The 109,696-nt window shown below is 45.4% G+C and overlaps 1 protein-coding gene across 1 annotated transcript; it reads right to left on the bottom strand.

The window, feature by feature from the left end:
* Positions 1–10,379: 10,379 nt before the first annotated feature.
* LOC120017399 (alpha-2,8-sialyltransferase 8F-like) lies at positions 10,380–74,792 on the bottom strand. Its single transcript, XM_038960147.1, has 6 exons — positions 74,683–74,792; positions 28,876–28,962; positions 22,350–22,607; positions 22,003–22,086; positions 10,799–11,081; positions 10,380–10,556 (listed from the first exon to the last, which is right to left on the bottom strand). Exons 1-6 carry the CDS (start codon positions 74,790–74,792, stop codon positions 10,380–10,382), a joined length of 999 nt encoding a protein of 332 aa, XP_038816075.1.
* Between the last annotated feature and the right edge of the window lie 34,904 nt (positions 74,793–109,696).

Genomic DNA, 109,696 nt, shown 5'->3' with positions numbered 1-109,696 from the left:
ACAGTCCATAATTACTTTAAAACATGAAGGTCAGTCAATGCGGAAAAATTTCAAGAACTTTTAAAGTTTCTTCAAGTGCAGTCGCAAAAACCATCAAGCGATATGATGAAACTGGCTCTCATGAGGACCGCCACAGGAATGGAAGACACAGAGTTACCTCTGTTGCAAAATATATTTTGATTTGTTTAACACTTTTTTGGTTACTACATTATTCCATATGTGTTATTTCATAGTTTTGATGTCTTCACTATTGTACTACAATGTAGAAAATAGTCAAAATAAAGAAAAACCCTTGAATGAGTAGGTGTTCTCAAACTTTGGACCGGTAGTGTATATCAGACGGAGATATTTTTCCTCTTTGAGTGTGTGGTGTGTGTATGTGTGTTAACTTACGCCTTGGCTGAAGTGACAGTGAGGAACTTGAGTCTCAGTCTCTTACAGAGAAAAGCTGCATAACTGTCAAACCCACCACTCCTGACACACACACACACACACACACACACACACACACACACACACACACACACACACACACACACACACACACACACACACACACACACACACACACACAGTTCTTATGGTATTTCACAAAACACTTCCACAGATAGCCACTGTTATGTAAATGCCAGTTGAAAAGTACCAGTGGCCTAGCCTTTACCCCAAGTCAAAGCAGGTCCACTGAGGCCATGGCTTCAGTGACATTAGAACCGGGCCGTAGAGGTGGAAGCACAAAAGCCTGAGCCTTCTTGGTAAAACACCGTGGTAAGTCCTTAGTGGGAATTCACCATCAAGAGTGTTCGAAAATATACCACTTACATCTGAAATTTGCCCCACAGTTATTTTTAATAATCACATAAAATAAAGAAACGTACCTTTTGTGGGAGTACCTCCTTATGAGTGTGAGAGACAACAGAGAAGCAGAACACACCAGAATGAATAGAACCAGATATATTCTATAACGCATGGTGACAACTGCCACAATAACCAGTCAAGCATTAATCACCATCAAGTTCCTTCTCACTCCCAAGTTGGTGTTCTACAGAATGAGATGCTTAATCCTCGTAATATATAGATTTTCTATAATGAACAAGACATCTATCGCCTAATTCATAGATTTGAAATGTATTTTGCATTTAAGGCACAGACACGACCATAAAGTATAACACTATCAGACCAACAGAAAGAGGGGGGAGTGTCACGACCTGGTTTCAATTCCCCTATCATGTTCCCTATTTAACCCTCTGGCATACATTTCTGTTCTGTCCGTGATTGTTTGTTTCGTTAGTGGTTTTCGTTGGTGCATGTGTGTTTGTTATATTCCCATTGAGGAATTTTGCTTGTATTTTGAGTAAACGCCATTGTTTTGCTCAACACCTGTGTCCTGTGCTTGACTCCGCTACATCTCTGCACACAAACCCTGACAGAATCACGGACCTCTTCAAATGGAGTCAGCAGGTGCAGCCAGCCCTTCTCTCCCAGTAGAGGAGCAAGTCCAACAGCACGCGACCATGTTACACAGTCTAGGGACAGCCATGGATCGCATGCTGCAGACAATGGACAGATGGGAGAGAGGAGGTCTTCCGATCAATCATACCCCATCACCTCCGCCCGCACCTCAACCTACACCGATGTCCACCCCTCCATCGTCAGGACCCAGTGGGATTCGGCTCTCGCTCCCAGGAGCGTGTGACGGAACAGCAGCCGGGTGCCAGGGGTTCCTACTACAGCTAGAGCTCTACCTGGCGGCTGTTCATCCGTCCCCTTCGGGACGCGAGAGGGTGGGCGCCCTCATCTCCTGTCTGACTGGTAAAGCTCTGGAGTGTGCCAACGCCATCTGTGGAAGGGAAGGCCTAACTCTGGATGACTATGAGGACTTCTCTCGCCGCTTCCGGGCAGTCTTTGATCATCCACCTGAAGGGAGAGCTGCGGGAGAGCGATTGTTCCATCTAAGACAGGGGATGAGGAGCGCTCAAGAGTTCGCACTGGACTTCAGAACTCTGGCAGCTGGTGCGGGATGGAATGAGCGGGCCCTGATCGATCACTACAGGTGTAGTTTACGAGAGGACGTTCGTAGGGAGCTAGCCTGCAGGGACACCACTCTCAACCTGGACCAGCTGGTGGACTTATCTATCCGGCTGGATAACCTGTTGGCCTCCCGCAGACGTCTAGATCGGGGTCCGCCCGTTCCATTTCCCAGCACCTTGGATCCAACACCTATGGAGTTAGGAGGGGCTGCTATGAGGGGGACCGGAGGGGGGACCATTCCCTGCACCAACTGTGGCCGCAGAGGGAACACTGCTGGTCGGTGCTGGGGTGTTTCTCCTGGAAGTCGAGGTAGCAGGCGGAGCACTGGTGGGTCATCCCAGGTGAGTAGGCACAAAACTCACCCAGAGCCCCCTGTTGCACACATGTTGTTACCCATAGAATTTCCTGAGTTTTCCCCGCATCCCCAGCATAAGGCGCTAGTAGATTCAGGTGCAGCTGGGAACTTTATTGACCGCTCTTTGGCACATAGATTAGGGATCCCTATTGTTCCTGTTGATGTTCCCTTCCATGTGCATGCCCTAGATAGTCGTCCTTTGTGGTCGGGGCTGATTGGGGAGGTCACAGCGCCCATAGCTATGAGAACGCAGGGGGATCACGAGGAGAGAATTAGTCTCTTTTTGATCGACTCTCCTGAGTTTCCTGTTGTGTTGGGTCTTCCCTGGTTGGCCTCTCATGATCCGATTATTTTGTGTCAACAGAGGGCTCTCAAGGGATGGTCCTGTCAGTGTTCAGGGAGGTGTGTAGGTGTTTCCTTAGGTGCCACTACGGTGGAAAGTCCAAACCAGGTTTCCACCATGCACATTCCCCCAGAATATGCCGATTTGGCACTCGCCTTCTGTAAAAAGAAGGCGACTCAATTACCACCCCATCGACCGGGGGATTGTGCGATAGATCTCTTGGTAGACGCTGCACTTGCCAGGAGTCACGTGTATCCTCTGTCACAGGAGGAGACGGTGGCTATGGAGACATATGTCACCGAATCTCTGGGACAGGGATACATTCAGTCTTCTATCTCACCTGTCTCCTCGAGTTTTTTCTTTGTGAAGAAGAAGGATGGAGGTTTGCTCCCGTGTATTGATTATCGAGGTTTAAATAAGATCACGGTAAAATACAGTTACCCGCTTCCACTCATACCCAGTATGACCGAGTCATTACACGGGGCGCACTTCTTCACAAAATTGGACCTCAGGAGCGCTTACAACCTGGTGCGTATCAAGGGGGGAGATGAGTGGAAGACAGCATTTAGCACCACTTCTGGGCATTATGAGTACCTCGTCATGCCGTACGGGTTAATGAATGCTCCATCAGTCTTCCAATCCTTTGTAGATGAGATCTTCAGGGACCTGCACGGGCAGGGTGTAGTGGTGTATATAGATGACATTCTAATATACTCCGCTACACGCGCCGAGCATGTGTCCCTAGTGCGCAGGGTGCTTGGTCGACTGTTGGAGCATGACCTGTACGTCAAGGCTGAGAAATGTCTGTTCTTCCAACAGTCCATCTCCTTCCTAGGGTACCGCTTTTCAGCGTCAGGGGTAGAGATGGAGAATGACCGCATTTCAGCCGTGCGTAATTGGCCGACTCCAACCACGGTAGCGGTTTTTAGGGTTTGCCAACTACTACCGGAGATTTATTTGGGGTTTTGGTCAGGTAGCGGCTCCCATTACCTCACTGCTGAAGGGGGGACCGGTGCGACTGCAGTGGACAGCTGGGGCGGACAGGGCTTTTGGTCACCTGAAGGCTCTGTTTACCTCGGCTCCCGTGCTGGCTCATCCTGATCCTCCCTTAGCATTCATAGTTGAGGTGGACGCGTCCGAGGCAGGGATAGGGGCTGTGCTGTCTCAGCGCTCGGGTACGCCACTAAAGCTCCGCCCCTGTGCATTCTTTTCGAAGAAGCTCAGCCCAGCGGAGCGAAACTATGATGTGGGGGACCGGGAGTTGCTGGCTGTTGTCATGGCTCTGAAAGCATGGAGACATTGGCTTGAGGGGGCTAGACACCCTTTTCTCATTTGGACTGACCACCGCAATCTGGAGTACATCCGGGCGGCGAGGAGAATGAACCCTCGCCAGGCAAGGTGGGCCATGTTTTTCACCCGTTTTGTTTTCACCCTTTTCTACAAACCAGGTTCCCAGAACGTTAAGGCAGACGCACTGTCCCGGCTGTATGATAGAGAGGAGCGGTCCACAGATCCCACTCCCATAATTCCAGCCTCTCGCCTGGTGGCACCGGTGGTGTGGGAGGTGGACGCGGACATCGAACGGGCGTCACGTGCAGAGCCCACTCCACCTGACTGTCCAGCTGGGCGTCTGTACGTTCCGTTTGATGTCCGCGATCGTTTGATCTGTTGGGCTCACACGTCACCCTCCTCTGGTCATCCTGGCATTGGTCGGACGGTGCGCTGCCTTGCTGGGAAGTACTGGTGGCCCACTTTAGCTAAGGACGTGAGGGTTTATGTTTCCTCCTGTTCGGTATGCGCACAGTGCAAGGCACCTAGACATCTGCCCAGAGGGAAATTACAACCCCTTCCCGTTCCACAGCGACCGTGGTCACACCTATCGGTGGATTTCGTGACGGATCTTCCCCCGTCGCGGGGTAACACCACGATCCTGGTCGTTGTGGATCGGTTTTCTAAGTCCTGCCGTCTCCTTTCTTTGCCCGGTCTCCCTACGGCTCTACAAACTGCGGAGGCCCTGTTCACCCACGTATTCCGGCACTACGGGGTGCCTGAGAATATAGTTTCTGATCGGGGTCCCCAATTTACATCTAGAGTCTGGAGGGCGTTTATGGAACGCCTGGGGATCTCGGTCAGCCTTACCTCAGGTTTCCACCCTGAGAGTAACGGGCAGGTGGAAAGAGTCAACCAGTATGTGGGTAGGTTTCTGAGGTCCTATTGCCAGGACCGGCCGGGGGAGTGGGCGGTTTACATCCCCTGGGCGGAGATGGCCCAAAACTCCCTCCGCCACTCCTCTACCAACCTATCACCTTTTCAGTGTGTGCTGGGTTATCAGCCGGTCCTGGCACCATGGCATCAGAGCCAGATTGAGGCTCCTGCGGTGGATGAATGGTTTCGGCACTCAGAGGAGACATGGAACGCTGCCCATGTGCGGCTACAACGGGCCATCAGGAGGCAAAAGGCGAGTGCCGACCGCCACCGCAGTGAGGCCCCAGTGTATGCACCGGGGGATCGGGTCTGGCTCTCGACCCGAAACCTGCCCCTTCACCTGCCCTGCCGGAAGCTGGGTCCGCGGTTTGTGGGGCCATTTAAAGTCCTGAGGAGACTGAACGAGGTTTGTTATAGGTTACAACTCCCCCCTGATTATCACATTAACCCCTCGTTCCATGTGTCTCTCCTCAGGCCGGTGGTGGCTGGTCCACTCCAGCAGTCTGAGGTGCGGGAGGTTCCTCCGCCCCCTCTGGACATCGAGGGGGTCCCGGCGTATACCGTACGAGCCATCATGGACTCAAGGCGTCGGGCGAGGGGCCTTCAGTACAGTGTGTGTGTGTGTGTGTGTGTGTGTGTGTGTGTGTGTGTGTGTGTGTGTGTGTGTGTGTGTGTGTGTGTGTGTGTGTGTGTGTGTGTGTGTGTGTGTGTGTGTGTGGGTGGGTGACTAACCTCTGTTCCCAGGGAGACGTAACGGAAACAGGTCTCATCCCAGAATCTCACCTGTTTTTCTGTCTTTCCCAACATAGCCTCTCTAATCCTGGGAAGACTGTATAAACACACAGACACTATGTACGGGTAAAGGAATACAAAACTGTTGTTAATAAAATAAAATATTTGATTAATATATTGACATTATTTTATATTTTATTTAACTTTTACTTAAGCAGGGAGTCATGATGAGACCAAGGTCTCTTTCGCAGATGAGCCCTGCATGAACACATCAATAAAGAGCAATTACACTATACATATCTACTGAACAAAAATATAACATGCAACATGCAACAATTTCAACTATTTTACTGAGTTACAGTTCATGTAAGGAAATCAGTCAATTGAAATAAATTTGTTAGGCCCTAATCTATGGATTTCACATGACTGGGCAGGGGTGAAGCCAAACACTGGGGAGCCAGGCCCAGCCAATCAGAATGAGTTTTTCCCCCCAAAACGGCTTAATTACAGACAGAAATACTCCTCAGATTCATCAGCTGTCCAGGTGGCTAGTCTCGGACACTACCGCAGGTGAAGAAGCCAGATGTGGAGATTTGGGCTGGCATTGTTACATGTGGTCTGCGGTTGTGAGGCAGGTTGGACGTACTGCCAAATTCTCTAAAACGACGTTGGAGGTGGCTTATGGTAAATGGTGTCAAATGGTGGACATTCCTGCAGTCTGCATGCAAATTGCATGCTCCCTCAAAACTTGAGACATCTGTGGCATTGTGTTGTGTGACAAAACTGCACATTTTAGAGAGGCCTTTTATTGTCCAAGGCACAAGGTGCACGTGTGTAATGATCATGCTTTTTAGTGGATGGATTATCTTGGCAAAGGAGAGATGCTCACTAACAGGGATGTAAACTAATTTGTGCACAACATTTTTGAGAAATAAGCTTTTTTGTGCATATGGAATATTCTGGGATAATTTCAGACCAACACTTTATATATATATATATATATATATATTTACATATATATATATATACACTGCTCAAAAAAATAAAGGGAACACTTAAACAACACAATGTAACTCCAAGTCAATCACACTTCTGTGAAATCAAACTGTCCACTTAGGAAGCAACACTGATTGACAATAAATTTCACATGCTGTTGTGCAAATGGAATAGACAAAAGGTGGAAATTATAGGCAATTAGCAAGACACCCCCAATAAAGGAATGGTTCTGCAGGTGGTGACCACAGACCACTTCTCAGTTCCTATGCTTCCTGGCTGATGTTTTGGTCACTTTTGAATGCTGGCGGTGCTTTCACTCTAGTGGTAGCATGAGACGGAGTCTACAACCCACACAAGTGGCTCAGGTAGTGCAGCTCATCCAGGATGGCACATCAATGCGAGCTGTGGCAAAAAGGTTTGCTGTGTCTGTCAGCGTAGTGTCCAGAGCATGGAGGCGCTACCAGGAGACAGGCCAGTACATCAGGAGACGTGGAGGAGGCTGTAGGAGGGCAACAACCCAGCAGCAGGACCGCTACCTCCGCCTTTGTGCAAGGAGGTGCACTACCAGAGCCCTGCAAAATGACCTCCAGCAGGCCATAGTAAAGGCATTGCCTTTAAATTGTTTAACTTGGGTCAAACATTTCAGGTAGCCTTCCACAAGCTTCCCACAATAAGTTAGATGAATTTTGGCCCATTCCTCTTGACAGAGCTGGCGTAACTGAGGCAGGTTTGTAGGCCTCCTTGCTCACACATGCTTTTTCAGTTCTGCCCACAAATTTTCTATAGAATGAGACCAAGCTTTAACTTCCTGACTGATGTCTTGAGATGTTGCTTCAACATATCCACATAATTTTCCGTCCTCATGATGCCATCTATTTTGTGAAGTGCACCAGTCCCTCCTGCAGCAAAGCACCCCCATAACATGATGCTGCCACCCCCGTGCTTCACAGTTGGGATGGTGTTCTTCGGCTTGCAAGCCTCCCCCTTTTTCCTCCAAACGTAACGATGGTCATTATGGCCAAACAGTTCTATTTTTGTTTCATCAGACCAGAGGACATTACTCCAAAAAGTACGATCTTTGTCACCATGTGCATTTGCAAACCGTAGTCTGGCTTTTTTATGGTGGTTTTGGAGCAGTGGCTTCTTCCTTGCTGAGCGGCCTTTCAGGTTATGTCGATATAGGACTCGTTTTACTGTGGATATAGATACTTTTGTACCTGTTTCCTCCAGCATCTTCACAAGGTCCTTTGCTGTTGTTCTGGGATTGATTTGCACTTTTCGCACCAAAGTACATTCATCTCTAGCAGACAGAACGGGTCTCCTTTCTGAGCGGTATGACGGCTGTGTGGTCCCATGGTGTTTATACTTGCGTACTATTGTTTGTACAGATGAACATGGTACCTTCAGGCGTTTGGAAATTGATCTCAAAGGTGAACCAGACTTGTGGAGGTCTACAATTATTTCTGAAGTCTTGGTTGATTACTTTTGATTTTCCCATGATGTGAAGTAAAGTCGCATTGTAGATGTCTACAAAGTAGATGTCCTAACTTACTTGCCAAAACTATAGTTTGTTAACAAGAAATTTGTGGAGTGGTTAAAAAACGAGTTTTAATGACTCCAACCTAAGTGTATGTAAACTTCCGACTTCAACTGATATATATATACACACACACACACACACACACACACACACACACACACACACACACACACACACACACACACACACACACACACACACACACACACACACACACACACACACACACACACACACACACACATTACACTGGATTGCCCTATAGGGACCAACTCAACCAACTTTAAGAAGTTTTGGAAATCATTCCACAAGAGGTGCAAAAAAACTAAAAGCAGATTTACCTAACTCGGTGGAGATTGAAGGAATCTCCAGGGCTAGCCATCCCTGAGTCTGGGTCTGGTAACTTATACGTCTGAAGGTTGATAATGAGGTAAGGTATGGCGGAAGCTTATGCAAGAGGGCTTTATAAACAAAAATGGTGCAATGCGTACATCTACGAGACTTCAAAGAGGGCCAGCCTAATTTCTGATACAAAATGCAATGATGTGTACTTAACGTATCGCCCGTAATAAAGCGCAATGCGCTATGATAAACTGCATCCAATGGCTTCAATACAATGGCAGCTGCATTCATATAGACGGTATTGCCATAGTCAACAACAAGAATGAATGTTGACTGAAGGTATTGTTTTCTGCCGTTTAACGAAAGACAACAACCTGTTCCTATAGAAGAAGTCTATTTGAATTCTTCATTTCTTAACTAACTCGTCGACATGCTTTTTGAAAGATAGCTTCTCGTCATTCCAGCTGCCCAGATATTTATACGTGTGGACACGATCAATGAGGGCACCATCCAAGCACGTATGTATAAATCGTCACATACATTTTTATGTGATTTGGAAAATAACAAATACTTGGTTTTACCTGCATTAAGTAGCAATTTTAGTTCAACAAAGGCGTTCTGCAGGACAATATAGGCAGAGTAAAGCTCTGGCAGAGCCTGGTCAGCTATTGGGGCAATAGCATACACCACAGTGTTATCTGCATACAGGTAAAAGTTTAACAATTTTTTTTTACAGATAAACCAATATTGTTAAAAGAACTGGACAAAGAATAGATCCCTGTAGGACACCCTTTGCTATGTCCAGAAAACCATCAGTAAATACACACTGCGGTCTGTCCTTTAAAAAAAATTCATACCAGCTACACTCAGCCTGGTCCAGGGCAACTGATGAAAGCATCTGAATAAGTAATGGCTGATCCACAGTGTCAAAGGCTTTAGGCAGGTCAATAAAAAAGGGCCACACTCTGCTTCTTCTTATCCAAACAAAATGTAATACCAAAGAAGTAGCAGAGATGGTGCTATGAGCTGGTCTGAAACCTAACTGGTGTACATGTATAATACATTTTGTAGTTTAAAGGGATCTAAGTTGAGAATTTACTAAGTATTCACATTTTCTAGGTCACACGTGTCACCACCTTTGTGAAGTGGGAGTATTTGGGCCACCTTCCAGACCCTGGGGATGGTACCAGAAATTATTGTAAGGTAAAAAATATGTGTTAAAGATTCTACAATCAGAGGAGCATAAATCTGCAGCAAGAAAGGATCAAGCAAATCAGCCCCAGTAGATTTTTTTTACATCAATTTTGCACAAGGCATCTAACACATCACAAGTAGAAAGTTGTTGAAATGAAAACAAAGACTCACTAGAATTTGACAAAATTTCCATCGAGCCCAAATAGAGAATGGGATAGGGAAGAGCAGTCGATTGACTGACCAGGGTCAGCTAAACCACATTTTCTTTAAAATAAAAAGCCTGCCAAGATAAAATGCTGATTAAAAGCATCACTTATTTATTTTTCGCAGTAATGATGCCAGTCTGACACAATGTGCTTAGGTAGGTGTGCACTTGGTGTGCAGTGTGCACACTTAGGTGTGCAGTGGGTGGGTGGTGAATCCCTGCAACAGATAAATGTGTGTTTTGTCATATGGCCGAAACACAATATATACACTCCACTTACCATCAGTAGACTGGCAAAGCCAGCCTGGGAACAAGAGAGAGGGAGAGACATTCTAATATTAAGAAAATGTTTATTTTTTAAATCAAAATAAAACGCTCAACAATGAAGATGGAGTGTGTGTGTGTGTGTATTTGTGCATGAGTGTTTGCGTGTGTGGGTTCAGCAGTGTCCCAGGTGTAGTTGCAGCACTCCCTGTGTGTGTAGCTTCAGTAGCAGTTGGAACTCATCAGGCATGGAGTGGACGCCTTTGTTAGGGCCCACATTGTCATAGTAATGCTGGGGCAAAGGATTGTGGTTTAGATCCAGAGAGAAGGGCCAGAAACCGTAAATATGAACCTGACAGAGATAGAGTTAGAACCTTAGAGACACACACACAACACAAATATGCACATACATACATACATACATACATACATACATACATACACACACACACACACACACACACACACACACACACACACACACACACACACACACACACACACACACACACACACACACACACACACACACACACACACATACACAGTCAATCACTCACTCACTCACTCTCACACACACACACACACCCTTACCTCTTCGCAGAGTTCCATGGCGACACTAGCCAGCATCAGCCCGGTGCTGAGGCGTGGCTCTTTTAAGCCCTGCCCTTTCCACTTCCTGCCCAGATTAAGCATGAAATTGGGGTTGAAGAATACCACCTTCTGATTGGGCCTCAGCGGTTGAAGGGCGTGGTAAGCATTCAATGACAGTCCAGTACAGAATTGGTAGCTGAATGCCGGCAGGAGCAGGGAGGCGTTCCCATAAACTGCGACACGATTGGCCAACGGTTGAGGGTCCTTCGTCAGATTGCGGTAACTATGGAAACACGCAATGGTAAGCTAGATAACTTTACTACTACTGATGAACAGAAGTTTTGTCTTTATTAGTTTAAATCTATATTCAACCACGACAGCAGCCACACTTGATATTGTACAAATTATTTCTTACTTATAGTTAGGCGGGACTTGTGAAGCAAAAGTCACAACTTTAAATCTTTGTAAACAGTATGAAAATGAAGGTCTTAAGTTAAACCATTCGACTGCAATAGTTTTACGAGTGTAAGGGCTGTGGAATAAGGATCAGTTGCTCGTTGGATTGTACAACCCAGTGAAGGGTTTGAAAGGATAAGGTGTCTGGTTTTATGCATTGATTTCACTTACAAAACTAAATGTTTTGATAGTTTAAGCAATAATCTAATGCTAATCTTAAAATGTAATTATAGTTATCACATATGGTGATAAAAGGAGGGAGTGTAGTAGACATTTTTTGTGTCCTCTGTGTATCACAAATGCGTGACTTCATGTAGCATATTGTTTCTTGTTATTGTGTTACGACGTTCTGTGACTTTGCTCTCAGGGAAAGTGCTGATAGAAGAACAGAAAAATGAAAGAACACATTGTTACTTTGGCCCAACGCCTATAAACTTTGTGTGCAATGTCATGAGCAGCCTATTGCACCCTGAGAGCAGAGACGCCTAGTTTGTGCATGAGTATAAAGAGTGCTGAAGGGAGAATTTACTGAGTCAGAAATCAGAATATATATTAAGTTCCTGTAGAAAAGGCCCATGGAGTTGGTGGAATAATCCTTTAATTCATGGCCACTTACTCAGCTGGGCCAGGGGCGCTTTAATTAGGTCAGGTGGCAATGACCGACAGATCTCATCCCCATAAAAGAAGGAAAACGCCATCGCCTGATATCGCTGCTTTCTCTTCCTTAACTCCGTCTGCTCCAGAAGTTCTGTGCGTCCATGAATCCACACTACTCAGTAAATATACCACTTTATGGTTAAAGGAATTCCTGTCTCAGTCTCATCCATTCCTCTGACACGTGACCACCTGTTCACCTTCACTATCAGTCATCCTACCTGTCCAGCTACCCACACAGATTCCACTAATCTTTCAATGGTCCTTCGAGCTGGATGATGACTGAACCAAAGACAGGTGAAAAGGAAATGGAGGAGGAGAGGGAAGAATTGTCTCCACTGGAAGGAAGAAGAGAGGAGGAGAGAGCAGCTGAGGGAAAGGAAATATCCAGGAGCTAAGCCTAAAGCAACAAAGGCTGCATCCTCAACCACCAGCAGCACCAGAAGAACCAGGCAAGCACCTGGTTATCTTAAGGATTATGTGGTCGAGTTTCCGACATCAAAGGGCAAGAACACCAGAGCTCAAAGTGGTGATGGATCAACTGTACGTTTCAGCCATCAACCATCCCCTCTGAGCCAAGGACCGGAAACTGCGTTGGAGCAGGAAAGTGGTCTACAGGAAGAACCCATGGAGGTGACTCCCACAGCACAGGTCGACCAGCTTCCTGAGGCAGGCTCCGCTCACCCCTTAACTAATGTGAAATCGTCGAGGCACTCTAGACGGAGTGGGAGTTCGACCAGTGGATACCCCTTTGGAAGTGGCCATGGCAGCCGCCATACACTAGCCCTCAGCGATTCACAGACCTCTGTCCTACAAGAGAGGATGAAACTATTAGCTTGGGAGGGCTCTCACCCAATTCCGGCTGCCACCAATGGAGGGTCGGGGACAGTAGGGGACCGGCCCAATGAGGCCACAGTGGGCTCATCAGAAGTCCCGGGTTTATCCTTCACGCAACCAGAAGAGGGAGCCAACATTATGAAACTTCTAGTAGCCTCAGCCTATGGAATTTCCAGACCCAAAACTGCCATACTTTGTGAGCGGAAAGAAGAGTGAATTTGTCCTTTTGGAAATGGCATTGGAGAGCCAACTGGGTATTCACAGTCATCTGTCAGAACGCTACAAATACCAAGTATTAATGGATAATTTACGGTTTCCCAGTGCATACAGGCTGGCCCAATCCTTTATGAACTCCTCAACACCATACACTGCCGCTCTCCAGGCCCTGAAGGCGAGATATGGTGAGCCACGCCAGCTAGTCCAGAATGAACTAAACAACATCCTGAACACGTCTCCAATTAAAATAGGAGACCATGTTGCCTTCCAAGAGTTCTCCCTGGCTGTCCAATCCTTGACCTCGATGCTCCAATCCGTTGAAGGAGAAGACGGGAATGAGCTGAAATGTGGTTCCCACGTGGACAGGCTTCTTAGCAAGCTTCCAGTGTACCTCAGAGACAGTTTCATTGAACATTGTTTGAAAAAGGGCATCCTGAAAGAGGGCTCGAGAAGCACCTATGCTCTCAGAGACCTGGCCGCATGGTTGGAGGTGTAGGCAAAGGTGAAGAGCATCGCTCACCAGGCCACAATCTCAGCCATAGCCACCGGGGGAAGGAAGGAGTTTGAACGCCAGGAGGGACAGAAAAGGGCAAATCCCACTACCATGTACTTAAATAGTGAAGCCGGGGAGGAACCCGGGAAGAAGACCCCTCTCAAGAGCAAGAACATCAAATTCCAGCCTTACTGCCCATATTGCAATAGTAAGGGGCATTTCCTTGGCTCATGCCCCAGGGTAAAAAAGCTCACTCAAACTCAATTGAAGGCCTGGATCACTTCAGGCGAGCGATGCTACAAGTGTGCCCTCAGCCATAAGGCGGAGACCTGCACATTGAGGAAACCCTGAAATCGCTGTAAGGAAATCCATCTCACAGTGTTGCATGATGTAATTCCCCAAGCACAGAAGGAGCAGAGTATGCTCATGGTAGGAGCTGCAAAGGAGCTGTACCTCGACCAGCAGAACCGTTCTCCAAGGGTCATGTTGAAGGTGGTCAAGGTCACTCTGCAAAGTGAAGGGAGAAGCATTGATACATTCGCCGTTCTAGATGATGGGTCAGAAAGAACGATCATTCTCACGGCGGCAACCCGTCAGCTAAACCTGGGGGGGACCCCCGAGACCCTTAATCTCAGAACGGTGCGACATGATGTTATCCAAATGAAAGGCTCTGCTGTGACCTTTAGCATTTCACCTTCAGGAAACAGGGACCAATGCCTTCACGGCAGATGGCCCAGTTAATTGGCTGTTTCCCATCTCTAAAATGATTAGCCCCTCTGTTGCCCCGTACCCTCGTAAAACCCCACTTTTCATAGCCATACCTTCTGCCCGAGACGATACCGGGGAGCCGGGGTCCAATGGCGATCCGCTTGTCGTCGATACCTGGAGGTGGTCTTGAGGAAGGCCGACCGGGCTCTCCTCCAGGTACAACAACAGCGGTGGACAAACATCTGGGCAGAAGGTACGCCAACCTCTTCCTCCTGCTTGGGGAAGAGCGGGAGCTGTTACCCCAGGGAACATTCAAAGGGCGAAAGACCTATAGCAGAGCAGGGAAGGGTGTTGCGTGCACCCACACAAGCTGCTGGCTCCAGGTGGTGGGGTTGGCGGAGACCTGGCAGTGAGAGTTGTCTCAAGGTCCTGGTTGGCTCGCTCCGACTGGCCATTGGACTGGGGGTGGAATCCAAAGGACAGGCTGGCCGACAACCAAATGAGGGTGCAGAGAACTGAGGACCAAGGTCGGACCATGTCCACGGGCAGTCCATGGATCCGGAAGATGTGCTGCTCCATCTCCTTGGCCGAGGGTAGTTTGGAGAAAGGAATGAAGTGGGCGGCCATGGAAAACCGGTCGACCACAGTCAGGATGGCAGTGTTACCCTCAAACGGGGGGAGACCCGTGACAAAATCCAGGGATATGTGGGACCAGGGACGGTGAGGGACAGGCAGAGGTTGCAGAAGGCCAGCCGGAGCTTGCCGAGGAGTCTTGTTCTGAGCACACACTGTGCAAGCGGCGACGAATGTGGAGACGTCATGGTGGGACCATGGTGGGTCACCAAAAGCGTCGTCGCACAAAAGCCAGGGTCCGGCGGGAACCCAGATGGCAGGCCAGTCTGGAGCACTGGGCCTAAACCAGGACCGGGGAGCGGACCGCCGCGTCAGGCACGAAAATCTGGTTATCTGGACCCCCGGGGGTTTGGCTGGGAACGCTGTGCCTCCTGGACCTGTTTCCCTATACCCCAGCTGAGTGCAATTGCCAGGCACGTGGTGGGAAGGTTGGTCTCGGGCTCCGGGGTAATAGCTGTGGGGCTATAACGGCAAGACAGTGCATCCGGCTTGACATTCTTGGATCCTGCCCAATATGAGAGGGAGAAGTTGAACCGTGTGAACAGCAGAGCCCATCTAGCTTGCCTGGAGTTGAGGCGTTTGGCGGTACGGAGATACTCCATATTTTTGTGGTCGGTCCATACGATGAATGGATGTTCTGCCCCTTCCATCCAGTGCCTCCATTCCTCCAACGCCATCGTCACTGCGAGAAGCTCACGATTTCCCACATCGTAGTTTTTCTCTGTGGCGTTGAGGCGATGGGAGAAGAAGGCGCAGGGTTGTAGCTTCAGGTCCAGGGAAGAACGCTGGGACAGGACTGCCCCCACTCCTACATCCGATGCATCGGCCTCCACCACAAACTGACGGGAAGGGTCAGGATGAACCAGGATGGGAGCAGTGGTGAAGCGGTGTTTGAGGTCCCGGAACGCATGGTCAGCAGCATGGGACCACGTGAACGGAACCTTGGGAGAAGTGAGTGCTGACACGGGGAAAGCCAGGGTGCTGTAACCCCAGATGAAGCGGCGATAGAAGTTGGCGAACCCCAGCAAACATTGCAGCTGCACCCTGGACGAAGGCTGGGGCTAATCCACCACCGTTGTCACCTTCCCAGGATCTATCTGGACACTCCCAGCGGAGATGATGTACCCCAGAAATGGGATGGTGCAGCGATGGAACTCGCACTTCTCTGCCTTAACAAACAGCTGGTTCTCCAGGAGGTGTTGAAGAACCTGTCGGACGTGGAGCACATGTTCTTGGGGGGAGCGGGAGAAGACGAGGATGTCATCAATGTAGACGAAGACGAACCGGTTCAACATGTCGCGGAGAACATCATTTACCAGAGCCTGGAACACAGCAGGGGCGTTGGTGAGGCCAAATGGCATGACCAAATACTTATAGTGGCCGCTGGCCGTGTTGAAGACTGTCTTCCACTCATCCCTCTCCCGTATCCGCACCAGGTGGTAGGCGTTCCGTAGATCCAGCTTGGAAAACACGGTGGCCCCCTGGAGCGGCTCGAAGGCCGAGGAGATGAGTGGTAGCGGGTAGCGGTTCTTCAGCCTTATGTCATTGAGTCCCCGGTAGTCGATGCACGGGCGTAGCATCTTGTCTTTCTTCTCCACAAAGAAGAACCCTACGCCGGGAGAGGACGAAGGACGTATAAATCTTGCACGAAGGACGTATAGATCTTGTAATAGTGCTTACCCTAGAGAGGTTAACAAGAAGTTAACCTCTCTAGGGTAGGCATTATTACAGACATTATCTTAACAGTTTTGGAAACTTTAGAGTGTTTTCTATCCAAATCGACCAATTATATGCATATCCTAGCTTCTGGGCCTAAGTAACAGGCAGTTTACTTTGGGCACGCTTCTCATCCAGATGTCGAAATACTGCCCCCAAGCCATAAGGCTGGTTTACAGTTGGTCTATCGACATGTCAAATCAAATCAAATTTTATTGGTCATATACACATGGTTAGCAGATTTTATTGCGAGTGTAGCGAAATGCTTGTCTGTAGACAGTTGCCGCAGTGACATCATGAACATTCTATTGTTGTCCGGCATCAAACTTGTCCTTGTCGTTATGAAAAGTATAAACACAAAAATGACAGTCTGCATGACCTCAGCAGCCCGGTGGTCCAAATATCATTCCTGCTGTATTTTAACACCAATAAAACCATCCATTTAAAAATGAATACATTTAGTACGTATATGTCAATCTAACCAGGCGACTAAAAGAAACATTCTAAATAATGTTCTGGTACGTTACTAGCTTGGTAGCTAGCTGGCTGGCTAGCCAGTTCAAATAATGACCAGAGCATAGCTGACAACCCTGCAAACAAAAATAAGTCATTAGAACGTCCCCGGAATGTCACAAAATGGTTGACTAAAGTCGTCAGGACGTTGTGTCATCGTCCTGTGGAGGTTTTGTCTAAATATCGGTTTGTTCCCGGGAAGTCCCCAAGGACGATTTTAGAACGTTCTTGGGACATTGTGTCATAGTCCTGTGGAGGTTTTGTCTAATTTCTGGTTTGTTCCCGGGATGTCCCCAAGGATAATTTTTGGATGTTCTCAGGACGTTGTTTCATGGTCGCATGGAAGTTTTTGGTCTACTTCTCGGTTTGTTCCGGGGAAGTCTGCAGGGATGTTTATAGGATGCTCTTAGAACTTTCTGTCATGGTTTTTTGTAGTATCCTTTTTTTCCGCAGATGTCCCCACGGATGTGTATAGGACATTCTTAGAAAGTTATGTTCTGGTCCTAGTGCACGCGCAGCCATGTTTTGTTACACATCACCACTTGTTACTGTTGCCAAGCCCATCAAGGCCCAGATTGGTGAACCATTGTTTCATTCACAGCTCTTTGTATGTTGGCAATGTTAGGGACATCCCCCCATGCACACAGCGCTTTCAACGTACATAGTGTATATTTATTTAAACAATAATTATTATTCAACATGTCCTCATCCTGGATTTGAACTCACAACCTCTTTGTTCATGGCATTCCAATCTTCCTACTACACCACCATGTCTGTCAATGATTGATTTCACATGTATTCCTACACTTTACATTTCAAAGTAACTCTAAACTCTGTTAATAATACTATTTTATTTATCATAGTGATTCAAGAGCAGTGGGGAAATGTGAGGTCCTTTTAGAGGCCTAAGGATAAATAAAATGTCTCTATTTTGTGTAATAAAATGTAGTCTTAGTTTTCTATTTCATCTTTTCAATAATTCGGATTTCAGATTTCATCTCTTCAGTTTGTGTTGGAAAGAGAAAGATTAATACTCAAGAAAAACATATCCAATCATGATTTTTCTTTGGTGGTCTCTGGGTAGAAAAATCTAGCTAGCTCAGCCAGACATTGGCTAGGCCTTCAGAAGCTGGACAGAAGGCCTCTGCCATTCAAATCAAATGTATTTATAAAGCCCTTTTTACATCAGCAGATGTCACAAAGTGCTCTTACACAAGCCATCATAAAACCGCAAAGAGCACAGTGGCTAGGAAAAACTCCCTAGAAAGGCAGGAACCTAGAAATAAACCTAGAGAGGAACCAGGATCTGAGGGGTGGCCAGTCCTCTTCTGGCTGTGCCAGGGGGAGATTATAAGAGTACATAGCCATTAAGGCCAGATCGTTCTTCAATATTTTCAAACGTTCATAGATGACCATTTTATTACAATGTGTTTTGTACTGTTATGATTGGGGCCTACTGGAGTGAATGGATGAGCTGCTTATTCTTTAACATGATTTGATGCTGTGTGTGTCTGCTGTCTATCTGCCGGGTCTATGTGTTCGACCAAAACTGCACTCTCTTTCAGTGGAGTGCACAGGTATTACGCTCACTGTCCTTAAAGCACCAATCCCGTCACTTTTTTGTGACACTGTTGTTGTCGCTATTAGTGATAGTGGTGTTAGGCTACCATAGGTGGTGTAAATGTTTATTTTTTTGCTGTTCACATTATGTTATGCTGTATGTCACGTTTGTGTCCGTGCCGGTTTTGTCTCTGTGTGAGCGACAGCCCGAAGCGTGGCCAGCCTGTTTGATTCATTCATAATGTCATCAAAAAGCATTACTCCTCCTTCACTACAACTAGAATGGTCCGACTACAGAAGATACAACGTAGGCTATTGGAAGATTTTTGGTACCTCTACAGTATAGTCACGGTTCGCCACTATTCAGGAGAAACATTAAAACATAACAATATGCCCCATCAACATTAGACAACTGTAGAGAAAACCATTAAATTGCTGAAATAAGTAAATGAAATCATTGATGAGAGTCAGATTAACTGATAACTAAAATAGCAGTGCAGATTCTCTAAATGCAGAGATGTATTATAGGTAATGAATGTGTAGGGGACTTTAGAGAATGATACAGACTTTGTGGCGCAGCAGAAAGATAAGTGAACCTCAAATCCAGAAGTTGTGAGTTCAGTGATGGGGTCATATTGAAAAGTCATTACTAAGTACTCATGTCAAATGTTATCATATTGCCCAATGTTTGGTTGTTGATTTATTTATTTTATCATGTTATAATTGATCAAATATTTTTTACACAATTTTAGCTGTACAACCTCCCGCTTACCTTAAAACCCCTTTAATGACTTTACATATAATGATTTGGGACATCTGGGACCATCACATGACGTCCTGATGGCTGGTAAAACAAATGTCTTGAGAACGTCTTACAAACGTCCTAACATTGTGGCGAAATGCTGCACGGAGCCTTCACCGTGCGCTGCCACTTTAAGAGCGCGTCAGCAGTAAGGAAGGAGGAAATAAAGACAGCTCGTTCAGCTCTATGGGGAGGAGCTCTTGGTTGGCGCGACAGTTTGATTGTGTGTGCGATGCTGCAGAAGTTCTGTTTGTTTTCAGCGTGTGTAGTTCATAAAGTATTTGTACTGTTCCTTAATGACGTCCTGGTAACGTATAGGGAACTACACAAAGGTCCCCCAGATAACCATCGCGTGACGTCCTGAGAATGCCCTATAAAACTCTTGACATGGTTCTCCTCAGTGATGTCTTGGTAACTACACAAAGTTATCCCTTAACGTCAGTGGGGTAACATCTCGCCAAAACCCTAAGAGGGACCTAATAGGAGCGTCGTCTAATGTCCTTAGGACGTCCCCTGTTTGCTGGGAACGTAGGCTATTTTTGATATTTTTCTTCATTATTCCAGGAAAATAAACTCACAACAACATAATTATTTACTAGGTAAATGCTAGCTTACGGTTATTAGTGTGCCTTGGTTCACAAGACCACTAGAATTCCACTGACTTCTGACTTATAGTTAATTAGCCTTGCTTCACAAGACCATTCCAGATATTCAACTACTTCTACTATTAGGTCTACCACCACACTCACCACTACCATATCAGGGGTCTCCAACCTTTACTAGCATGGGAGCTACTTTAAAAAAAGGAAACAACTCGTGACCTACCATTTTTTTTCTAGCTTTCAAAAAGGCACATTCTCCAACTCTTCCCAGGGTCCTTAGTGTACAAGAGAAAGTACGCGGGAATGTTCCGTTTTAATGTGACGGTCTAGCGAGGGTTCTGTACTGCTGCTGCTCATTTCATGGCAAAGTTAGCAAATTACAAATAATATATGCAAATTACATACTTACTCATGATATACTTCTGCCAGGTAAGCCTATTTGAAGTTAACATTTAATTGAGAAGGTTTTGGGGAAACTATTTCTGTCAACCCACAAGATGGTTATCACATCAACTAGCAACATATGGAGTGATAGACAAACGTGAACACCACACAGGCATACAGGGACAATATTGCTGGAAATGAATTGGCAGATATTGTGTTAGGTTAGGCTTTTTAAGCCAATAGTGTATAACCAGGGGTGGGATAATGTCAAGAAGGAGGGGAAGAGAAAGAAAGAAAAAAGCGTGAGCGTGCTGTATTTCTGATACAGTATATCCACAGTAAAACAAGTACTGTATCAACATAACCTGAAAGGCCCCTCAGCAAGGAAGAAGCCACTGCTCCAAAACCGCCATAAAAAAAGCCAGACTACGGTTTGCAACTGCACATGGGGACAAAGATCGTACTTTTTGGAGAAATGTCCTCTGGTCTGATGAAACAAAAATAGAACTGTTTGGCCATAATGACCACCGTTATGTTTGGAGGAAAAAGGGGGACGCTTGCAAGCCGAAGAACACCATCCCAGCCATGAAGCACAGCATCATGTTGTGGGGGTGCTTTGTTGCAGGAGGGACTGGTGCACTTCACAAAATAGATGGCGGAAAATGATGTGGATATATTGAAGCAACATCTCAAGACATCAGTCAGGAAGTTAAAGCTTGGTCACAAAAACACATGTACTTTCAGAATTGTTTGGCAACCTACTCATAGGTGGGCTGCGAGCTACTGGTAGCTCACAATCGACCTGTTGGAGACCCCTGCACTATATACTACTACTACTTCTATTACTACTGCTGCTACTACTACTACTTCTACTACTTCTTATATTACTGCTGCTGATACTACTACTACTACTACTATATACTACTACAGTTTTTTTTACTTTAAACTTCAACACTTCTTAGACAACTATAAAAATAATTCTGGCCGGCTGAAACGACTCACACAGTTTTTCTTCATGGAAAATGACCTTCTAGTTAGCTTTATTATGATCCCAATTGGTCTCTCTTCCTTTCCTCCCTATCTCTCCCCTCCCTCCCTCTCTCTCTGTCCTCTCCAGGAGAGAATGACTGCTAACTCTCATTGAAGCCACAAAGTTCAATGCTGACCGCAGTAGTGCAGGGATTGTTTTCAGGAAACAGGTTCCCCTTTAAAAGTGAATGGGGAAATGGTCATATTTGTGTACATCTTTTTTTTTTAAGACAATCGTGGTACCAATAATTGCTTCTATTACACAGATTATTGAAAAAATCGCACACAGAAGAAGTTATAAGGATAATTCAGTGGCTACTGGCAACCTACAGTACCCAGACGGCCTTGAACTTGAGATACTCAATGAGAGGGCGCAGCACTGAGCTAGCCTGCAACGTCACTTCCTGGAGTAGCTCCAACTGTGCATGTTATGTCTACATAAGTTTCCCCCCCGAGACGTCATCTTAGACGCTAAACGCGACATTCTTGGCTTCAAGTGTGCTACTGAGTCTTCAATCAGGAATGAATGTGATCGTCGGCTTTGTCCGTTCATATAGTGAGTCATTGGTCCCCTTCCTCTCTCTCTCTCTCTCTCTCTCACCCTCTGATCTGACTGGGGTTGATGGTCATCAGGTGGGTTTTGTTCCCCACATCCTTACTGTTGGTGACCGGACCCAGGTTAAACCTAGAGAGAGCGAGAGAGAGAGAGCGAGTGAGAGAGGAGGGAGGCGAGAGAGAGAGTGGAGAGGGGGAGGGGAGAGGAGGGAAGGAGAGAGAGGAGGCAGGGAGAGTTAGGGGGAGAGGGGGAAGAGGAGGGAGGGGAAAAGAGAGAGGGGGAGAGAGAAGTGAAGTGAGGGGGGAGAGAGGAGGAGAGAGAAAGAGAGAGATGTTGTTGAGGATGATGGTGGTGATGATGGTAATGATGATGGTGATAATGATGAAGGTTACCTGATGATGTAATCAGCACTGTCTATCTCTGCTCCACAGCTGCTATTCTGCAGGATTCCTCCGCTTCCCACCACGGCACAATGACCCAACAAACCTTTACTCCAGGGTAAGGCCTTTGGCAGCATGCTGTGTAGTTTCTTGTCGACTGTTTTAAATAGCTTTTGGTTGGTCTCATAGTGGATCTTCTGGCCCGACTTAGTGTTCTGATTGGTCAGGATCATCTCGCCTGTAGCATTACAACAGGAACGTAAGATCACCCTGGGATAGGAGAGGAGAGAGGAGGGAGGGAGGGAGAGCAGGAGAGGGAGAGAGAGCGATAGAGATGAGATGCTCAAACTCACTAGTGCACATTTTCAATTGGCCACATTAAAACTGTTTAATTTGATTATTTCCCTGACATCTGGAATCAAGGACTCATAACCCCCAATCTTTAAGAACGGAGACAAATTTGACCCTAACATCAAAACAGACATTTGTGTGAACAGTAACCTGGGGAAGGTTTTCTGTAGTATTATAAATGTTCTAAACTTCCTTAGTAGGCACAATGTCTTGAGTAAAAACCAAATTGGATTTATACCAAAACATCACACGACCGATCATATCTGCACCCTACACACCCTGATAGATAAACATGTCAACCAAAATAATAACAAAATGTACGCTTGCTTCATCGACTTCCAAAAAGCATTTGATTCTATTTGGCATACAGGACTGTTCTACAAAGTTATTGAAAGTGGTGTAGGGGGTAAAACATATGAAATAATTAAATCAATGGCAATACTTGCAGCATCAAAATTGGCAAGAAAATAACAGAATTCTTTAACCAGAGGCGGGGCATTCGCCAGGGTTGCAATCTGAGCCATGCACTCTTCAATATTTACATCAACGAATTGCCCACTATTCCAGAAAAATCCTCAGCCCCTGGTGTTAGTCTCCACAATTCAGAGGTTAAATGCCTGCTCTTCGCAGATGAGCAGGCTTCTTTAAAAGTGCTTTCCTCACCATCTTAAATAATCATGCCCCATTCAAAAAATGTAGAACTAAGAACAGATATAGCCCTTGGTTCACCCCAGACTTGACTGCCAGAACAAAAACATCCTGTGGCGTTCTGCATTAGCATCGAAAAGCCCCCGTGATATGCAACTTTTCAGGGAAGTCAGGAACCAATATACACAGTCAGTTAGGAAAGCTAAGGCTAGCTTTTTCAAACAGAAATTTGCATCCTGTAGCACTAATTCCAAAAAGTTTTGGGTCACTGTAAAGTCCATGGAGAATAAGAGCACCTCCTCCCAGCTGCCCACTGCACTGAGGCTAGGAAACACTGTCACCACCGATAAATCTATGATAATCGATCATTTCAATAAGCATTTTTCTACGGCTGGCCATGCTTTCCACCTGGCTACCCCTACACCAGGTAACAGCTCTGCACCCCCCACAGCAACTTGCTCAAGCCCCCCCGCTTCTCCTTCACCCAGATCCAAACAGCTGATGTTCAGAAAGAGCTGCAAAATCTGGATCCCTACAAATCAGCTGGGCTAGACAATCTGGACCCTCTCTTTCTAAAATTATCCTCCGAAATTGTTGCAACCCCTATTACTAGCCTATTCAACCTCTCTTTCGTAACGTCTGAGATTCCCAAAGGGGGGAACCTCTAGACCCAAACTGTTATAGACCTATATCCATCCTACCCTGCCTTTCTAAAATGTTCGAAATCCAAGTGAACAAACAAATCACCAACCATTTAGAATTCCATCGTACCTTCTCCACTATGCAATCTGGTTTCTGAGCTGGTCACGGGTGCACCTCAGCCAGGCTCAAGGTCCTAAACGATATCATAACCGCCATCGATAAAAGACAGTACTGTGCAGACGTCTTCATCGACCTGGCCAAGGCTTTCGACTCTGTCAATCACCACATTCTTATCGGCAGACTCAATAGTCTTGGTTTCTCAAATGACTGCCTCGCCTGGTTCACCAACTACTTCTCAGATAGAGTTTAGTGGGTCAAATCGGAGGGCCTGTTGTCCGGACCTCTGGCAGTCTCTATGGGGGTGCCACAGGGTTCAATTCTCGGGCCGACACTTTTCTCTGTATATCAATGATGTCGCTCTTGCTCCTGGTGATTCTCTGATCCACCTCTACACAGACGACACCGTTCTATATACATCTGGCCCTTCTTTGGACACTGTGTTAACAAACCTCCAGACGAGCTTCAATGCCATACAACACTCCTTCCGTGGCCTCCAACTGCTTTTAAATGATAGTTAAACTAAATGCATGCTCTTCAACCGATTGCTGCCCGCACCCGCCCGCCAAACTTGCATCAATACTCTGTAAGGTTCTGACTTAGAATATGTGGACAACTACAAATACCTAGGTGTCTGGTTAGACTGTGAACTCTCCTTCTAGACTCACATTAAGCATCTCCAATCCAAAATTAAATCTAGAATCGGCTTTCTATTTCGCAACAAAGTCTCCTTCACTCATGCTGCCAAACATACCCTCGTAAAACTGACTATCCTACCGATCCTTGACTTCGGCGATGTCATTTAAAAATAGCCTCCAACACTCTACTCAGCAAACTGGATGTAGTCTATCACAGTGCCATCCGTTTTGTCACCAAAGCCCCATATACACCCACCACTGCGACCTGTATGCTCTCATTGGCTGAACCTCGCTAAATATTCGTTGCCGAACCCACTGGCTCCAGGTCATCTATAAGTCTCTGCTAGGTAAAACCCTGCCTTATCTCACCTCACTGGTCACCATAGCAACACCCACCCGTAGCACTTGCTCCAGCAGGTATATTTCAATGGTCATCCCCAAAGCCAACACTTCCTTTGGCCGGCTTTTCTTCCAGTTCTCTGCTGCCAATGACTGGAAGGAATTGCAAAAATCACTGAAGCTGGAGACTAACATTTGAAGTCGGAAGTTTACATACACTTAGGTTGGCGTCTTTGTTTTTCAACCACTCCACAAATTTCTTGTTAACAAACTATAGTTTTGGCAAGTCAGTTAGGACATCTACTTTGTGCATGACACAAGTCATTTTTCCAACAATTGTTTACAGACAGGTTATTTCACTTAATCACAATTCCAGTGGGTCAGAAGTTTACATACACTAAGATGACTGATGCCTTCAAACAGCTTGGAAAATTCCAGAAAATTATGTCATGGCTCTAGAAGCTTCTGATAGGCTAATTGACATCATGTGAGTCTATTGGAGGTGTACCTGTGGATGTATTTCAAGGCCTACCTTCAAACTCAGTGCCTCTTTGCTTGATATCATGGGAAAATCAAAGGAAATCAGCCAAGACCTCAGAAAAAAATTGGAGACCTCTACAAGTCTGGTTCATCCTTGGGAGCAATTTCCAAATGCCTGAAGGTACCACGTTCCTCTGTACAAACAATAGTACGCAAGTATAAACACCATGGGACCACGCAGCTGTCATACCGCTCAGGAAGGAGACGCATTCTGTCTCCTAGAGATGAATGTACTTTGATGCGATAAGTGCAAATCAATCACAGAACAACAGCAAAGGACCTCGTGAAGATGCTGGCGGAAACAGGTACAAAAGTATCTATATCCACGGTATATCGACATAACCTGAAAGGCCGCTAAGCAAGGAAGAAGTCACTGCTCCAAAACCACCATAAAAAAAGCCAGACTACGGTTTGCAACTGCACATGGGGACAAAGATCGTACTTTTTGGAGAAATGTCCTCTGGTCTGATGAAACAAAAATAGAACTGTTTGGCCATAATGACCATCGTTATGTTTGGAGGGAAAAGGGGGAGGCTTGCAAGCCGAAGAACACCATCTCAACCTTGAAGCACAGGGGTGGCAGCATTATGTTGTGGGGGTGCTTTGCTGCAGGAGGGACTGGTGCACTTCACAAAATAGATGGTAACATGAGGAAGGAAAATTATGTGGATATATTGAAGCAACATCTCAAGACATCAGCCAGGAAGTTAAAGCTTGGTTGCAAATGGGTCTTCCAAATGGACAATGACCCCAAACATACTTTCAAAGTTGTGGCAAAATGGCTTAAGGACAACAAAGTCAAGTTTTTGGAGTGGCCATTACAAAGCCCTGACCTCAATCCTATAGAAAATTTGTATGCTGAACTGAAAAGGCGTGTGAGAGCAAGGAGTCCTACGAACCTGACTCAGTTACACCAGCTCAGTCAGGAGGAATGGGCCAAAATTCACCCAACTTATTGTGGGAAGCTTGTGGAAGGCTACCTGAAACGTTTGACCCAAGTTTAACAAGTTAAGGGCAATGCTACCAAATAGTAATTGAGTGTATGTAAACTTCTGACCCAATGGGAATGTGATGAAATAAAAAGTATCTGAAATAAATTATTCTCTCTGCTATTATTCTGACATTTCACATTCTTAAAATAAAGTGGTGATCCTGACTGACCTAAGACAGGGAATTTTTACTAGGATTAAATGTCAGGATTTGTGAAAAACTGAGTTTAAATTTATTTGGCCAAGGTGTATGTAAACTTCCCACTTCAACTGTATATCTCCCTCTCTAACTTTAAGCATCAGCTGTCAGAGCAGCTTACCGATCACTGTACCTGTACACAGCCAATCTGTAAATAGCACACCCAACTACCTCATCCCCATATTGTTATTTATCTTCCTGCTCTTTCGCACCCCAGTATCTCTACTTGCACATCATCATCTACATATCTTTCACACCAGTGTTAATGCTTAATTGTAATTATTTTGCCTCTATGGCTTATTTTTTGCCTTACCTCCCTACTCGTCTACATTTGCACACACTGTATATAGATATTTTCTATTGTGTTATTGACTGTACGTTTGTTTATGTGTAACTCTGTGTTGTTGTTTTTGTCGCACTGCTTTGCTTTATCTTGGCCAGGTCGCAGTTGTAAATGAGAACTTGTTCTCAACTGGCCTACCTGGTTAAATAAAAAATAAAAAATAACAATAAAAATGACCTATGCCTGCTGTCACCCACGGCACATGGCCTACAGCAGAGCCTGGACCTGCTAGAGCAGTACTACCAGACCTGGGCCCTGGCAGTAAACCCCAAAAACACTAAAATAATGATTTTCCAGAGGAGATCCAGATCTCAGGGAATTAGATCAATGTTCTCAATTGGTACAAATATATAGAGTACTGCACACACTATAATTACTTAGGTTTAAAAATAAGCTCAACTGGACACCTTAATGATGCAGAGAGAAAGCACGGAGGGCGTTCTATGCCAAATTTAAATTTAAATTCCTATTAAAATTAGGCTAAAACTAATTGAATGTGTCATTGAACCAATTGCACTTTATTGCAGCGAGGTGTGGGGTCCACCTGCAAAACAAGATTTCACCCGATGGGACAGACACTCCATTGAAACCCTGCATGCAGAGTTCTGTAAGATTCTCCTACATGTCCAGAGGAAAACTACAAACAATGCATGCAGGGAAGAATTAGGCCAATAACCACTAATAATAAAAACTCCAAAAAGAGCAATGAAGTTTTGGAAACATCTGAAATACAGTGACCCCCTCATATCATTACCAAGCCCTGCAATACCAGTTGCTGAGCAAAGAAAAGAGTCCACTCATCCAGCTGGTCCTTGGACTGAGTTCACAAACCTGTTCTACTAACACACTGAAGCCTCAGGACCAGAACATCCAATTAATCAGAATAAACCAAATTACAACACAGTCAAAACAAAACTACATTACTTATTGGGAAACACGAGCACAAACACAAAGCAAAATGGAGTGCTATCTGGCCCTAAATCGACAGTACACCGTGGCAAACTATTTGACCATGGTTACTGATCAAAACCTTAGAAAAAAACTTGACAAAGTACAGGTTCAGTGAGCATAGCCTTGCCATTGAGAAGACAAAAGAAAACATGGCCCCCTGTAGACAGGAAAGGCTATGCAACCACTACACCACAGCAGAACCTGAGACAGAGCTGCATTTCCTGACAAAATGTAAAAAATATAAAACAATTAGAGGGTTTCATTTCCCCTTATTCAAGGTTTCAAAGACCTTTCTGATGAGGATTGGCTACCCGTCCTGTTGGGGGAGGACGCAGAGAGCTGTGGTTTGGCAGCGCACTACATTGCTGCCTGACATAAAATGAGGGACAGTGTCTGACAAGACCAACCAACCTACACATGTCCTCTATGCTTATTGTTATTGTTAAATGTATGGTTATTTTGACCTTTGGTTATTGTTGATACTGTTGTCCCGTTGACAATATTGATTATTATTATTAATTATGTTCATATTTTTAAATGTCCAAAGTAAGCTTTGGCAATACGTTCACTGAATTGAATTGAGAGAAATATGGAATGAAACAAATAGGTGCCAGAGAATGGATGACAATATGTAAACAGGTACTGCGCAATGTCTATCAGACATTACTGACAGAGCTCAGAGAGAGACGTGGTCAGACATTATCTGTAGAGCACAAATAGAGAGAGCCGTGATCATGCATTACCTGTAGTTCACAGATAGGCTACAGGGATCAAACATTACCTGTAGAGTTCTCTCTGGGTGATGTTGGGTCTGTGAGGGCAGTTCATCAACTCTCTAACGTCCATTATTAGAGTCCTCGTGTTGATACTTTAGAGAGGGAGATAGACAGGGAGAGGGGTAGGGGGAGAGAGAGTGAGAGTGAGGAGGGGGGATAGAGAGTGAGGGGGAGAAAGAGAGAGAGAAAGAGAGAGAGAAAGAGAGAAAGAAAGAAAGAAAGAAAGAAAGAAAGAAAGAAAGAAAGAAAGAAAGAAAGAAAGAAAGAAAGAACAGAAACAAACAAAGTGTGAGCGTGCTGTATTTCTGATATATTTTACGGTTAAAATACACCACCGGTCCAAAGTTTAAGAACACCTACTCATTCAATGGTTTATTTTACTATTTTCTACATTGTGGAATAATTGTGAAGACATAAACACTATGAAATAACACATATTGTCACGCCTGCTTCCGCTCTACCTCTCTGGCGCTCGAGGGCGCCAGGCTGCCCTTCATTACGCACACCTGTCACCATCATTACACGCAGCAGCGCTCAATGGAGTCACATGGACTCCTTCCCTTTGTTGATTGCCCCGTCTATAACTGTCTGCTCCACTGTTTGTTCCCTGTATCAGCATTAATGTTGTTATGGGTTCATGTCCAGATGCTGTCCTGTCCTGTTCCATGTCTGTTGATAATTAAATGTTCACTCCCTGTACCTGCTTCTCGTCTGCCAGCATCGACCTTCACACATATGGAATCATGTAGTAACCAAAAAAGTGTTACTCAAATCAAAATAAATGTTATATTTGAGATTCTTCAAAATAGCCACCCTTCGCCTTGATGACAGCTTTGCACACTTGGCATTCTCTCAACCAGCTTCATGAGGTAGTCATCTGGAATGCATTTCAATTAAAAGGTGTGCCTTGTGGATTTTGTGGAATTTATTTTCTTCTTAATGCATTCGAGCCAATCAGTTGTGTTGTGACATGGTAGGGGTGGTATACAGAATATAGCCCTATTTGGTAAAAGACCAAATCCATATTATGGCAAGAACAGCTCAAATAAGCAAAGAGAAACAACAGTCCATAATTACTTCAAAACATGAATGTCAGTCAATGCGGAAAAATTTCAAGAACTTTGAAAGTTTCTTCAAGTGCAGTCGCAAAAACCATCAAGCGCTATGATGAAACTGGCTCTCATGAGGACCGCCACAGGAATGGAAGACACAGAGTTACCTCTGCTGCAAAATATATAAAATATATTTTGATTTGTTTAACACTTTTTTGGTTACTACATTATTCCGTATGTGTTATTTCATAGTTTTGATGTCTTCACTATTGTACTACAATGTAGAAAATAGTAAAAATAAAGAAAAACCCTTGAATGAGTAGGTGTTCTCAAACTTTGGACCGGTAGTGTATGTATATATTGGAATAAGGATCAGAGAATGGATGGAGTGAAATGGATGGATGGAGTGTATATCAGACAGAGATATTTTTCCTCTTTGAGTGTGTGGTGTGTGTTTGTGTGTTAACTTACGCCTTGGCTGAAGTGACAGTGAGGAACTTGAGTCTCAGTCTCTTACAGAGAAAAGCTGCATAACTGTCAAACCCACCACTCCTGACACACACACACACACACACACACACACACACACACACACACACACACACACACACACACACACACACACACACACACACACACACACACACACACACACACACACAGTTCTTATGGTATTTCACAAAACACTTCCACAGATAGCCACTGTTATGTAAATGCCAGTTGAAAAGTACCAGTGGCCTAGCCTTTGCCCCAAGTCAAAGCAGGTCCACTGAGGCCATGGCTTCAGTGACAGTAGAACCGGGCCGTAGAGGTGGAAGCACAAAAGCCTGAGCCTTCTTGGTAAAACACCGTGGTAAGTCCTTAGTGGGAATTCACCATCAAGAGTGTTCGAAAATATACCACTTACATCTGAAATTTGCCCCACAGTTATTTTTAATAATCACATAAAATAAAGAAACGTACCTTTTGTGGGAGTACCTCCTTATGAGTGTGAGAGACAACAGAGAAGCAGAACACACCAGAATGAATAGAACCAGATATATTCTATAACGCATGGTGACAACTGCCACAATAACCAGTCAAGCATTAATCACCATCAAGTTCCTTCTCACTCCCAAGTTGGTGTTCTACAGAATGAGGTGCTTAATCCTCGTAGATATAGATTTTCTATAATGAACAAGACATCTATCGCCTAACTCATAGATTTGAAATGTATTTTGCATTTAAGGCACAGACACGACCATAAAGTATAACACTATCAGACCAACAGAAAGAGGGAGGGAGGGAGGGAGGGAGGGAGGGAGGGAGGGAGGGAGGGAGGGAGGGAGGGAGGGAGGGAGGGAGGGAGGGAGGGAGGGAGGGAGGGAGGGAGGGAGGGAGGGAGAACGAGACAAAGAGGTGCGAGAGAATGAATGACAAGTTGCCAACAGGGACAGAGCAATGTCTATCAGACATTACCGGCAGAGCTCAGAGAGAGACGTGGTCAGACATTACCTTTAGAGCTCAAATAGAGAAAGCAGTAATCAGATGTTACATGGAGAGCTCCGAGAGAAAGAGATTACCTGTAAAGCTCAGATAGACTACAGGGATCAATCATTACCTGTAGAGTTCTCTCTGGGTGATGTTGGGTCTGTGAGGACAGTTCATCAACTGTCTAACGTCCATTATTACAGGGTTTTTTTCAATCGCTTTGGTGCAATTTTCACAATGAAGTGGTCAATTCTTAGTCACAAGTCTTAGAACAAAACTCAAAACAGATCATCAAAATGGCAGTTGTTTCAAAACTCTTAGCACATTTTCAATTGACTAAGTACAACACATAAAACTCAGTTTTTCACCCAACTTAAAAAACCTATGTTTCATCTAGAAATGCATGTTTCACATTGCAATACATGTTCATATAAAGTCATTGCCTTTCACAATGCAATGCTCACATTACTTGTGTATGATTTTCTCCTCATTTGTTAAAACACATCCTATTACTTAATCCGACTGCTCTTAATTGATAATCCATTTGGTAAACCTATAGATTTTTGACTGGTAGGACTACTACAGATTCTGAGGACTACATAATGAAAAAGCACGTTTGTGAAGTAGAAACACATAAAGTATGATAAATGCTGTAATGTACTATTATAGCTATTATCATTTTACTTCACTGTAAAAAAAAATTGAAATAGGAGTAATATTAATAGTAACATTAACAAGATCAGAAATGTACTGTATGTAATGCATCCCCTATACAGTAAACATGAATCCAAAAAGAAGTTACTGGGGTCTTTTTGATAGGGTGTTTCACACTGCTTTTACTAAAATTGCGTTGGCCAATGCAGCACTGTAACACCGTTATATGCTATTTAGAAGGCCGACGCTTTTATAAATTTTTATATGTGACTCCAGCGGAACTCGAACCCACAAATCTGGTGTTGCTAATGCCATGCTTTCACTATCTGAGCAACACAGGAGTTATTCTCTGTAACAGACAAGTTCCTCTCTGTCACCTGAGTTAACACACACACACACACATGGATTTTCAACACTAACAACAGAGGACATTAATACATCCACTAACAACAGAGGACATTAATACATCCACTAACAACAGAGGACATTAATACATCCACTAACAACAGAGGACATTAATACATCCACTAACAACAGAGGACATTAATACATTCACTCACAAACGACCGCTGACCCAACTGCACTGGATAGATAAGTACGTATACCAATACGATTTCCATTGCATTTAGTAGTCCAACAGCACAAGGAAAAAATGTATATTTGAACACGTTCTTCTTGGCCATGAGCATTCTGAAGCACCGGCCAGAGGGAAGCCTCTTGAACTAAGGGTGTAGAGGGTGGGAGGGGGTCGCCAACGGCAGCCATTACCTTCGTTTTGGTTTCCTTGTGGAACAGACTGCTCAACTGTGCCTTTGGTCAACCAATTACTTTCCTGGCTGTGTTTACTATTCTGGTCAGTTTTCTTTTGTTCCTCATGCTCAGATTAACATACCAGACTGTCATATTGAACGTGAGGATGCTCTTCACCAAGCTGCTGTACACCCTCTCCAGAACATCCTGGCTGACCCCAAACCCCTTTAATTTCCTGATAAAGAACAGGTGCTTGCTTGCTTATTTAAAAACACAGTCGGCATTCTCTGTAAAACTCAGCTTGTTATCAATTTGTGTCCTTAGTTATCTAAAATACTCAACCACCTCCACTGGTTGGTCGTTCAGAGATGGTGGTTGGGACATTGGTAAGTTGTTGCCATTGATGATCAACTCCTTTGTCTTTCCCACATTGAGGTGGAGGCCACTTGACCGGCACCATTCTTGAAGGTTGATGGCCTGTTTAAAATAGCTGTCCCCATCTGACGTAGCATCGTTAAAAAATAGTCCCACCAGAGCCATGTCATCCGCATACTTAAAAACATAGTTTCCTTGGATCTTCATCTCGTTAGTGTAGATAGAGAACAACAGCAGTGAAGCCTGTGTTCAGTACACTACTATCACAATATTATTACTAAACTACTGTCACACTACTGCTAGTACACTACTATCACACAACTACTAGTACACTACTGTCACAGTACTACTACTACTATCACACTAATACTACACTACTACTACTACTACTACTACCACTACATTATAACACTAATATCACACGACTACTACACCATCACTACACTACTAGTACACTACTATCACAGCACTATCATGCTACTATCCCAGTCCTACTACACTACTATCACACAACTACTAGTACTACACTACTACCACACTGCTATCACACCACTATCACACTACTACTACACTACTATCACACTACTACTACTACCCTACGACACTACTTCTACACTACTATCACACTACTACTACTACCCTACGACACTACTTCTACACTACTATCACACTACTACTACTAGAAACACACACACACAAATACTACAGAACTATTACACTACTACACACATAGAGATTTATATGGCACACACAAATACTCTCACACCCTCTATTTTTCTCTCAGAGAAGTTGAGATGTTGCTCCTTACATGTCTGACACACAAACTCAGACCGAACTATACAAATCTCTCTCTCTCTCTGAGTTGGGGACAGACAACAGCAAGATCGACAGGTTTTTATCATCAAGATACTGTAAGGTAAAGTCATAAAGAGACATAAAAAGCAGACCGACACACACATTCAGACCAAAGTCCGTCTCTCTCTCTCTCTCTCTCTCTCTCTCTCTCTCTCTTTCTCTCTATCTATCTCTCTATCTCTATCTCTCTCTCTCTCTCTCTCTCTCTCTCTCTCTCTCTCTCTCTCTCTCTCTCTCTCTCTCTCTCTCTCAACAGGCCGAGCCCCTGGCATTGATGGTTTACCATCTGAGTTCTATAAGCACTTTTGGGGGTCTATTGGGGAGGATTTTTATGAAGTGGTGTGTGAATCTTTTCATGAGGGTTCTCTTCCTGTATCCTGTCAACGTGCGGTGCTTTCACTGTTGCCAAAAAAGGGGGATTTGGCTCTCATAAAAAATTGGAGACCTGTTGCTTTGCTGTGTGCAGAATACAAAATAGTTTCTAAATGTCTCTCAAACAGGTTGAAAGAGTATCTGGGATTGTTGGTCCACAAGGACCAGTCCTACTGTGTACCTGATCGCTCAATTGTTGACAACTTGTTTCTGATAAGAGATGTTTTAGACATTTGTAAACTGTCTGATGTAAATGTGGGTTTACTTTCTTTGGATCAGGAGAAGGCTTTTGACCGCGTGGACTTGTTTAAAACGATGAAAGCCTTTGGGTTTGGGGATGTTTTTTTGTCTTGGATGAATTTACTGTATGCTGGGGCCTCGTGTATGGTGAAGGTGGGGGGTGGTTTGAGTTGCCCCATCCCTGTCCAAAGGGGCATCAGGCAGGGATGTCCAATTTCAGGGCAGTTATATAGTCTGGCGATTGAACCAATGCTTTGTTTTTTAAGAGCGAAGCTTACTGGTTTCCCTGTGCCAGGTGTAATGAAGGGTCCCACGATAGCACTGTCTGCGCATGCAGATGACGTGACCATTCTTATTACAGGGGCTGAGGATGTTAAGGTTCTCTCAAACGCTTTAAAGGTGTATGAGGGGTCCTCCTCAGCTAGAGTCAATTGGGGAAAGAGTGAAGCGCTGTGGGCAGGTCAGCTTCAGACGGGGTCCGCTCCACGGTTACCAGGGGGGCTTCAGTGGGGCAGAGATGGGATGAAGATTTTGGGTGTTTTTCTAGGCTCCGATGTCTTTCAGAAAAAGAACTGGGAGGGTGTAGTGGAGAAAGTGTGTGCCAGACTGTCAAGATGGAAATGGGTGCTACCCCAGTTGTCTTATAGGGGAAGGGTACTGGTAACTAATAATCTTGCTGCCTCTACCCTGTGGCACAGACTAATGATTTTGCAGCCACCAAAGGGTCTGATACAAGAGCTTCAGAGGACCCTTGTGAATTTCTTCTGGTCTGGACAACACTGGATCAAAGCTGCAGCCCTGTGCCTGCCACTGCACGAGGGGGGGCAAGGTCTGGTAGACATTTCCTCTAGGATCATGGCCTTCCGGCTTCAAGCAGCCCAGAGACTGTTGTACAGTGACGGTTCTAGCTGGGTCGACACAGCCTACACACTGATGAGGAGAGCAGGCTGTTTGGGCTTAGACAAGCACATTTTCCTGTTAAAGCTGGAGGGGGGTGAGTTGTCTGGCCTGACTCCATTCTATGAGTCTGTTATGCTGGCTTGGAGGGTTTTTGTCAAGTCCCGTAAGGCCGGCACGCTACCAGGGATGTGGCTTTTTGAAGAGCCTCTTTTTTATAACACTGCCATCCAGTCCAGTGCTCTGGATTCAGCCAGCCTGCGTTCATGCCTGTTAGGTGTGGGGTGCACCAAGCTGGGTCATCTGATGCAGAGCAGGAGCAGATCGTTGGAGGAGCTGGGAGAAAGAGCGGGGATCCGATCATCTCGCCTACTAAGGAAGGTCGTCGCTGAGGTCTGTGACTCCTTGCCAGTGCTTCATCGTCAGTATGTGATTGACACTTCCAATTCTGATCGGTGGAAGGAGGGTCTGGATTATGTGTTCCCTGCACTGATTTTTAGTGCTGCGGTGGGGGCATTCGAGGAGGACGTGGGGATGCTGCTTTCCTTCGATACCCCGGAGCTGGGGGAGTTCAAGGAGGTGGGAAAGAAGGCCATGTACAGAATATGTGTAAAGGTGTCCCATGCCTCTTCCCTGGAAGGGGTAAAATCGACGAGGTGGGCGGGTGTGCTTGGTCCAGGTGCTTCCCCAGAAGGTTGTTGGCGATCATTATATAAACTGCCGATTGATAAGAGGACAGCTGACCTCCAATGGAGGATAATACATGGAGCTATAGCCACCAACATGCATCTGGTACACCTGGACCCTACTGTTGGGGAAGGGTGTCCATTCTGTGCAGAGTCTGAAACTCTGGCACACCTGTTTTTACTGTGTCCCAGGTTGGTCGGGATGATTGACCTGATCACTGACTGGTTCTCAACGTTGGGAGAGGTTTTCTCTTCCCAACTGTATATATTTGGGCCAAAGTACAGGTTCAGTCAAAAGGGTGTCGTTGTGTTGCTTAATTTTGTGTTAGGGGCAGCTAAATTAGCGATATGGAAGACCCGAAAGAACAGTATTCGGGGACAAGGGTTTGTGGATGTGGTGGGAATGCTGGAGGGAATGGTGGCAGCGAGACTAAGGGTTGAGTTTGCCTATTATAAACTTGTCAACAATATTGATCTGTTTTTGAGTATATGGGGTATTCAGAGGCTGTTGTGTTTAGTTACTGTGGAGGAGGAGTTGGAGTTGTGTGGTGGGCTCCCAGACCCAATAAAGATTATTTAAAACTCAAAAAAACTCTCTCTCTCTCTCTCTCTCTCTCTCTCTCTCTCTCTCTCTCTCTCTCTCTCTCTCTCTCTCTCTCTCTCTCTCTCTCTCTCTCTCTCTCTCTCTCTCTCTCTCTCTCTCTCTCTCTCTCTCTCTCTCTCTCTCTCTCTCTCTCTCTCTCTCTCTCTCTCTCTCTCTCTCTGAGATGCTGCAACTGAACTGAAATGAACTGAAGTGTTGGGGTGAGTTGGGGACAGACAATAGCAAGATCGACAGGTTTTATCATCAAGATACTGTAAGGTAAAGTAAAGAGATTGCATCTAATGATCCAGACCGACACTCACATTCAGACCGAACTATACAAACACCACAGTCACATACTCTCCTTCTCTCTTTCTTCCTCTCTCTCTCTCCCTCTCTCACAAGTCTCTCTCACTCACTCTTTCTTTCTTTCTTTCTCTCTCTCTCACACTCTCTATCTATATCCCTCTCACTCTCTTTCTCCCTCTCTCTGTCTCTCTCTCTCTCTCTCTATTTCTCCCTCTATCTATAAACACACCCTTTTTAAACAATTCATAGATAGATCTTTCTTCAGAGCTATCTGAGCTCATTCAGATGAGAAATCAGGACTGTGCCAAAGCAAGGAAAACTGACTCTGTAGAGGACTGGCAATCTTTCAGACAATTAAGAAACAGATGTACTATCTCCATTAAGAAAGTGACTCTGCTGGTGATCCTTCTAAATTTTGGAAAACAGTAAATGCACTGAAGCGTACAAATTGTTCTTCCCTGCCTAAGCAAGTTCTGTCTGACTCTGGCATCATAACTGAGAAGAACGGGATAAGTGATGCGTTGAAATATCATGTTATCTCTGGCAGGCGTTTTATTTGAGAGAAACTGTGGTTTAGTTGATCCTGGTCAGTCAATCAACTGCTCTTCCCTCTTCCAGCCTCTAGCTGACTGGACGGTTAACCCGTCAACTTCTACTGATTACTTTTTTTTATTTCAACAATTTACTATCTGTGATGTGCTAGATGCCTTGCTTAAGATTGATGTAAAAACAAATTCCACTGGGGCTGATATGCTTGAGCCATTATTGCTGCAGATCTCTACCCCTCTGATTGTTGAGTCATTAACCCATATTTTTAACCTGAGGATTATAGAAGGTGGCCCATGTACTCCCTCTTCACAGAGCTGGTGACCCTTGTGACCTCAATAATGATCGCCCTATTTCTAAACTGTTGCCTAGCTAAAATATTAGAATCCTTGATTAAATCTCAGCTAAGATCTTTCATATTGTCACGCCCTGACCATAGATTGCTTTGTATGTTTCTATGTTTTGTTTGGTCAGGGTGTGATGTGGGTGGGCATTCTATGTTTTATGTCTAGGTTGTCTATTTCTGTGTTTGGCCTAGTATGGTTCCCAATCAGAGGCAGGTGTCAGTCGTTGTCTCTGATTGGGAGCCATATTTAGGTAGCCTGTTTTCCTTTGTGTTTTGTGGGTGGTTGTATCCTGTGTTAGTGTTTTCACCATACGGGACTGTTTCGAGTTGTTTGTTTTGTACTTTTGAAAAAGACACATGACTGGAATTTATTTCAATACTGTACATGTCATTAAATTAAAGAATGGATCATTTAATACCATTCATTAGGCCTGGTTTCCTGGATATTACGAAAGGTGTCCCACAGGGGTCGATTCTGGGTCCTGTACTTTTACTATTTACATTAACAATATTGACTTGTCTGTAAAAAATGTTTTACCTGCACTTGTGTCACGACTTCCGCCGAAGTCGGTCCCTCTCCTTGTTCGGGCGGCGTTCGGCGGTCGACATCACCGGCCTTCTAGCCATCGCCGACCCACTTTTCATTTTCCATTTGTTTTGTCTTTGTCTTACACACCTGGTTTCAATCCCCCAATTACTTGTTCATTATTTAACCCTCTGTTCCCCCATGTTTGTTTGTGAGTAATTGTTTGTTGTATTGCGGCCCGTATTGTGTGGCCTTGTATTTACGACGTGTATTGTGATATAATTGTGATAAATTGCTTTCTTTACTCTTATTTGCGCCTGACTCATCTCACCAGCTACACACAGACGCTTTACAACTTGTATGCCGAGGATACTGTTGTGTATGTTATTGCGGATGACCAGGCTCTATCTGAACCACAGCCTGCCTTCATGGTATTACAAAAAACTTTATTGACCTAAAATTTGTATTGAATGTAGGTAAAACTAAGTATATGTTGTTCTCTAGAGCAGATAAAAATAACTCTAATGATTTAAGCATATGTACTTTTGATGGTGTCCATAATGATCATGTCCCTGCTTACAAATATCTGGGAATCTGGATAAATGAAAAGCTCTCTTCTTTAAAAGCATTTTGATGAGTTAGTTAATAAGCTGAGAATAAATGGGCTTATTCTATATAAATAGGTCCTGCCTCTCGCTAAATAGTAGAAAGCAAATTATTCAGTCGATGTTCCTATCGGTCCTAGACAATGGCGACATCATCGATATGAACACATCTGCCACTTCATTAAAGCTGCTAGATGCAGTTTATCATTACGCACTGCGCTTTATTACAGGTGACAATTTTAGTACTCATCACTGCATTCTCTACCAGAAAGTTGGTTGGCCCTCCTTGTTGTCAGCTGGTTGATACATTGCTACGTTTTCATTTATAAAGCCCTATTACCAAAAAGTCCCACTGTACCTACATCTTTACTAAACTTTAGACATAAGAGCTACCACACACGGACTCAGGGATGGCTAACTCTTGAAATTATTTTGGTATCTACTGAGTTAGGTAAATCACCTTTTAGCTTTCTTGCACTGGAATGGAACAAATATGGAACAAATTTCAAAATGTTCTTACATTGGATGTTCTGGTGCCTGTAGGGCAATTCAGAAAGCTGATTGAGGACCTTATTACTGATGAATGTGCTTGTTTTTTAGACTGTGCTAGTCTTTCTGCTTGCAATTTGGATTTATATTTTGATGTGTGTCTTTTCTGTAATTTCTGTAATTCAGGGCTCATCTGTCAAATAGACATTGGTCTCAGCATGACTCCCTGATAAAATAAAGAAAAAAATTCTCTCTCTGTCTTTCTCTCTCTCTCTCCTCCCACCCCTCCCTCTCTCTCTCTCTCTCTCTCTCTCTCACACTCTCTCTTTCAGAGATGCTGCTACTGAAGTGAACTGAAGTGTTAGGGTGAGTTGGGGACAGACAACAGCAAGATCGACAGGTTTTTATCATCAAGATACTGTAAGGTAAAGTCATAAAGAGACATAAAAAGCAGACCGCCACACACATTCAGACCAAAGTCCATCTCTCTCTCTCTCTCTCTCTCTCTCTCTCTCTCTCTCTCTCTCTCTCTCTCTCTCTCTCTCTCTCTCTCTCTCTCTCTCTCTCTCTCTCTCTCTCTCTCTCTCTCTCTCTCTCTCTCTCTCGCTCTACCTAGACTTGTATTGCTGCAACTACACATGGGAAGCTACAAGACCCAGATGTCACTCATTGGCCTTTTTAGTTATAGAGAGACCCACATACATCCCACCATTCAGCATGAAGCGTACAGTGCCTTCTCTGTGTGTGTGTGTGTGTGTGTGGGTGGGGGGGGGGGGGGGGGGGGGTAAAAGGATGAGTACGGAGATGACTGAGCTGTATAATCCCCAGGCTAACAGACACACTGGGGAGAGAAGGCCTCTGCATTAACAGGCCTGCTCTCAAGGGTAGGCCTATCCATCAGCCCTGATTGCCTGGCTGTGTGGTTTACAATGGAACCACACCACACACACACACTTTTTCAATTGGGGCCAGATACTGTATACATTAAAAAGGCTTTGAGACTATTCAGGCCTCAACACATACCACACACACTTTCATACTACTCTAAATAATATAGGGTCACAGACACACATAAACAAACCACTCGCACGCACGCACGCACACAAACACGCACACACATTTCTGATTACGTAGGGGCCACACCACACCTAAATCATGGATCGCCTCCTTTGAATTGGATTCCTTCGTTCTTCAGTGTTATTTCAAATGCCGTGGTTGCATGGATCATCTCCGTTCAACACATCCACAGAGATATCTCTCGGCGCTGCCTGACACAGTGGAAACATACTGGCACGCACACAGAGCCCACCCAAAGACACCCACCACAAGATGAACAAAACATGCAAATATCTGCTCGATCTATCACCTCAATCCCTCGTGTGTTTTTTCCACATGCATATGTAGTCGCATCATTAACATGAACACTAAAGGGCCTCCTGAGCTTCATTTCAAGGTTTCCCATTTGAACGGTAATCCTTCAGAAAAGAGAGGCATTGTTTTTCTAACAGGGGACTAAAGGGGACCGTAGAAGCAGTTGAAAATGTTAATAAACTTGAGAGGTTTAGCACCATGTTGACCATAAAGTCTGTTGAGCGTGAAATGGAAGGATGGGTTTCTCCCCCACCCCCCACCCCCCCTTAACGATATCCTGACCTGCGGGGGTGGGGGAGGGGAGGGGTGGGGGAACCTGGAGAGAGTGTCCAGTCCTGCTTGCTGGCCCAACCAGGCGCAAAACAACAGCTGAAATGGCTAACACATGTGGCCCGGCTATTACATTCTTTGTGAAGTCAGCAGTTGCTGGGGGTGGATAGGGCCTGCTGAAGACCTTAGAGAGTTGTTGGCGCTGTGTGTGTGTGTGTGTGTGTGTGTGTGTGTGTGTGTGTGTGTGTGTGTGTGTGTGTGTGTGTGTGTGTGTGTGTGTGTGTGTGTGTGTGTGTGTGTGTGTGTGTGTGTGTGTGTGTGTGTGTGTGTGTGTGTGTGTGTGTGTGTGTGTGTGTGTGTGTGTGTGTTTGCATGCACGTAAGCGTGCGTATGGTCATATCTGTGTGTGTCTTCTCTGGGACTTTGTAAAAGCAACTCCAGAGTGTAACCTCTTAGCTTCTACATCCCCTGATTTATCAAACTCTTGCAGTTTTATGCGCAGCGCTACAGAAATGCTACGACTAGGGAAACGAGCTGACAGCATTGCTGTCGTGAGACCAAACCACTGAGACTTAAGTGAATATATAACAGTTTGTTTTTGTAACAGAGGACCTTATTCGGCATGACTTATGTTTTTCCATGACATATTTTCCATTCAGGCCTAATGAATGGTATTAAATGATCCATTCTTTAATTTAATGACATGTACAGTATTGAAATAAATTCCAGTCGTGTCTTTTTCACGAGTACAAAGCCCTTTTCCCACTATGGATTTAAACCGTCAGAATTCCGATTATAAGTCTGGTACACTTCTAATACCCTACACACACTGTGCACTCAAGTACACACACATTATTAACACACACAAACACACACAGAGAGAGAGAGAGAGATCCTACACCTTACTCACACGTTTCTCAGACACCACAAAAACCCACTGTTCAAACACCCTGCCTGCACACACTGGGCCTGTTTGCACTCAGGCTTTGGCGAACGGGAATGTTGTGGTCTTTCAGAACCCAACTGAAATGCCAAACCGTGTGTGCCAAGATGTTGAAGGGCCTGGTTTTCCTCACACCCCTAACAGAGATGTAATCAGCAACCGTAGATCTCACACTAGGGAGCACACACACACACTGACATGCACACTAATGCACGCACGCACATACACACGCACACGCACACATTGACATTAAACATCAGCAGCAGGGAACGGGCTGTGTAAACAAAGGCTGGGTAAGCCTTCAAACAGTCTACACTCACCCCAGCAGCCTGGGATCAGCTATGTTTATCAGAGGCCAGGGGTTAGGAGAGAGAGGAGTGGAGGAGAGAGAAAGATGGGGTAGGAGAAAGGTACAGTACGGAGTTAGACAGTGTGTGAGCGGATGACATTGAGAGAATGAGCTAGGTAGGGAGGCAGGATGGAGATGGTGAAAGAAAATGCGACTGAAGAATGGCAAACTGAGACGTTAGAGAAATGAATACTGTTCCTTGGATATGGTCGCTAACAGTGCTGTTCACTCTGTTTTTTCTGGAAATCCCCTCCACATCACCAACGGTGTCAAAAGCGAAACCTAATCTAGGTTCAATAACAATTCCAACACCAGCCCTTACAGATAACTCTTTAAAGGCATACTCCAGTCTCAATTTTCACCTCATTTAATACATGATTTACTTAACAAAAGGCGCATCTCAAAAGATGGTCCAGATATCCTCATGACATGGCACAAGTGTGTATGTGTGTGGAGGGGGGGGGGGGGGGGGGGGGAATTATCTCTGACGTATAGAGAGATGGGGGGAACAGAGAAGGGGGGATGGTGTGTGTGTCTGCTTGAGTGTGTGTTGGTCTTCTTAAAGACTGTGTGTGAGCTAGTAGGCACCAGTGCGAGGCCTGATCGCAACACTCAGCTGAAAGGAATGTCCCTCGGGCTCCAGCTGGGCTGAAGTCACCTGTTGGCTCTTGTCTGATCCTGATTTAATGATGGAGTTGGAAAAGTCTTCAGCCTCACTATGACACTGCTCTGGGGTTTTTCCACACACACATACAAACACAAACACACACTAGGTAGTGCAAAAAGGCAACTCCAGAGAAGTAAGTTTGGCGACGTCAGTCATCTTCAGTGTCTTTTATCGAATGAAAATGGATATTCTTGGACTGCTCGATTGCGTTGTCGCAATTAAAAGGAGCACGTCTGCACAGCCAGAATCAGTACAGTGGTATCATATCACGTCTACTGCATGAGGATGATGAATGTATATTTACTCTGACCGCGTTGTGCCTTTTAGACAACAATGAATGAGGTTATATGGACAGGGGGAACTGATCCTAGATCAGCACCGTTCCTACTCTGAGAAGCTTTATGAATACAGGCCTTGGCCTCTATGAACAGCATTGTCGAAGCAGCAGGTTTTAGGTATAGTCTTCATGGGTGCTTGCTGCCACACTGGTCAACCTTATCCTGTATTCCCTCAGGGCTGGAACAATAGGTCACGTCAGGCCAAGTGCACTCAACCCATTATCTGGGGCATGCTCAAGTAATAGTGTGTGTGTACACTACCGGTTAAAAGTTTGAGAACACCTACACATTGAAGGGTTTTTCTTTCTTTTTACTATTTTCTACGTTGTAGAATAAAACTATGAAATAACACATATGGAATCATTCAGTAAACCAAAAAGTGTTAAACAAATCCAAATATATTTTATATTTGAGTCTCTTCAAGTAGCCACCCGTTGCCTTGATGACAGCTTTGCACACTCTTGGCATTCTCTCAACCAGTTTCATCTGGAATGCTTTTCCAACAGTCTTGAAGGAGTTCCCACATATGCTGAGCACTTGTTGGCGGCTTGTCCTTCACTCTGCGGTCCGACTCATCCCAAACCATCTCAATTGGGTTGAGGTCGGGTGATTTTGGAGGCCAAGTCATCTGATGCAGCACTCCATCACTCTCCTTCTTGGTAAAATAGCCCTTACACAGCCTGGAGGTGTTTTGGGTCATTGTCCTGTTGAAAAACAAATGATAGTCCCACTAAGCCCAAAGATGGGATGGCATATCGCTGCAGAATGCTGTGGTAGCCATGCTGGTTAAGTGTGCCTTGAATTCTAAATAAATCACAGATAGTGTCACAAACAAAGCACCCCCACACCATAACACCTCCTCCTCCATAATCTACAGTGGGAAATACACATACTCAGATCATCCGTTCACCCACCCCTCATCTCACAAAGACACGGAGGTTGGATTAAAAAAATCTCAAATCTCCAATTTGGACTCCAGACCAAAGGACAAGTTTCCATCGGTCTAATGTCCATCGCTCATGTTTCTAAGCCCAAGCAAGTCTCTTCTTATTATTGTTATCCTTTAGTAGTGGTTTCTTTGCAGCAATTCAACCATGAAGGCCTGATTCACGCAGTCTCCTCTGAACAGTTTATGTTCAGATGTGTCTGTTACTTGAACTCTGTGAAGCATTTATTTGGGCTGCAATTTCTGAGGCTGGTAACTCTAATGAGCCGAGGTAACTCTGGGTCTTCCGTTCCTATGGCGGTCCTCATGAGAGCCAGTTTCACCATAGCACTTGATGTTTTTTGCGAGTGCACTTGAAGAAACTTCCAAAGTTCTTGAAATGTTCCATATTGACTGACCTTAATTTCTTAAAGTAAGGATGGACTGTTGTTTCTCTTTGCTTATTTCAGCTGTTCTTGCCATAATATGGACTTGGTCTTTTACCAAATAGGGCTATATTCTGTATACCACCCCTACCTTGTCACAACACAACTGATTGGCTCGAATGCATTAAGAAGAAAATAATTTCCACAAATTAACTTTTAACAAGGCACACCTGTTAATTGAAATGCATTCCAGGTGACTACCTCATGAAGCTGGTTGAGAGAATGCCAAGTGTGCAAAGCTGTCATCAAGGCGAAGGGTGGCTATTTTGAAGAATCTCAAATATAACATTTATTTTGATTTGAGTAACACTTTTTTGGTTACTACATGATTCCATATGTGTGAGGGTCGACGCTGGCAGACGAGAAGCAGGTACAGGGAGTGAACATTTAATTATCAACGGACATGGAACAGGACAGGACAGCATCTGGACATGAACCCATAACAACATTAATGCTGATACAGGGAATTTGAGTAACACTTTCTTGGTTACTACATGATCCCATATTCGTTATTTCATAGTTTTGGTGTCTTCACTATTATTCTACAATGTATAAAATAGTAAAATTAAAATAAAGGAAACACTTGAATGAGTAGGTGTTATAAAGCTTTTGACCGGTAGTGTACCTGTGCGTGCGTGTGCACTTGTGTGTATGTGTAAGCCTCCGATAACATCTCCCAATCATAAAACCTTTCCCTGGCTGGTTGCACCTACGGGTGCGTCAGACCCAGAGAGACAGGAAATTGCAGTGGAATTTGGAGTTTATTACAACCGAGCCCGTTCAAAGGAAAACCAACAAAAGAATCATACAAATCTGTACATTTATTAGACTGGAATCCATCTCGGAGCATACATCACTGCTGCTCTGAATTCCCTTATACCCCAGCAGAGCAATCACAGTATGAGCTCATAAATCAACCTGGGTCTCCCCCTCAGGAACACGGCAAAGAAATACAAGTTTTATAGGAACTCTGATAGAACCAGTCACAGCAGATGACTGTTTCTCCACTCATTTCTCTACTCATCACGTTGTAACCAATGTAAAGTGTAGCATAGAAAGCATTGACAGCCAGGACAATACTGAAGACATAACTCTACTGTATGTGGATGGATATGACAGATATGTGTTTTCTTTTTGTCCCCACAGACTTTTGTGTGTGCAATCTGCACCTAGAGCCACTGGCACGTAACACTCTACTCAACTCTACTCAACAAATTGGATGCAGTCTATCACAGTGCCAACCGTTTTGTCACCAAAGCCCCATATACCACCCACCTCTGTGACCTGTACGCTCTCGTTGGCTGGCCCTTGCTTCATACTCATCGCAAAACCCACTGGCTCCAGGTCATCTACAAGTCTCTGTGTAACGGTCGTCTTTCGGTGAGAGAGTGGACCAAGGCGCAGCGGGTGATGAATACATAATGATTTATTAGACAAGACGAACACTGACACGAAATACACTTGATAATTACAAAATAACAAACGCACGTAGACAGACCTGAACTAACGAACTTACATATACACGAAGAACGCATGAAACAGGAACAGACTACATAAACCGAACGAACGAACAAACAAACCGAAACAGTCCCGTGTGGCGTAACATACAGACACTGACACAGGAGACAACCACCCACAAACAAACAGTGTGAAAACACCTACCTTAATATGATTCTCAATCAGAGGAGATGAAAACCACCTGCCTCTAATTGAGAACCATATCAGGTACCCAAAACCAACATAGAAACAGAAAACATAGACTGCCCACCCAAAATTCACGCCCTGACCAATAAACACATACCAAACAACAGAAAACAGGTCAGGAACGTGACAGAACCCCCCCCCCTCAAGGTGCGAACTCCGGGCGCACCCCTACAACTCAAGGGGAGGGTCTGGGTGGGCATCTGTCCGTGGTGGCGGCTCCGGCGGTGGACGAGGACACCACTCCACCACTGTCTTTGTCCCCCTCCTTAGCGTCCTTTGAGTGGCGACCCTCGCCCCCGACCATGGTCCAGGAACCTTCACCAACGCTCCTCTAAAATAGAGGAGACAACTCAGGACAAAGAGGTAGCTCAGGACAAAGAGGTAGCTCAGGACAGAGAGGTAGCTCAGGACAGAGAGGTAGCTCAGGACAGAGAGGTAGCTCCGGACAGAGAGGTAGCTCCGGACAGAGAGGTAGCTTAGGACAGAGGGACAACTCTGTACTAATGGCAGCTCCGGACTGAGTGGCAGCTCCGGACTGAGTGGCAGCTCATGACTGAGTGGCAGCTCATGACTGGAGGGCAGCTCATGACTGGAGGGCAGCTCATGACTGGAGGGCAGCTCATGACTGGAGGGCAGCTCATGACTGGAGGGCAGCTCATGACTGTAGGGCAGCTCATGACTGAAGGGCAGCTCATGACTGAAGGGCAGCTCATGACTGTAGGGCAGCTCATGACTGTAGGGCAGCTCATGACTGTAGGGCAGCTCATGACTGTAGGGCAGCTCATGACTGTAGGGCAGCTCTGGCAGCTCCTGACTGGCTGGCGGTTCTGGCAGCTCCTGACTGGCTGGCGGATCTGGCAGCTCCTGACTGGTTGGCGGCTCTGGCAGCTCCTGACTGGCTGGCGGCTCTGGCAGCTCCTGACTGGCTGGTGGCTCTGGCAGCTCCTGACTGGCTGGCGGCTCTGGCAGCTCCTGACTGGCTGGCGGCTCTGGCAGCTCCTGACTGGCTGGCGGCTCTGGCAGCTCCTGACTGACGGACGGCTCTAGCGGCTCCTGACTGACGGACGGCTCTAATGGCTCGGGACAGACGGGCGGCTCTAATGGCTCGTGGCAGACGGATGGCTCAGAAGGCGCTGGGCAGACGGATGGCTCAGAAGGCGCTGGGCAGACGGATGGCTCAGAAGGCGCTGGGCAGACGGATGGCTCAGAAGGCGCTGGGCAGACGGATGGCTCAGAAGGCGCTGGGCAGACGGATGGCTCAGAAGGCGCTGGGCAGACGGATGGCTCAGACGGCGCTGGGCAGACAGATGGCTCAGACGGCGCTGGGCAGACAGATGGCTCAGATGGCACTGGGCAGACGGATGGCTCAGACGGAGCTGGGCAGACAGGCAGTGCAGAAGGCGTTGGGCAGACGGCCGACTCTGACCCGCTGAGGCGCACAGTAGGCCTGGTGCGTGGTGCCGGAACTGGTGGTACCGGACTGGAGACACGCACCTCAAGGCTAGTGCGGGGAGCAGGAACAGGGCACACTGGACTCTCGATGCGCACTATAGGCCTGGTGCGTGGTACCGGAACTGGAGGTACCGGGCTGAGGGCACGCACCTCAGGGCGAGTGCGGGGAGAAGGAACAGTGCGTACAGGGCTCTGGAGACGCACAGGAGGCTTGCTGCGTGGTGCCGAAACTGGAGGCACTGAGCTTGAGACACGCACCACAGGAAGAGTGCGTGGAGGAGGAACAGGACTCTGGAGACGCACTGGAAGCCTGGTGCGTGGTGTAGGCACTGGTGGTACTGAGCTGGGGCGGGAAGGTGGCGCCGGATATACCGGACCGTGTAGGCGTACTGGCTCCCTTGAACACTGAACCTGCCCAACCTTACCTGGTTGTATGCTCCCCGTCGCCTGACCAGTGCGGGGAGGTGGAATAACCCGCACCGGGCTATGTAGGCGAACCGGGGACACCATGCGTAAGGCTGGTGCCATGTAAGCCGGCCCAAGGAGACGTACTGGTGGCCAGATATGTAGAGCCGGCTTCATGGCACTTGGCTCAATGCTCAATCTAGCCCTACCAGTGCGGGGAGGTGGAATAACCCGCACCGGGCTATGCACACGTACAGGAGACACCGTGCGCTCAACTGCGTAACACGGTGTCTGCCCGTACTCCCGCTCTCCACGGTTAGCCTGGGAAGTGGGCGCAGGTCTCCTACCTGCCCTCGGCCCACTACCTCTTAGCCCCCCCCCCAAGAAATTTTTGGGTAGTACTCACAGGCTTTTCGGGCTTCCGTGCTAGACACGTCCCCTCATAACGCCGGTTCCTCTCTCCGGTTTCCTCCGCTCTCCGAGCTGCCTCCAGCTGTTCCCATGGGAGGCGATCCTTTCCAGCCAGGATCTCCTCCCATGTGTAGCAACCCTTACCGTCCAAAACATCCTCCCATGTCCATTCCTCCTTCTTGCGCTGTCCCTTCCTCCCGTTACACCGCTGCTTGATCCCGGTGGTTCGGTGGGTGGTTCTGTAACGGTCGTCTTTCGGTGAGAGAGTGGACCAAGGCGCAGCGGGTGATGAATACATAATGATTTATTAGACAAGACGAACACTGACACGAAATACACTTGATAATTACAGAATAACAAACGCACGTAGACAGACCTGAACTAACGAACTTACATATACACGAAGAACGCATGAAACAGGAACAGACTACATAAACCGAACGAACGAACAAACAAACCGAAACAGTCCCGTGTGGCGTAACATACAGACACTGACACAGGAGACAACCACCCACAAACAAACAGTGTGAAAACACCTACCTTAATATGATTCTCAATCAGAGGAGATGAAAACCACCTGCCTCTAATTGAGAACCATATCAGGTACCCAAAACCAACATAGAAACAGAAAACATAGACTGCCCACCCAAAACTCACGCCCTGACCAATAAACACATACCAAACAACAGAAAACAGGTCAGGAACGTGACACTCTGCTAGGTAAAGCCCCGCCTTATCTCAGCTCACTGGTCACCATAGCAGCACCCACCCGTAGCACGCGCTCCAGCACGTGTATCTCACTGGTCACCCCCAAAGCCAATTCTTTCCTTCCAGTTCTCTGCTGCTAATGACTGGAACGAACTGCAAAAATCACTGAAGCTGCAGACTCATATCTCCCTCACTAGCTTTAAGCACCAGCTGTCAGAGCAGCTCACAGATCCCTGCACCTGTACATAGCCCATCTGTAAATAACCCATCCAACTACCTCATCCCCATACTGTATGTATTTATTTATCTTGCTCCTTTGCACCCCAGTATCTCTACTTGCACATTCATCTTCTGCACATCTACTATGTCCGTGTTTAATTGCTATATTGTAATTACTTCGCCACCATGGCCTATTTATTGCCTTTACCTCCCTTATCCTACCTGATTTGTACATACTGTATATAGACTTTTTTTACTGTATGTTTGTATTATGTATTATTGACTGTATTATTGACTGTACGTCTGTTTATTCCATGTGTAACTCTGTGTTGTTGTATGTGTCGAACTGCTTTGCTTTATCTTGGCCAGGTCGCAGTTGCAAATGAGAACTTGTTCTCAACTAGCCTGCCTGGTTAAATAAATGTTAAATAAAAAAATATATAAAAACATAACACAGACATACACAAGATACAGGGTAGTCAGGTTACAGAGTTACAGAAGTCTTGATAAGTACACATAGTGCATGCACACACACACACACACACACACACACACACACACACACACACACACACACACACACACACACACAAACGCCCACACACTGTCTTGTAGAGACAAAGTTAACGGGGGAGAAACTGGTGTTCTGTTCTCTGCTGAACTTGAGGCCAAGTCATGGAGTGGTGCAACGCACACACACACACACACACACACACACACACACACACACACACACACACACACACACACACACACACACTTCAGGAAACAGCAGAAGGAGCACCCCCCTATCCACATCGAAGGGACAGCAGTGGAAAAGGTGGAAAGTTTTAAGTTCCTCGGTGTACACATCACGGACAAACTGAAATGGTCCACCCACACAGACAGTGTGGTGAAGAAGGCGCAACAGCGCCTCTGTTGGCACAACAGCGCAACAGCACGCCTCTTCAACTTCAGGAGGCTGAAGAAATTTGTCCTGTCACCCAAAACCCTGACAAACTTTTACAGATGCACAATCGAGAGCATTCTGTATCACCGCCTGGTACGGCAACTGACCCGCCCTCAACCGCCAGGCATTCCAGAGGGTGGTACGGTCTGCACAACGCATCACCGGGGGCAAACTACCTGCCCTCCAGGACACCTACTACACCCGATGTCACAGGAAGGCCAAAAGATCATCAAGGACAACAACCACCGAGCTGCTACCTGTTCACCCCGCTACCATCCAGAAGGCGAAGTCAGTACAGGTACATCAAAGCTGGGACCAAGAGACTGAAAAACAGCTTCTATCTCAAGGCCATCAGACTGCTAAACAGCCATCACTAACTCAGAGAGGCTGCTGCCTACATTGAGGCCCAATCACTGGCCACTTTAATAAATGGATCACTAGTCACTTTATACAATGCACTCTAAATAATGCCACTTTAATAATGTTTACATATCTTACATTACTCATATCACATCTATATACTGTAATTTATACCATCTACTGCACCTTGCCTATGCCGCTCAGCCATCACGCATCCATATACTTACATGTACATATTCTCATTCACCCCTTTAGATTTGTGTGTATTAGGTAGTTGTTGGGGAATTGTTAGATTACTTGTTAGATATTACTGTTAGACACTATTGTTAGATTTTACTGCACTGTCGGAACTAGAAGCACAAGCATTTCGGTACATTCGCTAGCTATTTGTATGTGACAAATAACGTTTGATTTGATTTGACACACACATAAACACTGCCATAAAAACACTGCCACACACACACTGCCACACACACACACACACACACACACACACACACACACACACACACACACACACACACACACACACACACACACACACACACACACACACACACACACACACACACACACACACAAATGGTATTAGCTATTGTATTGTTGACAGTTCAGAAGGGTTTCCAGACCTATTAAACCTTGTGTTTACGTCACCAGGACATAGCTAGAAGTAAGGGAATGTTTTCTCCCTTTCCTCTGCTTTCCATCCAAACGCTCTCTCCTGATAACTATTCAGCAATTAAAGGGTTAATCCTAATCGCCAGAGTCCTTAGACACACAGGGGCTCTTTGTTTCACTGGGCAGAATTATTTTTTTTCACAGATAAAGTCTTGAAAAGAATAAAGACTTAAATCATGACCGTGGTCAAATAAGCTATAAAAATATTTTTGATTTGCTGTTTTGAAACGAGTTAGCCGCACTTCAAATGAAATGTTCTGAGAGTTTACTCTAAAGTGATCTGTAATGGATTAGGTGATACGAAGGCGGTGTGTGGATGGGGGCCTTGGTTCATGAGTGATTTATGTGTGTGTTATACTGTACAGTGCCTTCGGAAAATATTCAGACCCCTTACATTTTTTTTACATTTTGTTACATTGCAGCCTTATTGTGAAATTGCTTAAATAGTTTTTTCCCCCTCATCAATCTACAAACAATACCCCATAATGACAAAGCAAAAACAGGATATTAGAAATGTTTGCTAATTTATTAAAAATAAAACCTGAAATTTCACATATAGATATGTATTCGGACACTTTACCAAGTACTTTGTTGAAGCACCTCTGGCAGCAATTACAGCATCGACTCTTCTTGGGTATGATGCTACAAGCTTGGCACACCTGTATTTGGGGAGTTTCTCCCATTTTTCTCTGCAGATCCTCTCAAGCTCTGTCAGGTTGGATGGGGAGTGATACTGCACAGCTATTTTCAGGTCTCTTCAGAGATGTTTGATCGGGTTCAAGTCCGGGCTCTGACTGGGCCACTCAAGGACATTCAGAGACTTGTCCCGAAGCCACTCCTGTGTTGTCTTGGCTGTGTGCTTAGGGTCGTTGTTTTTTTGGAAGGTGAACCTTTGCCCCAGTCTGAGGTCCTGAGCGCTCTGGAGCAGGTTTTCATCAAGGTTCTCTCTGTACTCTGCTCCATTCATCTTTGCCTCGATCCTAACTAGTCTCCCAGTCCCTGCCGCTGAAAACATCCCCACAGCATGATGCTGCCACCACCATGCTTCACCGTAGGGATGGTGCCAGGTTTCCTCCACACGTGACGCTTGGCATTCAGGCCAAAGAGTTCAATCTTGGTTTTGTCAGACCAGAGAATCTTGTTTCTCATTGTCTGAGAGTTTTTAGGTGTCTTTTGGCAAGGTGAGGTAATTACGATATAGCAATTAAACACTGGAGTGATAGATGTGCAGAAGATGAATGTGCAAGTAGAGATACTGGTGTGCAAAGGAGCAAAATAAATAAATAAATACAGTATGGGGATGAGGTATTTGGATGGGCTATTTACAGATGGGCTATATACCTTCTCTCCCGATTGCTCAGTTTGGCTGTGCGGCCAGCTCTAGGAAGAGTCTGGTGGTTCCAAACATCTTTCATTTAAGAATGATCTGTGTTCTTGGGAACCTTCAATGCTGCAGACATTTTTTGGTACCCATTCCCAGATCGGTGCCTTGACAAAATCCTGTCTCGGAGCTCTACGGACAATCCCTTTGTCCTCATGGCTTGCTTTTTGCTCTGATGATCAATGGAAACAGGATGCACCTATGCTCATTTTTTTGTCTCATAGCAAAAGGGGTGAATACTTATGTAAATAAGGTATTTCTGTTTTTCTGTTTAATAAACTAGAAAAAAATCTGTTTTCGCTTTGTCATTATGGGGTGTTGTTGTAGATTGCTGAGGATTTTGTTTTATTTAATCCATTTTAGAATAAGGCTGTAACATAACAAAATGTGGAAAAAGTCAAGGGGTCTGACAACTTTCCCAGTGCACTGTATGTGTGAACATGAAGCGTTGATCTCCAGTTCAAATCCCTGTGTTGTCTGACTCCCCACCAAGGAGAAGATGAGGATAGACCATAGTAGGAGGTTTCATACACTAGGAAAAGGACTCTTTACTCCTAAACCAACCAAACCAGATTACAAATCCATTGAAAATGAAGTGTAAAAGGTTAAGTGTACTTCATAAAAATAAAAATAAATAAAAAATTAATATGGCACATTAAGTACTGTAGTTTGTTTTTGCCAGAATATATGCATATCCTTGTCTGAGTCACCTATGCCCTAAGGTTCGAAAACATCCAGATTGACTGCTGTTTTAACAAACACGACTCACAGCCAGTCAAAACACAAACAGTATTCTGTGTTCGTTTCCCCTTGCTCCGCCAAAATAATATGAATCATAGCATACATTGTATTGTTGCCATCAGGCTTTGCCATTCAAAGACTGCCAAGGCCTTTTAGTCACTCTCTATTTCAAGTGCGGTTTCACTGTTCAGAGTGCCAGTGAGTGGCAGCCAGGGCCAGAAGTCACAGAGTTCACAAAACCACAGTGTCTGTCATTTCCTGTAAGGCCAGAGGAGATGTCCTTGCTGTGTGGAACAAGGCTGGGACTCCCCCCTGTCCAAACTTGTTCAGGAGTTTGTCCTGCTGTGTACCAGGAAATTGCTCCATTCTTAGGGAGAAACCACACGTTTGTTTGTTGCCGTCCTCCTTACAGACATTGGAAAACCACAGACATACACAACAGCCCGCAGAGCCATCACCACCGGCACACACACGCGGCTGTGCGAACAAACGCACACACGCTCACACACACACACTTAGAGGACAGGTATAGCCTTGACATGCTGACAAATGGCTGTGTGTATTTTTAGTGGCTTAGTGCCCAGCTATATTGTTCTATATAGCAGTACTAGAGGCTGTTGGAGACCTGATGACGAATCTATGGCTCTTTAGTAGAGCCATTTCCTGTTTACACTCCAGCGGCTTTAAACAACTACTGCAGTCTGACGCATTCTCTGTGAGTGTGTTTTCTATGTCCCCGTGTGTGCGTGTGTGCTTGTCCTACTGTCTCTGTTTGATTTGTGGTTTTGTTATGTTTAAAAGCTCAATAGAGACATTAGCTATGGTCTACAATCATGATACTGAAAATAAATATTATTTTTCAGATCGTTTTTCTCTCCATTTTTTTTATAACTATGAGTTTCTATGAGTTTCTATTTCTATTCAAAACCCAAAAGTGCCCCCATCTGGAATGATAATGAAGACAGCAGCAAATAGCATTCATCAGGTTCTGAATCATGGTGAAAATAAACAGTTAAGGTGAAGCTGACTTGTAGGTATGTATATGAATAAGATTTATTTTGGTAGTATTACAGCAGTCATCCAGATACACGTTATAAAAGTAGGTTGACCCTTACCATGTCCTCCATTCTCTGCACACACACACAAACATTACCCATGTGTGAGAATCCGACATCAGCCTCTGCTCACTACCGTGCACTTGGAGAGACAGTGTAAACATCATAACTATTAGCAGAGGAATCTTATTCTCTGGAGGGTTTAAGCGTTGTTTTCCTTGTGTTTATGTATCTTTCTGTGAATAGCTGCATGTACAGTTGATGAGAGTGCCTATGTTCAGAGTGACCGTGTATGTGTGTGTGTGTGTGTGTGTGTGTGAGGGGGGGGGGGGGGGGGGGGGCAGCCTGGACGAGCTGTTTAAATCAGCCCTGAGTTATGGGCGATAGGACCTTCAGCCAGGTCACCCGTGATACAAGTCAGTATTTGGCGTCCATCCATGTCTGAGGACGACGTGGAAACCAGCCACTAGGGGCAACTAGGGGATGGCGGGTGGCAGATTTGGAGTTAATGCCCAAACTTAACCTTAAAAATCATAGAAATTTGACGTCTGGAACAACTCTGGAACAACTTAGAAATTTGATGTTTGAGAAACATGGATGAATATCTAATTCTTACGTGAGACTGTATTTATTTTACAGTTTGTGCTCGGGTAAATAGAAAATTCATCCCCCCCGCCCCACTGGAGAACAGGCTAGGAGAGAACGCTAATGAACGCTCTGTCAAGATAGCGAAGACCAGCAGTGGAGGAGGAGAGGTGAAATGAATGTGGAGGGACTGGAGGACTGGACGGTTGATAAGACTACCAGTTACTGTAACGTACAACTTCCCGCTTCATTAGTTTCCACTCCCCTGGTTAGGCAACCAGTGGCAGACCCCTTTCCCCATCTTCAGCGCCAAATGATATGACAGAAAACTACAGACGACTACTTGGGTCTGAGCTCACTTTACAGAACAACTCTTCATTGCGACTTTCAAAATGTGTCTCAGAACGTTAGTGCCGGGAAACACAATAACAACAGCATAGTCAATTCATTCAGTATATACAGTACATGACCGCCTTCACCAGTTTGTTGGAAAAGGGGTTGGGGAAAGACATGTTCACTTTCCTGTTCCTCCACCGACTCCCTCAGCTCAGCCACTAGGCCCTTACTGGAGCTGACTGCAGTTAGCCTCAATGAAACAAGGAGTCATTTTCAAAGGAACATCAACAGTCCATCTGGAAGAACTTTAAACACCAAGAACTTTATTACATCCAACAATCTGCCAAGATGTCTTTATACCGTTGAGAAAAATGACGATGTAATAGGGTGTAGCAATCAGTGTGTGTGTGTGTGTGTGTGTGTGTGTGTGTGTGTGTGTGTGTGTGTGTGTGTGTGTGTGTGTGTGTGTGTGTGTGTGTGTGTGTGTGTGTGTGTGTGTGTGTGTGTGTGTGTGTGCATTTTATGAGTGCACGCTTGTGTGTTTGCCTGTGTATGTGTGTGTGTTTGTGCCAGTGTCGTGTATTCATGGATGCCAAGTAATAAATCATAAATAAATAAATAATGTATCCTTTGTCTCTCTGTGTTTCATCCTTTTCCTTGAATTCACAAAAGGCTGAATGTCCCACCGAAGAAAGCATTCAGCGAAACAGCGCCCCTCTGTCTCTGTATGTGTAGCCCATCTACCTGATGCTGTCTGGTTAAAAAGAGTATGACATTGTTGCCACCCGTACCATTGAATGCAATGGAAGCCAGCGAGCATTTCACCTCCTTTGGCTATTATTTTTAAAAATTAAAAAATAATCTGCGTTGAGCTAAACTGAGTGAGCTCAACTGTGAATAGTCCAGGCGCACCAAAAAAAGTGTCAAGGGAAGCCAGTTTGGATTTGGCTTCATACCAATCACATCAAATCAAAAGCAAACTGTTATTGACAGAAAAAAATGAATTGTTGCATCTCATTGTGTCGTTGTCCTCCAGTGGCTAGCTAGCTAAAGTTGTCCCTTTCCTAAATTAGCCATGGATGGATATAGGGATTTGGACTTCTGTTTTTACTGAATTCTCCATACTGGCCAATGATTATAACAGCGATTCTGATCCAACCATAATTCATACATTGTGTTCCTGGCCTGAAAGGATGGAAGTTCAATATACAGCTATTGCAGATATAGTGGGCCAATGTTAACTAGCTGGCTCATTGTTGCTCATGAAAGGAAGTTAGGCTAGCGAGCAAGCATTTTAGCCAGGTAGCCTAGAACAACAAAAACTAAAAGTGTGTACTGTATGACAGAGTGATAGACCCTTTAGCCAACATGAAACCGGTGCCCCCGCACATTGACTTTGTACCAGTACCCCCTGTACAGTCTCGCTATTGTTATTTTACTGCTGCTCTTTAATTACGTGTTCCTTTTATTTCTTATTCTTATTCATATTTTTTTAACAGCATTGTTGATTAGGGGCTCATAAGTAAGCATTTCACTGTAAGGTCTACACCTGTTATATTCGGCGCATGTGACTAATAAAATGTGATTTGATTTGAAAGAGAGGAAGACGGCATTGGCATAGGGTGAGTCAACATGTTTTTCCTACTTGTGTGAATGAACGCACACACACACAAATCAGAACCATGGACAGCCACATCCTATTTAGCTTACGTTGATTGGACTAATTATAGTAGTTTTTGGTGTCTTTTAGTTGTCACTGTATTAGATTAAGCATGGCTGATTAGATGGTGTTGAAATGGTGCTGGAATAATCGAGGCAGCTCCTGTTTTCTTTGCGACTTGCAGTAACTCTCAGTGGTTCTAAATCAATAGTTGTTTAGTAGCCCCAAAATGTCTGAAACATTAACTTACTTCACCATGCTGTAGGTCATGTCACTGTTTGTTACATACAATATGTTTTGTGGACTTCACCGGACAGATGTTGCTCTCCAGTTTTGTGGTGAAACAAAGGTGTGGTTGAATTTATTCTGCCACTGTGTCTTCTTATTGTCTTGGCCTTTAGGCCTATATATCACAGTGTCAAGGCATATGAACTAACAGGTTATAGAGCAAACAACACAATTATCACAACACAGGTTGTAATATGGCATTTTATTCTGTCTTGGCTTCCCCAGTGATTTTACCCACGCACCGCTAATGGTGTCCACTTAGCAGTATTGATCTGTCCCAAAATCAAATGACATCATACATATACCTTAACAGACTTCAGGTTTGAAATAACAACCTGGAGAAAGGAAGAAGATTAGGGAATGTTGAAATCACGGGGGAAATGACATGACAGATAAGGGATCGGGCAGGCCCAAGCGTTGCAATATTTATCGTTCTCAGTGAATGCAATTCAACACATCCCACTGTGCACACTGGTTGAATCAACGTTGTTTCCACGTCATTTCAATGAAATGACATTGAACTAACGTGGAATAGACGTTGAATTGACGTCCGTGCCCAGTGGGATATATGCTCCGCACTCTCTCTCTCTCTTTTTATCTCTATCGCGCGCACTCGCTCTCAAAGGCCTGAGGCGAGCTCTCCCGCTCCGACATGCTCCATGGCTTGGGGCGCTCGCGCTCACACACCCCGCTCTGCCTGCAAGTGTGTATGTATGTGTGCTTCAGTATATTCTCATCCACATGGAACCTCCATTAGGCAACCAACAACCTGTAGCTGGTTGTTCAGGTACCCAGGGGAAAGTGTTTAACCCAATTGAAGTGTATACTTTAAATCCAATCCAAGACAAATAATCCCCCTGGTTTTCATTTTAAACCCGTTCTAGCCTTTAATGGCGAAATCAACAGGACTGTGAAGTAGCTGCTTTGAATAGCATTACTAAGTCCGGTATCAAAGGGTAGGGTGTGGTTGTTTTTCACAGAAGCAACCCTTGTGTGTTCTAATACACAGGTAGCGTTATGACTCATAAGGCCTACAACCTCTTCGGCAAATACATGCGGTACTTGAGTACTTGTATACTATTGTGTCCCAGAGATGCATTGGATACTCCTTCAAGCTCTCAATCTAGGATGTTTTTTTAATACAAAATGTGTACATTTTCCCACTATAATTCTTTCCAGTGTTCATTCACCTCCAAAATGAACGGAACCCTCAATAAAGATGAGCAAAAAAGACTGTATAAAATAAATAATACTAACACAATTACTCAGAGAAGTAATATATTTTTGTCAAAATTATTGACACCCCCTGTTTTCAATACCTGTTTTGAATACCCTCCCCTTGAGAGGATAACATTACTGAGCCTTTTTCTAAAATATTTTCTGAGTTGGAGAACACATTGGGAGGGATCTGAGACCATTTCTCCATACAGAATCTTTCCTGATCCTTGATATCCTTCGGTCTGCTCTGTTCAATTCAAATCACAGGTTTTCAATGGTCCGGAGACTAAGATGGCCATTGCAAAATGTAGATTTTGCAGTCAATTAACCATTTCTTTGTGTATTTTGATGTGTACTTGGGGTCATTGTCTTGCTGGAAGATCCACTTGTGGCCAAGTTTCAGCCTCCTGGCAGAAGCAACCAGGTTTTTGGCTAAAATGTCCTTGGTACAGATGTAGTATCTTAATTTGAACCAGCGTCAAACACCAGGAAAGAAATCCTGCAGCAAAAGGATATGTGAATGTTATGTGGATTATAATTAATATACTTTTTTAATGGTCAATCAAGTCTGAAATGTTTAAGGAAATTCCTGCAACAACATGATGCCATTGACGTTAACAAGGGCCCTAGGACCAGTGGAAGCAAAACAGACCCATATTGTCAAATATCCACCACCGTATTTTAAAGTAGGTATGAGGTTATTTTCTGCACATGCATCCATCTTTTGACACCAATCCCACCGCTGGTGTGTGTGGCCAAATACCTCTATTTTTGTGTCATATTTCTCTCGCTCTCTCTCTCCCTCTCTCTGTCGCTCCATTTCTCTCTCCGAGTGGGACTGAGATGAGTCGAGGAATGGAGGAGATCCTAGTACTCGTGATTCCTCAACTTACCTAATGTCACTCACAGTGCGGTTCGCTCTACTGCATTTTTTTGATTCTCATTCAAAAAAAGTAAGAAGTTTAGGTTTTAAACAGTATAAACCATACATAGACCAAAGGCAATAGACAGACACACACGAACATCGATGACATCACACCTGCATTTCTACATTTCATTAGTGTGTGTGGAGGAGTGACACTCTTGACATTAAATGTGCGCGTGTGTGTGTGTGTGTGTGTGTGTGTGTGTGTGTGTGTGTGTGTGTGTGTGTGTGTGTGTGTGTGTGTGTGTGTGTGTGTGTGTGTGTGTGTGTGTGTGTGTGTGTGTGTGTGTGTCCACTTGGGATCTAACCCACCATTTTGGACCAAATGGCTCCATTTCCTCTCAATCTCAGTGAGAAAACGACCCCATCAGTCTCACACCAAACAGCACACATCATTTGGCTTCCCAGACTCTGCTGTTGTTTTTTTAGCTGACCGTGCATTTAGACTCTGGGAAAATCTCTTCAGCCATGGAAAAACAGTTTGAGTCATTATCACCTTAACATCTGCAAGAATCACTCAAGGCCAATGGGACTGTCTAATACTACCTGTTAAATAAGCCCATAGATGGACGGTGGAGCCCAGGTCAGTCCAAACACTAGGGGGCACTAACATACTGTGGTAGATGGCCGAACATCCTCATTACTCTAGCGCGAGGGAATTGGCTGTAGCGTACTCCATTCACTGGCAATGTTCCAGTCACTGTGTGAGATGGTGCGTGAATGGGTATGTGTGCATGCACGTGTGGTTCTATCTGTACTTTATCTGGATGTGTGGTATGTCTGTTAAATGTAGGCTAATGGCTGTAAAGATTTGTGACTCTGATTCAAAAGAACTCTGACAATGCTGAGAAGCTGTACATTCCATTGCAGGCTGCTGAGGGGAGGAAGGCTCATAATAAATGGCTGAAATGGAGTCAATGGAATGGTATCAAACATGTGGTTTCCATGTGGTTGATGCCATTCCAAAGACTCCATTCCAGCCATTATTATCAGCCGTCCACCACACAGCAGCTTCCACTGGTACATTCATAATGGCAGCATGGTCAAGTGGCGGTAACCATGACTAATATACAATACCAGTCAAAAGTTTGGACACACCTACTCATTCCAGGGTTTTTATTTTTACTATTTTGTAGAATAATAGTGAAGACATCAAAACTATGAAATAACACAGAATCATTTAGTGACCAAATAATGTTACATCAAAATATATTTTATATTTGAGGTTCTTCAAAATAGCCACCCTTTGCCTTGATAACAGCTTTGCACACTCTTGGCATTCTCTCAACCAGCTTCACCTGGAATGCTTTTCCAACAGTGTTGAAGGAGTTCCCACTTATGCTGAGCACTTGTTGGGTGCTCGTTGAACATTTAATTCCAAAATGATGAGCATTAATATGAAGTTGGCCCCCTCTTTGCTGCCATAATAGCCTCAACTCTTCTGGGAAGGCTTTCCACTAGATGTTGGAACATTGCTATGGGGATTTAATTCCATTCAGCCGCAAGAGCATTAGTGAGGTCGGGCACTGATGTTGGGTGATTAGACCTGGCTCGCAGTCGGCGTTCCAATTAATCCCAAATGTTTTCGATGGGGTTGAGGTCAGGGCTCAGTTCATGCCAGTCAAGTTCTTCCACACTGATCTCGATAAACCATTACTGTTTGGACCTTTCTTTGTGCACAGGGGCATTGTCATGCTGAAACAGGAAAGGGCCTTCTCCAAACTGTTGCCACAAAGCTGGAAACACAGAATTGTAAAGCAAACTATATACAAGTAACAATGGCTCTAGCTGAAACGCGATCGTGCTCTAGCTGTAACACGAACGGGCTCTAGCTGTAACAGAAGTAGTTCTTGCTGCTGTTCAAAATAAAGACGACTAGGGCTAACAGACGGAGCGGCCACTGTAACAAAACGGGGAGACGGCTGGGGAGGTGGCGAGTCCGACAGAGGCTGCCCCAGTGGTACCAACGAGTATACCAGATTGGCCTTCAATATCATCCTAACAGAATGGTTTCGACATTTATCACTCATTTAAATCTGGTAGTGTTCAGCTATCTTCAACAGCTGTTCTTTAGTACATAATTCTAACAATTCCTCTGAAGGAACACAAATTAACTCGTCTACATTAGACGCCATAGTCACAAGTAACTGATTTAAAAAAGATCTTGCTCTGCCCCTCAGCTGAGCACACCAGACCACAACAAGAGAAGAGCCAATCACACTGGGCACGACAGGAGAGAGATGAGATATAAACTCAGCAAAAAAGAAACGCCCCTTTTTCAGGACCCTGTCTTTCAAAGATCATTCGTAAAAATCCAAATAACTTCACAGATCTTCATTGTAAAGACTGTTTCCCATGCTTGATCAATTAACCAAAAACAATTCATGAACATGCACCTGTGGAACGGTCGTTAAGACACTAACAGCTTACAGACGGTTGGCAATTAAGGTCACAGTTATGAAAACTTAGGACACTAAAGAAGCCTTTCTACTGACTCTGAAAAACACCAAAAGAAAGATGCCCAGGGTCCCTGCTCATCTGCGTGAACGTGCCTTAGGCATGCTGCAAGGAGGCATGAGGACTGCAGATGTGGCCAGGGCAATAAATTGCAATGTCCGTACTGTGAGACGGCTAAGACAGCGCTACTGGGAGACAGGACGGACAGCTGATTGTCCTCACAGTGGCAGACCACGTGTAACAACACCTGCACAGAATCTGTACATCCGAACATCACACCTGTGGGACAGGTACAGGATGGCAACAACAACTACCCGAGTTACACCAGGAACGCACAATCCCTCCATCATTGCTCAGACTGTCCGCAATAGGCTGAGAGAGGCTGGACTGAGGGCTTGTAGGCTTGTTGTAAGGCAGGTCCTCACCAGACATCACCGGCAACAACGTCGCCTATGGGCACAAACCCACCGCCGCTAGACCAGACAGGACTGGCAAAAAGTGCTCTTCACTGACGAGTCGCGGTTTTGTCTCACCAGGGTTGATGGTCGGATTCGCGTTACACCGAGGACTCTACTCTGGATGCTCCATTCCTCTCTGTTTTTACGGTCTCTATATTCCTTTCTGTCTCTTTCCTCATGACACTCTCCCTTCCTGTGTTTTGTCATCCGAATACAGGTGATGTTTACCCCTTTTTTACCTTTGGTGTGTTGATATTGTCTTCTTGGTGTTCTGACCCGGTTAATCAAATTAAATCACTGAGAGACTTCGAGAGCTTGGGACTGTAAGGTTCTAAATGCAAAAAATATAATTCTGAGATAATTGGCTTTAAAGTTCCCAAAATATTGGTTTGAATGGTGTCAGCAATGTTTTATCTTGTTTTTTTTTAAACTTAACAACATGAATTTGGGTACTATATCGGTAGAGAACGCTGAACAGAACAAGACTAATGTCAATAATAAAATGTTGACAAAAAACGCAGATAGAACCTTACAGTACCAAGCTCTCGATTTGCTGTGATCCATAATTGGGGTTCTTTCGAAAATAATTCAAGGGGCCTCCTGAGTGGCGCAGCGCATGCAGTGGTAGAGGTATTACTAAAGACCCGGGTTCATTTCCCAGGCTGTGCCACAACCGGCTGTGGCCGGGAGTCCCATAGGGCGGTGCACAATTGGCCCAGCATCATCTGAGTTAGGGGAGGATTTAGCCGGTGGGGTTTTACTTGGCTCATCGAGCTTTAATGACTCCTTGTGGCAGGCCGGATGCCTGTGAGCTGACACTGGTCGCCAGTTGAAGTGTTCCCTCTGACACATTGGTGCGGCTGGCTTCCGGGTTAAGCTGGCGGGTGTTAAGGAGCGCGGTTAGGCGGGTCATGTTTCGGAGGTCGCATGACTCCACCTTCGCCTCTCCCGAGCACGTTGGGGAGTTGTAGCGATGAGACAAGATTGAAAAAAGGGGGGTAAAATAAATCAAAATTTTAAAAAGCATTCAGACCTCCTTGAAGTGGTGAGAGAGGAATGACGTCCAGACAATCAACAAGAAGAAACTAATATTCCCGTCTCCCGCCATATCTCTATCTCCTGTCTGTTTCGCCAGGTGGGGTCTGTGGGTGGCCAGTGTAAGGTGTGCGTGTGTGTGTGTGATCAAACACACCTGTGTCACTGTCAGGAGACACACCACATACTGGCCAAAACACACACAGACAAAGACCCAGCAGCAGCCTGCCATCTGATGCCTGGCCAAGTGAAATAACTAAACATCTTACTGAGCCAAAATTGGTTGAATAAAAAAATGTCATTGCAAAAAGTCATCAACATAAAGGAATGTGGTCTTTTTTTCACCCGACGTTTAACCTAAATCCAATGACATGGGGAAATGTTTGGTTGATTTTACATTGAATTCAAAAACTAGACGTTGAATTGACGTCTGTGCCCAGTGGGATGTGTCTCTGAGCGAAAGGGGAGAGAAGTACCGTTGGATGTGTGTGTGTGTGTGTGTGTGTGTGTGTGTGTGTGTGTGTGTGTGTGTGTGTGTGTGTGTGTGTGTGTGTGTGTGTGTGTGTGTGTGTGTGTGTGTGTGTGTGTGTGTGTGTGTGTGTGTGGTGGCGGGGTGTCTGTCCGACTGTCCTGCATGTTTAGTCTTTTTATGACTTTTGCCTATTGATTAGAATGAAAATGTGCATTCTGCCTTTCCCAACTCCACCAGAAATGCAGACACACACACTCGCACACATTGAGAGGCACAGGGTCAGCCACAGTGCTGCACCCCTGGATGGAGAGCAATTGTGTTGTGTTAAATGTTTTTGCTTAAGGGCACAACAGAAAGAGATGGTATAAAGGATCAGAAGCCTTCCATCGGACAGTTTCAGTTCCATTCGTATGTCGCCCGGCCCAGTGATTAAACCAACAACCTTCCCACAGCTGGTCCATCCCTCTAACCTCAGCGCTACTGCCGTCCCCCTGTGTACCTGACTCTGTGTTCTTTGCAGCTTTGCACTCTGTCTGGTCTTCCCCATGTGCACCTGGTCATGGGTGTTATGCATGGCTCTGCATGACTTTGTGTGTGTGTGTGTACACGTGGAGACACATATTTCCATGCATGCACACAACCTTTCAGAGGCCACTGTGAAGGAATCTGGATTCAGCAGCGGTGAACCCCTATTTCCGCACCCCTCTTCCTTCCCCCTCCTAACCCCACCACCATACAGCCCCTGGACAGCAGAAAGAGGAGTGGGACAACATTCCACAGGCCACAATGAACAGCTTGACCAACTCTATGCGAAGGAGTTGTGTCTTGCTGCATGATGACTGGTGGTCACACCACATACTGACTGGTTATCTGATCCACGCCCCAACCTACTTTTAAAGTTATCTGTGACCAACAGATGCAAATCTGTATTCCCAGTCATGTGAAATCAATATATTAGGGCCTAGTGAATTCATGTTGCATTTATGTTGCATGTTATCAGTTATACTTTTGTTCAGTGTTTATGGTCTCCTCAACTCCTCTCCCCTGCAGTAGACACAAAGTCTCTCCCACTGAGATTCACTCTTTTTTTAGGACAGTGTATGCATCACAAATGGCACCCTGTTCCCTTCACAGTGCACTATAGTGACCAGGGCCCATCTAAAGTAGGGCACTACAAAGGGACTACGGTGCCATTTGGGACGGAAGCAGGGTGTTACTGTAGTAGCCTCCAGAGGTGAACTTCTCACACGGGCAGGTTATCAGGGTGAATGCAATCTAAAGTACAATGGGAATGAATGGGAACAAGGGAAAGTTCAACTACTGCAGGAACTGAGGACAATAGAAGCCACGCAGACCTCCTTTATCAGTCTTTTTGAGTTGTTTGAAGAAGTGGGCAGTATAGAAAGATTGAGAATAAGATAAAAGGGTCTAGATACAGTGTTATTAGATGCAATATTATTATCTATTTGTGTACGTTACTATCAACACATTGCTAGTTACAGGTAAATATCAGAGGAGATGGACCATTCTTGATTTGTGGTGGGAATGGTGTCCCTGGACGTTGGCACCATGTAAAACACTTTAAAATAACAGAAATTAAACTGTTATTTAAAAAGAAAACATGTAAGTCATTCATACTGCAAAACATATTTGTATGCTTTGTGGAAAATACTGGGGGCAAGCAAATTGGCTTGTCCCAATGGTGATCAATAGAAATCAATAGAAATGTAATGTATATTACTTTGAATGCCATGAATTGAATAAAAGCATTATATTTACTGAATAGATAAACAAAAAAACGACGATTTGAATCATTTAAAATGAATACGTGTCCTTCAATATCATTGGTGTTATCATTACAAAAACAGCTATTTTAAAAACTTCCTGTGGCAAATGGTTCATTGAAGGAGCGGGATTTATGGAGGTGCATGCTGAGTCTGCACACTTTCCCAATATACTACCATTTTAAAGATATCTTTGGTAATATCATGTGTCTAAATCAAATGTGTCATTGGTGTTTGTCCATTTTATGTAAAGGAAAATGTAATTATGAGAAAAACAATGAATGAAATCACGTAATTCATAGATCTTTGCATGATTGATGAACTCTTGATGAAAAAAATGTTTCACTGGTGTTACCATCACTGGTGTTAATGCTCCTTAACGGTGTTAATGCTCCTTAACGGTGTTAATGCTCCTTAACGGTGTTAATGCTCCTTAACGGTGTTAATGCTCCTTAACGGTGTTACTGCTCCTTAACGGTGTTAATGCTCCTTAGCGGTGTTACTGCTCCTTAACGGTGTTACTGCTCCTTAACGGTGTTACTACTCCTTAACGGTGTTACTGCTCCTTAACGGTGTTACTGCTCCTTAACGGTGTTACTGCTCCTTAACGGTGTTAATGCTCCTTAACGGTGTTAATGCTCCTTAGCGGTGTTACTGCTCCTTAACGGTGTTAATGCTCCTTAACGGTGTTAATGCTCCTTAGCGGTGTTACTGCTCCTTAACGGTGTTAATGCTCCTTAACGATGTTACTGCTCCTTAACGGTGTTAATGCTCCTTAGCGGTGTTACTACTCCTTAACGGTGTTAATGCTCCTTAACGGTGTTAATGCTCCTTAACGGTGTTACTGCTCCTTAACGGTGTTACTACTCCTTAACGGTGTTACTGCTCCTTAACGGTGTTAATGCTCCTTAGCGGTGTTACTGCTCCTTAACGGTGTTAATGCTCCTTAACGGTGTTAATGCTCCTTAGCGGTGTTACTGCTCCTTAACGGTGTTAATGCTCCTTAACGATGTTACTGCTCCTTAACGATGTTACTGCTCCTTAACGGTGTTAATGCTCCTTAGCGGTGTTACTACTCCTTAACGGTGTTAATGCTCCTTAACGGTGTTAATGCTCCTTAACGGTGTTACTGCTCCTTAACGGTGTTACTACTCCTTAACGGTGTTACTGCTCCTTAACGGTGTTAATGCTCCTTAACGGTGTTAATGCTCCTTAACGGTGTTACTGCTCCTTAACGGTGTTAATGCTCCTTAGCGGTGTTACTACTCCTTAACGGTGTTAATGCTCCTTAACGGTGTTAATGCTCCTTATGTTATCAACACAAAACCATTCAGTATTGTTACAGTATAATATAACAGTACCTCACGATATATCTTAACCAAATCCTACTGTATTACTTTTGTCAGGTATGACCAAAGGATGTGCAGCAGAGAAACAGAAGCTATACAGACAATACAGGAGAAATACAGAAATCTGACTTTTGCATTTCAATTGGGTGTCGGGAGAGGAATTGTAACATATTTCATGGCATTTTCTGTTTTAAGATGTAATAAATGATTGAAGTTGCTTCGAATAATAATGTGTCAAGTCATCAGCGTTACATTATGTGCAGTGTAAAAGCACAGGTTATTGGTGTTTTCTACATGTTACGGTAGTTTTACCAACCTCATTGTAACATTATTCCCAAGCAAACATTTTAAGAATATAATTATTACATATTAATAACTCACCTTCAATTATTGTTGACGATCCAACAATAATGTAAATAATAATATCTACCATTTAGGACGGCATGGGTTTTTTAGAAACGGAGGATAGGGCAATCTGATCCTAGATCTGTGATTAGGGCAAACCTCAAGCATTGTATTGCGGTATCATCATCCATCATGAAGTCATTAATAGTTCACGTTCAATGTTGGACAGGTTTTTGAGCTCAATGTTGATCTAGAATGGCAGTGTGAATATGGGTGAATGGCTAAGAGAGTAATGCCAGCTTAGGGTTTAAGACTAGGGCTGGGCAGCAGTAGAGGAAGGACATTTCCAGGCCATGGTTTGTATGAAGCTAGTTTATTGAAGGGACAGGGCAGCATGACTTACTGTAATGTATTGTGGGAGGACGGCACACAGTACTGTCTGGGTAATCTATTGTGGGCCCATGGCTGTATTGTGGACGGCTGGGCTGTGTGCGGGATAGCGGTGTGTGTGTGGGCAGTCTATTGTAAGGCCCTGGCATTGGGCAAACATGTTTGCAGAGTGTTAATCATTGTGTGAGTCCGTTGATGGCCTATGCCAGCTCTCTGGCCGTGGTTCCCTTCATTAAAGACTTGACCAGGGAGACAGGACAATGGATCCACTGTCGGCCTAGTGAATCAAACACAAACATCTCTCTCTCTCTCTCTCTCTCTCTCTCTCTTTCTCTCTGTTTCTTTCTCTCTGTCCATCTCTCTCTGTTGCTATCTCGTTCTCTCCCACAACTCTGTCTTCTTTCAACTCAAATCTTCGTCCCTCAAAACCCGCAAGGACACAAATGCAGACCTTTCTGTTTTCCTTTACCGACTCTCTTTTTCTCCCCTTATATGTAATGTAAATAATAATATCTACCATTTAGCGGATTATTTTATCCAAAGCGACTTACAGTCAAGCGTGCATACATTTTTAAGTATGGGTGGTCAAATCAAATCAAATCAAATTGTATTTGTCACAAGCGCCGAATACAACAGGTGACAGGCTTCCACCCTACAGTGAAATGCTTACTTACAAGCCCCTAACCAACAATGCAGTTTTAAGAAAAGTACCTACAAAAAATATATATATTAAAAAATGTAAATAAATCAAAGTAACAAATAATTAAGAGCAGCAGTAAAATAACAATAGCGAGGCTATATACAGGGGGTACCGGTACAGAGTCAATGTGCGAGGGCACCGGTTAGTCGAGGTAATTGAGGTAATATAGGTAGAGTTATGCCAGGTCACTGACTTCCTCCCTATAGGCTGTCTCATCCGTGATCAGGCTCCCACCTTCGTGTCATCAGCAAGCTTAATGATGTTGTTGGAGTAGTGCACGGCCATGAAGTCGTGGGTGAACAGAGAGTACAGGAGGGGACTAAGCACGCACCCCTGAGGGTGCCCCATGTTGAGGGTCAGCGTGGCGGAAGTGTTGTTGCCTACAGCTCAGTGTACAACAGCATAGTGCCTTCCAAGCTCATCACTAATCAGATTTACGACCACTCAGTTCATACAATCAATAAATCAAATGTAGTATATTTTCACATAGATGACCTGCAGGGTCAACTAATAATCACAGTGGTTATACAGTAGAAGTTGGCTTTTCAGAGCCGAGCAAAGAGGTCGAGACAGCAGGTGAGATAGAGAGGGAAATGGAGAGGGAGAGGGAGGGCCTCACATACAGTAGGTGTTCCTCTTGTCCAGGTGGGAGAGGGCAGTGTAGAGTGAAATAGAGATTGCATCATCTGTGGATCTGTTGGGGCGGTATGTGAATTGGAGCGGGTCGAGGATGTCTGGGATGATGGTGTTGATAAGTCAGCGGTCGTATCAGGATTTATTATAATCATCCGGATTAGTGTCCCGCTCCTTGAAAGCGGCAGCTCTAGACATTAGCTCAGTGCAGATGTTTCTTGTAATCCATGGCTTCTGGTTGGGACGTGTACGTACGGTCACTGTGGGGACGACGTACATATGTTATGAATCCCGGAATATATTCCAGTCTGTGCTAGCGAAACAGTCCTGTAGATTAGATTCTGCTTCATCTGAACACTGGTACCTCCTATTCAAGCTTTTGCTTGTGCATTTTCTTGTTTACTTATGGCCCTATGCAGCTCGTTGAGTGCGGTCTTAGTGCCAGCATCGGTTTGTGGTGGTAAATAGGCAGCTATGAAAAATATAGATGAAAACGCTCTTGGTAAATAGTATGGTATGCAACTTATCATGAGGTATTCTAACTCAGGCGAGCAGAACCTTGAGACTTCCTTAACATTAGTGTCAAAAAGACCGTCCTGCTCCCCTCCTCTCTACCTAACTTCGCCTCACCGTCCCCTTAGACTAAGCTCCCCCTTGAGGCCTGTGGCCTTTGAAAGACTTTGGCCCTTTATAGGCCCCAATTAAAGACAATGCCATTTAGGTTAGAGGCCTTTTCGTGGATGTTAGTAATTCCATAATAAATATTGGGGCGGCTGTAAAAAAGGCCGTCCTGCTCCCCTCCACTCTACCTAACTTACCCTCACAGTCCCCTTAGTTTCCCTTAAGTCCCGTTAGTTTGGCTGCTTAGCCTAACTCAGTTGTCCATCATAGCCCTGCCTTTCCCAACCAATCAGAGCACTTGGAAATGCGTATCTGGACACTACACCCTCCCGCTCCGGTCAGAGTATTAACGTTGTCCAAACAAACAAGACACACGGTTTCTGATGACTTTTTATTGTGGACATTAACACAAATACCTGAATGTTGTACAAGCATCGAAATAACCACAACAAGTAAGATTCCAAGTCGCTCCAATCAAGACGAAGACAAGGAATACAAACCCTGAAAGGAGAAAAATCCACCTTGTTCTTATTAAGTACGTAGCGGGTGAGGGCTCAGAAGCCAACTGCTCAGTCGCGCTCCAGCTAGTTGTTTTTACACAGTCCTTCATTTCGCTGGATTTCTGACTAACTACAGGAAGATTGGCTTCATTAGCCGATAAAATCCCAATTTGGACCTCATACCATGATGGCCACCTAATCATATCCAATTGGTTCATCCCCCTTCCTCTCCCCTGTAACTATTCCCCAGGTCGTTGATGTAAATGAGAATATGTTCTCAGTCAACTTACCTGGTAAAATAAGGGTTAAATTAAAAAATTTAATAAATTACCAGTTTCCGCACCCCAGGATGCAGACGATTTTCCCTGCATTTCTAAGCTGTATGGGGCTGCTGTCACCACCCACACAAACCTGTCACATCCCAGAGGAAGTTGAGCTGCGAGGCCCTACACACCTCTCTCATTGTACCATTGACCAGCCCTGTTCCAGGTCTCGTCTGTGGTCAAGGCGTGACCACACCCTCTCAAGTTGGGAGCTGCAGAGGGACTACGAGGAGTTGCTCTATGAGAGAGAAGAGATCAGGAGGGAGTACTTTAGGTCCACCCGGCCTGAGTCACCACCGTAGGAGCACCACTACCGCCACCACTCTAGCCGGGCGATTTGAAATCCAAATAAAAATCAATTTAAATTACAGGTTTTAATGCAACAAAATAGGAAAAACAGCAAGGGGATGAATACATTTGCAAGGCACTGTACGTCCCGAGGTGGCCCAGCTATTCACCAGATTGACTTCGCTCCAAGCCCCCACGGCTGGAGACTACTTTATATCTGTCGGAAGCGCCAACTCCCCCCGAGGTGGTCCAGCTACTGCTCTGCCGATCGACATCCCTCTAGGCCCCCCCAGCCAGAGGCACGGAGGTTTCGGGTCCGCTTCTGCTCCCCAGAGCGGCCTAGGTTCCCGGCAGACGAAAGCAACTTCAGAGGCCACAGTTAACCACACCAAGGTCTGCACCCCCCTCAGTCAAAGCCTCGACAAGCCATAGTTAAGGAGACTCCCGCTTCAATCGTGGAGCAACAGCCAGCCACTTCCATGGGGCCCGTTCTGGTCGCTGTTGCGGAGTCATCCTCTCCTCCCAGTGGGGATCCTCTGCTAGTTGAGTCAAATGCTTTGGTGCCTGAGGTTCAACTGTCTGATGCCCTGAAACCTTTAACCACGAAGTCTCCACCTGCCTCTGCCACTCTTGACCTATAGCGAAAGCCAGCGGTGAATTCGTCACCTACTCCTAGGATGGAGCCACAGCCTGCAGCTACAGAAGACGTTGGGCCCTCTCCAGTCTTGCTTACCAGCACCGTGCTAGTTCCCAATCCCAAGGGTCCTGCTACCTCCAGACCTTCCAGACCTCGTCTCAGGGGACTCGCCAGACATCACCCCGGGTGACCCACCAGAAGTTACACCTGATACACTCTGACCTAGCTGCCCTGTAAAAATAACCCAGTAAAATACTACTTGAGTAAAAGTCTAAAACTATTTAGTTTAAAATATACTTAAGAATCAAAAGTAAAAGTATTAAATGAACTATACACATTTTTATTCACCCATAGCCTGCATTCAGAATGACTGCCAGGGTTAGAAAGATGTATAAATAAGTACCTAAACCAGGGATCATCAACTAGATTCAGCCATGGGCCAATATTTTCTCAAGCGGATTGTCAGCGGGCAATAAGTATCAATAATCTGTAAACTGCATATTATCCGCAAGAAACCCAAACAGATATAATGTTTGACTGAAACATAATAATTTCAAACCTTGCTGACATTTGCATATGATCACATGTGTCGCATGGGTCTCCCAAGTGGTGCAGCGGTCTGAGGCACTAGAGTGCTAGAGGCGTCACTATAGATCCTGGTTCGATCCCGGGCTGTATCACAACCGGTCGTGATTGAGAGTCCCATAGGGCGGTACACAATTGGCCCAGCGTCGTTCTGGTTAGGGTTTGGCCGGTGTAGGCCGTCATCGTTCTTAACTGACTTGCCTTGTTTAATAAAGTTTTTTTTTTAAGTCTGTCTATTATACTTGGGAATAGATTTCTTGAATTAAAATCACTTGGAGCTGATTTTCTGTTTTTACAGTCTTTTATGTCCAACAACAATAAAATAAAAAAGTTAATAAAGTGTTGTCTATTTTAAATGCTCAGAGAACTGGGGGGGGGGAATAAAAGCACCCGCGGAACAAATTCGGACCCACGGGCCGCCAGTTGTGGAACCCTGACCTAAACCATCTATACGGGAACAACCATTTCAATAACAGGTGCAATACGTTTAACTAACAGATTGGATTATTTATTTTATTTTTTATTTATCTTTGTGTTGCATAAGATTGATGCGTCAATCAATGTACATGCAAAAACACAGATATTGAAACAAACAATTCTACAAATCAAACTGCAATAGAGCATGCTGGGAAATACTGTATGGTAATGATGGGCATGGTTTTAAGTATTTTACTCTACACAGAGTGAAAATGACACAGTCACACTTACCTCTGGTAATTAACACCAACACTGGGGTTATTTTATGCCACTTAGTGTTAATTTCAGTCTTTGAAGAGTTTATTTAACTATTTTTGAATAAAATAATTGTAACGCTGCGGTAATAACTCTCCATTATTTCCTGTGTGTGTGTGTGTGTGTGTGTGTGTGTGTGTGTGTGTGTGTGTGTGTGTGTGTGTGTGTGTGTGTGTGTGTGTGTGTGTGTGTGTGTGTGTGTGTGTGTAGACCCCAGCCCGTGAGACTCAGCCTCTTCCAGTATCTAGTTCACCTGTCCCTATGGATCAGAGCTGTGGGCCAGGCAAGGGACCAGACCAGGGTCAAGGCAGAATGGGGGGTAACAGCGGGGTGTGGGGGTGCCTCTCTTTAGGTCTGTGCTCTTCATGCGGGGCGTAACTGGGATCAAAGAGCCACTGACACCCCTGGCTCCCCGGGGCTGTATACCCCTGTACCCCTTCCTCCCCTCCCCTCGCCTTCTCACCCCTCACTCCCTCTCTTCTTCCAGCAACAAAGCAAGCAGCCATCGATTGTGTTTGGAAGACAGGTGGGGATCCAGGACTGCAGTACAGCGGGATTCACGTCTCTCATTACTGCATCTGGACCAGTATGTGAGTTGTAGCTATCTGACTATCCACAATAAAAATGAAGAGAGACTTCCTCTTTTCCATCCTCTGATTCCCCTAAATACTCTTAACCCCCTCATTCACTCAACAGACAAGTCACAAGACCCCCTCCCTCTTTCCCCCCACAGACACACCCAAACCCAGTCTCCAGCATCAGTTATCAGGTGGGGTTTGTGTACGATTCCCATATACAACGAGAGCAGAGGTTTCATAAGACTTGAAAGGCTCTATAACCATTCCCTGCCTTGACAATGGCAATGGAACAATCTATCACCCTTAACCTGGTTTCTATTGCATGTGTTCAATAATCGCCCAAAAAATAATTGCATGCGTACACATCTGGATGTGCTTCAGGGTTCGTGGTGACCTTCGCCGGTTTATCTACCAAACACAGGAAGTTGGCTGGGGAGTAAACAGGAAGTGAGGTCATGGTGGAGGTACAATTTGTCATGAAGCTCTCAGGAAGTAAACCCTTTGGAGTTGACACAAAGTGCATTGTGTCTTTTGGAGGTGAGGGCCTGGTAGGAAAGGCCTATCAAAAGTCTAATGAAGAAATAGTAATCACTCACTAAACATCCCAAAGAAGCTGGGGAAAAAAAGATAGCAATGAGAAGAGAAGAAATGTATGCAGCTATACTATCTTTATTCCTCAGAGCATTCCTTCCTCCTCATCCCGCATGACTCTGTCAGCTTCACGCCCACTGGGAAATTACAGCCTGCAGGCTCACCAATCACAAAGCATGTCTCTCACAAACCCACCAATCACAGGTCTCGTGGGCTGTCACCGTGCAGGGTGGTTGGCTCAAGGTGGTCATTTTCTCCTGCAGCCTGTACTTACAGTAGGGCCCTGGGAACAGGAGGTCAGCCATCATGGCGCCCAACGTAACGTACCCTCTCAGAGCCAGAGACGCTAGGTTTCCAGATGTTAACGGTCAACTCCACACTCACTTTCTTACTAACCATAACCCATTTCTGTAGTAGCAATCTGAAGATGCGTACAGTAAACGTATGTTATATATTGTATATATGAAAAGTTGATATTTTGAGGTACGAAATTCATGGAGCATTTGTTCCAGAACTCTAATGGCAAGGTGTCAACATTTACAGCGAGCAACTTAAAATAGGATTCCCAGACTGCTGAGCATGATGCTGCCACTATGAGTTGACAGAGTAGTTATTCCAAGCAGCAGTGAGTATGACACATATCTTTAGGAATGAGAGGCTGCTGGGTGTTAGTAAATTGTAAATTTACTTGCATAATCTCTAAAGTACATTTTGACAGCGTCGTTCGTCATCTGTTGCCTCAACCAGCTGTTGGGTAGTTAAAAGAGCCTTTAGAGTAAACCGTTATCATTTGAGAACAGTCAGCTCCACAAATGTGTATGTGTTTGTATGCGCGTGTGTGTATTCGTGTGCGTGCTGTGCGTGTGCGTATGTGTGTGTGCCTACGAAGTGTGTGTGTGCCTACGTAGTGTGTGTGTGAGTGTTTGTGTTTCTCCAGGAGTCTGGACTGGAATCTGCTGCCTCATGGCGAGGCTGTGGTGTTGCGGTGTCTGTCTAATCACTGTATTTAAGGCTGTGTGTTCACAGGCCTGAGCTGCCGCGCCGAGTCTAGCTGATGGAGAGACCCACAACTGGCTCTTACCCCTAAACCTCTCCCAACTTACACACACACACACACACACACACACACACACACACACACACACACACACACACACACACACACACACACACACACACACACACACACACACACACACACACACACACACACACACACACACACACACACGAGCGAGCAGGACAGAAGACAGAGACCAAGAACCCAAACAAAAAGATCAGAGAGTGAAAAAGCCATCTATCTTACTCTTTAAAAGTTGATGTTAGGCAAATGTTCAACCTTTCAATTATGGTAATTAGATATGCGTTTTTCTCTCTCCTCCTGTTAGTGTTGCTGAAGATGGTCCATGTGTACACGCATTGAAAGACTGGGATCCTCCTGTGTGACTGAATGGGCTGGATTACGATAGAGAGCTGGGTAGAAATTGTGTGGGGTTTAGTCTGGTTTAAGAGCGGGTCAAGGGGGAGGGTGTTCGTGTGCATTTCTAAGTGGGTTGAAAAATGGTTGCAAGCTTCACTCGGGATGTCTTAGGACTCCAAGAACTGTTCCAGTATCAAAATATAAACATCTTGAAATATAATGACAAAAGTACGATGCAGAGTGGCTGATGCCTGAGGCAGTCAGATAGGGAACCAACGTGTTGCATAAGCAACGTGTTGTTTCAAAGGAGACAGCAGTGGAATTTGAGTCTGTGTTGAGGGTAAGTGTGGGTTCGGAGGTGATGACCTAGGAGTGTTTATGTCGGGGGAGGGGCTTAGTCAGGTCAAAGGGGAAATCATGGAGTAAAGGAGTGTATTCAGGAAGTAATAGGTGTTGTTTGATGTTTAAATATGTGTGTTTGGGAGTGCAACGGAGGGTGTTGGTATTCACAGAGACCTGTTATGTGTGTGCATCTGGCTTTCTGTGTCTGTGTCTGCTTGTGCTTATGCTTGCTTGCGTGTGCCTGCCTGTATGTTTGTGAGTTTATGTATGTGCTTGCGTGCGCCCGTTTGTGTGTGTCCAGAGGTGCTGTGGTGTAAGCAGGGTCCTGAGATAACTCTTGCCCTCCTGTCAGAGCTCTGAGGTGGCTGACCTGTCACTCCAACATGCAGCTCCACCCACCTAAACCGCTGCAGCCAGGCTATGAAAGGAGTGACTGGAGTCTGGAGAATATCACTGGCACACACACACTTGCACACTTGCACACTTGCACACACACACACACACACACACACACACACACACACACACACACACACACACACACACACACACACACACACACACACACACACACACACACACACACACACACACACACACACAGAGGCACAAACTGCCACACCGACATATTCAGACACTTACACAATCTCCTACAGACACAACAAACACTTCATAATCATCCTTTGTTGTTCGATCAACCCACAACTGTGCTGACTACTAGAATCATTATGTAGACTTTAATCTCTCATTCAAACTTTTCCTCTCCTGTATGTTTTTGATCTGATTCCATTCCCTTCACAGACGTCACCAGCGTTACTTCCCTTTCCTAGCTGGACTGTTTATTTTCATGCTTATCCCAGTGTGATGAGACGTTTATATAAAACTGATATGGAACAAATGAGTTAGAGCTGCAACACAGGCTGCTCTGCTTCCAGACACATGTGCTGCTAGCCGGTGTGTGTGTGTGTGTGTGTGTGTGTGTGTGTGTGTGTGTGTGTGTGTGTGTGTGTGTGTGTGTGTGTGTGTGTGTGTGTGTGTGTGTGTGTGTGTGTGTGTGTGTGTGTGTGTGTGTGTGTGTGTGTGTGTGTGTGTGTGTGTGTGTCTGTCTGTATGTCGACGTGTGTATGTGTGTCTACATGTGTGTCTGCGTACGTGTGTGTGTGTGTTGTGCGTGTCTACATGTGTGTCTGCGTACGTGTGTGTGTGTGTGTGTGTGTGTGTGTGTATGTGTGTGTGTGTGTGTGTGTTGTGCGTGTGTGTGTGTGTGTTTAAGGGAGTGTTGACTCTGTGCCAGGGAATGGCTGGAACGCCTTCAGATTACAGACAGCCCCACACAGAGAGAACTGACTGTTACAGAATTATGGGTTAGGTCAAACAGAGCTGCTCTGCACTGTTCTACTGTAGAAGAATGTTTGTTAGTGTGTGGGACAAAGCTGCTTTTCCTTAAATGTTGGTATTTTGTGTATTGGGCCTTATCAAGACATCCCATATCTCGCTCCCCTTTTCTCTCTCTCTCTCTCTTTCTCTTTCAGTCTCTCCTTTTTTAAATCTTTCTCTCTCTTTCTTTCTCTCTCACTCACTCACACACACGCAAACACACACAAATTTGTGTTTAAGGTTAAGTTCAGGCATTAACTCTGTACGTTTAAGGTTAAGTATTAACTCTGAATGTTTAAGGTAAGGATTAAGGTTTGGGATAGGCTTCAAATATCCAAAACAACTTTCTATTGCTGGATTCAGACCTGCAACATTTGCAATCAGAGTCTGATGCTTACAGCACTCACTGTTGCCCCTAGTGGCCGGTTTCCACATCATCTCCCGACGTCCCCAGACGTGGATGGACGTCGAATACTGACTTGTATCACGGGTGACCTGTCTGCCCAGCTTAGTCTCTGACCAACTTCCTCCCTTCATCTGGTTGTTGTTATTTTTATGACTGAGTCATATCACTGTCTGTCTGTCTCAGTATAAACCCCACTGATTTACAAACACACTCAAAAACAAACACACACACTTAATTTGCACACCGCCCTGTGATGTGAGCAGACTGGAACTTGTCGCGGGATAGAGACATCATATTCAGCACGTACGCTCGCCGCAAACGGAACAGAGCTGGCAATGCATACCCCTTCGCTCTACATACACCTAACATTCACGCTGGCTCTCTCCCAGAGACAAAGGTGCAGCTTAAATATAGCTCACTGGAAAATATGAACACCTTCTCATTGCAGATGGAGCAATGAAACCATCTTGTTGGGCTATGCCGAACACTCTGAATGTGACTCATTGTGTGATTTATGCCCTGGTCGATTTCATCTGACCTGGTTAAGATTGGAGAGACATCAGAGTGATCCAACAGGAAACACACGCACACACACACACACACACACACACACACACACACACACACACACACACACACACACACACACACACACACACACACACACACACACACACACACACACACACACACACACACACAGTAGATTGATTCAACAGAAGACCACCCCTTGTTTCAGGTGCAGGATTCTGACGGCTAGTTTTTGCTTTCTGCGTCGGGCAATGGTTTAGTAATAAACTATTTGAAAACAAGGGCAGCGGCCCATTTGCTTATCTTAGGGGTGAGTAATGTGTGTGCCCTGGTCACGGCCTGACCCTGGACAGAGTCATTAATCCTTCAGGAGTGAGTTTGTTGAGTCATGATGACCCTGGACGGAGTCATTTATCCTTCAGGAGTGAGTTTGTTGAGTCATGATGGCCCTGGACAGAGTCATTTATACTTCAGGCGTGAGTTTGTTGAGTCATGATGACCCTGGACGGAGTCATTTATACTTCAGGAGTGAGTTTGAGTCATGATGACCCTGGACAGAGTCATTAATCCTTCAGGAGTGAGTTTGTTGAGTCATGATGACCCTGGACGGAGTCATTTATACTTCAGGAGTGAGTTTGTTGAGTCATGATGACCCTGGACAGAGTCATTAATCCTTCAGGAGTGAGTTTGTTGAGTCATGATGGCCCTGGACAGAGTCATTAATCCTTCAGGAGTGAGATTGTTTGAGTCATGATGGCCCTGGACAGAGTCATTAATCCTTCAGGAGTGAGTTTGTTGAGTCATGATGACCCTGGACAGAGTCATTAACCCTTCAGGAGTGAGTTTGTTGAGTCATGATGACCCTGGACAGAGTCATTAATACTTCAGGAGTGAGTTTGTTTGAGTCATGATGGCCCTGGACGGAGTCATTAATCCTTCAGGAGTGAGTTTATTTGAGTCATGATGACCCTGGACAGAGTCATTAATCCTTCAGGAGTGAGTTTGTTTGAGTCATGATGGCCCTGGACAGTCATTAATCCTTCAGGAGTGAGTTTGTTTGAGTCATGATGACCCTGGACAGAGTCATTAACCCTTCAGGAGTGAGTTTGTTTGAGTCATGATGGCCCTGGTCAGAGTTATTAATCCTTCAGGAGTGAGTTTGTTTGAGTCATGATGACCCTGGACAGAGTCATTAATCCTTCAGGAGTGAGTTTGTTGAGTCATGATGGCCCTGGACAGAGTCATTAATCCTTCAGGAGTGAGTTTGTTGAGTCATGATGGCCCTGGACAGAGTCATTTATCCTTCAGGAGTGAGTTTGTTTGAGTCATGATGGCCCTGGACAGAGTCATTAATACTTCAGGAGTGAGTTTGTTGAGTCATGATGACCCTGGACAGAGTCATTTATCCTTCAGGAGTGAGTTTGTTGAGTCATGATGGCCCTGGACAGAGTCATTAACCCTTCAGGAGGGAGTTTGTTGAGGCATGATGGCCCTGGACTGAGTCATTAATCCTTCAGGAGTGAGTTTGTTAAGTAATGATGGCCCTGGGTGAGGGGCTATGGAGAGGGGTAGGGAACTATATTTTAGGCTTTAGGGGTTAGGTTTAGGAATAGGATTTAAGTTTAGGTTTAGTTTTAGGGTTTGGGGTTAGTGTTAGGGTTAGGTTAGGATTAGAGGTTAGGGAAAATAGGATTTTGAATGGGAATACATTTTGTGTGTGTGTGTGTGCGTGTGTGTGTGTGTGTGTGTGTGTGTGTGTGTGTGTGTGTGTGTGTGTGTGTGTGTGTGTGTGTGTGTGTGTGTGTGTGTGTGTGTGTGTGTGTGTGTGTGTGTGTGTGTGTGTGTGTGTGTGTGTGTGTGTACATACTGTAGCCTACAGTTGGACAGACAGACTGATTTGTTTAGTCATAGTTGTGGTCCTTTGACTGGGTTGACTAAAATGCACTTATGTAATTTGATGTACTGCAGTGCGCTTGTGTATATCTGTTGAAGTGGTGGTAGTGTGTGTGGGTCAGAGAGTCCAAAGATTATGGCCACTGTGTCCAGTTCCTTGTCCGCTTTCAAGGAGAAGACTGAAAACATCCAACCAACCCCCTTCAAACCAGTCCTCTCTTAGTTTTTCACCTCAAACACCCCTCCACATACAAACCCAATCTCCAGATCCCCCCTCCTCAGAGCTCCATGATAAGCCCTTTCAGTTAGTCAGTGGGACACAGAGCAGGCCCCCAGCCCAGGGCCCAGAACAGAGCCCAGACCCCAGCTCAGTCCTCCAGCCTGCTGAGGGCTGAAAACAGCGAGGGGGGGGTGGGAGATGAAAGGAGCCACCATGGGTACAGCTGAAGCCGTCATCCATCACAATCAACACGAGCAGCGGGCCCAATTAGGCCCCGGAACACTCAGGGCCATGCGTTGATTGTTAACGCTGTGAAAACAGAGAGAGGTGGAGGAGCGATGATGGCCGGGGACAGAGGGATAGGGAGGGGGAGAGAGAGAGGGTGGAATGGAGAAAAGGGGGAGACCAGGCGACCCCATTTCATCCCTAATGGGCTCTGGAGAGCAATGTTACCCATAAAACAGCTGACCTGTGGCGAGAGGGCGGCCACACCCTCCCCAAACACACATCATACGCTCTCACATACACACTCAAACACACACCAATGCACAAAAGCATACACACAAACGAACATTTGCACTAACACACACACACACTCATGAATGTTCTATTTTGTCCCAGATATCCCACATTTTCTCTTCCCCCTAACCCGCTAATCATTCAGTTGCCTCAGTGCTCTCATTGAAAAGCCATTAAAGTGTGTGGTCCACTTGGCCAACACCATCAACTTTCCATCTTTAGTATGGTCAAGTTACACAAAACAACTTACAGTGTAGACCTTACAGTCTAAGAATGTACATGTAGGTAGAGTTAAAGTGACTATGCATAGATAATAAACAGAGAATAGCAGCAGCGTAAAAGAGGGGGGGGGGGGGGGCAATACAAATAGTCTGGGTAGCCATTTGATTAGCTGTTCAGGAGTCTTATGGCTTGGGGGTAGAAGCTGTTGATAAGCCTTTTGGACCTAGACTTGGCGCTCCGGTACCGCTTGCCGTGCGGTAGCAGAGAGAACAGTCTATGACTAGGGTGGCTGGAGTCTTAGACAATTTTTAGGGCCTTCCTCTGACACTGCCTGATATAGAGGTCCTGGATGGCCGGAAGCTTGGCCCCAGTGATGTACTGGGCCGTTCGCACTACCCTCTGTAGTGCCTTGCGGTCGGAGGCCGAGCAGTTGCCATACCAGGCAGTGATGCAACCGGTCAAGATGCTCTCGATGCTGCAGCTGTACAACTTTTTGAGGAACTGAGGACCAATGCCAAATCTTTTCAGTCTCCTGAGGGGGAATAGGTTTTGTCGTGACCTCTTCACGACTGTCTTGGTGTGCTTGGACCATGTTAGTTTGTTGATGATGTGGACACCAAGGAACTTGAAGCTCTCAACCTGCTCCACTGCAGGCCCGTCGATGAGATTGGGGGCGTGCTCTGTCCTCCTTTTCCTGTAGTCCACAATCATCTCCTTTGTCTTGATCACGTTGAGGGAGAGGTTGCTAGCACCACACGGCCAGGTCTCTGACCTCCTCCCTTATAGGCTGTCTCATTGTTGTCGGTGATCAGGCCTAACACTGTTGTGTCATCAGCAAACTTAATGATGGTGTTGGAGTCGTGCCTAGCCATGCAGTCATGAGTGAACAGGGAGTACAGGAGGGGGCTGGACACACACCCCTGAGGGGCCCCTGTGTTGAGAATCAGCGTGGCGGACGTGTTGTTACCTACCCTTACCACCTGGGGGCGGCCCGTCAGGAAGTCCAGGATCCAGTTGCAGAGGGAGATGTTTAGTTCCAGGGTCTTTAGCTTAGTGATGAGCTTTGAGGGCACTATGGTGTTGAACCCTGAGCTGTGATGTGATTGGCTGATGTGACTGGCTGATGTAACTGGCTGATGTGACCAACAATCTCACTGATAATACTGGTTCTGTGTTTCAGTATTAAAGACTGCTATGTTCAAGAGGTAAAACGGGTCTGATCAAGCGAAATATACATTGAATCCTTAACCTCCTCATCCCCTTTAAGATAGATGAGTTGTCTAAACACGTAAAATGTGGTTGTATAAAGATATGGGGGCGTATGTTTAACGTAGTTTCTTCTGACTAACGTACATCAGTTGTAACATACTGCTCTCTGCTTAGTTCATCCACTGACTCAAGGTTTGGCTCAGTTTTTTTGTTAGGTATTTTTCCTCATGTGCTGCTTTATGTGCCAACGTCTAAGCAAAACTTTTGAATCCAACTGTTTCTGGTAATACAATCTAACTTTGTTTGGTTTAATAAGTGAAACCGATTGGGCTCAGGTTTTGACTTTACGAGTGTGTGTGTGTGTGTGTGTGTGTGTGTGTGTGTGTGTGTGTGTGTGTGTGTGTACAGTGTGTACAGTGTGTACAGTGTGTACAGTGTGTACAGTGTGTGTGTACAGTGTGTGTGTACAGTGTGTGTGTACAGTGTGTGTGAACAGTGTGTGTGTACAGTGTGTGTGTACAGTGTGTGTGTGTGTGTGTGTGTGTGTGTGTGTGTGTGTGTGTGTGTGTGTGTGTGTGTGTGTGTACAGTGTGTGTGTGTGTGTGTGTACAGTGTGTGTACAGTGTGTGTGTGTGTGTGTGTGTGTGTGTGTGTGTGTGTGTGTGTGTGTGTGTGTGTGTGTGTGTGTGTGTGTGTGTGTGTGCATTATGCGCAAGTGTGTTTGTGTGTGTGGCATATGAGAGTTTTTACGTGCACATTTGTGTTTATGCATCTGAGCGAATGAGTGCTAACTGCTTGGCCTATTTTTAACTAACACCTGTTGAAGGGTCCTGTTCTCTTTGGCCTATATTTATCTGCAGGCAGAGCATAGTGGGCCCGGAACTAAGTTTGGGGGAAATTAAAGCAGGCCTCTGTGTTTGTCTCTTCCCCTTTCAGAGTGTGAGACTTGAAAGGCTGTTTTGGGGAATGGGAGATGGCAGCCGTGGGCCAGCCGTGGTTGTTGAGAGGGGAATGTGACGGTTGAGAAGGCATGTTTGGGAAGTACAGAAAGGGGGCATGGATGTAGCTCTGTGATCCCTCCATACCCCTATCTTTGACACAATACACCCAGCCCTTACCCCTGCGCCATGCCCCTATTTAACAATGGCTTATCTGTCAAGTCTGATGACAGGACTATAGGTGTGGAATTGCAATTGTGTGTGGGGATATTCTGTTTCTGTGTGTGCATGGCGTGTGTGACAGATTTTGGGATGTGTGTGTGTGCGTGCATGCATGCGTGCTTGTGTGTGTCAGTGCCTCCTAACTGAGCCATATTTGGTCGGTTGCCAAAGATTTATGGGAATCTCCCCACCCAAAACACACACACACACACACACACACACTCATTCCGGAAACATACCCTATGGAGACAGGGATGCAGACAGACACACCATGACACCGTTTGCATTTGGGTGGGGTTAGTGGGTACAATGATTTTCTTTCAGGGTGCCGGAGGGGTATTGGAAGGGTACAACACACCTCTCTCCACACATTCCAGGGGATCAGAGAACGTACCCTGTCCTGCCAGCTGTGGACTAGACTTCAAATACAATGCATTCGGAAGGTATTCAGGCCCCTTGACTTTTTTTAAAGTTTTGTTACATTACAGCCTTATTCTGAAATTGATTAAATTGTTTTTTCCCCCTCATCAATATACACACAATACTCCATACTGACAAAGCAAGAACAGTTTTTTTGAAATTTTAGCAAATTCATAGAATAAAAAAAACAGAATCACAATTACATAAGTATTCAGACCCTTTACTCAGTGCTTTGTTGAAGCACCTTTGGCAGCGATTACAGCCTCAAGTCTTCTTGGGTATGCCGTTACAACCTTGGCACACCTGTATTTGGGGAGTTCCTCCCATTCTTCTCTGCAGATCCTCTCAAGGTCTGTCAGGTTGGATGGGGAGCATCGCTTCACATCTATTTTCAGGTCTCTCCTGAGATATTCGATCGGTTTCAAGTCCGGACTCTGGCTGGGCCACTCAAGGACATTCAGAGACTTGTCCCAAAGCCACTCCTGCATTGTCTTGGCTGTGTGCTTATGGTTGTTGTCCTGTTGGAAGGTGAACATTTGCCCCAGTCTGAGGTCATGAGCACTCTGGAGCAGGTTTTCATGAAGGATCTCTCTGTACTTTGCTCAGTTCATCTTTCCCTCAATTCTGACTAGTCTCCCAGTCCCTGCCGCTGAAAAACATCCCCATAGAATGATGCTGCCACCAAGCTTGGCATTTAGGCCAAGAGTTCAATCTTCGTTTCATCAAACCAAAGAATCTTGTTTCACATGGTCTGTCCTTTAGGTGCCTTTTGGCAAACTCCAAGCGGGCTGTCATGTGCCTTTTACTGAGGAGTGGCTTCGGTCTGGCCACTCTACCATAAAGGCCTGATTGGTGGAGTGCTGCAGAAATGGTTGTCCTTCTGGAAGGTTTTCCCATCTCCACAGAGGAACTCTGGAGTGCTCTCAGAGTGACCATCGGGTATTTGGTCACCTCCCTGACCAAGTTCCTTCTCCCCCATTTGCTCAGTTTGGCCGGGCGGCCAGCTCTAGGAAGAGTCTTGGTGGTTCCAAACTTCTTCCATTTCAGAATGATGGAGGCTACTGTGTTCTTGGGGACCTGCAATGCTGCAGACCAGTGGTGGAAAAGTACCCTATTGTCCTACTTGAGTAAAAGTAAGATACCTGAATAGAAAGTTACTCAAGTAAAAGTGAAAGTCATCCAGTGAAATACCACTTGAGTAAAAGTCTAAAAGTATTTGGTTTTAAATATACTTAAGTATCAAAAGTAAATGTCATTGCTAAAATATACTTAGGTATCAAAAGTAAAAGTACAAATCATTTCAAGATCCTTATATTAAGCAAACCAGACGGCATCATTTAGATATAACACTTCGACATCATTTACAAACGAAGCATGTGTTTAGTGAGTCCGTCAGACCATAGATGAACCCAGGTGAATCCAGGTGAAAGCTATGATCCCTTATTGATTTCACTTGTTATATCCACTTCAATCAGTGTAGATGAAGGGGATGAGACAGGTTAGAGAAGGTTTTTCAAGCCTTGAGACAATTGAGGCATGGATTGTGTATGTGTGCCATTCAGAGGTTGAATGGGCAAGGCAAAAGATTTAAATGCCTTTGACCGGGGTATGGTAGTGTGTGCCAGGCGCACTGGTTTGAGTGTGTCAAGAACTGCAATGCTGCTGGATTTTTCATACTCAACAGTTTCCTGTGTGTGTCAAGAATGGTCAACGACCCAAAGGACATTCAGGCAACTTGACACAACTGTGGGACGCATTGGAGTCAACATGGGCCAGCATCCCCGTGGAATGCTTTCGACACCTTGTAGATTCCATTCCCGACAAATTGAGGCTGTTCTGAGGTGAAAAGGGGGTGCAACTCAATATTAGGAAGGTGTTCTTAATGTTTTCTACTCTCAATATACCCACAGTTTTGAGAAATATAATATGAAAAATACAATTTCATTGAGTAAATGTATTTATGGTTCTGTTCATTTTGTTAAGAGAGATGTAACTGTAATGAAGGTAATTTGTTGATGTACAAATGTATATTTGCAGATTTGAAAGAAATTCTGGGGGGAATAAATGGGGTCCCTGCTCAAAAGGCTGTAATATCACTGCTCTACAGTTACCTGTATGACTATGTCTGTGAAGACTGTTGATCTGCTAAAGTCTGCCCTGGGGTGTGTATCACCTTGGTATGTGGAAATGTCAGTAGCTATACCTGCCACTCGCATCGTTAAATTTTTTATACTCTCCCTCAGGCATTAAAGTTGAGATTTGTTGGCCCATGAGCACTCAAAACCTTCCAAACAGCTCCAACTCAGCAAATACTCCAAGCAAGCAACAACAAAAAAAACTTCACTTGGGGTATTTGTTTAGTGAGACTGCACTCGTTCAAGAGTCAAATGAAATTGCACTGAGTGACAATTTAATTACGTGGTTCATTCTGGGATAATTGTTCTTACTGTAATTAGAGTAGAATTTAGACGTCAGTGCCTCCAGCTCCAGGCCTGTTTCCTCAGAGTCTCTCTGGGGTGGAAGCCACTTAAAGGGGCACCTGTAGTTGAATTGATAATTTGCTCATTTAGCAAACACTTATTCAAAGCAATTTACAGTCAACACATATATTCAGTATGTGGCACATTATTTATTTAACCTATATTTAACCAGGAAAGAGCCTGGAGGTTAAGAACCTATTTTGCAAGGGCAAATCAAACCCTAAAGTCTAGTGTTGCAAACATCATGCTCCCAACAACTGAGTCATCGGAACTAGAAAGCACCTCTAGCCTCTGAACCACTCCTACGGTACTCTATAGTACAGCTCTGTCAACACAGGCTAAGACACAGTCACTGGGACGTCTCACTCTCCACTGTGGAGGAAGGTGACCTCCAACACCTAACCACTGGCTCCAGATGTGGTCCAGGTTTGGGACATTGGCCCTGCCCTGCCAGCCTTGCAGAGCTGTTTTGGAACGGAATCTGAACCTCTTTAATTCCATCCATCTGGGACTTTAAAATGCTAACAGGTCTATTGTCGTCAGCTAGGCCTCTTTACATACACGCACACACACACACACACAGGCCACTATAGAACCACCCTTAAATTGTTGTTGTTATCCAAATGGAGTTAGCCTTATGCAATTTAGCTTCAACACAATGTTCTGCTTTCATTGGAACTCAAAAAGAGGCTCATTCAAATTTACGTTAGCGATGGTGCCAGGTTTCCTCCAGACGTGATGCTTGGAATTCAGGCCAAAGAGTTGAATCATGGTTTCATCAGACTAGAGAATCTTGTTTCTCATGGTCTGAGAGTCTTTAGATGCCTTTTGGCAAAGTGAGGAGTGGCCACTCTACCATAAAGGCCTGATTGGTGGAGTGCTGCAGAGATGGTTGTCCTTCTGGAAGGTGCTCCCATCTCCACAGAGGAACTCTAGAGCTCTGTCAGAGTGGCCATCGGGTTCTTGGTCACCTCCCTGACCAAGGCCTTTCTCCACAGATTGCTCAGTTTGGCCGGGCGGTCAGCTCTAGGAAGAGTCTTGGTGTTTCCAAACTTCTTCGTTTTAAGAATGATGGAGGCCACTGTGTTCTTGGGGACCTTCAATGCTGCAGATATGTTTTGGTACCCTTCCCCAGATCTGTGCCTCGACACAATCCTGTCTCGCAGATCTACGGACAATTCCTTCGACCTCATGGCTTGGTTTTTGCTCTGACATGCACTGTCAACTGTGGGACCTTATATAGACAGGTGTGTGCCTTTCCAAATAATGTCCAATCAATTGAATTTACCACAGGTGGACTCCAATCAAGTTGTAGAAACATCTCAAGGATGATCAATGGAAACAGGATGCACCTGAGCTGAATTTGGAGTCTCATAGCAAAGGGTCTGAATACCTATGTAAATAAGTTATTTATGTTTTTTACTTTTAATACATTTGCAAAAAATTCTAAAAACCTGTTTTTGCTTTGTCATTATGGGGTATTTTGTGTAGATTTCTGAGGATTTGTTTTTATTTAATCCATTTTAGAATAAGGCTGTAACATAACAAGATGTGGAAAAAGTCAAGGGGTCTGAATACTTTCCAAAGGCACTGTATGTTACGAATGTGTTGTGCTTAAGCTCCTGGGGTGCATCTTTAAGGAAATTACATAATGCAATAGGAAATAATGCGTTAGGGGAAAATTGCATTTGGATCAATGGAGGGGATTGATGTCATTGGCTAATGGCTGGGCGGTGTGTTGTGTAACCTAGTTTCAGAGACAGAGGGGAGTTGAGAGAAGAGTCACCCAGTGTGCAGGCTCTTTGTCTGGGCCTGGTCTGCAGTGATGCGCTCCCTGATCTGGAGCCTGGCCAGTCCTTGAAAGGGAGCCAAGTGTGCTGAAGTGGTAGCTCCGTCCTTTCGCACCACACAAAGAGGGCTTTCTCTACAATAGGCTAGGGCTCACAACGAGAGTCTGGACAAAAAGAGAGATCCACACACAGAGACCGCTCCCACACACACACACACACACACACACACACACACACACACACACACACACACACACACACACACACACACACACACACACACACACACACACACACACACACACACACACACCCTCCACTCATCCTGTCCACTATTTCAAGATCCTCTGATAGTGCTGTGTGAGCATTTATGTACCTGTCTGCTTCTGTGTGTGTGTGCGTGCGTGCGTGAGTGCGTTCTTGCGTGTGTGCGTTTGTTCTTGCTTACATGCTTGTGTGTGTGTGTGTGTGTGTGTGTTTGCCCTTGATATGCATGAGGCAGACAGCTCATACCTGTGCTAATATCTGAAGGCTCAGTCATCCTCCATCTGCATCATCTGATGAGGCCTTTACAGGGTAAAAGTACCCTCAGAAACATTGGGGGAGTCTCCATACTGCACATTAAGGTCACCGAGCATACAGTAGCTAGCCAGGCATGGAGTATCAAGTCCATTGATGCTGCTCTGTGTTCTACCTCCAGTCAAACCCAATGCCCATTGTGTCGTAACAAATAGATGCTCTCTCTCTGTCTCTCTTTCTTCCATTCTCTTGATTTCTCTCCATCTCGGTCTCTCCGCTTTCCTCTGTTAAATGCTTTGCGTGCCGTGGTAAGGGGAGAGAGAGTCATTTATACATTCTCCAGGTAAACGTATCACGGTCGTATTATCTAATGCATCTCTGAACATCTGTTAGCAACAAATGTGTTGCTGCTGGCTGTGTTTATGTCTGTCTACATGTAGAAAATGTGTACCGGTGCATTCGGAAAGTATTCAGACCCCTTGACTTTTTCCACATTTTGTTACATTACAGCTTTATTCTAAAATGGATTAAATCGTTTTCAATCTACACACGATACCCCATAATGACAAAGCAAAAACAGGTTTGAAATATCACATTTACATAAGTATTCAGACCCTTTACTCAGTACTTTCTTGAAGCACCTTTGGCAGCAATTACAGCCTCGCGTCTTCTTAGGTATGACGTTACAAGCTTGGCACACCTGTATTTGGGGAGTTCCTCCCATTCTTCTCTGCAGATCCTCTCAAGCTCTGTCAGGTTGGATGGGGAGCGTCGCTTCACATCTATTTTCAGGTCTCTCCAGAGATGTTTGATCGGGTTCAAGTCCGGGCTCTGGCTGGCCCACTCGAACATTCAGAGACTTGTCCTGAAACCACCAGCATTGTCTTGGCTGTGAGCTTAGGGTCGTTGTCCTGTTGGAAGGTGAACCGGTCCTGAGCGCTCTGGAGCAGGTTTTCATCAAGGATCTTTCTGTACTTTGTTCCATTTACCTTTCCCTCAAGCGTAACTAGTCTCCCAGTCCCTGCCGCTGAAAAACATCCCCACAGCATGATGTTGCCACCACCATACTTCACCGTAAGGATGGTGCCAGGTTTCCTCCAGACGTGACGCTTGGCATTCAGGCCAAAGAGTTCAATTTTGGTTTCATCAGACCAGAGAATCTTGTTTCTTATGGTCTGAGAGTCCTTTAGGTGCCTTTTGACAAACTCCAAGCGGGCTGTCATGTGCCTTTTACTGAGGAGTGGCTTCCGTCTGGCCACTCTACCATAAAGGCCTGATTGGTGGAGTGCTGCAGAGCTGGTTGTCCCATCTCCACAGAGGAACTCTGGAGCTCAGTCAGATTGACCATCGGGATCTTGGTCACATCCCTGATTGCTTAGTTTGGCCAGGTGGCCAGCTCTAGGAAGAGTCTTGGTGGTTCCAAACTTCTTCTATTTATTCAATGCTGCAGACATTTTTTGGTACCCTTCCCCAGATCTGTGCTTCGACACGATCCTGTCTCGGAGCTCTGCGGACAATTCCTTCGATCTCATGGTCTTGCATGCGTGTGTGCCCCTTGCTATCGTAAAGACATGGGCAGTAATGAGAGAGGGAGGAAGGGGCTCCGTTAAAAAGGAGGTAGCCCCCCTACTCTTTCACCACTTCAACTGTGGGCCAGTCTGTGGTAGACAAATACACACACACACACACACACACACACACACACACACACACACACACACACACACACACACACACAGCACACAAAAACACTAATTGTGACACAAAATAAACACACATATAGCGTCACTTTCGTATACTGCTGCTTACACACAAAGACACACACATCAGTGGAGGCTCCTCAGAGGAGGAACGAGAGGACCATCCTTCTCATTGAATTTCATAAAAATAAAAATAGTGAATCATTAACAAGTTATCCTTTTTAGATAACACTATACTAAGTATACTCACATGTCACCAAATAATTAGGTGCGGCAGGTAGCCTAGTGGTTAGAGCGTTGGGCCAGTAACCGAAAGGTTGCTGGATTAAGTCCCCGAACTGACAAAATAAAAATCTGTCATTCTGCCGGATTTGGGAAAGGCAGTTAACCCACTGTTCCCTGTGTGCCGAAGACGTGGATGTTGAATATGGTAGCCCCCCACACCTCTCTGCTTCAGAGCAGTTGGGTTAAATGCAGAAGACACATTTCAGTTGAAGGCGTTCAGTTGACTAGGTATCCCCCTTTCCCGAATTGATTAAAACACACTGTGTGGCAATGAAGCTCTACAGTAGCCTCAACAGCACTCTGTGGGGTAGCACCATGGTGTAGCCGGAGGACAGCTAGTTTCCGTCCTCTTTTGGGTACATTAACTTCAATACAAAACCTAGGAGGCTCATGGTTCTCAACCCCTTCATAGACTTACACAGTAATTATGACACATTCCGGAGGACGTCCTCCAACCTAGAGCTCTTGCAGCATGAACTGACATGTTGTTCACCCAATCAAAGGATCAGATAATTAATCTAGTACTGAAAGCATAAGCTACAGCTAGCTAGCACTGCAATGCATACAATGTGGTGAGTAGATGACTCAAAGAGAGAGAACAGTTGAACAGTTTTTAAGAAATAAATTTCTTTCAAAATGAAGGAGAAGCAAGAGAGTGAGCGAGAGCTAGCTATATTTTCCTAGTATTTTTTTCTCTCACTTTAACCTATTTAGCTAGCGAATGCAACTAACTAGTTTGGCCTACTCAAACATCTGGCTCAGAGAGGGATGCTATGTTAGCTAGCTTGCTATGGATAGCCAACACTGGAACTCTTCCGAGTCAAGGTAAGCTTTAGGTTTTATTAATTTATTGCCACCGGGGCCCGCCGTTGTAACTGCTAAACTGTACTGCATGATTGTAGCGGGTTTACTAACATGTTAGTTCTATTAGCTATGTTGAGTATAATGTTAGCTAATATGGTGACAATGATGTAGGGTGTGTGTAGATAGAGGTTAGCGGTTATGATATGAAGGTTTGGCTTGGAAAAGTTTTTTTGCCTGGTCACAGACAGTTGATGTGTTGTGCGCTGAAGTCCACAACCAAAGGAAAAAGGTGAGAGGAGGAGAGCGCATAGATGCGAGAAGGAATTACAACGAGCAAAGTGATCATGCTGTTTGTATGCGGCTGCTATGAAAGTGAACTGTGTTTACGTGTGATCAGGGATATATTCATTCCGCCGATTCTATTGAAAAAAGTTTCTTAAACGGAAGCAAGCGGAACAAAACAGGGATACAAATAACAGACATCTATCGTTGTTACATTGAGCTGAATGAATGAAATATGAATGACAGTCATCCAATATGCTTTAATAGAAATAAGGCCATGCTCATTTAAAAAAATTATCGTCCTCGCTCATCTTAAACGGCACCGACCGCCACTGACACATACAGTATATATCATAGACACGCATGCGAACACTCACAGAGACACATACAGTGCAACCTTGTACAGTGCCTCATAAACTATTGGTTATACACAAACACCCACACACACACAGTACACACAGTACAGACAAGCATGCTCTTTCTTCACTCACATGCACTCTCTGACCCACCAATCAGTCAAATGTATTTGGATAGCCCTTTTTACATCATGTAACTCACAACTAAGCCCCTAAGAGCAACACAACCCCAAGAGGAACTCAAAACATAGATATTATGGTACCTTATAGCTAAGTTAAATGACGCCGCCTCTTCTCTGCATGATCTGTGTCATGGTCAATTCCTGTAAATTCCTTCAAACTGCCTTGCTCTCTCTCTAACAGACACACACACACACACACACACACACACACACACACACACACACACACACACACACACACACACACACACACACACACACACACACACACACACACACACACACACACACACACACACACACACACACACACTGCCTTTACGAATTTACAGTCACAGAGGAGTAGGTGATATTCTTCAAAGGGAGATGAGATGAGAGGAGATGGGTAATGGGTAGGAAGATATCTGTGAAATCCCTGCAGGGTTAGTCTTTAACCCAGAGGTGATCTGCGAAGTGCCAGAGGACTCCCTCCACCTGGGCCTGCCAGCCTGCTGCGGTAGATGGAGGGGTGTTGTGTGTCTTTTTACTGCCTGTGAAATAAAGATGGGGGAGGAGAGGAGGGTGGATTGACATGGGGAAAGAGTGGGGTTGTGAGATACTGATCCCCAGTCCCTCCTATCAACATAACCATCCATCCAGATGCACATACGCACACTGATACACAAAAAAAGCGTGCATGCACACATACACACCCTGACCCTACCCTTCACACCCCTCAAGACCTGATCCCAACCCTGTTCCCTCATCTCTCTGGGGCCTGAGATAACCAGGTCAAGACCCACCGGGGTGAAAGTTCAGGGCCTGTGCTCATGGGGAACACATGGAAAGGATAAAGAAGGTCTGGCCTCTATAAAGTGTGAGCAGGGATGGCATTATTTATGGGCTTACATCATCACCCCCCCCCCCCCCCCCCCCCGATTCCACCCACCACTACCCTTAGCCCGTAGAGAGAGAGAGAGAGAGAGAGAGAGAGAGAGAGAGAGAGATTATGTGAGACGTATATTGAAGCCGTATGTTGTTACAAAGTTTGTTTTGACTTGGAGAGATAAAACAAATGGTCGGATGTTCACTAACTGTGACTCAAACAATGCACATGCCGTTCGATACACATATACAGTACAGAATGTACTAGAACAAATATACACATTTGCTATGTGCACAGCCAGCAACAGTACATTTGTTGCTAATAGATGTTCAGAAATGCAGCAGAGCAGGGCCGACCAAAGCCTGCGTTTTGTTTTCTTGGGGAACTTAGTCGGGGTCTCAATTTACTGCGAAATTAAAATACACAAGATGCAATTTCAATATGTGGTATTGCATCAGCAGTTTTCCAGTTCTAATGTCAGTCACTGACAGTCACTGAATTAGCCCATGTTGGCAAAAAAAATTGATTGGAAGGTAAGTTAGTCTAGACAGCTATCAAAACCTAGTAGGCTAATCATCTCCCAATTACCTGCCTGGCACGCAGTGCATATGCACAGGGGCCCTGGCCTCCAGGGGGCCCCTAGTGGTTTTGTTCGTCACTCTCACTCAGATATCATATGAACATGGCATAAGTCATGGCAAAATGTGTAGAATGGCAGGAAATTAGCTTTAAAACTGAAAACATTTCTCACCCCCATTACAAAATGTGTACAACGGCAGGAAATTAGCTTTAAAACTGAAAACATTTCTCACCCCCATTACAAAATGTGTACAACGGCAGGAAATTAGCTTTAAAACTGAAAACATTTCTCACCCCCATTACAAAATGTGTACAACGGCAGGAAATTAGCTTTAAAACTGAAAACATTTCTCACCCCCATTACAAAATGTGTACAACGGCAGGAAATTAGCTTTAAAACTGAAAACATTTCTCACCCCCATTACAAAATGTGTAGAATGGCAGGAAATTAGCTTTAAAACTGAAAACATTTCTCACCCCCATTACAAAATGTGTAGAATGGCAAGAAATTAGCTTTAAAACTACAACAAAAAATGTATACAAATGTATACATTTACAGGATATTAACTTTGAAACTGCACAATTTTCTCTCCGCCACATGGCAAAATGAGTAGAATTGCATGAAATGTGTTTAAAACTGCAACATTTTCTTTACATCTCATTGCAAAATTAGTAGAATTACATGAAATGTGTTTAAAACTGCAACATTTTCTTTACATCTCATTGCAAAATGTGTAAAATTGCAGAAAATGCACTTTAACTTCTTCTGGCTGCAAGCCCGACGTCGGTACACTTATGACAACAGCCAGCTCAAGTGCAGGGCGCGAAATTCAAAATATATATTTTTTTAATATTTAACTTTCACACATTAACAAGTCCAATACAGCATATGAAAGGTACACATCTTGTGAATCCAGCCAACATGTCCGATTTTTTAAATGTTTTACAGCGAAAACATCACGTATATTTATGTTAGCTCACCACCAAATACAAAAAAGGACAGACATTTTTCACAGCACAGGTAGCATGCACAAAGCCAACCTAACTAACCAAGAACCAACCAAACTAACCAACAAACAACTTCATCAGATGACAGTCTTATAACATGTTATTCAATAAATCTATGTTGTGTTCGAAAAATGTGCATATTTCAGGTATAAATCATAGTTTACATTGCAGCTACAATCAGAAATTGCACCGAAAGCAGACAGAATAATTACAGACACCAACGCCAAATACCTAAATACTCATCATAAAACATTTCTGAAAAATACATAGTGTACAGCAAATGAAAGACAGGCATCTTGTGATTCCAGACAATATTTCCGATTTATCAAGTGTTTTACAGCGAAAACACAATATAGCGTTATATTAGCTTACCACAATAGCCAAAAACACAAGCCCTTCCCCAGCAGTAAAAGTTAGCGATCGTAACAAACCAGTAAAATATATATAATTTTTGACTAACCTTGATTTTCTTCATCAGATGACAGTCCTATAACATCAGGTTATACATACACTTATGTTTTGTTCGAAAATGTGCATATTTAGAGCTGAAAGCAATGGTTATACATTGTGCTAACTTAGCTACTTTTTCCCACAACGCCCGGTTATTTTTCGGACACTTTTTCTGACACACATATTCTGACCAAATAGCTATTCATAAACATAACTAAAACATACATGTTGTATAGGAAATGATAGATCCATTAGTTCTTAATGAAATCGCAGTGTTAGAATTCTAAAAAATAACTTAATTACGACATCCAGCTTCGGTATAGCTAGAGTACCCAAAAGTTGGGCGCCCACGACTAGTTCACATGTACGACAGATATATGAAATAGCATCATAAAATGTTTCTTACTTTTGCTGATCTTTCATCGGAATGTTGGACAAGGGGTCCTTTGTCGGGAACAATCGTTGTTTGGATTTAGAACGGACTCTTTCCCTCTTGAATTAGCAAGCGCACTAGCCAAGTGGTGCGAATCTATCTATCGTCAACAAAGTCAGAGAACGGAACACGGCAAAACTCCCGAAAAAATTTCAATAATCTGAATAAACTATATTGAAAAAACATACTTTACGATGATATGGTCAAATGTATCAAATAAAATCAAAGCCGGAGATAGTAGTCGCCTATAACGGCAGCTAAACAGAAGGCAAATCCAGGTCCCTTCTCGCGCTCTCCAGAAAACCGGAAATGGGGGACACGTCATACAAAGAGCTTGTATTCCACTTCAGACCAAGATAAACACTAAATTTCTTCTCTCACCGCCTCTTGACATCCAGGGGAAGGTCTATGAAGCGCATGTATACTAATACGTATCATGCCCATTTATAGGCAGGACGTAGAAGAGAGCCTCGATTTCAGACTTTCCACTTCCTGGTCAGGAAGTTTGTGCCAAATGAGTTCTGTTTGACTCACAGATATAATTCAAACGGTTTTAGAAACTAAAGAGTGTTTTCTATCCAATAGTAATAATAATATGCATATTGTACGAGCAAGAATTGAGTACGAGGCCGTTTGAAATGGGCACCTTTATCCAAGTTACTCAATACTGCCCCTGCAGCCAGAAGAAGTTTTAACACTGCAAAGAATGTATCCACTGCAACGACATCATGTAAAAACTACTGCACTGGCATTTTCTAGCCCTAACACCAGGGTTGGCAATATACCTGTCTAACATCAGCTCTCTAGCGCTGAGGAGGGAGACGTGGGAATATTTGAGGTGTGTCCATAAAAACAAGCACAAAAGTGACAATTTCATGCAGCGCTAATGGGCAGTTTTAAGACCCACAAAAAGCAGGTCTTAGGGATAATGCAACTGATAATGGCTTGGATTTGGAGAGGGGAAGAGCAGCCTATCCCGTAATGACGCACAGTACCCATGGAAGGAGAGATATGCATTTTGTGCCAGTGAATCTTGAATATAGAAACATAAAACAACTATTTGGTTCCCACCATTTCGTTTAATTTGATTAAAAATCAAGCATAGCCTCCCCTAGGTACATATTTTTATCCTGGTCATTAGCCAAATGTAGCCTATGAATAAAGGGGTTTTAAACGGTCTACTGAAAGGTTTTTCCTCTATTCACAGTTCACATACCTGCATTTCGCTTGTTCAAGTAGGCTATCAATCTCCATTTTCAAAAAGCGCCCCTCATCCGATTATGAAAGACACGCTCCTCCAAACTATTCAGTCCTCCTATTGTTTTGAGACTCTGCCTCACACATAGGCAATGATACAATTGACAGGAGCATAGCATTTATTTTTTATAGACATGCGAATGTTATGCGTAAAGAAAATGTTGGTCTACGTGTTCGCACGGTGCCATGGAATGAGATAAGCGATTTATGACATCATGCTTCTGACATGATCCTATTTAGACATATTGTTGTTGGTTTAAGAAAATATATTAATGAATTCGATTGTTTAGTCCAATTCAAAATCGAAATGATTAGAAAGATTCACCGTCCATAGGTTTATGGTGAGAACGGACATGGCTCGAATGCAATGCAATTCCGTCTGCTATTTCTGGAGAAGTGCAAATATGAACTGTAAGATGGTTCCATGATGTTCATAAAACGTTTGCCAGCAGTATAACGGTGAGTGGACATTCCCCCTTTCTCTTTAAGTTTGGATGTGCGTAAAACCGTCCATAGTCTAAGTTGCCTTGTCTGTACTATACGCCCACAGGGAGCATTTAGACATAGCCTTTTTAAAACAAGTTGTTGTTTCGTTTTTATTCGAATTTGATTCTAATTATCTTTTTAGGCCTTATCAAAATCATAGTGAATTTAATCTTGATTACGCATGTCCATGTCCAGACTGCAATTTATACTAGGCATATTGAAACACTGCATTTACAACAATGTGGACTATAAACTATAAACAATACTGGTAATCAGAATGGGTTGTTGGGTGTCAAGTTACGTGGCTACAATTGATTCATGTTTGAAGTGTGATTTTAAGAACGCTTACTAAGCTATTGTGTAAAGACCTTAAAAAGCTAGTATTTACATTTTATATTTCTAAATACATGTCTATTTGTTTGGCCAGCAGCCGACCACCCTGAAGTTTGTTGTAGAGGATACGATTGTGACAAGTACCCCGAAGAATGCATAAATAACTTTCTCTCCACTTGCAGAGAATTCAACAGAGAAAAGTAGAGAGAAATGGATGGGTAGAAATCAGGAGAGAGAGAGAGAGAGAGAGAGAGAGAGAGAGAGAGAGAGAGAGAGAGAGAGAGAGAGAGAGAGAGAAAAGAGACATCATATGTTCTGGCCTCTCACGTCTTCATTGCACTCTCATCTGGGAGAGGTGGAGAACTTGAGGAACACACCCCTCTCTCCCATGGTCAGTGCTGACCAGTGTCCTGTCCCTTCTCTGAACATCCCTTTGTGTCTGGGCTGGGTGGTGACAGTTAGGGGATAGAGGTGGGGTGGAGGCGGTGTAGGGGGCCACACTAGGGGCTACAGAAGGGTCGTTGAGCTCATCACCTAAAAAGACAGAGACAATAGACCCCGGAGATAATAAACACAGTCCTAGATGAAGAGGGCGGTAGTAGACAATACAGCGGTAATGGACCTTTACAGAGCCTTAGCCACAGCTATGGATTTTATCACCTTTCCACTTCCTTCCTCTCCTCTCTTATCAACACACAGGAAAGAAAACAGCACCCCCACCCTCCCTCCCCATCACTTCTCCTCTCTGTCTCTCCATCTCCTCCTCCACCTCTTTGCTCATCTCATCCATCGCTTCACAGCTGCAGCCAGGAAGGAGTCGGCCCTCCTCCTCCCTCCTTCCCCCTTATCTGTGTGTTTTTATACGCAGGGGGGAAGGAGAGCTCCTCAATATCGGAGCACATGCTGTTTTTGCCCCTCCGCCTTCATGTTTATCTCCACATTTGACTCCCTCTCTCATTTCAAAGCACTGGGGAACTTTGCTGGAGAGGGGGAAGAGGGAAAAGAAGGGCGGGGCGGGGCGGTCAATGGGTTACCCTAACAACTTGCCTTGTCTCCCCTTTCTTGAGGTTGTTCTGCCTGTTCTTCAGTCAGTGTGTGTGTACACAGGGTGTATGTTTGTGTGTGTTTCCAGGTACATTCCTGAGCATCTGTATGAAACAAAACAAAAGTGTTCCAGCACTAATGAAAGTTTGAGCAAACTCTTTGCAGTCCACCCTCTTGCCTCTAATGCCACACACACACACACACACACACACACACACACACACACACACACACACACACACACACACACACACACACACACACACACACACACACACACACACACACACACACACACACACACACACACACACAACCCTGCTTTAATGGTCTACTGCCCAGCCTCCCCCTCGATGCCAGCCTTAGTGATTTGATGACAGTCTCCATGGCAATGCTGAGCAGATTAGCACAAATCGACACTGTGTGTGTGCGTGTGCGTGTGTGTGCGTGCGTGCGTGCGTGCGTGCGCGTGCGTGCGTGTGTGTGTGTGTGTGTGTGTGCGTGTGTGTGTGTGTGCGTGTGTGTGCATATGCGTGTGTGCGCGTGCATCTGTGCGTGTGTTTGTGTGCTCCCTACTGCATTTTCATTAGAGTAATCCCGATCAGCCCAGCCAAGCTTGGCCTAGCATAAATAATCACTTTAGGAAAAGTTCAGACCGAATTGGTATGCGTGAGCGTCCATCTCCCAGTCCCAATGAAACCAAAGTCCTCTGCATTAGCCTTATCCATTCTACCGACATCTCTAAACAAAGGTCAGACCCTCTTTTAAGTCTGTTTCTAATGGGGAAAGAATTTCAACTGTGAGAGGAGAGGAGAGGAGAGGAGAGGAGAGGAGAGGAGAGGAGAGGAGAGGAGAGGAGAGGAGAGGAGAGGAGAGGAGAGGAGAGGAGAGGAGAGGAGAGGAGAGGAGAGGAGAGTGGTAAGACAACAGAAGTGAAGGGGTAAAGGACAGTAGGAAAGGTGAAGTAAGGAGAGAGGACAAGGGAGAAAAAGAGGGATGTAGATCTTTGACGTGGCCACTGGTCTTGTTATTGGGATGTCAATCGCTCCAATGATCTGAGCTCGCCCTCCTATTGGTGCCTATGAGGCCTCTTTGGGTCAAATTAGCTCCACTCTCCACAGTTTAGGAGGACTTATGGGGACACCTGGCCGTCGTGTGGGGCCTCTGAGACCCAAAACCGCCGAAGAGTAACCACAAAGCTCCAATCACATTCCACTCCCAGACTCAACCCAACCACAGCCCTACTCAGGGAGAACTGGGATATTTTCAATATAAACACAGAGAGTTTTTTGGTTTTGTTAATGGCCTAACTGTTTCCCCTGGATTGTGTGTAGGGAACTTAAGGGTTAAAAACACATGTTAGAGTGCTCTAGATTTCTGGACTGGTCTCAACAGGTTTCAGGGTTGTCCTACTGTACAGGCTTCATCATAAATTGTGTTAAAGTCTGTAATGTATAAGACTTGTTTGACTAATTTGTGTGCAGTACTACAGGTTGTTTGCCAAGTCCAATATCCCCCAGTATGCCAAGCCTAGAGAGAAAAGGAGAAGTGGACAAAGGGATAGGGAAAAGAAAGAGGAAATGGTAAAACAGTAAAGGAGAGAAAGAGAGGGAGAGACAGAGCAGAGACAGGGAGAGGAAGGAGTTTGGGGAAGATGTGTTGCCGTCAGTCTCTTTTTTAATCCCCTGCATTTTCTCTGCCTCTCTTTCCCACGTTCTGAGTGTTAATTGATAAAAAAAACAGGGAGGGAATGAAACCCTGTGACTAATCACCATGCCTCGGCCGCTGTATGTGTGTGTGTGCGCGCACACATGAATGTGTGTGTGTGTGTGGCTGGACAGAGGCCTTCTGGGCTCCCAGGGGAGTGGAGCAGGTCTCTGTTTCCCTGTTAGTAGTAGTCAGCCCTCAGGGCATTGGCTCTGTTGATAGTCCTCTTGACTGTGTGACTGGCACTCCTAGCATACAGTCTGCTGCTGATCAATGCCAACACTGTGTGATACTGTCCACTGTCTCTGTCCTGCTCCAACTCACATTACAACAACAACAACAACAAGAAACACCACAACAGCAACACAACAGTAGTTCATATTTAGCTAATTTACTGGCTTGTTCGTCAACTCTTAATTCATTGTTCTGTCCAGTTACGCAATTGAACGTTTTTTTTGTTTCTCTGAAATTGTTTCTTTGTTCGTTTTTTGTGGCAGCCAGATAGCTAACTGATTGTTCCTTCCCCTAAAGTTACTGGTCTCTCATATCCACATTTCCTCCAAAGCCATTCATGTAACCTCTCACGGCTACATCCTCAATCATACACACCCCTCAGCCCCCTCACTCCCACACACTGTAACATCCTGACACCCTCACTCCCACACACTGTAACATCCTGACACCCTCACTCCCACACACTGTAACATCCTGACACCCTCCCTCCCACACACTGTAACATCCTGACACCCTCACTCCCACACACTGTAACATCCTGACACCCTCACTCCCACACACGGTAACATCCTGACACCCTCACTCCCACACACTGTAACATCCTGACACCCTCACTCCCACACACTGTAACATCCTGACACCCTCACTCCCACACACTGTAACATCCTGACACCCTCCCTCCCACACACTGTAACATCCTGACACCCTCACTCCCACACACTGTAACATCCTGACACCCTCCCTCCCACACACTGTAACATCCTGACACCCTCACTCCCACACACTGTAACATCCTGACACCCTCACTCCCACACACTGTAACATCCTGACACCCTCACTCCCACACACTGTAACATCCTGACACCCTCCCTCCCACACACTGTAACATCCTGACTCCCTCACTCCCACACACTGTAACATCCTGACACCCTCACTCCCACACACTGTAACATCCTGAGACCCTCACTCCCACACACTGTAACATCCTGACATTCTCCCTCCCACACACTGTAACATCCTGACACCCTCACTCCCACACACTGTAACATCCTGACTCCCTCACTCCCACACACTGTAATATCCTGACACCCTCACTCCCACACACTGTAACATCCTGACACCCTCACTCCCACACACTGTAACATCCTGACTCCCTCACTCCCACACACTGTAACATCCTGACACCCTCACTCCCACACACTGTAACATCCTGACACCCTCACTCCCACACACTGTAACATCCTGACTCCCTCACTCCCACACACTGTAACATCCTGACACCCTCACTCCCACACACTGTAACATCCTGACACCCTCACTCCCACACACTGTAACATCCTGACTCCCTCACTCCCACACACTGTAACATCCTGACACCCTCACTCCCACACACTGTAACATCCTGACACCCTCACTCCCACACACTGTAACATCCTGACACCCTCACTCCCACACACTGTAACATCCTGACACCCTCACTCCCACACACTGTAACATCCTGACACCCTCACTCCCACACACGGTACAACAGCTCCCTCACTCCCACACACTGTAACATCCTGACACCCTCACTCCCACACACTGTAACATCCTGACACCCTCACTCCCACACACTGTAACATCCTGACACCCTCACTCCCACACACTGTAACATCCTGACACCCTCACTCCCACACACGGTACAACAGCTCCCTCACTCCCACACACGGTACAACAGCTCCCTCACTCCCACACACGGTACAACAGCTCCCTCACTCCCACACACTGTACAACAGCTCCCTCACTCCCACACACGGTACAACAGCTCCCTCACTCCCACACACTGTAACATCCTGACACCCTCACTCCCACACACTGTAACATCCTGACTCCCTCACTCCCACACACGGTACAACAGCTCCCTCACTCCCACACACTGTAACATCCTGACACCCTCACTCCCACACACTGTAACATCCTGACACCCTCACTCCCACACACGGTACAACAGCTCCCTCACTCCCACACACTGTACAACAGCTCCCTCACTCCCACACACTGTACAACAGCTCCCTCACTCCCGCACACTGTAACATCCTGACTCCCTCACTCACACCAACTGTAACATCCTGACACCCTCACTCCCACACACTGTAACATCCTGACACCCTCACTCCCACACACTGTAACATCCTGACTCCCTCACTCCCACACACTGTAACATCCTGACTCCCTCACTCCCACACACGGTACAACAGCTCCCTCACTCCCACACACTGTAACATCCTGACACCCTCACTCCCACACACGATACAACAGCTCCCTCACTCCCACACACTAAGGGCTCGATTCAATCGATAGTGCTGAAGATCCGCGTTGTAGCGCTATTGAAATGGAAAGATCATTTCAGATTGAGCTGACATATGCAGCGTTTAAATTTCAATCATGCAATGAGCTCTATTTTGAGCTGGCGTTAAGGCGGCGGTAGTGTCAAGCGCAAGTTAGTTTGCAATTTTGTCATGGTAAAACTGACCCACTGGCATTTTCCAGCCCTAACGCCAGGTCCGGCAATTCACCTGTCTTATATTAGCTCACTTGCGCTGGGTGGAAATATTTGAGGTGTGTACTTTGAAAACATGATCCGGCCTCCCGAGTGGCGAAGCGGTCTAAGGCACTGCAGTGCTTGAGGCGTCTCTACAGATCCGGGTTTGATCCTGGTCTGTGTCGCATCCCATGAGGCAACGCGCAATTGGCCCAGCGTCGTCCGGGTTAGGGGAGGGTTTGGCCGGCCAGGATGTCCTTGTCACATCACGCTCTAGCGACTCCTGTGGCGGGCCGGATGCATGCAGGCTGACACGGTCGCCAGTTGGACGGTGTTTCCTCCAATACATTGGTGCGGCTGGCTTCCGAGTTAAGTGAGCAGTGTGTCAAGCAGTGCGGCTTGGTAGGGTCGTGTTTCAGAGGATGCATGGCTCTCGACCTTTGCCTCTCCCGAGTCAGTACGGGAGTTGCAGCGATGGGATAAGACTGTAACTACCAATTGGATATCACGAAATTGTGATGGAACAAGAGTAGCCTAATGTGCTTTTGGTGCCTGTTTACTTTGTACTTAGACATTTATTTTTATTTGCTAAAACAAGCATAGCCTCCCCTCCACTCAATTAAGTTTTTTTTTGTCTTCCCAATGTAATCGCAAAGTATTCAAGATTGTCGATAAAGGGTTTGGCTCCAGGGACCGCTTGGAAATAATTCAAATGTAAAGTTTGAGAGGAGTAAAACAGTGAGCTGACATTCCCTTTTTATCTCACATTATTTTAGCAATGCAGGTCCCGTTTTGGACGTGTGTAAAAGACAAACTCCATGATGTCGGGTATGTGTCCATGCCCATCATAATACGAGAGATGAGAACCTCGGTGAATACCAGTGAACCTTGTATTCAGAAGCTATCTGTGACCTGTAAAAAAAAGTCTAGTTTTCCATTTGATATGTTCACAACCCTAGCCGTCCCGTAGGCCTTATATAACAGGCCTATTTTAACTAGCGATTTTATGATATCATTACATTTTACATGTATTTATTGTTGTTGATTTTTAAAAAAAATTTAAAAGATAGCTTGTTTTCCCTAACATTTTATTGCAACCAAACTTAATCGAATGATTCACCTTCGTGGTTTTATGGTGACAGCGTTCTTTTTGGCGCGCTTGCAATTGCAACTTCTGGAGATGGGTGAATGCGATGTGATCTGTAAGATGGTTCCTGTTATGTTCATAAAACATAGACCAATTTGGGAGCAGGGACATTCTCCCTTTCTCTTTATATTGGATCTATGTCCAACTACTGTGAGAAGTTTGGATGTGCAGTAAAACCCTCCATAGTCTGCGTTGTTTTAATATGATATGTCCACGGGGAGAAATGATGGTGCCTGTAAGTGTGACAAAGCCTATTTAAAACAAGTTGTTGTTTCATTTTGTTAAGAATTTGATGAGAATTACTCGTTCTCTTTTCAAGCCTTTTTAAGCCTTCATTGTAGGCCTTCATGTCACGTTCCTGACCTGTTTTCTGTTAGTTTTTGTATGTGTTAGTTGGTCAGGACGTGAGTTTGGGTGGGCAGTCTATGTTTTGTGTTTCTATGTTGGTTTAATGGGTACCTGATATGGTTCTCAATTAGAGGCAGGTGGTTTTCATCTCCTCTGATTGAGAATCATATTAAGGTAGGTGGTGTCACATTGTTTGTTTGTGGGTGGTTGTCTCCTGTGTCTGTGTTTGTCGCGCCACACGGGACTGTTTCGGTATCGTTCGTTCGTTCGTTTTGTATGTAGTCTGTTTCCTGTTCATGCGTTCTTCACGTTATATGTAAGTTCGTGTCCAGGTCTGTCTACATCGTTTATTTGTTTTGTAGTTTATCAAAGTGTATTTCGTTTCGTCTTCGTCTTGTTTAATAAATCATTATGTCACATAACCACGCTGCATTTTGGTCGAATCACTACTCCTCCTTTTCGTATGAAGAGGAGGAGGAATTCCGTTACAGAACCACCCACCATAATACGACCAAGCGGCGTGGGGGAGCGCAACAAAGTAACCAGGACTCGTGGACATGGGAGGATGTATTGGACGGCAAGGGTTGCTATACATGGGAAGAGATCCGAGCTGGAAGAGATCGCCTCCCATGGGAACAGCTGGAGGCGATTAGGAGAGCAGAGGCAACCGGAGAGAGGAACCGGAGTTATGTGGGTACACGACTAGCAAGGAAGCCCCCGAAGAGACCCCAAAAATTTCTTGGGGGGGGCTAAGAGGTAGTGGGCCAAGGGCAGGTAGGAGACCTGCGCCCACTTCCCAGGCTAACCGTGGAGAGCGGGAGTACGGGCAGACACCGTGTTACGCAGTAGAGCGCACGGTGTCTCCTGTACGTGTTCATAGCCCGGTGCGGGTTATTCCACCTCCCCGCACTGGTAGGGCTAGATTGAGTATTGAGCCGGATGTCATGAAGCCGGCTCTACATATCTGGCCACCAGTGCGTCTCCTTGGGCCGGCTTACATGGCACCAGCCTTACGCATGGTGTCCCCGGTTCGCCTACATAGCCCGGTGCGGGTTATTCCACCTCCCCGCACTGGTCGGGCGACGGGGAGTATTCAACCAGGTAAGGTTGGGCAGGCTCGGTGCTCAAGGGAGCCAGTACGCCTGCACGGTCCGGTATTTCCGGCGCCACCTTCCCGCCCCAGCCCAGTACCACCAGTGCCTACACCACGCACCAGGCTTCCAGTGCGTTTCCAGAGCCCTGTTCCTCCTCCACGCACTCTTCCTATGGTGCGTGTCTCCAGCTCAGTGCCTCCAGTTCCGGCACCACGCACTAAGCCTCCTGTGCGTCTCCAGAGCCCTGTACGCACTGTTCCTTCTCCCCGTACTCGTCCTGATGTGCGTGCACTCAGCCCGGTGCCACCAGTGCCGGTACCACGCACCAGGCCTATAGTGCGCTTCGAGAGGTCAGTGTGCCCTGTCCCTGCTCCCCGCACTAGCCTTGAAGTGCGTGTCTCCAGTCCGGTGCCTCCAGTTCCGGCACCACGCACCAGGCCTACAGTGCGCCTCAGTCGGCTAGAGTCTGTAGTCTGCCCAACGCCGTCTGAGCCATCCGTCTCCCCAGCGCCATCTGAGCCATCCGTCTCCCCAGCGCCATCTGAGCCATCCGTCTCCCCAGCGTCATCTGAGCCATCCGTCTGCCCAGTGCCGTCTGAGCCATCCGTCTGCCCAGTGCCGTCTGAGCCATCCGTCTGTCCCGAGCCATTAGAGCCGCCCGTCTGTCCCGAGCCGTCAGAGCCGTTCGTCAGTCAGGAGCCGCTAGAGCCATTCGTCAGTCAGGATCTGCCAGAGCCGCCAACCAGACAGGATCTGCCAGAGCCGCCAACCAGACAGGATCTGCCAGAGCCGCCAACCAGACAGGATCTGCCAGAGCCGCCAACCAGACAGGATCTGCCAGAGCCGCCAACCAGACAGGATCTGCCAGAGCCGCCAGCGAGCCATGAGCAGCCAGAGCCGTCAGCGAGCCAGGATCTGCCAGAGCCGTCAGCGAGCCATGAGCAGCCAGAGCCGTCAGCGAGCCATGAGCAGCCAGAGCCGTCAGCGAGCCATGAGCGTCTAGAGCCGTCAGCGAGCCATGAGCGTCTAGAGCCGTCAGCCAGCCATGAGCGTCCAGAGCCGTCAGCCAGCCATGAGCGTCCAGAGCCGTCAGCCAGCCATGAGCGTCCAGAGCCGTCAGCCAGCCATGAGCTGCCCCTTAGCTTAGAGCTGCCATTTATCCAGAACTGCCCCTCAGTCCAGAGCTGTCTCTCTGTCCGGAGCTGCCCTTCAGTCCGGAGTTGCCCCTCTATCCTGAGCTACCTCTCTATCCTGAGCTACCTCTCTATCCTGAGCTATCCCTCTGTCCTAAGCTACCTCTCTGTCCTGAGCTACCTTGTCCCGGAGCTGTCCTTTATCTTGGGGTTGCCCCTTAAATTAGGTGGGTGGAGTAAGAGGGTGGTCATTCTGAGGGGGAGACGTAAGCTGGGATTGACTATGGTGGGGTGGGGACCTCGCCCAGAGCCTGAGCCACCACCATGGTCAGATGCCCACCCAGACCCTCCCCTAGACTTTGTGCTGGTGCGCCCGGAGTTCGCACCTTGAGGGGGGGGTTATGTCACGTTCCTGACCTGTTTTCTGTTAGTTTTTGTATGTGTTAGTTGGTCAGGACGTGAGTTTGGGTGGGCAGTCTATGTTTTGTGTTTCTATGTTGGTTTAATGGGTACCTGATATGGTTCTCAATTAGAGGCAGGTGGTTTTCATCTCCTCTGATTGAGAATCATATTAAGGTAGGTGGTGTCACATTGTTTGTTTGTGGGTGGTTGTCTCCTGTGTCTGTGTTTGTCGCGCCACACGGGACTGTTTCGGTATCGTTCGTTCGTTCGTTTTGTATGTAGTCTGTTTCCTGTTCATGCGTTCTTCACGTTATATGTAAGTTCGTGTCCAGGTCTGTCTACATCGTTTATTTGTTTTGTAGTTTATCAAAGTGTATTTTGTTTCGTCTTCGTCTTGTTGAATAAATCATTATGTCATATAACCACGCTGCATTTTGGTCGAATCACTACTCCTCCTCTTCGTATGAAGAGGAGGAGGAATTCCGTTACACTTCATTTATTATTTATCAATAATAAATGGAATCTTGCTTATTGACAACGTTTGGTAAGTCCCTGCTCAGCCATAACGCAATGTACAGTAAGACTAGCCTCTATATCAGTGTGAATGCTATTGAAGCCATGCAATTACGAAGAACAATGGGGACTGCAAATGGGTTCAAGTGAACTTATTTAGTAAATATACATTTTTGTTATTTCATTTCTGTAAGCCATTTAACAAACTATAATGGACTAACATTGGAATTGGAGTTGATTCCAAGGCAATACATAAAAGACAATAAATACACAACTTGAAAAAAACACGAACTATATATTTACACAAAAGTACAGTACCAGTCAAAAGTTTGAGAACACCTACTCATTCAAGGGTTTTCCTTTATTTTTACTATTTTCTACATTATAGAATAATAGTGAAGACATCAAAACTATGAAGTAACACATATGGAATCAGATCCCTCACTCCCACATACGGTACAATGGCCCTCACTCTCACACACCTCTCTACTCCCACACCCACCAGCCCCCAGGAATATCTCCAATCGCTTCTGACTCGTCAAGAGTCAACAGGAATCCGACCTGAGCCTATACCTGACACAGCATTGCCCATCCTATTCTGTTTCTGTCCCAGCACAGAACTGTCTGTCTAACTTCTCAGACCCAGGTCCAGATAGACAGACAGACAGACAAACAAACAGAGAAACCCGAGAGACAGACAGACTGTTATATTGCTAATTGGAGCAATCCTAATGCAGGACCAGTAAATCCCAGTCATTAGGCATTATCCCTGCTAGGACAGGAAACACTGGCTAGCTTTTACTGCTGGATCTCTGCAACCATACCTGTGGCTATGGGCCTTTCGCTCTCACACACATGCATGCACGAACACACACACACACATACACATGAATACATTAACACACACACACCGCTTTCCATTCCTGCCTCGCTCTCTATTTTTAGTCTCTGTGTGCTTTTTTAATTTCCACATAGTAAACAGTAGGTCTCTCCTAACGACGGGAAATAAATGCTCACTCCTGGACAGGATGGAGAGCTACAGGGAGCTGACCCAGAAATAGAGTTCTGTGTTAGGCTTATAGCTCTTGGAAGACTGGCCTCTGGATTCCATCACATATCCAGGAGAGCACAGCAGAGTTACACTGTTGTCGTGTCGTTCTTTCTCTCCCTCTCTCTACCTTTAACAATGACGGCCTACTCCGGCCAAACCCTCCCCTAACCCAGACGACGATCACGGCCGGTTGTGATACAGCCCGGGATCGAAACAGGGTCTGTAGTGACGCCTCTAGCACTGAGATGCAGTGCCTTAGACCACTGCGCCGCTAGAGAGCCCAGGGAAGAGGGGAAGGGGGGGGGGGGGGGGGGGTAATGAATGGGTCCTTTGTGGAGCACCTGCTGGCTGACAGTGGGGAGATCCACTCAGGGCTCATCTTCACCCTGCCACACCCACTCTGTCTTTCATATGGTAAGACCTCCTAATGGCTTTAGCACTCACACTCTCCCTACAGGGCTACCCACAGCAACCCAGCGCTGCTGCC

This window comes from Salvelinus namaycush, chromosome 22 (assembly GCF_016432855.1).
Source record: "Salvelinus namaycush isolate Seneca chromosome 22, SaNama_1.0, whole genome shotgun sequence".
Lineage (NCBI taxonomy): Eukaryota > Metazoa > Chordata > Actinopteri > Salmoniformes > Salmonidae > Salvelinus > Salvelinus namaycush.
This window is presented reverse-complemented; position numbering and strand designations above follow the sequence as displayed.

Excerpts from the sequence above, each read along its gene's own strand:
- LOC120017399 (XM_038960147.1), bottom strand. The coding sequence starts at position 74,792 with ATGGCTGACCTCCTGTTCCCAGGGCCCTACTGTAAGTACAGGCTGCAG. Across the intron at positions 22,608-28,875 it reads ACCCAGAGAGAACTCTACAG|GGTGATCTTACGTTCCTGTT; the intron begins GTAATGTTTGAT and ends CTCCTATCCCAG. Across the intron at positions 11,082-22,002 it reads AACCCCAGTCAGATCAGAGG|TTACCGCAATCTGACGAAGG; the intron begins GTGAGAGAGAGA and ends GTGTTTCCATAG.